Source organism: Mytilus galloprovincialis, chromosome 11, assembly GCF_965363235.1.
Source record: "Mytilus galloprovincialis chromosome 11, xbMytGall1.hap1.1, whole genome shotgun sequence".
Taxonomy (NCBI): Eukaryota; Metazoa; Mollusca; class Bivalvia; order Mytilida; family Mytilidae; genus Mytilus; species Mytilus galloprovincialis.
The window spans coordinates 17493479-17610471 of NC_134848.1; the positions used below are offsets into that span (position 1 = coordinate 17493479).

The window sequence follows — 116993 nt, forward strand, 5'->3', positions numbered from 1 at the left end:
TATCTTATTCTATCAAAACAGATACTATTTTTAAACTTTTCTTGCTTATGTTGGTAAAATCAAGTTATGCTTCCATATACTATTGATCTACAGATCATACATAGTATTTTGTACATCCAACATTCATGTATTTATATTTTTATTTTCCGGTTATAGTCTTATCGTTTGTGGTCCAAATAATTATAAAATTGACTCTCCATAACATGATTGTCATGAAAATTGTTTGGACGATTATTTGGAAATAAATGTATATGTTCGAGATTGCAAGTTAGTTACGTAAGTGCTTCACTATTTTTAATATGCTTTGTCTTTGTTTGTCTCTGATGGAATATGTTCGTTGTTGTTCTGTGGTTTGCATGTTGTTTCGACAAATATTTTATTTGTGTGTGCATTTCTCTGTGATACATGTGCTTGCGTGTGTCTGTGCTGTGTTTATGTCACGTAGTATTGTCATTTTAGCAATATATTTAGTTTAACATTGTCATAAAGCAGGCGGTTTGGCTAGCCGTTGAACTTGGTTCGAAATATTTTGTACAAAGTCAAGAATATGGTAGTTGCTATCAAATAGTTTGTATTTATGTATGTTGGCGTTTGTTTTGTTTTTTGTTGCACTTCAGTGTTTCTGTGGTTCCTTTGTTTTGCTCATATAGTTGATGTGTTTCCCTCAGTTTTTGTTGGTAACCCGAATTTAATTCTCTCAATAGATGTATGACTGCTGAACACTTGTATACTACTGTTGACTTTATTTATAGTTATAGTAACTTTTTAAGATTTGTACATGTTGTATGTAATGATTTGTCATCAAACGAATTATATTTTTCTCGAATTTGACCTACAGAATTTTTGTAAAATTTTGTACATTCGAAAGTTGCCAAACGTGCTTACCATTATGGAGCATATGAGATTATTCCGGTTTTGATTTGGTTCGTGTGACTTGGTTAGTCCTTAGTTTTATATGCTGTGTTAAGTATAATGTTCGTCTGTTGGTCGTAATTCGTGTTTTGTCATCAGTTCATTTTTCGACATTTAGATAGAATGTCCCTTGGGTAACTTTTTCTAAAATGTCCTGTACCAAGGATTATTTCAGTTGTTTTCAGTCAGTGACTTTCAATGTATGATGGCATTTGCTTTAGTTGTAGTTTAGTTTTCTGATGTTTCGATTTTTTCCTTTCACAGCGTTTGTGGTTTGTTAACCGTATCTGTTTTCGTTTAATCGAATTATGACTATTGAACAGCGGTATATTATTTTGCATCACTTTAGCAAAATACATCCTTTGAAATTAAAAAAAATCCAACTTCACATTTTTCGACAGAAAAAAAAAATCGAAATGGTTCCCCGGAACACAGTTTCTCGCCTACTGTTACTGTTAATCGCAGGCTCAACAAAAATTAGGTACAAAATAATAAAAATATTCTTCTTTATTCTATCTTTTGATTGTAAGAAGCGTCTATCCAAGTTTGGTAAAAACCAGGATAGTTTATGAATCCAATAAATGTTTAAAAAAATTTAACTGCAGACTGTATGTAATATTAACTGAAAAAAAGTTCATTTATAAGTAAAATACGGAAAAACAAGAACAAAATTTTAATAAAATTTTCTTTTAGATACTAGCTTTTGATCATTAACAAGCTTCTGTCCAAGTTTGATACATGTCCAGCATAGTTTAAAAAGGTATCAAAATTTTAAAACCTTTAAACACAGAGTGAATGATATGTTTCCTGGCAGAAAAACTAAGTCCATTTATAAGTAAAATATGGTAAAAACGGATATCTGTTTACAAAATTTACTTCTGTATACTATCTTATGACCATAATCAAGATAGATTCTCTCCAAGTTTGGTAGAAATCCAGGATGGTTTAAGAAGGTTATTAAAATTTCAAAATCTTTTGACTTTCCGCCGACGACGGAATGTAGGATCGCTATGTCTCGCTTTTTCAACAAAAGTTAAAGGCTCGACAAAACCAATCTGTCACGGGTATTGACTTTACAGTTGATAAGACTGCTAAGTAATTTTCTAAGGTAAATGTTTTAAATCGGTAACATTTGTGTATCTTATTCACGGAACAAAATAATTGTACCATAAGTGCCGCATTACCTTTATTTTGTCTGATTATTTAATAGTGACTATTTTTACTGATTTTTATTGGCATTCCCCATTTGAAATATCGCAGATGATATTGACGTCAATGTCTACAAAACTTGATTAAACTTGAGCAATGTTGAGGTTAAATTATGAAAAGTCTGATTTTGTCTATCATATTGTAGAAATATCGTTAGCACTATAATTGATACAGAAGCAGAAATAATTTGATTAATATGTAGTATTCGGTATTTTATGTGACTATTTTCATGTCTATCATGCATAAATGGTGGTAACAAGTTTCTTGATTGGTGAGTTTTGTATATTTATTTAAACTTGAGATGAATTAATCGACTGATTATAGAAGTCCGAAACTTTAATATGAATGATTAGTCAATAGGTTTACCTTGTATTCAACGTCGTCTGATTCTGTGATGTGATCTATTAATGTCAGTGAATCTTTGGTGGGTGTTGTTGCTGAAAGAGAAGTAATATTATTTCTGATGAGTATGTACAAGAAAATGAAAACTTAAATTTGTATGACGAAATATAACCTTGTGCAGCTGCAATGTGGTATTCTTTTAGAGTCCATGAAATGAAAAAAGGACTGGTTGGCATGGAAACAAACATTGACATTTTTTGTCCAATGTTAAGGACAAACTACGATATTCGTCTATCCATGGTTTTTGTGAATACGGTTGAATATTCATTACAGTCAATGAATCAAATATCATTTTCAAAATGTTTTAAAATCTTTGTCAGTAAACATGTTAATTATCAGAAGCAAGGCAATTAAAATGCTGATAAATAAAACTAGTCTTCTTTTATACATTACACCAAGCTAGGGTATGAACTTTAGATACAATTTTTAGCTTCGAACTAAAGAATTCATTGGCATAAATGATAAATAAGACACAAAAGATCCGTAAACATTTTGGTTGTAGATGACATTAGGACGAATGTCTACGGACTGTTTAAATCCAGTACTGAAATTATAGGTCCATGTTTAAAGAGGTTGTACTGTCGAGGCTAACTTCTAATATCGTATACAGAAAACAATACAACCATACAGTTTGACGTTTACTTCATTATAACAGAACTGCTAAGGCGACGTCCCACACTGACGTCAACCCTAGATACATAACGGTAAATTGCGACGTCTTGACTCCCGCGGTATTCTCGACATTCTCCGGGCGGCGAAAAGTAAATATCAAAATTAAATTACAATCAAGAAAAAAAAATTAAAATTACTGTCTCTTAAATTCAAAACTTAAACTTAACTTTAGCACAGTCACTAGCTTCCAGACTAGTTATCTTTCGGTTAGATTCCAATGAGTCTATTTCGTATACACAAATCACAGTATGTCCATTTTTTCTGTGTACCTGTTCCTTCTTTCAATGAATAGTATCATGTTATGGGTTTTTGAAAGTAAGTCAATAAATCAAATATTTTAGTAACAGTCAAGAATAAGTCACAACAGTTCAATAGATACGTATCATTCAGTCCATCTTTTGATATTTTCCCTGTCGGTTCTGCTTCCTCAACTCTCTCGATAATTTGGCAACGTGTCTGTTCCTTTATAATTTCTTCTAAGCCAAATTCCTTTGCTTTATTCGAAACCAGTACATTTACTGAGATGCTGGATGTCGTAGACGAAAGTACCCTACCCGGCTGTAAGGGTCCTGATAGTAAGTATCCAAGCTTTGACTTCATCGCGATCGGTCCATCTCCTCGTATTACTTTGTCTTCGATAAAGTCCCAATAGTGGTCGGCACCAATAAGTAATGATATCTCAAAATAATCGTCTTTGGTAACTGGGTGAGCGAGTCTTAATCCCTTCAGATAATCCATATTTCGGTTAACGTACCGCATATGATTATGTATTGGAACTGCTATGGTAGGAACAATAAGGACTTCAATCGGAATTTTACGACTATTTTCGGTTTCGATAAAAAATGTGGTTGTGCGTAGTTCTCTCGTGCTCGTGTTGTCCTCTCCAAATGCCGAAAGGTGTACAACTTCAATTCCTTCAGTTTTCAAATTCAATTTCTTCGCTAGATTCTCTGTTAAAAAAGATCTTTGTGCACCCTCATCAAATAAAACATTCGTATCCATAGATATATTACCTGCCCATACAGGAGCTACCGCCGTTTTCAGTAGCACATTTGTACGCGTCTGTGTCGATGAATGCAAAACTTAAGTATCTTCCTGGTTTTCAGTGTCATTTATAAGATTGACGGGTGAAGATTGAATCTGTTTATTTGTATTGCTTGTAATGAACGCTAAACCATCGCTGTTAACATTATTACTCGCACTACATAAGCTGGAATGGTGTCTCTGGTTGCAGTGTCGACACGTGCGTTTCGATTGACACTCATTAGCATGATGATTTCCTAAACAGTTAAAACATAAATTATCACGAATTACGATAGACATTCGGGCTGTGCTATCACTAATATTGGTACAGTTTGTTGGCGCATGTATCTCTTTACAAAAAACACATGGTCTCTCCGTAATATTCCGGGGTTGGCTCTTCGCGTTGTGTGCTGTGTGTATTCGCGGTGATTCTATTCCTGTATGAAATGTACATGTAGATGCGGTTGTGAAGTGACTTTCTGAAGACTCGAGATATGTTCCTGTATTTTTTCCCGCCTCCATGATCTGAATTTCGTTAAGTATACTCTTCCTCAAATCTTTCAAATTCCAACTTGACGGTCCGTGTTGTCTTGCTAGGTTTTGGCGTATTTCTGCGGGCAACTTGTTCAGAATAACGGGTATCAGTAGTGAACCATAAGTGTCTGTAGTTTCTCCGAGTGACTCTAGACCTCGTACGTAAGTTTCAGTTTTGTCATAATAATTGCGGAGGCTTACTAAAGTATAAATTGGCGGCGAAATCTCAAGTAGAGCTTGCATGTATGTTTGTATTATAGTATGTATCTGTCCATACCTCTCTTGTAACAACGAAATAGCTTTGCCGTAATTAGTGTTTGTCATAGAAAAACCTGATATGGTCTGAAACGCTTCTCCCTGTAGCAATGACTTTAAGTAGTTAAACTTCTGTACGTCGCTGAGTGTTGGATTTGTGTGAATAGATGTCTCATATGAATCCCAAAAGGATTGCCAATCTAAAATATTCCCTTTAAAAGTAGGCAAGTTCAACTTTGGTAATTTGTGGTACTGATTATTTGTGCTAGAAGACGAATGTAAACTTGGAATATGCATAGACGGGTTCGTAGTAGGAATAATCTCTGATATAGCGGGGTTACTTGTATAAAACGAGGCTGCATTCGATTGTACATGAGATGTCGACGTGAAACAATTGGCGTGCGGGTTCAATTGCGAGGAGTCGCTTGCGGGTACACTATTTGCTGTAGGTGAAATCAAGGTATGCATGGGTGTATCAGAGGGAGTAACGTTACTAGCTTGAAAAACGGTAGTATTGACGGGTAAATTGTGACTTTTCGACTGGGAGGGATTAATGAGTTTTCTAATTTGACGAATTTTTGAATCTAAATCGAACATGTACTCATCTGTTTGTTGAATTTCATCCACCACGTCTTCATCCGAGCTTGCGTCCACAATTTTATCATTCAGATCTTTAAGAATATTCTTTTTCTGTAACACGGAATCTAAAATAGCTGTGACGTCCTCAATTTCTATTTCGGAAGTGTCTCGTATGTCTCCGAAATTCTTCCAAAGTCTTGTAATTGCTCCTTTATGTCCGGAACGAACGGCTTTCAGCTTTGTATCCATTTTCCCTTTTGGTCACGGCACCATAAATGTCGAGGCTAACTTCTAATATCGTATACAGAAAACAATACAACCATACAGTTTGACGTTTACTTCATTATAACAGAACTGCTAAGGCGACGTCCCACACTGACGTCAACCCTAGATACATAACGGTAAATTGCGACGTCTTGACTCCCGCGGTATTCTCAACAGTTACCTACTAATGTATAATCTGCTTACAGTTGAGAGGTTTTGCTTCAATGTATCTCTTTAAATGGCCAAAATATCCTGTTCTTTTCCTCAATTGTGACTCCAATGAAATTATGCTTCCAATGAGTAACCATTAGATTGTTAACATCTAAGCTGTCAGCTCGAAGAACACGAGTTAACCTATCTGTTTTTTTAAATGGTCAATGTTTAAATGTTTAGTGTTCGTTTTGTATTTTGTGTTATCTGATATCATTTATTTTCAATGCCATTATTTACACATCCTGTATATCCTTTGTCATGGTAAATCCTGTTCTTATGTCAAGAAATGTATTAAAGCTTACATTAGGGGTAGGTTGAGGATTCACAAGTATGTTTAAACCCGCCTCATTTATGTCATTTTAAATGTTCCTGTCCAAAGTCATGAGCCACTTATCCGGTGTTTGTTGATGGTTAATATCCATTGTATTTTTGTCTATTGTTTTTTCATAATCAGTCCGTTTTAATTTTTCTTTTTCTTTTTATTATTATCGTCAAAACTATCTCTAAATTCAACTGTCAATTTCATAATGTTATACAATTATATGATTCTTTAAAAATATATTTGCTAGACCTTCAAATAGCGATTGATGTTTATGAATTTTACTTCTTAAACTTAACAATCGCAAAGTTTCTGTTTCGGATGTATTCAATTTAAAAAATCAATCAGAAATAGATGTTGTGATGCGTCAACGTTCGTGTTGTTTATTCTTTAGTTTTCTATGTTGTGTCATGTGTACTATTGTTTTTCTGTTTGTCTTTTTCATTTTTAGCCATGGCGTTGTCAGTTTGTTTTAGATTTATGAGTTTGACTGTCTCTTTGGTATCTTTCGTCCCTCTTTAATTACCAATGTATGAAACGTAATTGGTCTTACCGTTAGGGTAACAATTTTCTCTTAGTTCATGGATACAGTACAGAAGAATGATACCTACAAAAGAATACTTTGACATTTATATATTAACTTCATACAATATAACGCGAACTCATTTCAAGGAGAGTACAACAGGTCGGGACCACTACCTTATATGGAAATGCATAAATTAGCATACTTATTTTCTCCCACATGTAATTGTTTATTTACATGTGACGCAATTTATTTTTACCTAGGTTTTTGACCAATCCACTCAATGAGTAACAATGCATGATGGACTACTACGTGTTTACAATCAACCGAGAACACGTGTTATTTACTGAAATACAACACACTTTTTCGTGCAATGCGGGATTCACAATTTCGCTTAGTTTTTCATTTTGTGTATCCTCATTTATAGTTCGTGATACAAAGTATTCCTTCCATGCTCAGATTAACGAAGAGTTGTTTCTATGCGAAGAAAAAAGGGTTTGAAATACCCGATATATATAGCCGTTAATATGTTTGATGATGGCACGGAGATTTCATGTATTCGTCCACCAGACAGCAACGAAACAACAGCGAAAAACACAATTACCCATGAGACAATCTTACTAGTGTAAAGTAAGCCATCGAGAACAGAAGGTGCTAATATTCACGAGTACAGCAATTTCCGTATAGATAATTAAAGGCAAATGTGTGATCCTTGAATTTTGTGTTCGTAAAAATCGAAGAAATATTTACATACATGGCAGTGTTAACAAAATCTATAAGTACAAAATGTATTTATTTTTGTCACATTTCAGTATATGAGACTTCCAAACTGTTCAATTTGTTTTGAAGGTAGTGAAGTCAGCAACTGTAGTTTCATTTTGTTTTCGTTTTTTAACGGGCTCGGACATTTGCCAAACTGATTAAAATCATTACAGCTGATTTCCTAATGCTTGCAAAGTAAAACTTTGGTTGGCTTGCTTTCTTTGTGTGTATAGCTGTTTATTCAAGCTTTGAAAATAAGATTGACATCTTTAAACAATATATATAGGCATAGTTTAACTTGTATATTTTATATTTGAATTTAATTGGTTGTTATCCTAATATGATTGTACAATATACACACAAAGCAAGCAAGCTAACCAAAGTTTTGCTCTACAATCAGTAGGAAATAAGCTATAATGATGTTATCCATATGTATGTGCGACGAGGTCGAAAATTTGATATGTTTTGTGAAAATTGCAGCGTTGGATCTAATATAAAAAAGAAGATGTGGTATGATTGCCAATGGGACAACTGTCCACAAGAGACCAAAATGACACAGAAATTGACATTTATAGGTCACCGTACGGCCTTCAACAATGAGCAAAGCCCATACCGCATAGTCAGCTATAAAAGGCCCCGATATGACAATGTAAAATAATACAAACGAGAAAACTAACGGCCTTAATTATATGAAAAAATTAACGAATTTAACGAATATGTAACACAAAAACAAACGACAACCACTGAAATACAGGCTCCTATATATACAAACCTATATACGTTTTTATTTATTAGACAGATTTCTTCTCCTTATATATATTATATTGGGCCGTTGTTTTTGTTTTTTGTTTTTTTTTTTGTATTTTTTGGATTGTTTTACATAAGTAAGTTTGGGTCATTTATCGCGTACTTTTCGGCATTGAATCTATGACTGCTTACTTTACTAGATTATGTCTTTTTTTGAAAGATGTCTCATTTGGCACTCATACCTCACATCTTCTTATTTTTACATACAAAGCACGTTTTAGAATAAAAATAATAGGTAATATGACACCTACTGTGATCCCGGGGCTATAACTATTTGAGATATTTCACATACGTCAACATGACAGCAACCGAACGATAAAAAACCTCTGAGGTATATTCTATGATAAAATTAGCAAGAAACAGACTTTATCGATGGATGAAGCTATACAAAATGTATAAAGCTATATACCGTACCCGCTCAGTGGGGGATCCAAGGGGGTGTTCCGGGGGTTGGACCCCCCTTTTTTGAACGATCAATGCATTTGAATGGGGACATGTAGTTGGAATATTATGATGTTCTTACTTTCAGTTCAGGTCATGATAAAAATTTTACACATCCAGTACATAAAAAAGTGTTTCAATAAAAGTTTTCGTGTTTTTCTAGGCAGAAATGAGTTTGGCATGACATTATACATGTTTAAAAGAGCTCAAAAAATTTCATAGTGGTCAGTGGTCATTTCATCTGAAATTTCACTGTTTCAGGTCGTAAACTTATTGCACAGGTACAATGCATAACAATGGAAAAAAACCTGTTAAACAACTTTAACAAGGGGAAAAAGAAAGTCGAATAGTGAAGCCCGTAAACAATACTTTTTTAATCTAAGCATGCAAATTAAAGATTATGTTATATATTTAACAAAAATCACATTCGCTGAACAAAAACATATATTTTGAGAATCCAAGACACTATATTAGTTGACAGTTCTTCCACTAATTCCACGTGTTTTCCAGTTGTAGTAAACTCGTAGTAGCCCACAATGCATTGTAGCTCATTGAGTCGATTGGTCAGTTTTTCAAGGCCGTATTGGCCTTGTGTTTGGGAAATTACTATGCAAATATATTCTGACGTAAAGAAATCTAGAGTTCTCGACCTGTACAACAAATATGATGACGACATGTTTGGCAATATTTGTTGCCTTATATTTTGAATCATGATTGAAATATTTATTGAAAAAATGTCGATACATTCATGGGACATGTGGGAGTAATCAATAAACAAAAAAAGAACGTATTTGTCACAATCACAATTGTTTTTTTAATATAAAGTAGTAATCTACATGATTGTTGTTTAACCTATTTAATATTGATATCTTGTATTAACGTAAATCTTATTAAATGATTTAACTTATTTTAAAACAAATGGAATATAAATGTGTTCTTACGTCCATACTTCACTCAGCCCTTTTACAATCCATTTCGAGAATTTTGTTTAAATGATGACTAATAACATGCTTATCAATGCATAACGTTATGACAATTATTCGAGTGTATGATTCCCGTTGCACTGAAATAAAAAAATAAAATAGAATTACCTATTAGAAAACAGTAGTACCTATTAAAAAAATTAAGGGAAGATCAATTACTTCAATCAAAATCACTACTTGCTGCTGTACATTGGGATATTCTTCACTGTTATTGTTCGTTTTCCAGGTTTTGTTTTGATGAATGATGGACGTGGCTTTGAACACATCTTGCATGTCTTTTTGTCTAGTACACCATAGACTTTCTAATGTTAAGATTTAAGTCTTTCTAATCAGAATAAATATAGGGAGCGTTTCGGGGGCACTTTAAAGTGGTACTTTCATAGCTCTTTGTGTGTTTTTTTTGTAAATTTTTCAACAAAAAAATCATTGAACATATAACGTAATTGCAACATTTTTATACTGTTGCACTCTATCATATATAGTAAAAAAATAAATATTAAGAGCATAGCCTACATATTTGGTGAAACTGTACCATTTATTTGCCAAAATAATACGTATTCAAATCTAAATAGATAAAATGTCACAGTTTTGCATTCATCGTTTACCTATCGTTGGAATATTTTCTGTTCTTGTGATATCTTCTGTACTACTGCCGTTTCTTTCTGTGCTGTCTCTGTAATATAAATGTTCTCTTAGCAAATATGCACACTGTTTTGAATATTTTCACTGCAAACAAAACATCATGATAGCTAGAGAAATATGTAAAAGCAACATACTTATAGTTACATGATCTATCTGGTTTATTTTAATTCAAATGAAAATTATTTACCTTTCTTTGGTAATTGTTCGACAATTGGCTATTGATGTGTTCATCTTCTCGTGAATGCATTCGTAATCTGTAAACAATTTGATTATTAACATAAACTATAATTGAAGGGCAACAGTAGTATACCGCATTTCAAAAGTCATAAATTGATTGAGAGAAAACAATTCCGGGTTACATATTCAAACTAAGAGAAACACACACACACCAACTTTAAGAGGAAAACATAGGAACAACAGAAACACTTAAGTACAACAAAAATAAAAGCCAATACATACATAGAAACGATATACCTTAATAATGTTGTCTGATATAATACACAACTTTGAAGCATGATGCAGATATACGTCAAAGAGATTTTATAATAAGGTAAGAACGTGTAGATGTCAGCACGTAATGCGTTTTGCTGTGCGTTTGTTTATTCGACATTAACCTTAAGGCTTTAGGGGAAGGGTTCTGTCTCAAAGGAAATGTTAACCCCGGTCACATGTTTGTGCCTGTCCAAAATAAGAAACTTTTAGCCTTTGTAAATCAAACATAATCCTAGACAACATTATTAAATTTAACTTAAATTGCATGTTTAAGATCGTGAAAATAGGGTTTAACATACGGTATAAATAAAGATGGTAGTCCGTTAGAAGGAGACAACAAATGGCTGACACGTGTTGAAAGAGAGCCATATCTCTTGCTCGTAAACTACACCCTTGTAGATTAAGAGAAAGAGTAGTGTAATGCCGCTACAAGGCAGCACTCGCACCCGTAAAGTGGAAAGGGATTAATATAAGTTGCAATAACTTGTTTCCAATCCACTATACATAAATATGTTTAAATTAATAAGGGCCACTGCAATGCCTTCGTGGCAATACTTCTATTAAACACTGTTATAGATATTTCATAACTTTTGGACAGTTTTGTGGTGTTTCGTAAATTATACCATAGCTTTTGTTGAAACCCACGGCAATAACCTCACGAGACGGAGTCGAGTGAGGTTGCCGAGGGGTTTCAACAAAAACTATGGTATAATTTACGAAACAACACAAAACTTTCCAAAAAATATGAAATATCTGTTTTAACCTATTGCATCTTTCGCTGTTAAAAATTGTGTATTTCATATTTTTTGTTTGTTTACTTCGAAATTATTTTAATAAGAATCTGTAAAATAACCCTTTTCGGACCTTACACTTAAGGCTCCGCCTACTTTTTAAAACTAGAACGGGCTTCAGAAACGGCGGGTAATCAGTTTGAACAGATTTTTCGACAGGGATGGATGCATCTTTACATTGGTGACGAAAAAACTGTTTTAGATGTTCTGGATAAGGACAAGACACTTCTGGTACAGATTTCTGATATTTTGGAAGATTGCTGCAATCCCAAACTTACGTACAATTGAACTGCAAAGGGTAGGTTTTTTTATTCTATTATTTGTTTTCAAAATGTTCGAAATGTTTTAATTTTTTTTATATTAACTAATGATTTAGAGGAAATTAATTTCACAAGATTCTGTCTGAGAGTTTGTATGAATTATTCCACGTTTAACTTGAAATCAGAAGCCCCTGAAGGAGGGTAGGAGGGGTCCTGATCCCGCAATTCCGGGCTTAAAAACACGAAAGAATTTCCGGATCCCGAAAGCGTCAATCCCGAAATCCCGAGCTTAAAAACACTCGATCCCGGAGTCCCGATAAAGGTCCTACCCCCCCCCCCCCCCTCTTTCGCCAATGGCGGTCATGGCGTACATTAATTAAACGGGATTTCAAAATGTTCACGATTAAATTCATTGACATGCGACGATACAATTTTAAAAAAAAAGAAATAGCTCATTTAGAGCTGGGAACAATATATCTGACACATATATATTCCTGTTTAGAGTAAACAAACGCTATGTAATTTTAACGGTCAAACATAGAGTAGCCTCATTAAAAATCTAGATGTCAGCAGTGTTTAATAAATCGGGTGTGAATCAGACACTTTTTAAGTGGCGGTGGGGTAAAGCAAGTCAACATTTAAAAATACTATTAAATAGGTTATTGTTTACCATATTTAAAGTTCTTTAAAAGGGGCGTGCTTCCTGTCCCCTCCATCCCCTAAAAACTAACCCGCCTTGCCAAACAAACGGTTAGAAGCGATTAATGTAAATGTAGCTGTACAGTGGAGCATATAGAAAGTTTACCATTTAGTAACCGAAAATCAACATATTTTTAAACTTTATTTGTTTGTTCTGGGAGCGAATCTTGGTTCATTTAAAATATAGGACAACAGAGTTGGTGTATGTGGGTTCGATTCCCACCCTAAGCAATCATTTATTTCAGCGGGTGCAAAACGGGCAGTTTAGCTTAGTGGCCCCACACTGACTTTGTTGTTTCTATCAAAAATTTCAGGCGGCCGGGGCCAGGTCTTGGCTATTTTTTTCTCTTGAATACCTTATACAACAAAACCATGGTATAATTTTGAAAATTATACCATGGATAGCTATGGTATAATTTTCGGTTATTGAGATTTATACTCGGGTTGCACTCCCATAGGTTACATTGTACAGCTATAGGTTAATCCTTCTAATCCAATTACAAATATCGTTACACAATGCAGATAGACTAATAAATACCTGGCGATAAATAGTACGTCTGGTCAATACATGTCTTTAAATGACATGAACAATCTTCTTCTGATGGCACACAGTAACATGGATTTCGGGGTTTTCCGATGAAATCGTAACCTCTTGTAAAGTCGCACCTGCAGGTAATATCTGTATTACGATTTCCGTTAGAATAGACCAATTGTCCTTCTTCATTGCATATAGACTTAAGAAAGATACAGTTGGTACTAACATTTGTATAATATTTTATCGGCCATGGATGGTACCTCTCCTGCGAACAAATATCCGCATCTAAACCTCCACGAAGAACACCTTTTCTACCTAGAGATAATATTTCAAAATACATAGTTTTTATATCAAATATGTCTTTTATTTTGGGTATTGAAAGCATTGTCCGCTGGACATAATTGTTCAAACAGATATTCAGATAAAGTCTGATAGGCGAATACTTAAAATTATACATTTGAACAAAGTACTATTTACTAGATTTAGTTTGCAATTTTGCATCAGTGTTGTAGTTTTCATTTGATCTTGTTCACCCCGAGTGAGTTGTTTACCTTCATCAATGTTAAACACGCATGCATGGTTAAGCTATTTATCAAGCAGGTTTAAACCGCTATTTTCTGCATAAGGAAATGATTGCAACATGTCAGGAATATGACAGTTGTTTCATTTATAACAATATATGAACGATCTTTTCATTTTGAACTTCCTTTGGAGTTCGGTAATTTTGTTATTTTACTTTAAAGACTATTTTACTATCCTCCTGAAGTTTAGTGACCAGATTGATGATTTAGTTTTATTCTTGATAGTAGTCTGTTGATAGTAAATATAGATTGTTTTCCTTTCCTACGATAAGATGGAGCTTACCTGGTGCCTGGAAATCAGATATTGTGCAGTTTTCTGAATATCCATTAATTAGATCATTCTTGAGGCAGGAATACTTTGATGGATCTGGACAAAGACCTCTTGCTCGAATTGACCATTGTGCTGGTTCGGGGCATTGTAATGGAAAGGCTGTACATGCGTGAATCTAAAATATACAAGGTTACCAAACTTCTGTAAATGACAATAAATATATTAAAGCAGGTTAAATAACATCTAATGTATTTATAATTATGATTTAATATTTTTTTCACAATTGCAAGTAACACAATTTTCAAAAAAAGAAACTGATTAGGCAGCAACCGGTTGATTTTCTGGGACGGTGGATTTTTTTACCGGACAAACTATCTAAATTTTTTTGGGGGACCACCCGAAAACATTTTTTTCTTTCAATTTTAGCATTACATATAGTGGCAGCTGAGGGTGAAAAAAACTATTTTATTTTCTCAGGGTCAAAAACAAATTATTTTTATTCTCCTAAAACTGGAAACAATTTTTTCCCCCAAAAAAACCCAAAGCCCCCATCCCAACCCAGATACTCATATGGGTGCTGCCTTAACGCATATAGTTATGTTGGAAATTAACATTGATTCAAAAGTTCTTTTTTTTTCTCAATCTTAGAATAAGCATCCGCTGGCACTCGTTGTAATTACTTGTGAGGAATGTAAATGTTTTGTCTTGGAAATCAAAGAAGAAATGAAATACCAAATTCTTGTTATCAATAATAGCGACAACTATATATCTATGCAAATAACATATAGTAACATAGTGTTATTTCAGATGCAATTAGAGAAAACAATAATTCATAATTATAGTAAGTTTTTGCATAAGTGCCATAAAATGTTGAACGGTTTTTATGCCCCTTACCCTCGTCACAATTTCAGCAAAGCACACAAGCACATATGCATATGCACATACACACACCTAGACATACACATAATGATAATAATTTAGATGTAAGTATTACAGTTTAAGACATACCAATACTAGGAACCTGAAGAACATTATCGTCTCATGTCCTTGTTTCCTGGTAGGAACAACATCTGTAGAAAAAACAGAAACCTTACAGTAACAACGACATCTTATTTAAGAAATCATGTTGAATTATTGAAATTCTTATGATTTTTAAAGAGCAATCATCTTAACCAATATTAGTAGTGAACTCGTTCATTGTTTCATAATATAATCGACTTATTGATAAAACTTTTGAAAATATGCCATTTGTTCTGTTTATTTTAAATATTTGGATCGAACAATGCCTGAGATTATCATAATCAAAGAAGGGAGAAGAAGAAACGTTACATAATTTGCGTATTTTTGGCATTACTCAATATCGTCTGGAACCATCTGCAGTTTTAAGTTTATACTACACCGGTTTATAACCAATGATTTTGAAGAATATCACCGACGTACTTCTAGGTACAAATTGTTCCACGTTTGGAGAATATAGAACGAATAACCAAAAACAAGTCCACAATAGCAGGTGGTCAACAAATTTATCCGTCCAGTCTAATTGTGAAGTTTCCAATACAAGAAGTTGTCAGAGGTACCAGGATTATAATTTAGTACGCCAGACGCGCGTTTCGTCTACATAAGACTCATCAGTGACGCTTATATCAAAATTTGTATAAAGCCAAACAAGTAAAAACTTGAAGAGCATTGAGGATCCAAAATTCCAAAAAGTTGTTCCAAATACGGCTAAGGTAATCTATGCCTGGGATAAGAAAATCTGTATTTTAAAAATTTCAGGTAAATTACCAAAATATTGAACAATAGGAAGAAAATCCTCAAATTAATCCATAAAAACAGGTACTTTGTTAATTAGCTAGCTTGTTTTGTAATTCTATCGCTCAACACGTTACAGACGATTTACTATTCATCTTTGATCTTTGAAATAAATGACTACAAAATATACACAATTCGAGCCAATTTCACCAAACAGATAACTAATGAATGACCAATATGATGCAAATCAAAATCCGGCGATGATACCATGCTTCAGACATGGCAAATGATTAGGTTGTACATATGGCACCCGTGTATCATACAACACCATAGCAAGTCACATTGACTGCGAAATTCTCTAGTTTATAACTACACAATGAATACTTACTTATGAAGGTTTGTACAACGGCATGTGTTGGTTCTTGCAGCTGGAAGCGTCCTCAACATTCATATTTGGTGTAATGATTTGTTCATTGCCTATAATGAGAACTTTTATTATCAATATTTCTATCAATACAAATGTATTTATAGACACTGCAGTTTACACAACAACAAAAAACAACAATCTATATGAATAAGTAATACCGGATAATACCAACAATGGTACATATTACATGTTAGCTAATGATACTCTTCAACTGACAAAAAATACCGCACAATAACAAATCACATTAAGGGTGAACTGTTTGATTCTGTAACTAATACTGAAAACCTAATAGAATAATACATTCTCATAACTCTGTCAGGAACTGTCTGTTGCAAGAGTAACAGTACGGGTATCAAATGTGGAGTAGGATCTGCTTATCCTTCAAGAGTGCATAAGATCACCAACGGGTTTTGGTTTTATCTCTAGTTTTCTACGTTTTGTTTTGTAAACTGTTACCCTGCTCCACAACATCTAAGATCACCTTTGATTTTTCAAAGATTTGTATGTCGCAGTTATTAGTTTTCTTTGTACGATTTTGTGCACCGATATTCACCTTTTCGTCTTGTTTTTCGTTTTTTTGCCAAGTTATCCGAATTATCGTTTTGAATCTGCCAACTCATTTTTCAATACTTACTTAAAACGTTTTATACTTCACTCTGTTTTCTTCAAAACTGTACATGCGTTATCTACATGGACGTTAGATCACAAGTTTAAATGTGTTTATCAAAGTCCATAATGATAAATCAGGCAGTCATTTCAAATATAGATAAATTGTATTTAATCAGTACATGTAGTAATCATTGGTAATCATTAGTATGTGTCAATAACAAACACTGTTGGTTTTAGAAATTATATTTTCTTTGATTATGTGTTTAAATAATAATGGTAATGGTTTACTATTGAATCAGATTTAAAAGTAACATAGCCGTTAAAAGTTTATCAGACCAAGTTTAATCCACCATTTTCTACATCAGGAAATGGGCTGTGTCTAGTTAGGAATATGACAGTTGTTTTCAATTCTTTTGATGTGTTTGAGCCTTTGATTTCACCATTTGCTAAGGAACTTTTCAATTTGAATTTTCCTTTTTTATATTTTTCTTTTTACTTATGGGGCTAACGGTAAGAGGAAATCCTCTTATATCACGCCTATTTAGACATCCAACTTAAAGGTGCCTTCGACCACGGCATTTCTTTAAACAAGGGTTGGCGTTAAAAACACTATGAAATGGAACCACAACGTTTAATATTGTTTAACACAGCTTGTTGCAATCAAAGACAATTCCAACAATTAAAATATTGATTCAAGTTTAACATTTTGCAAAACCTGGTCATCAAAAGAATGAGAAAGTCAGAAAAGCATTAATAAGTAACAAAAAAAGCTTAAAATAAAGACTTCTTGAGATATTGAGTCTTTTTTAAAATGGTGGAAAAACCTGACACGGACTTCACCCTATATTTGCATTGATATCATTTTGGGTTCAAGTCGACAGAAATGAAATCTAGAAAGTGCTAAAATTTTGGCAAATGACCTTTCGTGAGCCATTGAATATTATATGAAAAGAAAACAAATGTATTATATATATATAAATGGTGCACACTATGTTACCCAGTATCGTAGGGGGGAACCCAAGAGGTTAAACATGGGACACAAATACCTTCACAGCTACTCTAGTACAAGTAATCTAAAACTGCATATCAAATGAACATATGTAAAGCTGTTTATCAACTGTACAGCTTTAAAGCTGTATATAAACTGCAACTCTGAAAAATTGTAAATTAACTATTTTTTTTTATCTGTGTATAATAAAATTGAGAATGGAAATGGGAAATGTGTCAAAGAGACAACAACCCGACCAAAAAAAAAACAACAGCAGAGGGTCACCAACAGGTCTTCAATGTAGCGAGAAATTCCCGCACCCGGAGGCGTCCTTCAGCTGGCCCCTAAACAAATATATATTAGTCTAGTGATAATGATCGCCATACTAATTTCCAAATTGTACACAAGAAACTAAAATTAAAGAGGCTCCTGACTTGGGACAGGCGCAAAAATGCGGCGGGGTTAAACATTTTTGTGAGATCTCAACCCTACCCCTATACCTCTAACCAATGTAGAAAAGTAAACGCATAACAATACGCACATTACAATTCAGTTCAAGAGAAGTTCGAGTCTGATGTCAGAAGATGTAACCAAAGAAAATAAACAAAATGACAATAATACATAAATAACAACAGACTACTAGCATTTAACTGACATGCCAGCTCCAGACTTTAATCAAACTGACTGAAAGATTATGATTTCATCATAGGAACATCAGGCACAATCCTTCCCGTTAGGGGTTTAGTATCATACCATCATAACATATATGAGAAGAACATAACCCGTGTCATGCCAACAACTGTTTTTAGAATAAATGTGTTTAGTTCCGATGCAAATACCTTATCAGTGACTCAATATTAACGCCAGAATATGCAATCTTTAATGATTTGACAACAGTATCGTAATTATATCCCTTCTTAATAAGTCTATTCAAAGGTTTTGTATCTATACATAATATAGTTTCTAGCCCTGCATCTTGTGTGATACGATATCTATCCACAGTATAACAGTTTTACAGATGTACATTTTATATACACCTTTACGACACGACTGTGCAGCTGATATGCAGCTTGACAGATGTACAGTTTATATACAGCAGTACAGATGTACATTTGATTTTCAGCTTTATAACTGTATATCAATATTACTTGTTCTAACGTAGTTGTGTAACCCTGACGTAAGTAAATCCTTAAAAAAAGATTCTAGACAAAGCTGTCACCAAGCTTATGCTTTGGTAGTAAATTTATATATGCGACAGGATCAAGATTGTGCAGCATACTATTCCTCAATAAATATCTGCCTTTCTGATATTCTTCGGGAAAGTCACTGGTACAAAATTTTCAAGGAATTATCATTGAAATTATGTACAACTGATTCTTCATCTAAAGCAATGTCTTGTTGCCAATGAATACGTTTGAAAGACAATCTCAAATCTTTGGTTGATTTTTCATGTTTATTACAACATTGGGTCTATATGACTTTGACTTCTACCTTTAAGATAAACCGATTAGATTAAGAGGTTCTCAAGAGCCTTAATCGATCACTTGTAATGTTTTGCTTAAATCTTTCATCAATGACTTTTTTTGCATTTCATTACATATTAATGAATGGCGTAAGAATGACATTTAACTGTTCTTTGTATCTGTCATTATTTCTTCAAACGCAAAAACAAATATGCATCTTACCCCTGTGTTTCAATTCAACCATGGTGGCTATGTTTCTTGGTGTACAAGGAAATAAAATACAAAATTTATACTAGATACTCTGAAAATCATAGAGCACAAGTTTGACTGGAAATCATTCAGCAGTTTCAAAAGAGAAGATTTGTTTTAAATAAAACCGTTTTTGGCACAACTTTCTGGAATTTTGGGTTCTCAAAGCTCTCCAACTTTGTACTTGTTTGACTTTGTAACTATTGTGATCTGAGCGTCACGGATGAGTCTTATGTAGACGAAACGCGCGTCTGGCGTAACTTAATGAGCAAACTAGTTGAACAAATTGTAAAAAAAAAATCTTTAAAATTTTGGTCATGTAAACTTATTCGAGATCTATCTTTGCTGAACATTGCTTTATCTATAATAATATTCAAGATAATAACCAAAAACATCAAAATTTCCTTAAAAATTTCCAATTCAGGGGCAGCAACCCAAAAACCAGTTGTCGGATTCATCTCAAAATTTTAGGGTAGATAGATATGACTTGCAAAACAATTTAACCCCCATGTCTGAATTGCTCTTAATGCTTTGGTTTCAGAGTTATAAGCCAAAATCTACATTTTACCCCCTATGTTCTATTTTTAGTCATGGCGGCCATCTTGGCTTGTTGGCAGGGTCACAGCACACATTTTTTAAACTAGATACCTCAATGATGATTATGACTAAGTATGGTTAAATTTGGCCCAGTAGTTTTAGAGGAGAAGATTTTTGTAAAAGATAAGAAAAAATTAGGAAAAATTGGTAAAAAATGACTATAAAGTGCAATAACTCCTTTAGGGGACGACCATTTGATATTCTGGGGGGGGGGGGGAGGAGGCTTTTGAAAATAAATTACTCAGCCTTGATAATCACAAAAATAAATGGTTTGTTCTGGGGTAGTTTGAAAATAAATAACCTGACTTGCAATGTATTGAAAATAAATAACTTAGCAGGTCTATAGCTTCTTGGGCCTTCAGCGGTTCCAAAACCCTTCAAAAAATTTTTGGCCTCGCTCCGCTCGGCAAAATATGTTGCACACTACTTTTCAAAGAGGCTAGGTAAACTAAATTAACTTTAATACTATATATGTAGGCAATACATGTTTATTACTTTGGAATATATATAATAATAAATGATTCATTTCGGGAAGAAAATCATAAAATACTTAATCTAATTATACCAATTGTCTTTTATAATATACTTGTTACTATGTATTGGTGTTTCGTTTGTCCTGTATCGCTATGTATCATCTTAAAATGTTGTATATTAAATTGTCCTCTTGTACACAAGTATGTGTCTGAGGTTATGAATGAAATCTTGAATCTTAAAATTTCAGCAGGGAATTATGATCTTTTCTGATTAAATGGTACATAATGACTTGACTATACATGTATTATTCATAATTAACAAATATTTTAAAAAAATGTATGTTTTCGAATATCATAAATATAGTTGTGAAAATGAATAATCAGTCCATTGCTTTAATGAAAATGAAACATCTTGCTTCAATAGTGCAGAAAATGAATAATCTGTCCTCTCAGTTTACAAAAATAAATAACCTTTCAAAAACAAATCCTCCTGCCCCCCCCCCCCCCCCCCCAGAATATCAAATGGTCGTCCCCTTAGGGGTCAACTGACTATTTGAGTCATAATAAATTTTTTGTAGAACTTTCTTTGTTGAACATTATTGCTGTTAGCAGTTTATCTCTACCTATAATAATATTCAAGATAATAGCTAAAAAACGGTATAATTTCCTTAAATTGCCAATTCAGGGACAGCAACCCAACAACCGGTTACCAGATTCGTGTGAAAATTTCAGAGCAGATAGATCTTTACCTGATAAACAATTGTACCCCCTGTCAAATTTGCTCTAAATGCTTTGGTTTCAGAGTTATAAGCCAAAATGTACATTTTACCCCTAAGTTCTATTTTTAGCCATGACGGTCATCTTGGTTGGTTGGCCGGGTCATGCCACACATTTTTTCAAACTAGATACCCCAATGATGATTGTGGCCAAGTTTGGTTTAATTTGTGCCAGTAGTTTTAGAGGAGAAGATTTTTGTAAAAGCTAACGACAGAAGACAACGGACGACGGACGCAAAGTGATGAGAAAAGCTCACTTGGCCCTTTGGGCCAGGTGAGCAAAATAGGATTACAGACAGAGAACGAGATCAATAATTCGCCATATGTTAAACTTAGATCATATTTGAGACAGAAAGTTGTATGACTATAAACTGATAACATATAATCAAATCGTCCAAAGTTGAACCGTTTACATCACGGTTAGTGACAGAAAGTTCAAAGTACATCATAACAAGCTGATAACCGATAAAATGTCGAGAGAGACTCGTGATTATATGTAGCCTTTTCAATAGTCGTCTGGCACGAAAATGCCGATAAACAATTTTGGAATTTAATTTTTCGGAGACGGTTAATTTTCGGAATTGCATGCTTTATCATTTTGTTCTTTATATGAGGGTCTAGAGGACTTTTTACAGAAGAGAGAATAAAAGTACATGCAGAATAAAGGGCCAACCAAATACGAAATAGAAAAATAGGCAAACTAAAAACTATACCCTAATGTGTCTGCAATGCGTTGAGAAAATCCCGTACCTAGAAGCGGGCTTCAGCTTGCCCCCGCTAAACAATACTGTACATACACTACATGTAGTTCTTCGAAATGGACGCCACACTCAAAATATCCAAAATAAAATTTTAAAAAGACAAGATCAACAGAGGCTTGAGATTTCGGTGTAAAGTAAACAAACACTCATCAAATCGCATTTAAGAATTGAATGCTCTTTTTTGTAAATTTATTGGGGTGTAAAAGCGTTGACCGAAGTACATTTTGTATGAAGCGCTTAAAATGTGCGCACGGTCAACGCTTTTACAACCCTATAAAGTTACAAAAAAAAGCATTCAATACTTATAATTACATTTTTACCTATAGGATCATGAAAACACGCCTTTTATCAAGTTTTTATTTCATTTACCTGTGCACTTTATTGTGGGACCTCGTGTCATCATGAATGAGAAGTTTTATTGAGTGATACAACTGCTTAAGGAATAACACATGATGTGCCGTTAGCCAATCAGAATAACGTATAGTAATGAAACATACATCTAATGTAATTATAGTAAAATGAATCAGAAAAGAACCCAGAGTCCTTAAACTTGTCGGTAAAGGTAAAAAGTACAATAACAAAAATACTCCAAGGAAAATTCAAAACTGAAAGTCCATTATTCAATGACAAAATCAAAAGCTCACAAAAACGAATCGAAAACATATGTTATATTTCTAAGGTAGAACACGCATTTCTTTATGTAGAAAATGGTGTAGTAAGCCAGTTTTTTTCTTCTTTATGTAGAAAATGGTGTATCAAACCAGGTTATAGCTAGTTTAACCTCCAAGTCTCACTTGTATGACAGTTTCACAGAATTTCAAACAATATGGAGGCAAAACAAAAAGAAAATCTAGGTTGCTATGTCAAACAATGGGTTATAGCAGGCAATACGGTGTTCAGGAGCCGCCATTTGATTTTATGGAGGGGTGGGGATTGGGGTGGAGGTGGGCAAGGATGAAATTTGAAAAGACGTTTGAGTTATAAAAAAAGGCAGGATGAGACACTTTGTTTACAAAAGGCAAGATGACAATTTATGTAATAAAAGTCAGTTTAATGTAATTAAAGTAATAAATTAAAAAAGTCCGGACAGAGATTACTCCCCTCGAGCTCCCCTCATAAAAAATCAAAATGGTAGCTCCCTTATAATCTTATAAAGTTGCAAAACTTGTTTCCCAATCCACTATAAATAAATATGTTTAAACTAATGTTATAACTGAATATTTGAGAAAAAAACTTACCAGCAGCGAAATGTGGATTTTCTGTTTAATCTCAATACATTATAAGGTTATCATAATGTACCGGTTCATACTGTAAGGCAGATTAGATAAAAACTAGTGATGGTTATACAGTACAGATGAACACATTTCATTTTTGTTATATTTAGTTGATTTTTTTTTAGACGGAAATATTTGAATAAAAAAAACATGGCCATATAGTTAGTTGTTGTGGTTCATAGTGATTCTCGTTTCTAGATTTTTTTCTGTAGATTAGACCGTTGATTTTCCCGTTTGAAAGGTTTTACACCAGCAATGTTTTGGAGCCCTTTATAGCTTGCTGTTCGGTGTGAACCAAGGCTCCTTGTTGAAGACCGTACCTATAATGGTTTATTTTCATAAATTGTAACTTGGATGGAGAGTTGTCTCATTGGCACTCAAACCACATCTTCTTATATCTATTATAGAAATAATCTAAGAACTCGTAAGCGCATTCGTGAACACAGAAATAAGATTAGTGAGAAAATTGGCCAAACTTTTCTTGATTCAATAATTTCAAGATCAAGGGGTATTTGTTTTTATTCTGTTTCCCAATTTGATATAAAAAAAATCTTATGCTGAATCCACAGTTTCCCCATACCTTAAATTTAAAAAAATAATCTGATCCAAACGAAAAACCATAACCCTCTCCTCTTGAAGGTAATTGGTTGCTCCCCAATTGAAACCCCAAATACTTAAAAACACAAAAAAAAAAAACAAAAAAACAAAAAAACCAAAAAAAAGGCCTAATCTAGATGACCCGAAAAAGTTCCTTCCGCCCCTCGTTGTATAGCTTTCTATAGTGACGACGTTATTAAACTTGATGGCTTTAAATTATATATGTTTTCGTCTGGTTTCAGTGTTATGAGCGAATACCGACATGTATGTCCCCTTTTCCCAATGTGGACAGAAATGGAATAAACCAATGTAGATTAAGTAGATCAAAATACTCCACACCATTTATCAATGATCATAAAATCTGTTTTTGATGGTTTTCTTGATGTGTTTCGCCCATGTTTTCTTGCATCACGTCATCGGGTACACTCCCCTTCCCCTCGGCCCCACATAATTATAGACAATTATATTTAACTACCAAACGCTATCGAAATATGCCTATATATTTAAATCAATCTAAATCAACTTTGCTTGATAAAGTTGAACGTCTGTTTTAAAATTTGAAATTAGAGATTTGCAGACAAATAAAGAAAAAAACTAAAATCATTTTTCAGTAACAAAACTATTTTGTCCATTCCCACCTGTCTAAGTTTCGTTATCATTTAAAAACAATAACTAATTAAAATTTCGGGGTTTTAATTTTCGGCTCTCCCTTGACGCCATTTGCGAGTATATTCTTGCGAAACGATGATAGTCCAACGGAAGTGGACGATAAATGGCTGGCCCGTGTTAATTTCGAAAAAGAGCAGGCTAATGCCGCTTCAAGGCAGCATTCGCACCAGTAAAGTGGAAAGGGATTAACATATAAGTTGTAATAACTTGTTTCCGAATCCACTATAAATAAATTTGTTTAAACTAATAAAATATGATTGATTGTTAGTTTCTTAACGTCCAGTAGCAAATATCTCATGCAGGTTCAGAACGAGAGAAATAATTAAAAATTAGATTTATGATATTTTTAAAATACTTAAATTAACATAGCTGCCTTTCTTACTGATCAATTGACTTTGGCTTGCTTGATGACCAATAGTTCGTGAATATCCTTGACTGACGGATGCATATAAATACCGAGATCAAGTCGAGTAGACCATTGTCAACATTCCTCTGTCTGTGTAACTTTACAACGCAATCTGCTATATTCTTGAAACATGTATTAGAAAGAAAAGAAACAGGATATATATTTCATAGTTTTCAATTTTACTTTCTTGCATGTACATGTTTGGAAAACAAACTGACATAAGATATGTATAATGGCGTAGCATGAATTATGCCCGATACGCACATAGTGGGCAGTTGAATATTGTAAATATAAATATATGACATAAAATTAAACAGGACTAAAATATTAATTCTTTTTGTTGATTTTTATTTTTAATTTACATGGTGCCATTATTAAATTAATTCTACAATATTGCTGCATGAAATAATACAAAAATAGCTACGGGAAAATACCTTGTTAGTGCCCCACTCTTAATATTTAATTGTTTGAGATGTTAGTCAGAACGTTGTAACATTGAACAGTGGTCAACATTCCCCACGGACAACAGTGAATATGGTTCCCGTCAAATTTCTGGTGGTTTTAGTTCTGACACTTGAAATATCTGATGCACTTTATTTGAAGAAATCATTTAAAGGTAATAAACTAAGCATGTTTATATATTCGTAAGTTGTCATGTATTGTATCCCCGAAACTTACGTATATCCGATGCGGATCCAGTATTATGAAAGTGGACGAACAAAACAACGTCCACGATGAGTTATACTTGTAAAAAGTATTACGTTTATTTTCATCATTTTGTAAATATTTTAAACATTCTTATATTTACATACTAAAAAGTGTGTTAAAATTACTTTGTTAGGCAATCTATTCATTATTCATACATGTATATATTATATAAATATGTAGCTTCATAAAGGGGTAGGTCATATCGACACTCCATGGCCCTTTTCTCCCAAGTTGCCTCTACATATAGTGCTATTGTTTTCCTTGGTCAACCAAATAAATTCACTGAACGTGAAGTATAAAAAAAATTACTTAAGTAAAAAACATACTTATTTTAAAATTTTTCACTTTCAACAAAGGCCAATGTTATTTTTATTTGTAAAAAAATAAAGGTATCTACAAAGTTAATTCGAAACGTAGCAGATTTTATTAAAAACTTTGTTGGGTTGTACACATGATGACACATTCTTATATACTTCCGTCATGTGATGCTAGTTAGATACCAGCAAAAAAGTCGGAAAAACTGATCCCTAATACATTGACTTGTGTAAAAGAGGGGTGAACTGTGATACCAGATGGGCAATAAAGCACATAGATAAAAAATAAACTGACAACGCCGTGGCTAAAAATACAAAATTCAAACAGACAAATAATAAAAACACAAGACACAACGTACAAAATTAAAGACTAAGCAACACGAACCCCATCCGGCAAAAACTGGGGTTATATCAGGTTCTCCGGAAGGGTAAGCAGATCATGCTCCACATGTGGCACCCGTCGTTTTGCTCATATTATTACAAATCCGGTAAATGGCCCAATTCGGTAGGTCCACATTCCTGTCAACCAATGAGTATTGATTTCCTGATTTTTAAAAAGTGGTTAGGCGAAAGATGTCTTACAGCAACTAAAACCTTTAACATGAGCAAAAATTATTTTAAAATTCAGCAAATTTAAGTTTTCTGCACTTTTTTTTTTTTTTTTTCATTTTGAAAGAAAATTGAAAAACAGATTTTTGCAAAACACAAATATCGCAATTCAACAAAACTCTATTATACTTTAAAGTGGTGTACTAACTATTGCAAGTATCTTGTCCGGGGTACTAGTACTTAAGACCTCAATCTGTATTGAATTAAAATATTTTCGAAAGAATTTTGCTAGATGTGTTGATTAATGCTGAGCTACGTTGGTTGTGGTTTGAAAAATAGTTAATACGTAAAGGATGTGATACGCATGTAAAAGTCGAAAATTAAATATACATTTAAAGCAATTAAAAAAATCCAAATCCTATTCTCAAGAGCTATGGTCCAGCTAATTAGCCACTGCCTTGAAAATATATTGATATTACTAGTTTTGAACTGTTTTAATAATGCATGGATAATCGAAAGATTATCTAATAAATAAACTTAATTTTTAGATTTGTCAAATGATGAAGCAGAAGATTTTCAAAATGCAATAAAGGTAAGTTACTTTTTGTTTCTATACAAATCGTGTTTTTATAAAGATCTTGTAAATGGGCATTTCGTTCGCTAAATACAAGCACTCGAGCATAGATACACACAATTAAAAGTTCTCTGTCCGATTAACTCGTATTCACTCGTCAAAAAATAGTCCCTTTAGTTCGTGTAACTGCCAAGAATGTAGGTCACTGTTTGTCGTTGGTGGCTTTCTGCCATGATAATGTTTCTTGTTTTTCGTTTATGGTTTTGAATCATTAATCATAAATAGTTTTATTTTTATAAAACTGTTTCACATTATTTCATGCCGAGGACATTTTATAGCATACTGTACGTTATGGGTTTTGCACATTAAAGAAGGTCGTAAGGTCTTAGGTGAACTACAATGTATTGTTGTTGACAATTTCGCCCCTTATTGGCTACTCGTTTCATTGGCAACTAAATCATATTATTTCCGTATTCTCATATTGAATCAGATGGGCACTTCGATGCGGCATATCGTGGGTTCCATCCCGGAGCGAGTCAAACCAAAGCCGTGAATCAGAGGATTGAAAGTCACAAAACTCAAACACAAAAGTCAAAAACAAACTAACAACGTCATAAAAAAATATGACAAAACATGAAAATTGACGCAAAAACAAACAACCATATAAAAAAAAACAATAAAGAAAACCAAAGACTAAGCAACAAAGAGCATTTTATTTGCAGAGATACAGATATTTCTTTCGTTGAAACAAACTATGGTGTTATATTTACGGGCGAATCGAAGAAGTCGAGATATATGGAAACCATACTGATGTCCCGGCTGTCCCGCGGTTATTAATATGTTTTCCAAATTTTCGACAATGATATTAAATTCATTTAGTTTAAACAATATTATATTCAAATAAATTGAATTGGATTGGGCAACAGGCATAGCCTATGTAAGCCCTTTCCACAAAACAAGGTACGATATATTACATTCAAACAAAGCAACACACACACAAACATAATGACAAAACAGAATTAATTTTTAAAAAATACCTCTTAGCTGACTGGAATGATGCTTCAACTGAATAGCTAACTCAGATCAAAAGTATGACTATTTTAAAAATGCTTCAAATGTTAACTCAGAAAAATAAAAAATAAAAAATATTCTAGGTAATAAACTACAAAATTCATTTAAATCATGCAAGTAAAAAACTTCGACTTATATTCCTTCATTTCTCTATCTCGTGATGTCTCTGTGAACGTCTTTATTGCCCAACTTTTTCTAGGTGGACATACTCGATTTACAGATGGCCTCAATTTTTCTGATCCAAATTAATTGACTTGTTAAAAGTCATGAAACTATGTACACACACTAATTTGCAGTTAGTAAAGTCTAAAACAATTTTAATTGATTTTGTTTGTTTATAACGTCCAGTGGCAAATAGTTCGTGCTTGTTCAGGACGACGACAACTTTAAACATATAACTAGTAGAGTGATGAGTATCAGTAGCCATTTCGCCTATATGATCTGATTTAGTCTCGTTTTGTTCATTTGTAACACATGTTCAATGTTTAAGTTTCATAGTCCCATATTTCGATCTTGCTTTTGATGAACACATTTTTGAAATCAGTCATTGAAGATGAATTTCATTTTCATTTTCAATTGTCTGAAGGAAAACGGATATATTAGATAACATTTATTTAAGAATTGAATGCTTCTTTTTGTAACTTTATTGGGGTGTAAAAGCGTTGGCCGAAGTCAGTCACATTTTGTATGAAGCGCGGATGTTTTATTGCTGACTATGCGGTATGGAATTTGTTCATTATTGAAGGGCGTACGGTGACCTGTAGTTGTTAATGTCTGTGTCATTTTGGTCTCTTGTGGACAGTTGTCTCATTGGCAATCATGCCACATCTTCTTTTTTTATAATGACAATAAATAAAGGCAGTGGCTATTTTGCGGTCGCTGTCAAAATGTCAATAACTAGTCTTCTAGCCTTTGTTAGTCTTGTATGATTTTTCATTTAAGTTTTTTATGTATAATTCGGAGTTTAGTATGAAGTCCATTATCACTGAACTAATACATACAATTTTATTAAGGGGCCAGCCGAAGGACACGTCCGTGTGCGAGCGTTTCTCGCTACTGTGAAGATTCGGGTGTTGTCTGCTCTGTGGTGGGTTGTTGTCACTTTGACACATTCCCCATTTCTATTCTCAATTTTATTTACTTTGCCTTCAGAGTCTGGTTAAAATACCGTTTATTACTTTTGGTGAACCGCACTGAGCCCTCATTAATTTACATGCACATATGTACATACGTTAATTTCTGTTCAACATTGACGTTCGAAAATATAATAGGCGAATTTTTTTTATCATAAAAACGCAAAGTTCGACTCATATAAAGAGCTACAGCAGGTTTTGGAGCAGAAAAGGTTCAATAAAGTATTATTTTCTTCATGGCGGTAAAGACCAAAATCTTTATCCAGTTAGGGACCATTGGAGCATTTTTTTCTGAGTGCTGTTGTTGAAAATGCATGTCACGGTTGATGACAAAATAAAAAATAACCAATCGAAAGTAATAATGATGAAGTGAAGTCCGTACTTACATGTACTCACTATTCGGACCTTCCAAAATTCGGATATATTTCTTTTTTTATAAATACGTATTTTATTATTTATGCCTTGTGTGTGTCTTCTTTGAAAAAAATGTATACTTTTTAGTGACTTCTTTTAATATTAAGTATAAAGACCGTATTGTCAATTTGTAATATATGCGCGTTTCGTATCATGATTTAAAGAAGACATATCTCTGAAGTGGATATTTCTCTATATTTTTTCTATTCTTAATGTGTTAACTGAAAATTATAATTAAGACCGGCAAAATATACCCTAAGAATAGCCATGCACTGTATGATAAATAATATATGGCGGCAAATAATTTAATAAGGAAATATGCAGCATTCCGGCACTAATATTAGATATCGACGATTTCTATAAGTTCGTGAAGCTGACAGAATATTTCCCTTTTTGTAACGGTCAAATACGGACATTTTACGCCTTTCCGTCATTGACTTGTATTTAACAAAAGCTTAGCCGTTTACGGCAACATGCCGTCAAGTTTTCAGACACCAAAATACAAGTTTCTTATGTTACTTTTGACGTTGTCGTTTTAATAAGAGGTTTGTTGGTTTATAAAAACACACTGGCTTCAAATATAAGTTTTTTTTTATATATAATAATGAATTCACATACAGTAGTTTAATCTTGCTGTGAGTCACAGGCGCTTGTTTATATCCATGGGAATTAAGACCCACTATCAACGTATATTTACAGTTACTTAATGATCAGGGTTTCCCCTTGAAATTGAAGTAGAAGGCTCAATTAAAATTATAGGTGGCTGTAAGCTTAGTTCCTTACAGCAGGGGGTCTGGGGGCCGCTGAAGGCCACCAGAAGCTCTGGCATAAATAGAGCAAACTCCTGCATTCTCGCAATCTCCTGGCACCTACTTTATGTGACTTTCATCTTTCAAATGACCATTTTTTATGTAAGAAGTTAAACATGTTAAAGAAAGAAAAACAAATCTCAAAGAAGTTTCATTTTTAGCTCACCTGGCCAAAAAGCCAAGTGAGCTTTTCTCATAACTTTGTGTCCGTCGTGGTCGTCGTCCAGCGTCATATGTTAACTTTTACAAAAATCTTCTCTGAAACTACTCGGCCAAATTAATCCAAACTTGGCCACAATCATTATTGGGGTATCTAGTTTAAAAAATGTGTCCGGTGTTTACAGGCAGCAGAGAGATGTATTGTCGCAAAGTTTACCAACCAACCAAGATGGCCGCCATGGCTAAAAATAGGACATAGGGGTAAAATGCAGTTTTTGGCTTATAACTCAAAAACCAAAGCATTTAGGGCAAATCTGACATGGGATAAACTGCAAAAATGTTCAGCAAAGTAAGATTTTCAAATAAGTCATCATGACCAAAATGGTCAGTTGACCCCTTTAGGAGTTATTGCCCTTTATAGTCAATTTTTAACCATTTTTCGTAAATCTTAGTTATCTTTCACAAAAATTTTCTCCTCTTAATCTACTGGGCCAAATTAATCCAAACTTGGTCACAATCATTATTGGGGTATCTAGTTAAAAAATTGTGTCTGGTGACCCAGCCAACCAACCAAGATGGCCGCCATGGCTAAAAATAGAACATATGTGTAAAATGCAGTTTTGGGCTTATAACTCAAAAACCAAAGCATTTAGAGCAAATCTGACTAGGGTAAAATTGTTCATCTGGTCAAGACCTATCTGCCCTGAAATTTTCAGATGAATGGGACAACCCGTTGTTGGGTTGCTGCCCCTGAATTGGTAATTTTAAGCAAATTTGCCGTTTTTTGTTATTATCTTGAAAATTTTTATAGATAGAGATAAACTGTAAACAGCAATAATGTACAGCAAAGTAAGACTTAATATTAAGTCAACATGACCAAAATGGTCAATTGACCCCCATAGGACATGTAGGAGATATTGTCCTTTATAGTCAAGTTTTAACAATTTTCATAAAATTTGTAAGTTTTTACTAACATTTTCTACTGAAACTACTGTGCCAAGTTCATTATAGATAGAGATAATTGTAATGGCAAGAATGTTCAGTTAAGTAAGATGTACAAACACATCACCATCACCAAAACACAATTTTGTCATGAATCCATCTGCTTCCTTTGTTTAATATTCACATAGACCAAGGTGAGCGACACATGCTCTTTAGAGTCTCTAGTTTTTTATGTTATAGTTTTTTATTTTCATTACCTTACATGCCTTATGCTTAAAATTCATTTACTTTTAAAAGAGTTTTATTTATATAAAAATCCGGCTTGTAAGAAATCTTGATCGATTTATTTTGCATAACGACGTGCACTTGTAAACAAATGACCCCCTTTTTCTCTCTAAAGACTGTTACGTATATTCAAATCATACAATTATTTCTCAAGCATTGACAGAAAATTGATATATCCTCTGATTTTCTCTTTTTTTGTAAACTGTTCAATAAGTGGGATACATAAATCATTTGGAAATGGAAATGTTATTTATTTGAGGTAGAGTCGACAATATTCTACTTTCGTTTTTTACCTTGATTCTCTGAACACCAAGTGGACTTTGAAAAATGAACTTCAAAAGATACTGTTTTCCAGATTCTGAACAATATGATCTACTACACTTTCTTTAATTTGACTGATTATTATTCCATAACATAGGATTGTCATCCTATCTGATTGTCTTCACGTTTAAAAAGCCAAATAAAAAGCTAACGAGTTAATTACCATCAGAGTGTCTCTATTGTTATACTTCAATGATCACTGGAACGTCTCTCTTGTTATCTTTGAAAAGAAACGATGCATTCTGACTTTAAATAGACAACCAATCAGTGACCTGAATTCATGTGAACTGTATTTAGCCCAAGGTGACTTTTCATCCTTGTTTATCGTGATCGCGACTTAAATGTGACAATACGTCTCTCGGCTGCCTGTAAACATTTGAAAAAGATATTTTTTTCTTTTTGAATTTATATTTTTGTCAGTGAAGTAGCCGGCACTTGAAGCCACGGTAAACGGCGGATTTCCACCGGCTACTGGCTTCAATGGAAAGCCCTGAAAAATACTTAATGATGTTTTCCGGTACAGGATCCTCACGGTTCCTCTTCACCAGACTCATATGTTTGATTGTTATCTCTATTATTTGTGTTGCTGCTTCCAGTTATTTCAGCTCGATAATCAGAATAGATTTCTTCGTATTCCCAGTACTTATCTAATATATTTTTAAATGCGTTTTTAGGAAGGCACTTTTGTTACTTTATCCAGTAACTAATGTTCCATAATTTGGAAATTCTTACTGAAAAGCAGTTTTTCCTCAGACTTGTTTTTGAATCGTTGGTGAATGATTTTATAACTACATGTATTTACTCTTGTGCTATGCCTTTTTCCGGTGTTTGAATTTAATTTGAGAAATGAACTCATTTTTGGTATTTACCGTTAAGGATCTTGTATGTCTCAATCATGTCCCCTCTGACCCTTCTATATCACTGTATATGTCAATGTTAGCATCTTAAGTTTTTTTCAATATTTCAACAACACTACAACTATTAGAGGTACTACATGTAGATAAATGGACAAAAGCTATAGACAATGGCCATGAGATTGACTGCGTCACTGCCATATATTCTATACACAGACTTCATGAAAGCCTTAGATAAAGTACCCCACAGGCGACTCGTTAAGAAAATCATGAATTTTGGGATAACAAATCCAATCCTAGATTGGATTACAGATTTTCTGTCTTATCATGCTTATACATGTAGAAAACAACAAGTATCAGTAAAAGGGGAAACATCAGAGTGGAAAGATGTAAGATCAGGAATTCCACAAGGCTCAGTATTAGGCCCCCTGTTATTTGTTCTATACATAAACGACTTGCCTGATTGCGTGACATCAGATGCCTACTTATTCACGGACGACACAAAAATCTTCAGAAAAATTGAAAGCGAATCAGATCAAATTATACTACAAAATGACCTAAAAAATCTCCATGTATCTGGCGTGTTGCCCTTTTTTGTACATTTTCGATTTTGTCAATGGATTTCTTTTTGAAAGGTGCCAATACTAAACTAGCATAGTCTAAGTGTGTTCTCACTAATGTTTTGTATAGTGGTATGAAGATTTTTTCTTTTAAGTTTTTAAATGTCCTTCTGATTGCAGCAAAAATTGAGATAGCTGTTTAGCTCACCTGACCTGAAAGGTCAAGTGAGCTTTTCTCATCACTTGGCGTCCGGCGTCATGCGTCCGTCGTCCGTAAACTTTGACAAAAAACTTCTCCTCTGAAACTTCGTTACTGGGCCAAATTTAACCAAACTTGGCCACAATCATCCTTGGGGTATCTAGTTTTAAAATTGTGTCCGATGACCTGGCCATCCAACTAAGATGGCCGCCATGGCTAAAAATAGAACACAGGGGTAAAATGTATATTTTGGCTTATATCTTTGAAACCAAAGCATTTAGAGCAAATCTGACATGGGGTAAAATTGTTGATCAGGTCAATTTATCTGCCCTGAAATTTTCAGACGAATCGGACAACATGTTGTTGGGTTGCTGCCCCTGAATTGGTTATTTTAAGGAAATTTTGCAGTTTGTGGTTATTATCTTGCAAAGTAAGACCTACAAATAAGTCAACATGACCAAAATTGTCAATCAACCCCTTAAGGAGTTATTGCCCTTTATATTCAATTTTTAACAACTTTTTGTCATTTTTAGTATTCTTTTAAAAAATCTTCTCTGAAACTACTTGGCCAAATTTAACCAAACTTGGCCACAATTATCATTGTGGTATAAAGTTTAAAAAATGTGTCCGATGACCCCGCCTACCAAAAAAAAATGGCCGACATGGCTAAATTTAGAACATAGTGGTAAAATGCAGTTTTTGCTTTATATCTTTGAAACTAAGACATTTAGGGCAAATCTTTCAAGATTTAAATGTCCATCAGAATAAGATCTATCCCCTCACAAATTTTCAGATGATGTTGTTGGGTTGCTGCCCTAAAATTGGTAATTTTAAGGAAATTTTGCAGATCTACAAATAAGTCAACATGATCAAAATTGTTAGAGGACCCCATAAGAAGTTATTGCCCTTTATAGTCAATATTGAACAACTTTTCATCATTTTTGTAACTTGTATAAAAATCTTCTTTTCTAAAACTATTGGCCCAATTTAACCAAACTTGGCCACAATCATTACTAGGGTATCTATTTAAAAAAGTGTCTAATGACCCCGCCTACCAACCAAGATGTCCGACATCAGTAAATACAGTAACAGGTGAGTGACACAGGCTCTTGAGAGTCTCTAGTTTCTCTTTTGCGCATATACATATGTGTCCTTCAAAGGTTACATAATGTAAATCTTCATCAATTACTACTCCAATATACTTCTCTTCTTTACATTTGCTAATATCATGACCTAATAGCTTACTGTATAACTTGTCTTGTCATCTCTTACCCCTCTACTTAAATGTATATTTATGTTTTTGCATTTTTCTGGATGGAACTTCAACAGCCATGTATCACTCCATTTCTCAAGATTTTTTAGGTCATTTTGTAATTTTTTGCTTGTGATTTATTCCCTTCTTTTAATGTTGCACTCACTAGGGCTCTTTTCCAATCCTTTGGAACTACTTTTTGTGTTAAAGATTGGCTAAAATTGATGCCTAGTGGTTCAGCTATACCTTCCTTGACTAATCAAACAGCAGTCTGGGGTGTAGATTATCAAGGCCAGGTGATTTGTCCGTTTTTATTTTCTGCAGGTGTTTCTATATGTTATTACAGAAAAAATATGCCTGTAATAACAAAAGGGTGTTATCACAGCTTCTCTTTATCACTTCAAAGCATTTGATCAGGCATAAATCATGCTTACTTACAATGTATTTTAATTTATTGTAAGAAATAATGACCAGAGCATGTAATGAGGTTCTGCGCAAGTTTCTCTTCCCCAAGTGTCTTATATAATAAGTTACATTCCTTTAATAACTAAGCCTTGTTATCACAGCTAAGTTAATTCCTTAATAGCCTTTTCTCATTGATTAACCATGGTTAATCAAAAATGTATTAATTCAATTTAAAAATTAATTATCAAGGCTATGCATTTAGTTTCTGCACTAGTCTCAAGAGTTCCCTAGAGTCCACTATTATAGATTAAATAATTTTACAAATAACAAACATATGTAAATATTACAGATTTAGAAAATTTAAGGAAAAGTATCTGTAATAACACACGCAAGTTATTTTCTGTAATAACCCTATAGGGTTATATCTTTGTCTGTTCAACAATACTACAACTATTATAGGTAATAGATAAATGGACAGAAGCTAATGCTATAGACAATTGCCATGAGATTGACTGCATATATTATATATACAGACTTCATGAAAGCCTTCAATAAAGTACCCCACATGCGACTCATTAAGAAAATCATGAAATTTGGGATAACAAATCCAATCCTAGATTGGATTACAGATTTTCTGTCTTATAGAAAACAACAAGTATCAGTAAATGTGGAAACATCGGAGTGGAAAGATGTAACATCAGGAATTCCACAAGGCTCAGTATTAGGCCCCCTGTTATTTGTTCTATACATAAATGACTTGCCTGATTGCGTGATATCAGATGCCGACTTATTCACGGACAACACAAAAATCTTCAGAATTATTGAAAGCGAATCACAAATTATACTACAAAATGACCTAAAAAATCTCCATGTACAAATGTATCTGGCGTGTTGCCCTTTTTTGTACATTTTTGATTTTATCAATGGATTTCTTTTTGAAAGGTGCCCATACTGAACTAGCATAGTCTAAGTGTGTTCTCACTAATGTTTTGTATAGTGGCATGGTATGAAGATTTTTTCATTTAAGTTTTTAAATGTCCTTCTGATTGCAGCAACAATTGAGTTATCTTTGTTAAATTTTTTGCATATGTGTTTTTCAAAGGTTAAATCTTTATCAATTACTACTCCAATATCCTTCTCTTCTTTACATTTGCTAATATCATGACCTAATAGCTTATAACTTGTCTTGTCATCTCTTACCCCTCTACTTATATTTATGTGTTTGCATTTTTCTGGATGGAACTTCAACAGCCATGTGTCACTCCATTTCTCGAGATTTTTTAGGTCATTTTGTAATTTTTTGCATGCGATTTATTCCCTTTTTTTAATATTGCACTCACTAGGGTGCTTTTGTAATCATTGCTAATCCTTTGGAACTACTTTTTGTGTTAAAGATTGGCTAAAAATGATGCCTAGTGGTTTAGCTATACATGTACCTTCCTTGACTTCAAACAGCAGTCTGGGTTGTAGATTATCAGGGCCAGGTGATTTGTCCATTTTTATTTTCTGGAGGTGTTTCAAAACCAAATCAGTGCCAATTTTTCAATTCCTCTATTTTCTTATCTAATGGAATATGCTAAGTTCTGGAATATTGCCTTGTGGTTCATTAGTGAATACGCTTGTAAAATACTCTGATCATGCTGATAATATTTCAGCCTTTTGATTGTTATCATCTGTTTTTTTTTTTTATTTTACATCTTCTGTGTCTATATGTAGGTCACCTATACCTTCCCTGGTCTTGGATTTGGATTTTATGTACATGTGTAGCTCCATATGGCTTTAGGCATTTAGGGCTTGTCTTAGCATTTTCAGATAATCCTTTTTCCAAGAATTTCTTTTGTTTGTTGACTGATGTTTTTGCCTGGTTTCAGCTCTTGTTTCTGGATCTTGTTAAGTTATTATTTTTTTGGATAAAGAATATTTTTCCTTCTAAGTAACCATGTGTTAACTCTCTTGTTTTTTGTCTATTGGGAAGACATTTTTCTTTTTTCCTATTTGTGTCATAGTTTTTGTTGGTACAAATCTGTTTTCTACATGTTCTAATTCTTTTAAAATGGTTAAAAAATAATTCCAATTATTATCAATGGAAAATTCAGCATTAAGCTTATTATGCTAGTTACATTGATAGTGGTTCTTCCCATGGATAGAAACAAGTGCCTGTGGTGAGAGTGCAGTCTGGTCAATGACAATGTTAAAATAATTATTATGAAATAAATCAACTAAACTTTGTGAATAATTATATTTTGACTATTCCAGACCTATTTGAACTCTCTTGATAGAGAAGTAAGACTCCAAGATTCAGACAGATACTCAGTTGATGACATCACAGGCAGTGAGGATACGTTATGGAATGTGGAGGATGAAACACAAAGAGATGTGGACGGAACCTCAGAGGATGTGGATGACCCCGCTAAAGAAGAGGTACACAAGGCCCCTCATGGTCCAAGCAATCACATAATCATTAATTTTTTTTTTAAACAAGATAGATTAAACATTGATAATCAAATAGTCAAACAGTCCAAAATGTCAAATAATGAATAAAATATTAATTGAGAATGGAAATGGGGAATGTGTCAAAGAGACAACAACCGGACCAAATAAAAAACAACAGCAGAGGGTCACCAACAGGTCTTCAATGAAGCGAGAAATTCCCGCACCCGGAGTATATTGTCTTGGTGGTAATCAAATACATTTAATCCCTATAAAAAGGGCAAGTAATCACATTATCAAAAAACCTTGAGCATGTTTGAGGATGTAGATTATTGCGTTGCGTTGTGTATTTTGATCTTAAGCTTAACTAAGGCGTTAAAGATAGAACTACATCTGCCATTATACATTTTTATCCAATACAACATAAAGTATCACAATAACGCGACGCCACAGAGATAGTGGCCGTACCGCAAAAAGGTACGTTAATATTAGTGCAATTCTTTACAGAGGAGGCTAGCTCTTACATAAAGTTCTGATGTTTTATAAACTTATGACTTTTAGCAGAAATATTTGTTGTTTTTATTGGCCTAAATATATAAAGAACAGACATTTCTTTAGAGCAATAAGAATTAAACCAATTTTATGATAACAGACACACATGAACAGCAGTATTTTCTACGATGACATCATCAATTTCAAAACTTGATTAGTACAAATATATACATGTGTAACCAAATCAACCATGTCAATTTCAGTATGCATGTTTAATGTTAAGTGAATGTCAAGTTCAGTTCAAAATTCTATAGCCTAGGACAACTCGTACACTTCTGTTTCAAACATGTCAAATTGGACAATGTTTTGTTATTTGTTTTTACTGTTGAAACTTCTTGTTATGTTGAATCTTTTTTTGCAAACCCGTCTTCAGCTGAATGCAGGGGTCGAATTTAAGCTTTTGTGTGTACTAGCCAGCCGGACCAGTGGACTAAAAACTCTACTGGTTGGCTCCAAATCTACTTGTCCTTTTTTCACATGTTGTACAGTTCATTAAATTCCGATCTACTATATAATTCAACCATTCACAATCTTTTTCCCATGATTTTTGGTATTTGCATTTCCTTTTGTCAATTTCATATACTTTATTTCGATCTTCCTTTTGATTTTCACTTCTTTTAATTTTTTTGTCCAGTGGTTTAACTCCTTCAAAGGGTTTTGTGATTTTATCGACATATTTCTACTGGTCCGCCGGACCACCAGCTGACAAAATCTACTGGTCCGACGCACATTCTACTGGTCCCGGACCAGCGCTAATTTCGTCCTCTGGCTGATTGTGTGATTTAAATATTACTACGCGGGCCTCAAGGGAATTCAAATTGAAAATAAATGCAAAAATGTTAGTTGTTGTGTCTTTCAAAGCTAAAACAGTATACAGAATTAATTTCAAGGATAATGACAATAACTGTTTACTGTCTTTAAATATCAGCTGTATTTGTACTCAGCTCGAAACAGGAAAATTACACCTGTTTCTTAGCCTCGTACAAATACAGGGTCGCGTTCAATATTGTAGCTGCTACGTAGTGCTATGTAGATTTTGACTATTGAACGTGTAGCTATAGACTAGCTGCTACATAGAAATTAATAGCAGCTACGTAGCATACGTAGCTGCTACGATATTGAACTCAACCCAGCTGATATTTATAGAAATTGTATTGGTCAGAAGTTAATTGGTTCATGTGTTACCATGGTTACTTTTAATTTGTAAACATTTTCAGCTTTAGTTATAGCCAAAATATATAAACCTCTTTAAATCAATTATGGATTAAAATAAATGCTGAATTTTGACTCGTCATTGAGGTTTATTTTTTGCATAAAAGCAATTCTATTTCACTACAAGGTTTATAAAAAAACTTCTTCAAATTGAATTTAGAGAAAAAATTATTGAGACCAGAAGTTCAAGTTCTGGATGCATGTAAGTTATGGACAAATGAAAAGCATATATATTAGCTAAAAAAGGAAATTCCTATTGCCCTTGAACAATACAATTTCTTTGATGGGTGATTTTATTCAGTTTTATTTTTTACAATTGCAGGAAAAGTTAGAAGAAATAACTGCTTATGGTGGTGACTTACTAGATCAGGGGGTAACTTTATATAGATTTATATACATGTACCAGGTTTAAATATACCATTGAGATTTGTTCGACATTGAAATAATACAAAATTGGCTGTTGTACTGTTTGTTCTACATTTTCTTAGAAGGAAACACCAAGTAGTAACAAACAAAAATGTACATGTATCAAGAACTTAGTTTAATGAAATTGTTGCTCAGTAAAGATTCTCTGATTTCAATTTAATTCATATTTTTAATTAAGAGAATTATAAAGCATGCTGACCAAATCCCTTAAATCATGTAAATGGCTTTGTAAAAACAAATTTGTTCAGATAAAAAACCAGCCTAGCATAAATTTTAGAATAGGATTGGGGAATGTCAATGAGACAACAATCTGACTAAAGAGCAGAAAACAGTCAAAGTCCACCAACAGGTCTTCAACACAGGGAGAAAATCCCGCAAACGGAGTTGGGCATCAGCTGGCTGCTAAACATAAATGAGTACCGGTACTAGTTCATCTCACACTAAACTCTGAAATGGCATGTTCTTTTGAGAATTTCTTTTTCATTTAACTGTTTATTTGAATTTGTAGAATGTTAACCAAGATTCGACACTAGCCAAGATGATAGAATCTATGATCATAGAAGTGAATGGCCAGGATAAAAAGGTTTGCAAATTGTTAAAAAAAACAAAAAAATTCAACTATGTTAGTTTTCTCATTTGAATTGTTTTACATTGTCATTTTGGGGCCTTTTATAGCTGACTATGCGGTATGGGCTATGTTCATTTTGAAGGCCATACGGTGACCTATAGTTGTTAATTTCTGTGTCATTTGGTCTCTTGTGGAGAGTTGTCTCACTGTTTCAAATGAGCATAAAAATGCTGTCTATTATAAGACTAGTAGATGTGTTTATAGTGTATATATGCTTTTCATTTAGAAAGTGTAATCTTGTGGACACCCTCTCTTCTGGTGCAATAAAATTGTTATTACTAGATCGATACCAGCTCAATAGGCAGTACTAACTAATATATTTGATGTTCATGATGTTATAGAATTTTAAAATCATAAAATTGAGAATGGAAATGTGGAATGTGTTAAAGAGACAACAACCCGACCATAGAACGTACAACAGCAGAAGGTCACTAATCAGTCTTCAATGCAACGAGAAACTCCCGCACCGGGAGACGTCCTTCAGCTGGCCCCTAAACAAATACCTATACCAGCTTACAGTGATAATGAACACCATACTAAACTCCGAATTATAATGAATGTAATATGTATCTTTCTAATTCATAGCTATGATTCCTTGTTTGGACTTGACCTTAACTTTTGGTCCTTTTTAGTTTTATCAGCTCCAATATTTGTATTATATACATGTACTTTTTTCTTGTTTATTGTTAGCCAAAGGGATTACATCCAGAATCTGACAGAAAAGTGAAACAAGAAGCCATGGAAACAATCAAACATACTCATCAACAGTTAGTGGACATGGGCATTGAGCAAGGCAATGAAAATGTAAGCTATCTGGTCACAGGTGGCATTTTTCAACACTTTTAAACTAGATATGAGCAGGGCTTCACAAATATATTTGAGCCAGCTGGACATTTTTTTGTCATATAGATATAGGAAGATGTGGTTTGAGTGCCAATGAGACAACTCTCCATCCAAACAACAATTTATAAAAGTAAACCATTATAGGTCAAAGTACGGTCGTCAGCATGGAGCCTTGGCTCACACCGAACAACAACCTATAAAGGGCCAATAATTACCAGTGTAAACCAAGTCTAATCTATATAAAAAAAAATTAAAAAAAAAAAAATTCCCCCTTTCCATCCTTAAATACTTACATGTAGTAACAAAAGGCAAGCATTTCAATAAGTTTGGCTTTGAGCAAGATTTTTTTATGTTATCTGGTCACGACTGGCATTTTTCAACACAAACTAGAGGGTGACATCATTGTAGGGATCTACTTTCCTCTAAGCCTTTTACTTCACATTTGTTTAACTTTTGGAGGGTTATGGCTCAAACCGTTAAGAAATTAGGTGCAACAAGGGGCAACACTTTTTTTTTCTTCTGGTTAATGGACAATTAAGACAATTTAAAACAGTGTAAGGGAGGTAACTCAAATTGAAATACATTTAAAATACAATTTTGTGTATGTTTTAGGTGTCATACCACCAATTACGCCCTTAAATTTAGAACGTATGTGAAAGTAGGCCTACTCGGACAAAAAATAGTGCATTTGATGTCATTGTTTACTTTTAAAACTAACCAACAAATTGGCAGAAATGAAACTTTTGGTGAAAGAGAAATATATTAAGACCATTTTGAGCTAAAATTTACTTGTTTATGAGTTTGCATTCAAAATTGAGGATTACTGCACCCCATAGTATACTAATTTAAGATTTCCAGAAAACCAGGGGTTATTTTTAGTAATACCTCTATTCGGAAGACCTTTTCTTTTTTATATGATTTTAAACACCTGTTGAAAATTGGCATGTAGAAAGCTGATAGATGTAAAATTCAGGATATATCTGGTTTCTATGATTTTAAACTTAAAGGGGCACTAGCTACGATATATATAAAAAAATAAAGTATGATTTGTTTTAGATCAATCATTAATCAAATTGGAATAATGAAATAATAATTTGCTTTTAGCAATCAATTTCCTTTAATTTTGTTGAAATAAGCGATTAAACATAATTTTTGACTGATTCACTTGCAAGTGAAAACATCATCATCATTCTAACCGGTATTCATGTGAACTTCAAGTTAACCCCTAGCTAGAGATTGACAACGCATGCATTGTACGTGTAGTGGTTATTTAAAGAAAAAGAATGTCAACAATGAAAGTGAAACTACGGTAAATCATTTGATTACTAATTCGATGCACATAAAATCATTCTTATATGGTTAAAAACAATGAGAAACATCTATTTTTAATCTATAAAATAAAATCAAACAGACCTATAAAAATGCAATTGCACGTGTTGGTTTAATCTATTCGTATCTTAATTTTTGTTTACATCGCTAATATGGTCATCTGAGGTCAAATCGATAGTTAATTAGATGGCGTCTGGACTAAAATACACACGAAACGAACCTATATATTATCTACCCCATGCTCTGTAAACTGCTTATTTTAGACTTTTGATAGTTTGGATAAATGTTTTACATTGTTATAAACCAAATATGAGAATTTGAGTCAAATCGGTTACAATGAATTTGACAGCGAGTGCCCCTTTAAGGTAAAATATTTAGAAAGCTGTGAAAATTGTAAAATTTGGTTGAACAGATAGGGACTTTTAATTGGTGGTATGACACCTGAATTTACATCCCTTACACTACTTGTAAATTATGTATAAAGAAATGTCAGGTTTTGGACTATTTGCCAAAAAAAAGGGGGTCAATAGACAACAGCATAGTGTATTGCACTAAAGCAAAAAAGGGGGGTAAACATTTTTTTAGGGGTTGGTTTGGGGGAACAATTTGCAACAGCATAGTGTAATGCACAAAAGAAATAAAGGAGATTTTAACTCTTTGGTTTTTTTTTTTTTTTTTGGGGGGGGGGGTTCAATTCACAACAGCATAGTGAATTGCACAAAAGCAAAAAATATATAAATTCAAATTATATATTACAAATTCTGAGTTCTTTGACTACAGTTTATCTGTGTCAGAAACCTATTATGTGTCAAATATTTAATTACAATCCTAATTCAGACCTGTATTAAGCGTGAATAGTGTGTCCATTTTTGTCCCAACTGTTCAGGGTTGGACCTCTACTGTTGTATCAAGCTGCGCTCTGCAAAGCAATTTATTTTATACATGTATTGAATTTAATCTAAATTATTGAATCCAATAACCAAACCTATATTGCATTTTTTTCTGTTTTAGGAATTACAGAGAAATTTTTATGTTGGTAGAAATACATACTGGGAAAAGGGCATAGTGCCATATACAATTAAAGGCAGTTTGTGTAAGTGTATCTTATTTTTTAATATCAAGATTAAGAACAATATGGTGGAGGACACTTGGTACCATGTATATTATTATAGGAGTCACATTTGAAGCAGGATCTACATACCCTCCCAGAGCACCCAATTACTCCTGTTCTCCAAGAACCTTTATCATAATTAGTATCTTAGTGCTGAGCCATCCTTAGTTTTCCAAGTCTAAGGTACACTAAAATTCAATTGTTTTGCTTCTAACACAAAGTTATTAAAATTTTGCTTTGTTAAGAATCAAGTATCAAATAGTAATACTCTTCAGTGCCATTTGCAGCAAAAATGTGCAGTCTAGGCCCTTGCTGACATACCATCTATTTAGGATCATTTAGTTTTATTTACTATATATAAAAAAGAAGATGTGGTATGATTACCAATGATACAACTATCCACAAAAGACCAAAATGACACAGACATTAACAACTATAGATCACCATACAGCCTTCAACAATGAGCAAAGCCCATACCGCATAGTCAGCTATATGATCTCTCTGCATTTGCTTTGTTCATCTCTTTATTTATTTTCGAAAATTGCCAAAAAAGTCTTGTTCATTAAGATTTAACATTAAGAGGGATGTCAACTGTATCAGTGGGTCTGTCTTATAGTCAACAATTCCTGTAGCAGAGAGTCTAAGTGAATGGATGGAAATGCAAGAAACAATTGTGAAAAAAAAGGGAAAAAATAAAAATGAGCATGCATCAAGCAACTGGTAAATATGATCATTTAATCGAGAAACCATTCTCCAAACTAAATCAATTACTTAACTAATCAATTTTGTTGATTTTAGCCAATACCAAAGAGAGAGAGATCATTGAAACAGCTATAGAGGAATTGGCGAGGAAGACCTGTATACAATTGGTTCCTAAAGGCAGTATTGAAGCGCAGGGTCTCAGTCATACCACTTATATAGAATTTATTGATCTACCGTATGTAATATTAGTAGCCCATTTTTACTTTAATTTCAAAAAATATTGTGTGCATTTATTACGCCAATTTTTGAAGATTCAATGAACAGATAATTATTTGAGACTATTTATTGCGTGCAGATATGTTAGGGTCTGAATTGGGAGTCCTTTATACTGCATTCATAAACTTTTAGGTCAGTTTTCTGTATTTATTTTTTTTTTAATTTTTGATCAGTTTTTATATTTCAGCACCCTATTATTCTTTATATATTTTGCCCATTACTAATATCAATTATGTTAACCTCAGTGGCGGATCCAGAACTTTTCATAAGGGGGGGGGGGGGGGGGCTCTTCAGTCATGCTTCAGTGATTCCCTATATAATCAAACAAATTTTTCGCACGAAAAGGGGGGGGGGTCCCCAGGGCCCCCTGGATCTGCCTATGGTTAACCCCAATCCAGACATAGGTAAAAACTTCATAATAATTTCTGAATTTTCAATATACAAGTCAGGAATATGACGGTTGTTTTGCATCTACTCCGTTGGTTAATAAAGTCTTGTGTTGATTTTCTCACTCTTTATACAACCTTTTTGAATTTACTTGTAGATAGTATTTTTGTTATACTTTTTGTTTTATCATTATTGAAAATAGCTCTGTTTGTCTTTTAGGGGGTGTTGGTCCTATGTTGGAAGAAATCCATCAGGTGTACAACATATCAGTTTACAGAATCCAGGTTGTGTGGATGTAAGTTATAATTTTTTGTATTTGAATATTATTTTTGCTTAGCCAGGTTACCATGGGTTACAGGGTAAACACAAAAGTCATATAAAGGGACCTCATATAGGAAGTTTTATGCAAAATCTATAGAAGACAAAAAGAAACTGTAAACACCAAAAATGATTAGCAAGAGAAAATCTACATATAGATCAAACAAAGCCAAAATTGATTTAAAATTCATTTCTTATAAAAGTTATTGCCCTTAGACATATTGAATGACTTTTTTTTTCACCCATTTTTATGCCCCACCTACGATAGTAGAGGGGCATTATGTTTTCTGGTCTGTGCGTCCGTCTGTCCGTCTTCAGGTTAAAGTTTTTGGTCAAGGTAGTTTTTGATGAAGTTGAAGTCCAATCAACTTGAAACTTAGTATACATGTTCCCTTTGATAAGATCATTCTAATTTTAATGCCAAATTAGAGAATTTATTCCAATTTCACGGTCCACTAAACATAGAAAATGATAGTGCGAGTGGGGCATCCCTGTACTGTGGACACATTCTTGTTTTAAACTAAATATAAAATAGACAGAAAAAAAGAAGACCTTTAAGATTATCAGCACTACACGATCAACAATATAGAAATTTTAGTCATGTTAGTCATGAATTGTTCTAGTCTTTATTGTTGGACATTAGATTCAAATGCACACTGATCCAGACAAGTAATGTCGGCCGTTTTGTTTTGGATGAGTCAGTTGTTCACTGTCTTAAATGTGCTTGTTACTTTCATGATTCCTGATATTTCTCCTGTAAGTTCATTAACTGGCTTATTACACATATTATGTGTTCTACAAAGGAGTATGAGCATGAGCATGAATGCCCAAGTTTTGGCACAAGAAAATAAAGTTTTTGAAATGTTAAACAAGAAAAATGAAGAAATTTAACCTAATATAGAATTTGTTATGGTGTGTTGCCATGGTAACACATTAAATTTGAAATTTAGAATTTAGGTTCCAACACAGTAAGTCTTTTTGTAATATTTGATTTCTTGGTTTTGTAACAGTTTTTTTTTTATTAAAGCAAGTGTTGAAATAATTTGTACTTATTGAACTTTTAAATTCATATTTTACATTTTGTACCTGTTACTTTATAATACCCCTAAATTTTTGTTGTATTTGATTATACAGCATTCCACGGTCCAACATGAGATCTTGCATGCTTTAGGAATGTGGCATGAACAGAACCGCTTAGACAGGGATGGTTACATCAGAATTTTAAAAGAAAATATTACAACAGGAAATGAATTTAATTTTGACAAACAAAAGACCTCAGATACTCGACCTTACGACGCAGAATCAGTTATGCAGTATAGCCTGTATGTAAGTACTTATAAACTGTAGAATTTTTAATAGTTTCTTGATATGTAGATTATATAAATGCTTTTTGATTGATTTTGATTTTTGGTGTAAATTTAATGCCACTTTTAAGCACCGCATTTAGGCTATTTTGTGACGGTCAGTTTTTTTGGTGGAGGAAGCCTGAGTGCCTGAAGAAAACCACCCACACTCGATAGGAAAACTTACAATCCTAGTCAATTAAGATTGGAGTTAAGTGCACCCGCATGTGCAGGGTTCAAACTCACAACCTCAGTGTTGACTGGCTAGTGATTACAGTAGTAATTACTTTGACCGCTCGGCCACCAAGGCCTCCTATAACGTTTTTGCAAAAATATGATAAAAAGAATGGGTAACAATGCTTTTCTCAGTCCCCTATCAACAAAATGCAAGTAACTCAAGGTTTGCACTCCATCTGTCTAGCAAATTCCACACTTTTTTCTGTGTGCTTAAAAATTTAGATTTGGTATTTATAGTGTATGTTTTATCACAAATTTTCAAAGTAAAAAAACTAACATAAAACTAACATAGATGTAAAAAATGCATCTGAGGTTTGAATTGCACATATAAACATTATGTTAGATTTTTTTGGGCCACATATGAACTAGCTTCCAAACTGCACATGTCAGCAATCTGATTTGCATACAATTCTTACTTGCATACCATGTGCTTAAATCACATGTGAAACTTATGGTATGTGCATTTGTTAGCAATTTCTGTATGGGTTAAGTCATCAGAACCTCTCAAAGATGATTTGTCATTATTAGGGTAGAAATGCTCTTTACCGTCAGGCTTCAAATGATCATTTTTAACTACTGTTAGCGTCTAATTGGTTAAAATATTACCGTAATCCGTAAAAATATCCATATCGTGATTTGTCAGAAGTTTTAAATAACTATCGTTACTACCCTCTATTATATGCATGAAACTAAATGTATTGTCAGTTCCTTATGAAGAGACCATAACTGTATATGACTTCATTATTTGTTGTGGATTTAACCTATCATGTATTTTATTTCGTAATAGGTTTTTGCCAAAGTCAACATAAAAGCTAAAAAATAATTTGACTTCTTTATTGGACTTTATTATGGTTTATCTATACCCATGAAATCTGTAAAAAAATGGTATCATCATATGTCAAATATATGAATAAAATTGAGAATGGAAATGGGGAATGTATCAAAGAGACAACAACCCACCATAGAAAAAACAACAGCGGAAGGTCATCAACAGGTCTTCAATGTAACGAGAAATTCCCGCACCTGGAGGTGTCCTTCAGCTGGCCCCTAAACAAATATATACTTGTTCAGTGATAATGAACGCCATACTAATTTCCAAATTGTACACAAGAAACTAAAATTAAGATAATACAAGACTAACAAAGACCAGAGGCTCCTGACTTGGGACAGGCGCAAAAATGCGGCAGGGTTAAACATGTTTATGAGATCTCAACCCTCCCCCTATACCTCTAGCCAATGTAGAAAAGTAAATGCATAATAATACGTACATTTAAAATTCAATTCAAGAGAAGTCGGAGTCCGATGTCAGAAGATGTAACCAAAGAAAATAAACAAAATGACAATTATACATAAATAACAACATACTTCTAGCAGTTAACTGACATGCCAGCTCCAGACATCAATTAAACTGATTGAAAGATTATGATTTCATTATATGAATATCAGGCACAATCCTTCCCGTGAGGGGTTTAATATCATACCCTCATAACATTTATGAGAAGAACATAACCTGAGTATAGAAATACGTTAAATTTAAATTTTCATGTTTTTCTAAGTTTATCATTCTGTAGAAAGCTTATTCAAAGGTCAATATTCAGAATGCTTGGATATAACTCTTAAGTACAGTTCTAAATTAATTCTAATCCTATTTTTAGTCATTTGGGAAAGAAATAGGAAATACAACATTAAAAACAATGGAGTTTGTTGACAAAAACCTTGAATTTCTAGCTGACCTAGATGCTGGACTGGATTTCTATGACGTGGCCGATATCACTGATACATATCAATGTGCAGGTATTTTTTTAATTTCATATTAAGTTAGTAGAAATTGAGTTATGGATGCTTTGTTAATTTTTCTTTCTATTTTCTCATTTTATATTTCAATACAGTTACATGTTCAATATTCTATTTTTAATTTTATATGTTGATGGATAGGAAGGTCAAGGCAATAATATAACAAGAGTAGAAAGTATAAATATAATTGACAGATTAAAGTGTCTCTACCAGAGACCACATGACAGAGAAGGTTATATGATGATACATTCTTCAACAATCAGCTAAATCCATATCACACTTTAAGCTTAACAAGGCCTCAAAATAACAAATGAAAAACAATTTAAACAAGGAAACTGTACAAAACAAAACAGAAACTCTTTTTTTGTATCATATGGACAAACAGCCATAAATGACGCACAACATTTGTGAAAAAATAAAACTTCTAATCCTACTCCCTTTTTCCCTAATAGAATGTATATATATTCTAGTTATGATACTGATACTGGTCATTGATATATTATATAAAATGCATATTATATTGGTGTATATTTTAGCTCATTGTGAAGGATCATCCAGACCAAAATGTGAAAATGGAGGATTTGTTGACCACAACTGTGAATGTTTCTGTCCATCTGGTCTGAAGGGAGACGTTTGCCAAACAGTAGAAACATCAACAGGTAAGGGGAGATAATTGCCAAATAATAAAATCATTAGGCCACAGACCACAACTAATTCCTCTATCAGTTCTTTATAACCTTTTGCATCATTAAAAAAATTGCACCATGCACTTTTGTCCAATTTTTTGTGTGTGTAATGTATAGTCCTAGTCCAAATATATATCCCAAATTCAGAAAGATTGAAGCAATCACTTTTACAAATTTAGCCAATACACATCCATACCCCTATTGACAAGTCAAGAGATGTTCTGAAAACTGTAAATATCACCTTTTTACACTTAGCCTAATCACTCATTCCATATCAAAATCAATTAAAATACAACATCCAAAAATTTATTTCACCTCTCTTCTTTCATTCCCACCCCCAAAAAATTAAGAAATGAGTGAGGAAGGGAAAGAAAAAAAAATAAGGAGAAATACACTCTAATAAAAAGGAACTATATTAGTGGACAACGAAAAGCGGGGTCATTAATTGTGGTCTTGGGCCATTATCAGGTAAGGGGAGATAATTGCCAAATTATAGAAACATTATCAGGTAAGGGGAGACAATTGCCAAATAATAGAAACATCAGGTAAGGGGAGACAATTGCCAAATAATAGAAGCATTGTCAGGTAAGGGGAGATTAATTATTGCCAAATGATAAAAACATTATCTGGTAAGGGGAGATAATTGCAAAATAAAAAACATTGGCCAAAGACCACAATTAATGACCCCGCTTTTCGTTGTCCACAAATATAGTTCCTTTTGATTAGAGTGTATTTTTCCTTAATTTTTTTTCTTTCCCTTCCTCACTCATTTCTTATATTTTTTTGGGGTGGAAATGAAAGAAGAGAGGTGAAATAAATTTTTGGATGTTGTATTTAAACTGATTTTGATATGGAATGAGTGATTAGGCCAAGTGCAAAAAGGTAATATTTACAGTTTTCAAAACATCTTTTGACTTGTCAATATTGGTATGGATGTGTATTGGCTAAATTTGTAAAAGTGATTGGTTCAATCTTTCTGAATTTTGGATATATATTTGGAGTAGGACTATGCATTACACACACAAAAAACTTGACAAAAGTGCATGGTGCAATTTTTTTAATGATGCAAAATGTTATAAAGAACTGATAGAGGAATTAATTGTGGTCTATTGTCCATTATCAGGTAAGGGGAGACAATTGCCAAATAATAAAAACATTATCAGGTAAGGGGAGACAATTGCCAAATGATAGAAACATTATCTGGTAAGGGGAGATAATTGCCAAATAATAGAAACATTATCAGGTAAGGGGAGACAATTGCCAAATAATAAACACATCAGGTAAGGGGAGACAATTGCCAAATAATAGAAACATTATTGGGAAAGGGGAAACACTTGCCAAATTATTAAAACATTATCAGGTAAGGGGAGATAATTGCCAAATATAAAAACATCAAGAGGCCAATACATATAGTCTTCAACAAATGACATCTTAAAGGAAACATAGTCTTTAACAAAAGGCATCTAGAGGGCAACAACTTCAACAAAAAACATTTATAGTGCAACACAGTCAATAAAACATCTAATAGCTAAAGGACAACATACTGTGGATTCTTATTTTGGAGGATACCAATTTCTGTTAATTAAAGAACACTTGCATGTTCATGGATATTTGATTTCGTGAATTTTCCAAAATCTCCATAAAAGCCTATAGAAAATTTGCCATTCGTTGAACATTTAATTTTGTGGTTAACCTTTACCAAAGAAATCCACAAAAATTGGTATCCAACGAATATTAATAAATCCACAGTACAGTTTTTAACAACAAAAAAACATTGAGGGGGCAATATAGTTTCAAACAAACAAAAACACCTACATGTTACTTGTAAAGTAAAGTATAGTCAACGAAAGAAGACATTTTCATGTAGACAGTTAATTAACATGAGGGTAACAAAGTCTATAACAATATAGCATCCAGAGGGCGCTACACAGCATTCATAAAAAATCCAGGTGCCAATACAATATGTTAAGTTCTTGATCATCCTGAGTCTTAAAAGTTGTGAATCCAACAGAAACAAACCTGCCATTCACACCCTTTTCACTGAAAAAAAAAGTCAACTAAGATCTGACTTTCTTCAATTCTTTGATTTGGGACTAGCAAATGAAAATGTGACAGGATTGAGCTAGTTTATATTACATCAGAAGTTTACCTGATCTTTAATCAGAATAATGGTTAATTTTTAGTGTGTGGAGGTATTGTCTATGTATCCGAGTCAGAGGTCGCAGAGATAAGAACACCTAACTGGCCATCACCCTATCCTGTTGGAACAAAGTGTACCTGGCTGATTAAGGTATATAATGTGTTTTTTAAAGTTTTACAATTAAATATACAAGGATATAAAGCTAATTATAAGGTCACCCCGACCTAGATTATTAACCCAACCAGGATAAATAAAAAGTATGTCAATGGGTCAAACATAATCACAATTTGGAGAAATCCAGCCAAAAACAACGTCTAAAATACATATATAAGCAGAAAAAAGTCGTCAAAATGAGTTACCTCTCAGAAAACTTAAGATTAAGCAACATAATGCAAAACATAAAAGTATGTGTGTTAACTGTCACATGCTGAATAAATAGGGTGGGTAGGTAGGGACTTTAACAGTGCTAATAAAAAATGGTCAAAAACCTTTGGTGTAGGTGATAAAAGTTAGGGTAGGTAGGGGTACAGTAAACACATACTTTTTTATTTGGCCTAAGCTGAGCAAAAAACATGTACTAATGGTCCATATGTAAGTAAAACATGCATACTATATACACCTTAAGATGTTTTATCAAAGGGAGACAATCGCTGATGACTATTGGACTCCCTTATGATGATAGTATTCTCCTGCATTTAAGATACCACTTGTACTGTTTTAAATTGGTATGGCTAAAATTTAGCACTACATTTACGAAATATTCTATTTTACGATATATTCAGAAAACACACCTGTACAATAACTGTGAAATGTAATGTTGCCAAAATTAGATTTCTAGGGCTTCCATAGTAATTAGTAATTAATATAACTCTGGAAGAAATTGTTGTTGAAACTAGATATTGAAGTGAGGCTCTTCTGTCTGGTTCCTGGTTTAATACTATGTTCCTCATATGCTGGAGAATGGCGGGAATATTGTATAATAACCTATTATCTCCAATCGCACCAAACTTACATGATTTTGACAAATTCTGTATAGAAGCATATATTGGGAAAGTTTTTATTAAAAACATTGAATTTGTCGATTAAACTAATCCACAAATATAAGTAGGTAGCTATATATATAGATATAAGAAGATGTGGCATGAGAGCCAATGAGACAATTCTCCATTTACCAAGTCACAATGTATAAAAAGTTACTGTAAATTCAGAAATTAATGCATGCATTTATTATTGCGATTTTGTCATTTTGGACTTTAATGCGATTTTTATTCTTTCTATTTTGAGAAAATCCTGTTTTATTTCATATAGAATATTTCAAAATGTGAGTTTTAATTATCATGTTTACAACTCTTTCTCATTTTCGCAATAATAAAAACCTTGCAATAATTTCTGAATTTACAGTAACCATTATAGATCAAAGTATGGTCTTTAACACTGAGCCTTGGCTCGCACTGAACAGCAAGCCTTATACATGATATAGGGCCTAAAAGTTTAATTTGATTTCAGGCTCCAGCAGATATGTATATAAAGTTGACAGAAGATCAGCTTTCCCTCCCATACAACACTCTAGACAGATGTTACCATTGGATGGAAGTTAAATACAATCTGATTGGTCAACTTGGCGTGAAGATTTGTGGTGAGGCTAAAAACAGGATTTGGACTACAACCTCATCAGGTGAATCTAACTTGATGATGGTCAGATTTGATGCTAAATTTGCAGACGACAGGGATCCATGGCAAGGATTCAAAATAAGTGCCACAGCTTTTAACAAAGGTAAGAAGAAAATTTGGATTCATTTATTTTCATTGGAATAAGTAAAAGTTGCATTTTGGGGGATATTTGATTTCATGGTTTGGCCAAATTCTGCAAATAGCCTTATAGAAAAGTCGTAATTGGTCATTGAATTTTGTGGTTCACCTGTACCCATGAAATCCACAAAATTCGGTAACCAACAAATAATAATGAATCCACAGTATTTTAATAATGACCATATGGATGTTACAGCACCTTGAACTTTTTGATTGTCAATAATCTTTACCATGTAAGATGTGTTTGTTTGTTGTCCTTGTTTTAAATGCTACTTGCAGCACTCTGTGCTTGTATTACCATGAAGTACTATTTGAAGTACAACATTTTTTACAATCACTGAGAACTGGTTAGAAAACTGGTTTACATGTATCATGAACTTATTGCATGTTGCATCTTTACCATGTTATAACGCCTTAAACTCTTTGCATATTAATCATCTTGACCGTTTCATAGCTTTAAGAATATCAATAACCTGTACCATGGAAGAACACTGACAAGTGTTTGAAAATATCCTGCACGGCCAAATGGATGACCAAGGTAACCAAATTTCTATACCCAAGTGACATGTTATGGTAGTTTATTATCTGTATCACTAGCATTTTTAACACTTGAGTTAACCCTGCATGTTAAAGGTATGTTTGATTCATATCTTCATTGACTAGGATGGTCAATGGGTTCTCTCTGGACATTTGCAGACCTGCCAACTATCCCGATTTTCGCGGTATCATCCCGATTTTTATCCCTCAACCCGAATCCCGATATCGGGATCATAAAACTAGTAAAAATCCCGATTTTCACCAAATATACCCGAAAAATATTGTTTACCAATTTTGAAGTTTTTCTGATCAATTTTTAAAAATCTATAATTTTACCTTTACCTAGGGACATATTTAATATGACAAGTTAACGACCCTACGCTAATCAACTGTCACAACAGGTGTCATAATTAGTGGTTGTATGTAATCAGATTACCTAATGGGTCGTAACAGTCCTCAAAATTAATTTGTATACACAAATTTGGTCAAACAGCCTTTCAATTTTAATCAATTTATCATACAAGTACAATTTGCAACATTTGCCGTAGTTCCACAACAAAATCATAATTAATTGAAAGATGAGAACTGTAATGAACTCTCAAGAAAACATCGTTTATCTTGAAATCCGTTAAATTTTTGAAACCAGACGTCCCTCGTGTGTCTGTTGATTTAAAATCGACGCCATTTTGTATTCACTTCTACTGTGTTACTGTATAAGCCTCCGCCGGTAAGAGCACCTCTGAATACAAAGAAAGATAACTCAAATTTTATCCATTTTCTCATTGATACTGATGAGACCATATATAAGTAAGACTAAATCAAAATCTGTCTTCATCCTTCTAACTTTAGGACATGAAGTTTTAGGTCTTTTGAGTCAAGGTTCATAGATAAGAAGGTCTTTGGAGGGGGAAAAGGGGGGGGGGGTCTCTACTTTGAATCCTTTATTTTTATGCCATTTTTCTCTATTCTTCAGTTATTTTGTCAATTTTATAATTTAATAGTACAAGAATCATGCAATTAAAAGACATCAAGGCCTACAAGCTCATCATTAGTATACCAAAAGAAAAAAGAAGAGAACTTAGACTATTTTAGGAGTAAAAAACAATGCACACAGAAAAGTCGCTAAAATTGTAACCCTTAAAAATCTGGTCGCGCGCTAAATCCCCCATGGAGATTTTCAAAAGTTGGCAGGTCTGCATTTGAATTGTCTCAACTTAAACATAATATAATTGTGTTAGCATTGACAAAGGCATGATGCCATATTGGTACATATTCTCATAATTCTATTTACAGATTCAACTCCGACAACTCTGCCAAGTGATTCAACTCCAACAACTCTACCGACAACACAACCAAGTGATTCAACTCCTACAACTCTACCAACAACTCTACCAACAACTCTACCGACAACTCTGCTGACAACTCTACCAAGTGATTCAACTCCGACAACTCTACCAACAATTCTATCAAGTGATTCAACTCCGACTACTCTACCAAGTGATTCAACTCCGACAACTCTACCAAGTGAACCTTTGACCTGTACTTTTGAGCCTGGTTCAGATTGTTTTTTAACGAATGACCCAAATGCAAAACTTACGTGGAAACAACAGAGAGTAAGTCAGAAAACTTTATTTTGTGAATAAATTATAAACCGTTTTGCATTACAAAAATGTCAATGTTTTTTATGATTTATGTTTTAATTTTTTTCAGAATGAAATGCATTGTGAGTAATATTTTCATAAGCTAACTCAAAAGTATTGTGATTGGTTAATAGAATACACAACAATGGAAAAGGACAACCAATGGTGTTGTTTTATTTCTTTTAAAATAAACCTTCAAAAAAAATACCCATAATCTTTTAGATTCTGAAACCTAACAATTTGTATGTCAGTTATGAGGACACAAAAAAATACATATTTTTGATATTTGAATTCAACTTGTTTAACTTTAATTTACAGTCTTTAGATTTTTATAAGTTTTAATATTACTCATTGTTAATGAGGTTCCTAAGTTTTTCATTTTATTCTGGATCCTTTTAACCCATACAGACCCGTATAAATTGTATTCTGAATTAACATACTAGGTTTATGTCTAATTGACAGTTTTTGAAATATTTATTTTGACAAACATCAAATTGAAACATTATTGATTTCATTTAGTTTTGACAATCATTAAAATAAAACAATTTATTGATTTCATTTAGTTTTGACAATCATTGAAATAAAAAGTTATTGATTTCATTTAGTTTTGACAAATATCAAAATAAGACTTTATTGATTTCAATTTTCAAAAATACATAATTTTGATTTTTGAATTCATCTTTATTTAAACCTTATACAGTCTTTAGACCAGATTTTAATAAGTTTTGATATTACTAACTGTTAAAGAGGTTCCTAAATTTTTGATAAATGAGTTTGCCTTTTTATTTATTTTTGTTATTTTTTTGCATTTTATTCTGGATCCTTTTAACCCATACAGACCCTCATAAATTGCATTTGATATCAACTAACATGTGTTTATGTCTTGACAGTTTTTGAAATATTTATTTTGACAAACATCAAATTAAACTTTTACTGATTTCAGTTTTCAACACCTACACCAGGAACTGGACCATACAGAGCAAAAGAGGGTCAATATTACTCCTACATGGAGTCCTCCCACCCAGCTGGTAGTACAGGTCAAGAGCTCACTGCTACATTTGTGATGAGAAATGAAATATCGGAAGGTATGCAAGTTTTATGAAGTCTATAAACAATTGTCTTCTTTTTTGCAAAAGAGAAGGAAGAATGAGTGTGAGAAATATAGATTCCACAACTGCAACAAGTGTATTTAGCTGCGGAACCGTAACTCTTATGGTCCTTTTTTAATTTTTTTTTTTGATTTTGCGGACCATAGAGCTACGGCTTTTTCCTATTTCAAAACGTTCGGAATTGCGACCCAGGTTCAGGTCGCACTTATTTCCCAAAAATTTATTGTTTAAAATCAATGCAAAGCTTGTCAATATATATAGTTCGTTTCGTTAGATATTTTTCTAGGATATGACGTACCTATTTATGTTTGAATATTCATTTCCTAAACACTATTATCTAATTATTTCCATTTGTATACATTCTCCGCCTATTTAGTTCGGCCATATTGAATCTCGTGGTGACGTCACGAAAAACAAGAAAAGATAACTCTTATAGGAAAACACGTGTTGGTTTGTTTACGTTGTCTTTTATTTGATTTTCATGACTTTTTGAATGAAAGTACGTTTAATTAAAGTTAGATACTAACGGAAATATTAATTCTTTCAAGCAATTTAAACATTAAGTATGAATAAATGTTGTTAAGTCTTATAAACACTCGATTCTCATTTAGAAATAAGTAAACAAACCAACACTTATTTTTTATAAGAGTTATCTGTTCTTGTTTTTCGTAGGCGTTCCTAACCTCCAACATAGGAGATCGAGGATATTTGAGTTATCTTTTCTTGATTTTCGTGACGTCACCACGAGATTCAATATGGCCGAACAAAATGGGCGGAGAATGTATACAAATGGAAATAATTAGATAATAGTGTTTAGGAAATGAATATTCAAACATAAATAGGTACGTCATATCCTAGAAAAATATCTAACGAAACGAACTATATATATTGACAAGCTTTGCATTGATTTTAAACAATAAATTTTTGGGAAATAAGTGCGACCTGAACCTGGGTCGCAATTCCGAACATTTTGAAATAGGAAAAATCCGTAGCTCTATGGTCCGCAAATAGTCAAAAAATAACATAAGGACCTAAGAGCTACGGTTCCGCAGCTACAAGTGTATTATGATACGATACATTTTTCCACTCGAGACAGTTAAATTTTAATTTTTAAAGGCTTGCCGAGCTTTTTAAATAATTAAAATTTAACTGTTGAGAATCTGTTTCTCTTATGATTTTCAAAGATTTTAGGAAAGTTGTGTACTTTAATGTAACGTCATCAGGCATGGTCGCCTTTTTTCATGATGTCACAATAAGAAAATTCAGAAGAAAACAAGAAAATTTAATGTCACAATTAAATTTCAACCAATCATTTGCCGAGAACAGATTTTTCACGTGAGGAGAAATATTTTTCTTACACCAGTCAGGAAATGTGAAAAAAGCACAAACAATAGAGAAAGGAGCAGTTACATATGGGTAAAGAAAGGCATGTGCACTTTATGACCCTAATATTTCATAACTATAAATATTCTAGTTGAAACTTGATGGAATTTAAAATATAACAAGTTTATTTTTTTATTTCACAGCCCAACCTCGATGTTTGTCATTCTACTACAGTATGCATGGGGCGACAATGGGCTCGTTAGAAGTTTACCGGAGAGGTACAGGAATTCCTAGGGATCTTATCTTTATAAAGAAAGGAGAACAGGGAAACCAATGGAATCTTGCCAATATTTCAATACTACCTGTTTCTGATCTACAGGTTAGTAAGAAAGAATGACAGTAGGTTACATTACTGTAACCATCTTGCAGCAAAGTTATAGTTGTATTGTATAGACCTTTTACTCGATACTTAAAGTCATAAGAAACGAGTGAGTGGTGAAAAATAATGTTTTTCCAATTCTTGAACCAAGGCATGTATATATCATAAACTTAGTCCTCTGTGCACGATTTTCGCATTTTTTACGCAAATATATTGTATAATCGGCAATTTTTTTTCTCTCTGTTATGATTTAAAAAATATGGCTGCTCATTAAATGCCGTGTTTTGAAGCCGAAGTTTACCGATTGTCACCTAATAGTAAACAAATAACAATAATCATGGGTATTGAGCACGTGTTTAACCTGTACAATCAGATAATTATTTATTTTAATGACAGATCCATGCAATTTGCGATCACCGGATTTTTACGAGGAGGGTTATGCTCAGGTCACTTTGCATACGGAAAATATGTCGGCAAATTGCTTCCTGGAAGGAAGCAATTAAAAATAAGTAAACTTTTTCTTAATGTGGACAAATTAAAGAATTTTCCTCAGAAAAAAGTATATATACATCAGTTGTATAATATAAACTATCCATTTAGTTATAAAAAACATATGCATATTTTTTTTCAATTTGAGGTTTCATATGACTTCTTTAATTGTAATATATGTATACAGAACTGTTTTTGCATATGCTAGACACTTTTGTTGTTTTTCATAATGTTTGAATTTTTTCAATTAATAATTACATTTACAAATGTAATGTGTAATATCAACTCAATGAATAATTATTGCAAAAGGAATTGTAATTTAATGCACTACTAAAATAAATGTATGTAATTGTAGTTGTAATTAATGCATGGTTTTGTCAAAGTAATTGTAATATAATACATTACAATCACCCCATACCTGGTAAACTTTAGAATACAGAGATGTGGTATGATTGCTAATGAAACAACTTATATTCAACATATATCAAATGATATGAAAGTATAGGCAGAATATTTGCAGCAAGAGAGCTTGAATATTGGAGATGTTGTCTTGCGACAGAAGAAAAAAATATATCCAATAGAGTGTTGGTGGTTTTTTTTATGTATATAGACTAAAGAGTACACAGTTTACACCTTAAATTTAATTTTTGAATCTGACTTTTGTCGTTTTTCCCCATAAAAGCTTTTAATTTAACTAAAGCATTTCTGCTTTGAGATGGAAGGAGACATACTTTCATGGAAGACTTACATTTTTCTTCAAATTTTAGATATATATAGAAGCAGTCCGTGGATCAACACATCTAAGTGATATTGGAATTGATGATGTTAAACTAACTTCTGGATACTGCAGTAAGTTAAATTTGTGATTTTTATGCTCCATTTGTGGGCATTATGTTTTCTGGTCTGTGTGTCTGTTTGGTTGTTCATTTGTTCTTTCGACCACACATTTGTCTGGCTTCATCTTAAAGTTTTTAGCCAAGTTATTTTTTGATGAAGATGAAGTCCAAGCAATTTGAAACTTAGTAGACATGTGCCTTATGATATGACATTCCTGTTTTAATGCCAAATTAGTTGTTTTACCCCAATTTCATGGTCCACTGAACAGAGAAAAGGATAGTGCAAGTGGGACATCCCTGTACTATGGACATACACATTCTTGTTTATTATAAATTAGGCCATTAATTTTGTTGTATAATTTGTTTAACACTTTTCATTGTTCATTGTTTCTGATTGTTGAAGGCTGTAAAGTTGCCTATAACACAGCCTACATAGATATAGGAAGATGTGGTATGAGTGCCAATGAGACAACTCTCCATCCAAATAACAATTTATAAAAGTAAACCATTATAGGTCAATGTACATTCATTTCATTTAAACTCTGATGAATAGTAATAATACAATGGCAATCATGTCATATGTCATTATTCTTATATAAGATTAAAGACAGTAGGTGGACACTGTGATTTCTCTCCTGTGTGTCTTTTATTTATCGGTCTGTCTAACGATTTTGATGAGCATTATAGGGTAGCATTATAGGTAACTTTGAGAAAAATATCAAACAAAAATCAGACCAGACATAAAATATTCATCTCCTATCCCTCACAACAAAAAAGACACTAAGCACAGATCTGAGAGTACTCACAGTTATTGACAACTACTTCGATTCAAAGCAATAACAACTGATAAACAAAGTCAGATATCATGTGTATCTTAGACTGTTCATTATGATGTATATGAAAATTTTAAATCAAATACCAACTTTCAGACCTAATGAGCTAGTGGTTCCCTGTTCACCTTGAGGGTCAAACCATGGCCTGGTCAAAAAACTTTAAGTTCCTTGTGGCATTTTTGATCGATTGAGAGCAAAGCCTGGTTGGCTTGAATACTTTTTAACAAAAATTTTCACTAATACTCACAAAATAAAAAAAAAACTTCATATAATATAAGCATTGCCTATTGTTATGCAAGTTTGTTCCTTAAATTTAACACACATGTAGCCACAGAATCATATGCTAGTACTTACCAATTTTTTTAATTTTAGACATTATTTGTACATTTGAGCCTGAGGATCCAGATTGTGTTTTTGATCTTTTCAAGGGAGACTACAACTGGGATATCAAACAGGTAAATACCATCCATATATGAGATATATCAGACATGTAAATATCATGGTTGAGATATATCAAACAGGTAAATACCATCCATATATGAGATATATCAGACAGGTTAATATCATGGTTGAGATATATCAAACAGGTAAATACCATCCATATATGAGATATATCAGACAGGTTAATATCATGGTTGAGATATATCGAACAGGTAAATACCATCCATACATGAGATATATCAGACATGTTAATATCATGGTTGAGATATATCAAACAGGTAAATACCATCCATATATGAGATATATCAGACAGGTTAATATCATGGTTGAGATATATCAAACAGGTAAATACCATCCATATATGGGTACAGATGCGCATTAGTTTTTCCATAGGCCGTAATGGTAACGTTTTCTTCTGTTGCTCAGTCCATATCGTTAACTTGGATATGTGTGATGGCTCGTTTCGAAGCTGAGACATTTTGACATATGTGGTTAAATTTTCGGGGTACGAAGTGAGATTACTTTTTCCATAAATTAGCAAACCCCGAGTATCCTTTTGTGATGCGGCTCCTCATGGTAAATAATCCCATTTTTAACACAAAAAGTTCTTTGAAAATTTAATACTTTGAACACATTTAATAGCTCCATAGATTTTACACATTTATTCTGTGTTCCCCTACTTTCTAAATTAACTCAAATGGTTAAGCTCAGTCACTTGTTTATCATAGAAAAGTGTCAAATATCACTACACAGAGAATTTTTGTTTACACGTGACTTTTGAGTTCCTCATTTCAAGGCGCATTAGGGATCTTGTCCCATATGAGATATATCAGACAGGCAAATACCATGGTTGAGAAAAATTAGACATGTAAATACCATGGTTGAGAAATATCAAACAGGTAATTACCATGGTTGAGATGTATCAGACAGGTAAATACCATGGTTGAGAAATATCAGACAGGTTAATTTCATGGTTGAGATATATCAGAAATGTTAATATCATGGTTGAGATATATCAGACAGGTAAATACCATGATTGAGATATATCAGGCAAGTTAATACCATCATTGAGATGTAATAGACAGGTTAATATCATGGTTGAGATGTATCAGACGGGTAAATACCATGGTTGAGATGTATCAGACGGGTAAATACCAGGGTTGAGATGTACCAGATGGGTAAATACCAGGGTTCAGATGTATCAGACAGGTAAACACCAGGGTTCAGATGTATCAGACAGGTAAATACCAGGGTTCAGATGTATCAGACAGGTAAATACCAGGGTTGAGATGTATCAGACAGGTAAAAACCAGGGTTGAGATGTATCAGATGGGTAAATACCAGGGTTCAGATGTATCAGACAGGAAAATACCATGGTTGAGATGTATCAGACGGGTAAATACCATGGTTGAGATGTATCAGATGGGTAATACCAGGGTTCAGATGTATCAGACAGGTAAATACCATGGTTGAGATGTATCAGACGGGTAAATACCAGGGTTGAGATGTATCAGACAGGTAAATACCATGGTAAAGATGTATCAGACGGGTAAATACCATGGTTGAGATGTATCAGATGGGTAAATACCAGGGTTCAGATGTATCAGACAGGTAAATACCATGGTTGAGATGTATCAGACGGGTAAATACCAGGGTTGAGATGTATCTGACAGGTAAATACCATGGTAAAGATGTATCAGACAGGTAAATACCATAGTTGAGATGTAACAGACAGGTAAATACCATGGTTGAGATGTATCACACAAGTATATACCATGGTTGAGGTATATCAGACAGGCAAATAACATGGTTTAAATATATCAAGGGGGTAAATATCATGGTTGAGATGTACCAGACAGTTTAATATCATGCTGGAGATAAATATGGCAGAGAATAACCAATGGTGATATATTATAAACTGGTTAATATCATGGTTTTTCAATTGTATTTCTCTGTCCAGACCTCTGTCGCTGAGTGGTCTTACTCTAAGTTTATTAACTGCATTACTAGCATCTTTAACATTGAAGTAATCCTGCATGTGATAGATATGTTTGATTCCAATATCAATCTACTAGAATGGTCAGTTGGTCATCTATCTGGACATATGGACTTTCTCAACTTATCAAAAAACCAAGATATTGCCAATTATCTTGAAATTGTTATTACATACCAGTCAATCAAAGATCAATCAACTGTATTTTCTTGTTCTGCTCTAGTAAATACTTATAGAAAAACAAATCAAAGAATTCAAATAGAGAAAAATATTCAATAAATGACCGACAAACACATTAATTCACGAATGTGCATAGCGCATGAGGTAACTATCAGTGTTGTTCGGTCAAGAGTTGAATATTTTTCAATATTTGAATTCTTCAATTAGTTATTCTTTTGATATTACAAATGGCTTTTTTAAAGAAATTAATGTGAAAAATGTAAGGAACTCTATCTTTTTTCAACGCATTCACAATTTGTTTTGATCCGCTGTTATCGACGTCTTGACAACACCTATTCTTGTATGACGTCAGAGAGTGAAATAATCACCTTAATTTCACATGTTAAATTATCTGTTTTTATTTAACTGGGAAATCAATGTAATACTCATGCATAATCACCCTCAATTTAAATGCCACTTCTATCAAACTATAATTAGGCCACTTTTCTCAGGTTGGTTACAGTCTGTGCCAAAAACTTTTTCAACTACAAGCCCAAATCAGAAATTTGACACATTTAAACAAAATTTCTAATTTTTCATTAGACCAAATCAGTTTTTACTAAAATTGTACATTGATAGGGCTAGAGGTGAAAGGCACAGGCTGGGGTTTACTAAGGTGACATTCATATGAAGGTTTGACTGTACCACATTATCATACTGTAAGTTTATTTATAGAAATTACTGCATATATTTATATTCATTTTAGGGGAAAACACTTTCAGCATATACAGGACCATCAAGAGCACACAGTGGACAGTTTTATGCTTACCTGGAAGCCAGTTATAGACCAATGGGTGGGACTGCTGTCATGGCATTTAAAGTTCCACCAATGGGTACGCTTTTATTTTTAGAAACTGATGGATGAATAGATAAGTGTGTAATAAAATTGAGAATGAAAATGTGGAATGTGTCAAAGAGACAACAACCCAACCATAGAAAAGACAACAGCAGAAGGTAACCAATATCTATAGGTCTTCAATGCAGAGAGAAACTCCAGCACCCAGAGGCGTCCTTAAGCTGGCCCCTAAACAAATATATATATATACTAGTTCAGTGATAATGGACGATAAGCTCCAAATTATACACACCAATCTAAAATTTAAAATTATACAATAACAAAGGTCAGAGTCTCCTGACTTGGCACAGACGCAAAAATATGGCGGGGTTAAACATGTTTGACATCTCAACCCTCCCTCTATACCTCTAGCCAATGTAAACACATAACAATACACATATTAAAATTCAGTTCAAGAGAAGTCCAAGTCCAATGTTAGAAGATGTAACAAAAGAAAATAAACAAAATGACAATGATACATAAAAAACAACAGACTACTAGCAGTTAACTGACATGCCAGCTTCAGACCTCAATTAACCTGATTGAGAGATTATGTCTTCATCATATGAATGTCAGACCCAATTCCTCCTTTTCCGGGTTTAGTATCATACCATCATAAAATATATGAGAAGAACATAAACTGTGTCATGCCAACAACTGGTTTTTGAATAAATGTGTTTAGTTCCAATGCAAAGACCCTATAAGTGAATCAATATCAAAGCCAAAATATGCAATCTTTAATGACCTGACAACAGTATTGCATGTTTTGTCACTATTTTCTTAATACAACCACACCAACATTGATCACTTACATTGTTTCAAAACATGTATTAAAAATTTTTAACATAAATTTTGAAAACTTTTAACTAGCTATATAGTATTAGGAGGGCTATAAAAAATAATGAGTTGATTAAAATAGACCTTGGCTGAATGAAAATGGAAAAAAAAAGACAAAACTTTACAAGAAAATTTAAAATTGAGCATCAACCATTCATTAAAAAATCAGGGTTCTGTTTAATATTGTGGCAGATAGTACAGTGGCTTTGTCTTGTTGAAAGACATGTTATGGAGCTAGGCTATTCAATTACTCTTTGGCATTACTTTAGATTCTCTAGATATAAAAAATAATATGTGGTATGATTTCCAATGAGACAACTCTGCACAAGAGACCAAATGACAAGTAACAACTAAAGGTCACTGTTTGGCCTTCAACAATGAACAAACCCCATATGAGTAGATATCATGAATTGTTTAGGCTATCTAGATCTGAGAGAATTTCAACTTGAAAATTAGACATTGCAATTAGAAAAAAAAAAGAGTGTCTTTTACAATTTCAGCCCACAATGAGTATTGCCTGAGCTTTGCTTATAACATGAACGGAGGTAACATGGGAGAATTGACAGTTCAAAATGAGGCAGAACTATGGACCAAAAAAGGAAACCAGGGACATAGTTGGAAAGAAGCGAAAGTTCCAATCACTGCTGAGACAGGAGATCGTGTAAGTTAAAAGAGTTTTGATGACTTGATCAGTAAAAGGCAATTCAGTTTTCCAAAAGCACTATATCACTCATTTTGAGGGGTGGAAATTAAGAGCTTTTTTCTGGACATCAGGATTGGACTTTTGTTTGCCAGAATTCAGGATTAGGCATTTATTTTCGTGGGAATTTGGGATTTACACCTTCGTTAATTTATAATGGAAAAATGCTTTATTCTTTCTGGAATTCGAGGTGACAACCTCTCCAACTGCTTCTCCATTTTTAGGATAAAAATTTTATTTTTTTAAGTGATGAAATATTTTCAACTGCAATAATTTCAAATTTCTATATTATAAACAAAATAGGTTCACAAAATGAATCATTTGTCTATATGTGACCCATTGCTGAATACTGTGTCATTGATGGCTGTCATGGTTAGGTTTATGTCTAGACTTGAATTTACTTACAGATTGAGATTGTTGCCACACTAGGATATGACTATACAAGTGACATAGCAGTAGATGATATAGAAATGAAGGAGGGAGTCTGTTAATTATGTAAGTACCATTGGTAACAAACCAGGACATTGCAAAAACAAATTGTGAATTGTGAATTAAGCAGTTATTTTTTTTTATATTTTCTTTATTTAAGTTCAGAAGATGCAAGTATTTGAATTATTCTCATTATGAAAACACCCATTGTTAATGTTTTTTTTAAGATCTTTGACAATCCTAGTCAATTAATATTGAAGTCAATTGCACCCACACAAGTGGGGTTTGAACCAACAACCTCAGTGTTGAATTGCTAGTGATTACAATACTGTAGTAACTTCTTTATAGTCATAGAAAGTTAACAGATTTATGTATACCTCCTCCATGTACCCTCTTTCTAAGAGACATTTCTTAACCCTCCAAAATTGGTCAGCTTTTTAGCTCACCTGACCTGAAAGGTCAAGTGAGCTTTTCTCATCACTTGGCGTCCTGCGTCCGGCGTCCGTAAACTTTTACAAAAATCTTCTCCTCTGAAACTACTGGGCCAAATTTAACCAAACTTGGCCACAATCATCCTTGGAGTATCTAGTTTAAAAAATGTGTCCGATGACCTGGCCATCTAATCAAGATGGCCGTCATGGCTAAAAATAGAACACAGGGGTAAAATGTATATTTTGGCTTATATCTTTAAAACCAAAGCATTTAGAGCAAATCTGACAAAGTAAAATTGTTGATCAGGTCAAGATCTATCTGCTCTGAAATTTTCAGACGAATCAGACAACCTGTTGTTGGGTTGCTGCCCCTGAATTGGTTATTTTAAGGAAATTTTGCAGTTTTTGGTTATTATCTTGAATACTATTAAAGATAGAGATAAACTGTAAACAGCAATAATGTTCAGCAAAGTAAGACCTACAAATAAGTCAACATGACCAAAATTGTCAGTCAACCCCTTAAGGAGTTATTGCCCTTTATAGTAAATTTTTAACCATTTTTCGTCATTTTTTGTAACTTGTACAAAAATCTTCTTCTACTACTGGGCCAAATTTAACCAAACTAGGCCACAATTATCATTTTGGTATATAGTTTAAAAAATGTGTCTGATGACCCCGCCTACCAAACAAAATGGCCGACATGGCTAAAATTAGAACTTAGTAGTAAAATGCAGTTTTTGCTTTATATCTTTGAAACTAAGACCATTAGGGCAAATCTTTCAAGATTTAAATGTCCATCAGAATAAGATCTATCCCCTCTCAAAATTTCAGATGAATCTGACAACCCGTTGTTGGGTTGCTGCCCTAAAATTGGTAATTTTAAGGAAATTTTGCAGTTTTTGGTTATTATCTTGAATACTATTATAGATAGAGATAAACTGTAAACAGCAATAATGTTCAGCAAAGTAAGATCTACAAATAAGTAAACATGATCAAAATTATTAGAGGACCTCTTGAGGAGTAATTGCCCTTTATAGTCATTTTTGTAACTTGTACAAAAATCTTCTTTTCTATAACTATGGGCCAAATTTAACCAAACTTGGCCACAATCATTACTAGGGTATCTATTTAAAAAAAGTGTCTAATGACCCCGCCTACCACCCAAGATGGCCGACATCAGTAAATACAGTAACAGGTGAGCGACACAGGCTCTTGAGAGCCTCTAGTTTGGTCTTTTAATTCTCTTAAAAAAATATTTTTGGTTGATTAAAGACTGATTTCCGGTAAGGATACGCTATTATTAAGTATTTATTTTATATCCTGATAATTCCATTCCTTTGATGTGTTTTGCCATTTAATTTTGCCATGTGATTAGGGACTTTCCAATTGAATTTTCCTCGGAGTTCAGTATTTTTGTGATTTTACTTTTTCCCATATGTACAGGAAATGATAATTTCATATATGGCTTGCTTTTGATAAGAATTAATTTTACAATTCAAGGTAGGTTTATAGCTTATTTTTTATGTTACTGTTGTCTAGGTGACATGTTTATGGCCTTATTAACACCTTTAATGGTCATTAATCTGTTGATCACTCTATCTCAGGTTTATTTGTGTGATACTACGATTTACATGGGTCAACAATTTAAATTTTTACTTTGAATTTTCCTCAATCCAGACAATTTTTATCTTAGTTTTTAATGGCTTCAATTTTCAATCTATTTTTTAGCTCACCTTGCCAGAAGGGCCAAGTGAGCTTTTCTCATCACTTTGCGTCAAGCATCCAGCGTCGGCGTCGTTAACTTTTACTAAAATCTTCTCCTTTGTAACTACTGGCCCAAATTAAAGCAAACTTGGCCACAATCATCATTGGGGTATCTAGTTTAAAAAATGTGTCCAGTGACCCGGCCAATCAACCAAAATGGCCACCATGGTTAAAAATAGAACATAGGGGTAAAATGTAGATTTGGCTTATTACTCTGAAACCAAAGCATTTACAGCAAATCTGACATGTGGGTATAATTGTTTATCAAGTCAAGATCTATCTGCTATGAACTTTTCAGATGAATCGGAGAACTCGTTGTTGGGTTGTTGCCTCTAAATTGATAATTTTAAGGAAATTTTGCCGTTTTTGATTATTAGGCCAATTAAAATTAATTGATAGATTTTCATCCCCGCCCGCCCCTCTAAAATCGCCCCGCCCCGATTTTTTTTATTTTTAAAAATTTACGATTTCCGGATTTTGTTCATTTCCATTTCCCGTAAACGTCAAACATTTTGTTTCATTCAAAACTTCCTGTTTCAAATTTCGGTTTTCGTATTTCTTCCGAGTAATTTAAAATGATTCTGCAGCTCTATGGTGACAAATCATCTACCGAGAATAGAGATTGATTACGAGAAGGGCATGAAATACTCGGGATTCAAGTAATACGCTGTGTCCAAGACTGTGTCCAAGAACGCAAATTGCGGCATGACACACATTTCTGTGATTAGAACCGTTGATTATTTTATTGATAAAATGACTTTGTGTCAGGAATTTTTGACTATGAATTGTATCCAAAGAGCAAGAATCGTGGAACACATTGGTACAAATATAACTGGATTAAACCAATTGACACAAGCACGAACTTGTTAGATTTATGACAGTATATTGAGTTCAAAAAGTCGGCAAACATACACTTAGATTTACCCATGGCTATTGTTTTTTTGTTTACAAAAAGCAATCTCCTTATGTCCCAATACCCTCAATAGAGTCATTAAACAACTTCTTTTTTGTTTAGTTCATGTTTTACATATTAATTATATTTGCATCAGGCTATAAGAAGAATCATAAAAGCACCAACCCTATTATTTTCAAAACTGTTTGAGTTTTCATTTTATTCTGTACTCATAATTCTTGTGTTGCATACCAATGCATATTAGTTCCATTTTATTGAGACAAAAAAACATAAATTTGGTGAAGGAAGTTCAACTGAAGAGCATTTCTCGTATGTTTATGTCGTTTTAATACTAAAAATAGGTTGCTAAAGCAGCAATTACATGTACATGTAGAACCGTGAGTGGTTGTCAACACTAGATTTTTATTTAAGATTTGAAAATTATGTACGATTCCTTATAAATACATGTATATACATGATATAAGCTTATTATTACATTTGGGTATATGAAGAACACGTCACAAGAGGGTTTCATAAGAAATAAAAAATAAAAAATAAAATCCTCCCACCCGCCCCATTTTTTTCAAAAATTTGGATGAAAATCTACTAATTAATTTTAGTTGGCCTTATCTTGAATATTATTATAGATAGAGATAAACTGTAAACAACAATAATTTTCAGCAAAGTAAGATCTACAAATAAATTAAATGACCAAAATGGTCAGTTGACCCCTTGAGGAGTTATTGCGCTTTATAGTCAATTTTAATAATTTTTCGTAAACTTTTGTAATCTTTTACAAAAATATTCTCCTCTGAAACTACTGAAGGCAAATTTAACCAAACTTTGTCCACAATCATCATTAGGGTATGTAGTTAAAAAAGTGTGTCCGTTGACCCAGCCAGCCAACCAAGATGGCCGCCATGGTTAGAAATAGAACCTAGGAGTAAAATATAGATTTTGGCTTATAACTCTGAAACCAAAGCATTTAGAGCAAATCTGACATGGGTTAAAATTGTTTATCAAGTCAACATCTATCTGCCCTGAAATTTTCTGATGAATCGGACTACCCATTGTTGGGTTGCTACCCTTTAATTGGTAATTTTAAGGAAATTTTGTGGTTATTATCTTGAATATTATTATAGATAGAGATAAACTGTAAACAGCAATAATGTTCAGCAAAGTAAGATCTGCAAAAAAGTCAAATGACCAAAATGGTCAGTTGACCCCTTCAGGAGTTATTGCCCTTTATAAACAATTTTACCAATTTTACTGAAATTTTTGTAATCTTGTACAAAATCTACTACTCTGAAACTACTAAGACAAAATGTAACCAAACAGTCCACAATCATCATAAGATCTTGTTTATAAAATGTGTCTGATGACCCTGACTGCAAACCAAGATGGCAGACATGGCTAAAAATAGTACTTTGGGTAAAATGCAGTTTTTGGTTTATATCTATGAAACTGAATCATTTAGAGCAAATCTGACTGGTGGCAAAAATGTTCATCAGATTTAGATATATCTGCCCTGAAATTTTCATACAAATCCGACAACCAGTTGTTGGGTTGCTGCCCCTGAGTTAGTAATTTTATGGAAATTTTGCATTTTTTGCTATTATCTTAGATATTATTATAGTATCTAATGATTTCTTATACTATAAATTATGATTTTAACCTAATTTTACATGATTTCCAAAGCATCAGTAAAAACAGGTGAGCCACACAGGCTCTTTAGAGCCTCTAGTTTTAGAAAACAAAAAAATCAACGAATTAAAAACCCCACAAACATAAATTATGCTCAAACCACGAAAATTAATACCCAGCAATTAAAGTGTTTTCACAGTTTGCAATTTACCTACCAATTGTTTTATCTTATTATTATTATCTTACCCTGAACAAGCATTTTATGCTTGCTACTAAACTTTCTATAAATTACCAAAAATAAATATTTTCTAATGAAGAAATCAAATTTACCAAAGAGATCTTAAATGTTAGCTTTCTAAATGTAAATGTTTTTTTTGCAGTTAGACGCCAGAGATTATTGGCAAAAGAATGCACTTCTGTCTCAAACTGACCGTCTGTGCCTGACCAGACTGTAGTTTCCAGTGCTATAGAATATCTATATTTATTTTTGTTATTGTTATATGTTTTATCAAAAATAAAAATATTGTTTAAATGTTTGTTTTGCTATAAGTTATCCCAATGTTATTGAAAGATCTACAAAACCAGGGGAAAACTTCAGTAACATGCACAACAAGAAGAAACAAATTGTTCATTAGAAGTATACGTTCAAAACCCCACAATATAAAAAGTTGTGAGGGAAGATACAGAAGGACCACAAACAAATGCCAGCTTTGCCATAACATAAATGACGACAATTTTACTGCAAAAAATGTGCATTTTAGCAATTCACAACTCTTCAGTGCATGATGCTCAAAGTAAAATTATTTGAAAATCAAAAACCTTTTACAGCATCAAAGTGTTTTATAAATTCATAATTCAAAGAATTGAAAATACCTTTAATTGTCTAACTAAATTTATAAAAAAAGGTTTTAAATTCAAATGTAATTGATTAATTCCTTTAAGTTTCAGCTTTGCAACCATACTTCCCCCGGAACCCAAAAACTTTGATTACTTTTCTTTAAAGTAATCCTGATTACTTATGATTACTGTTGTATACATTGTATAATGTCGTATAGAAAAGAAACATTTGATCTTCACATAAAAAAGCTGCGATGAAAAATGCGTTTTTGATATTTTGAATATAAACCTGTTATTTATAAGAACTTAGAAAAGTAGCAGTGTATTATTTGATATGAAAACATAATTTTGTTTGACATATTTACTTTGATTGTAAATGTCTATGTGCTTTCCATGTTAAAATAACAATATTGTTATATTTCAGCCCAAATTTGAACCATACTTTTCGAAAAGAGATTACATGAATAGTGATTATTTCAATAATCAGGTAGCCTTTTTGTATTCATGGATATAATTGACACTTAAATGTGATTTTACAGGTGTAAATTACTACTTCAAATTTGAAAACAAACAATAGTAGAGCTTGGATAATTAAAATGAATTGTTTTTATTGGAATAATCAATCAATTGGTATACAATTTTTTTTTATATACATGATTGTAAAAAAAAATTCTATAAAAACATCTTTATAAGTAAACATTATAAAATAATGAAATTTTTGCTAGAATGAAAAGTTTGTTCTTAATTCCGTTGTCAATTTACATCAAGGTCAATATAAAGACCAAAATTTGCACTTAACCTTGACAGAGAATTTTTACAACATATCTAAAAAGCAGACATTGTATTCAACCTCAAAATGAAACTATGGAATGGTAAATTATTTTAATGAACTATTAAAAAAACACAACACATTTACATTCCTATATACACGGCTGGTAATCTACACACGCAGAACATTTGGTTCTGCAATGAAAACCGTGAGAGGATTTTCCGGTTGTGATTGAGTGGAGTAATTGTCACCGCTTCAAAAGGTATGTACATTTCTAAATCTCAATTTTCTTATTCAACTGATCAAAATATTGAAAATCGGAGAATGCTATGCTGTGGTGAATACTTTAACGAAGAGATACATGTATCATTTACTGTTGTACGTAGAGTTGAACTCCTACAAAATCAGTTGTCCCACGAGAAATTGCCTAAAAAAGTGACATTTCAATTTTGAATGGTTCTATTTACAGACCTAAAAGTTCAAATTTAGTATTTTATTCGGGCAATGGGTATGAATGTTGCTTTTGGCGGCGTGTGCGCTGTCCGGTGTTGATAGATGTCTTTATAATTCCAAAAACAACATTTTTCCATGAAGTCTTGCGTGAGGGGATCGGTTCTGATTGAGGACATCGTGAATGCGTGAGGGGAATGCTGATTAAAAAGCACAGATTTATCCTTATACTTTAATAGATGTTAACTGATCACTGATTTAATGAAATCAAACTATTAATTTTTTGTTCAATTCAGAAAATGCCATTGTTCAAAGGAAAAAGGGACTGAAATTGACTCTCTACAAAAAACCATGGAGATACAAGTTATCCCCGCCCTCGAAGCTAACTAAACCCCCTGGGAGTAGTCCTGTCGTCAAATATACGTCACAGAGATCACCACATATATCTAAGAAAATTATATCGCCGATGAAAACTTCGACACCTATTAGACGAAATCTGTTCGCCCAAAATCACGAAATATTCGAAACAACACAGGCAGATATACAGATGATTCTAAAAACACAAAATTTGATATTGTTTAAATATTTTGATTTATACAATAAATCACCAAATATTCTTTATATGAATAAAGTCTAAATATTGGATTGCAAATCTGTCTCCATATTTGCAGATGTGGGCAAATAATCGATCTAGGTTTTACTTGTAGCAAGAAAACAAAATCTTTGACAACATTTTTTGTCTTTATTCTTCGTGAAACATATTATTACACCTAGGTTCCTACAATTATTTCAAAATCCAATCTCATAAACTTTTTTAAGCACACTCACATATAAGTTTTTTCATGAATAATGTAGCAAAATTTAGGTAAGTTTCAACGACTCATAGCTTGAATATAAAGATATGACTTTTACCTCACCGCACGCATTCACGATTTCCTCAATCAGAACCGATCCCCTCACGCATGACTTAATGAAAAACTGTAGTTTTTGGAATTACTAAGACGTCTATCGACACAGGACAGCGCACACGCAGTCAAAAACAACATTCATACCCATTGCCCGAAAAAAAACTAAATTTGAACTTGTAGGTCTGTAAATAGAACCATTTCAAAATTGAAATGTCACTTTTTTAGGCAATTTCGCGTGGGACAACTGATTTTGTAGGAGTTCAACTCTACGTACAACAGTAAATGATACATGTATTTCTTCGTTAAAGTATTCACCACAGCATAGCATTCTCCGATTTTCAATATTTTGATCAGTTGAATAAGAAAATTGAGATTTAGAAATGTACATACCTTTTGAAGCGGTGACAATTACTCCACTCAAGCACAACCGGAAAATCCTCTCACGGTTTTCATTGCAGAACCAAATGTTCTGCGTGTGTAGATTACCAGCCGTGTATACCCTTAAGCAAGAATATGCCGAAACTGAAATGATTAAATAGTTTTAAACAGGATCAATCCTTTTGAACGATGATCAATCATAATGAACATTAATAGTTGGATTTTTGTTTAATCTATGCTTGTTCATAAAAGACAATTTTCATTTATAAAATTTGTAATCAGCAGGTAATCATTTAAATGTAATCTAAATGTAATCTGAAAGTAATATTAATTACACCTGTCTTTTGCTTTGTAATCGATTACATATCAATTACTTGTAATCAGAAAATGCATGATTACTGATTACATATGATTACACTACTGAATGCAATCAATTACAGCTGATTACGATTACCCCATGCCTGGTTTCACATGAATGGTTTGACTTGTCCAGTCGAGGCTACTTATCAGTTGTTTGTGCGCAATTTGAGAGTATTCATTAGATTATTAATCATTTTGCCTTCAAGCACTTTTCAAAAACTTATTAGGAAATAAAAAAAAATCAGTTTTTATTGTGGAAAATAAAGTTTTGACCTGTGGGCTTATTTGTGACCCGGGTGGGGGGAGGGGAAACAAATATATTTTTAATTTGGCCTGGATCCGATTAAATTCACTGAATTGTTCTTGGTGGCAATTATTTTGCCTTATAAATTGACTGATGCCACGAAAAGTTGATGGGAACATTCCTTGAAAATATTGAATTTTGACCTCATCTACTGCATCACATTTAGCAGTCGGAGTGAAAGAAAAAACAAATGATGTCCCCTGTTTATATAAATAAACTGACACCCCTGTTAACAATAAGTTGGAGAAACCTTTCAACTCTAAAGGGCTACATATGTCAAGCTGTCAGAAAATGAGATTGTGACTCGAACTTTGTGTGATCTCACTATCCAGATCTGTTAAACATCTATGGTCATGGTCGATTTTATTCTTTTTAAAAGTCCTTAACGAATTCCAGTACTGGATCTTGCTTCTATTATTAAATCACTTTTGATCCTTCAGTAAAATATGTTTTTCTTAAATTATATCACATGATAAGAAGTAAACGGGAGGGGATCAACGTTCCTTTACTCCGTCAATTCTCTGTCTTGCAGTTTGACAGTCAGTCATTTTCGGTTTTGGATGGCAATTTAAACACTAGAAATTGAATAGCAACTACAATCCCCTGCCATTTTTATGAATGTTTTTCCTACTGAATCAGACAATTTACACGGTTTTTATAAACATGAGCAACATAGCGACGGGTGCCACATGTGGAGCAGAATCTGCTTACCTATCTGGAGCACCTGAGATCACCACCAGTTTTTAGTGGGGCTCTTGTTGCTTAGACTATACTTCTCTCTGTTGTGTCTTGTGTACTATTATTTATCAGTCTTGGTTTTTTTTTTCTTTCTTAGTCATGTAGCGTTGTCAGTTTATTTTCGATCTATGAGATTCACTGTCCCTCTGTTATCTTGTGTCCCTCTTTTATTTATATATTTGGTCAGACATATTGGAAAGATTCCATCTTAGGTCAACGCATCAAAGTCAAGGTTATAACTTATTTAAAAATAGACCTAAAAATGTACAGAAAAGCTTAATCTAATATTACATATTGTATTTAAACATTTCTAGGATATATGGTTCCATATAATAAATGAACATTTGACAATTCTTTGGCAAAGAAAACGGGAGGCGCCAAGGTTCTTCTCCACGTGTGGCACCCTTCATGTTGCTCATATTAGTACAAACCCAATAACAAGTCTAATTTGGTAGGTCACATTCGTGGTAAGGGGATCGGAATTGACTATCAAAATTGATTCCATAAGGTTTTAAATCAGAAAGTTTAAAACAATGAGCAAAACAAAATGTACAGGATCCATAATTTCATCAGATTCTTCCTAGTATATATTTTGTAAAATCAGCTGTAACTTGTACAAAACAATTCATGTATGCACAATGACATTGGGACTTGTGAAGAAGAAAGTAGAAGAGATAAAGTATGCTTATCTTTATATAATAAAAATAATAATGAACCTCAATTATTTTGCAAACTTTTTTATGTACCAATAAGGAAACTATATATTAATATTTTTTCGGAGTGTGATAAAATTTCATTTTTAGCTGGTTGAATGAATTCACCCGAGTGACCTGTTTTATAACTGCTTGCTGTCACCACGTACAGCCTGTTTCCTAGCATCGATAATAAGCTATCAAAGGTACCAGGATTATAATTTGATACGTCAGACGCGCGTTTCGTCTACATAAGACTCATAAGTGACGCTTAGATCAAAATACAAAATAAAAATGCCACGTACAAAGTCGAAGAGCACTTAGGACCTAAAATTCCAAAAAGTTTTGCCCAAAACGATAAAACTGCAAAACATAAATGGCATTTTCTTAAATTAAAATATATAAATAGAGGTATTGATTTTGTTGACATATCTAGTATGTTCAATGACTCTTCTATCTATAGTCAAATACCTCCCTATATTTTTATAATACAGATAAAAACAACTTGTTTTCAACTTATAGCTCATAGAAACAATAGTATTTATGTTTTTGAGTGTTATAAATTCACTTGATTAGGGACTTTCCGTTTTGAATTTTCCTTGGAGTTCAGTATTTTTGTGATTGTACTTTTTAGAGATTTAAATCAGGTACGTAAGGGCTTTGATGGTTTGTTGAATTATGTTGACAAGTAATGATTTTTCTACTCTCTACACTACACTTCCACACAATCCTATTAATATGTGTAATGAAAAAAGAGAGTATGCTAGGTACACTTACTGAAAATGTGAATATAATTATGAGTTGAGCTGTAAATTTTTTTTGGGCAATATATATGTATGTTTTGGCGATAAATTGTATCGGAAGGTAGTTTGTATTCCTACGGGCACTAATTGCGCCCCTTTAATATCAAATATGTTCCTGCATTGCTATGCATCTCAGATTATGACCAAACTCAGCTGTAAAAACAAGTCATTGTTTCATTTGTTTGATGAATTTAACCGTACCTTATGTTATTTTTACGAATTATGACATTGATGGAGAGTTGCCTCGTTAGCAATCATACCACATTTTCTGTTGTGCAGTAGTTTGTTGGTGAGGTTCATAATGGTGTCTTGTTTTTATTATATATAAAACAGTTGGTTTTCTTGTTTGAATGTTTTTGCCTCCCAAGGGTGACTGGAGAAACGACATATGGTCACTTGGTCTTCTCCAGACCGGCAGGAAAACGCTTGCCGAAGTGGGGCGTCCGTTTGGCTGTGCGGGATGTATCAAGTTCGCTGTCACGTCCGGTCAGAATAGGGACGTTAAATTCGATGCCTCGTGTAAAGAGCATGCCATTTTCTTTGCACGTTAACCAACCCTTGCAACAACTCTGTGAGGGGGTCGTTGGTGGCCTGTCGAAAGGCAAATATTATGACAAGACCTACCTATTGTATTTAATGTTAACTTGTACTCGTCCTGAACATGCATGACATATTTGCCACTGCACGTTAAGCAACCAATAATCAATCAATCAATGCTTTTACAGTCATTTTAAGGGGCCCTTTATAGCTTGCTGTTCGATGTTAGCCCAACCTCCGTGTTGAAAGACAGAGTTTGGCCTACAAAAGTTTACTTTTTACAAAATTTTTACTTGGAAGGAGAGCTGTCTCACATTTTTTTTTATCTATAAATTCTGCATATAATGGATTATAACATGACTGTAAATGATTTTGAATTGCTGAAGGAAACAAATCCGACTTTACTCTATTAGTATGTTTTCGTGTTTAATTCGCAGCAAGAAGTTTTCTTTATAATCTCAAGAAATTGTATACAGTGATTGAACACATTTTGAATCGTTATGATTAAAAGGAGGGATTGAAATTGCCATTCACAATTTACATTATATAGATTTTTTATTTTAAAACAAAAATTCAAAAGAAAAAAAGGGTGTTTTACTTTGAATAGAATTATTTTAATTAAACATGCATATTTTTTCTATGCATATCCCTCTATCCATCGGTTCTTACAGTTTGTTAATTCCCTTCGAATGCTGATTTCGACTTGTTTTGACTTCTCTCTCATTCCGCATGATTCGATATCCTGATTTGCTTTTATTAGGGACCTTGGTACGTGACGAGGGGTCATAGAAAATTTCATCGATAACATGTTTGGTATTTCTGAAGCTTAGAATTCCAAATAATGAACCGCCGACCCGTTGAGATAACTCAACTTGAAAACGGTTGAAGTTTTCCCTTCCAAATGGGTTGCAGTAGATTGCAGGTGATTTGATTTTGGCTTCTTTGGGCATACTAAATTTTCCTCTTACATCAACTTTAATGACCGTCCTATCCGGAATCATATCTATATCCCTGCTTGTCCACTCTTTAACTATATCGAAATCATAGATTGACTTTCGATTTATTATAATCTCTTCCATTTTTTCACTTGCAACGCACTCAAGTATAATCATCATGCTTGAAAGACTCGTTTGTTTTCGAACAAAGAAGAGAATTTTGCAGGTCTTCGTAAACATGTATGCTGCTTGAATTGATCGATACACATTTTCAAGAACATCCGGATGATTACGGGTTGCGGCTACAACAGCTACACTGAAAAAAGTAAAATAAAGAATAACAGTTTACAAGATTTCTTTCTTTTCGTAGTTTCAGTCACTCTTTAAGTTTTTGTATTTACGGCCTTTTATTATATCACCAAAACCCGTTATATCAAGATCATGAATATATGTATAAACATGAAAGAGATAAATTGTATATGAGTAGGCGAAAGCTGCCAAAAGGAGATGAGAGGTGGAAAAATATAATTGAATATAACAGAAAAAAGCGACCAGATTTCGTTTATGGTTGTTCATGTTTAGATGTCCAAATAAATAATGAATACAATTAAAAAATGTATAACCAACAACAACAACTAATGAAACAATAACTTAACATCGAATTGAAAAATACTAAATTTTACCATTTAATACTTGTGTTCCTAAATCACTATAGTAAGAGAAATTTTATATATGCAGTTCTCTTCCAATTTTTTTTATTTGTTATTTTTATTTTCTCATTGGTGGTCTTAACATACACGATACGAAATAGTTATTATAAGGATATATCGTGATTTTTTTTTCAAATATTTCATTTCAATTAAACCCGTATGAGTATAGCGGAAATATAACAAGCGAATATGACAAGAAGATAGTTTCAGTGTGACAAACGTGTGACAAACAAAAATTAGAAAACAAGACAACAATTGCTGTTAAAAATAGAAATTCGAAGAAAGTCATGGATCTCAAAATAAAAACAAAACTAAACACGAAAAAAACAATAATGGTCGACCTCATGCAGGGGGCATGATTTCAGTTAATTCACGCAATTTGTTACATGTATACATAACATCAAGTTTTCTTGACTTGTGAACTGTTTTTTGTCCTTTACATGTTTGGTTGCCCATGTTAGTATATGCCTTTATTATTTTTTCAAATTATGATTATTTTTCCTTTTCCAATGCAATATGTTCTTAAATAAAGACTTTGTTTCTTTAAGGTGGTATAGGAGTCTAAATTTAAAATGATAGAATCTGTTCATCATTTTCCAAAATGTAGTATATATAAAGGCAACAGTAGTATACCGCTGTTCAAAATTCATAAAAATCAGGGTTACAAGCTAAAACTGGGGGAACCCAACGCATATAAGAGCAAACTATTACACAACAGAAATACAACATTAAAATATAACTAACACAGAAACGAACTATAATATAACAGATAATAATACAGATATAGTGGTTTGAACCTGGTATATTGAGATATGTTTAAAAATATAACAAAAATGATAAGTCATTTGGGCATTTTTTCAAGCTACAGGTTGTGACAAAATTACACTTTTATTATTCATTATACAGAAGGAAAAAACATCAACACGTGATTAGAAGCTAAACAAAATGATAGAATTGTCAAAATAACATATGAGAATATCGCTTTAATTGAATGCCTTGATAATATCAAAAGAAAAGATAGGGTTAGTGTTTTCGGCTAAAATATAAGATATAAAGATGTAATGCAGAATCCGTTAGAAATGCACTATTTTGGAGTTATCTCCCGTTTAAAATGCTCATTTAAAAAAAAAACATTAAAAAAGAAGTTAAGATACTAGTAATCTACACTTGGAAAAATACTTATATGCATAATTTGAATAAAACTTCAGATAAGTTATCGACATTCTTCATCAAATTTGCTAATTTGATTGAAAATCTAGACCTACCGTCCTCTGTTATTTACAATCCAAGAACTTCAAAGATATCCATAACATCTTAAGTCTAAACAAGTATATATCTCACCCAGAAAAAGAATTAACTGTGAAAGAAGCTATTCCATCTTTTATCTCTGGTTTTGTATCGAGAAAATCTAAAGACCAGTCATCGTTTACTTTAAAAACTATGTAATCCATGTCTGTATCGTCTGCTTCCCATGTTCCTACCAATTTCAATGGTAGTTGAACTAAAACAGGGACTTGAAATTCTACATGAGACCCAAACAGGCACTCTGAAATTTTAGCTACACCTATTTCATTCACATCTTTAGTCCAGTTGATATTGTTTACATTTACTGGATATACCTGAGTTAAAAAAGATATGTGTCAAGAAAATCAGATTCCTGAATCATTTTTTAGATATTACCTGGCACTTACACTTGCATGTTAAAATATGCAAAAGCTCGTACACAATATCATAAAGCACAAACAAATAATCAACATTGGAAAATTACAAGGAAGATTTGAAAGATTTCTCCTGCTTATAATGCTGCTTGATTCGAAGCAGAGTCATATAATTGACACATTGTTATTGAGGTTGAGAAAACGAATATTAAATTACTGAAACAACTCTTTTCACTTCTGCTATAATTACACAGTCGTTACTTCATCTCTGAATAATCATAATTTTATGAAATTTCTCCTGAGATAACGCCCGTTGTCTATTGAGGTTCATGTTGCTCAGTCTCGGTTTTTTGTTTTGTATATACCAATATCTATCTTTTGGTAATTTTGTCTTTTTTTATCATGCCATTATAATTGTGTTTTTGACAAATGACTTTCAAAAAGGCACAGAAGATACCAGAAAGACATACAAAGTCGAAAATGAATTGACAACGCCATGGCTAAAAAGGAAAAAGACCAGTAGAGAAACAATATTGCATAGTATACAACATAAAACATCTGAAGACTGAGCAACACGAACCCTTACAAAACCTGGGGATAATCTCATGTGCTATAAGGTTAAGCCGATCATTCTTCTCGTGTTACTCACAATAGTAAGTCTGAATAGGTAGGTTACATTCAAGAAAAGAGCACGGCATTGTAGTTCCGACATGCGGAACATATCCGCTTATATTTGTAAAACAGATTTAATAACGGTCGACAGAGGAAGTCTGGCGTTGATTTTCTTTCGCATGTTTTTTCTCATGATAAATACAGGATGCATACGAATAGAGTTACTATCTAAAGTACAACGTTATTCTCTTTGTACTCCTTATATACAAATTGTACCTTGAAATCAATCTGTTGGCTTTTTGTCACTGAGTTTTGTGGAAACTTGACCCGTATTTGTTCATCTTTAGAGTTAACATACTGTGTTTCTTCTTCCGATAGCATTATGCTCTCTTTAATAGATTGAATAAAAATGCACATCGATTCAATTTTGTTTTTCCTGAATATTCCTTTATTGTCTCCCTTTAAAAATAATGTTACATACATTTTATAATTTTTATAGCTTTTTGCATCCTTATTTGTCTGTACATAATGTGTGACTATATAGAATTATGACTGCTTTAAATAAAAAACCAAAAGCAAGCCGATCAGTAGAGGTGCAGAATAAGCATCCTTTATAATTAATTTTATAATGTCAACTTACTGTTTAAACACAATCAACCAATTAAATAAAATATTTCATTGATTAAGAAGTCCAGGAATTATAATCTTCGGTGAATTTTATATTGGAATTGGTGTGGTAATCAAAGAGGATATCTCATCACGCCTTAATAGTTATGAAATATACCAGGATTATAATTTAATACGCCAGACGCGCGTTTCGTCTACATAAGACTCATCAGATCAAAATAGTTGTAAAGCCAAACAAGTACGAAGTTGAAGAGCATTGAGGACGCAAAATTCAAAAAAGCTGTGCCAACTCCGGCTAAGGTAATCTATTCCTTGGATTCCCCCAAAACAAGGGATATGTGCCCACTGTTCTTATTTTTGTAGTTACGTTATTGTTAAACGAGAAGATATAGTGGGTAGTTGTTTGAAATGAGAACATTTCACAGTAGTTTAGAGCTTAAAAAAAACAAAAAAAGTTTTGATATTGCTGCAGATTTTTAAATATTGGTATTGATTGTCAAACTCTGAAATATTTTAAAGTTTTGAAACTGATTAACAGCACTGCATGATTATACCTCTTTAAACTTTTTTGAAAAATTTGACTCCAAAAATACAACACCGATTGATCTCAATAGCAACATTGATTGTAACAGAATGGATGTAGTATAAGCAACAAAAAAGTTGTTGTGGTAACTTGACTGTTTTGCAAGAAAACGTATAACAGACAAAGTAACGATTTAGCTTTCCATTAGATGTCACACTTTCCACATACCTCGAAGTATATGAGAACATATGCTCACTTTGATTGACCGAATTTCATTTTTTGATGGTGGACATAATTCTATTAAGATAACATGGGTTTTTTTCTTTTAAAAATTGCATCAATTACATAAGTCTTTCCAAAAACATGTATTTGTGTATATACATAAATTTCTAACATGTACGGAAGGTGAGAAGATATTCTGTATTACTTGCCGAAATTTCTATGTCCAAGAACTCCCATTGCATCTGAAATCTGACTGCTGCTTTATACTGGAAATATTTGAGGTTTATGTCATTTACAGATGGAAGTACCACATTTACTGTAATACTTTCTCCCTCCGAAAAAAGAGTGCAATCTAATGGATTAGTTACAGATCCTTTCTCATGTACGTGCACTATATCCGATGCCAACATAAATTGATCCGGGAATGTATTTTTCTTTAATACATCAACACGTTCATCAGCGTCCCATCTAGTTGCCTCATAATTGATCTCAGATGGAACATCTGTTAGTGTTATGCCATATCCAATGTCTAGGCTGTGCAATGTAAAAAGATGCAAAATGAAAGGCAATAATTTGTGTTAAGTTCTTAAAAATCCGTTTAAAAGATATAAATCCAGGTACCAAAAGCTAAAAGGTAATTGAATGAAATGTTTGTTTGCTGTGATCAGGTTTTATTAACTGTTTATTTTGATATTGGTGCGATGTGCCTTTGAGTGACCGTCTTTTCAATAGTCCAGCAATTTAGAAAAATATAAACATTTTGAAGGTAGTCTCATCTTGAGTAAGACATTGTAGGTCTTTCGTTTTTGCGTGTCTGGTATTTTGAGAGATATCTAGATAAATTCTGGTTATAATGTAAGCACATTAAAGAGTTATCTTAGTAGTTAATTTGTAGTATAGTTCAACCTAATTATATTTTGAATTGCCAGAACAGTGAAGAAAATGAACATTATATGCATAATAAACTCATCATATATACCAGGATTAAATTTGATATTGGCGCCAAACGTGCGCTGCGTCTACTAAGACGCATCAGTAACGCTCGAATAAAAAACAGTTAAAAAGGATGATGACCCATGACAACACAGAAATTCTTACTCCTGGGCTAGTGATACACTCGGGAAATAGAAACTGCACCAGCAGTGGCATCGATCCAGTGGTTGTATTTAAACTCATCATAGATACTAGAATTGAAATTATTTGTTTGCGCCAGACGCGCGTTTTGTCTAGAAAAGACTCACCAGTGACGCTCGAATAAGCCAACGTATCGTAAAAAATTTACCTTTGGACATTTCTTTGCGCTTTTCTTTTATCTATTTCCATTGTGATGTCTCTATGTTTTGCGTATATTTTGTTCTCCTTATTTACCCGTAACTTTTCTGATTTCTGAATGAATAAGCCAAAAACTTTTTTTTAATGAAAACAAAGAAAGAGAGATAACATGTACTTTAACAAACGTATATTGTACCTATGCGTCAACAGTATATGAAAAATATAAATATATTTCCTTTACACTATAAACAGTTTTTCTAAAAAATATGTTATCTTATTTCACACCAAAGTTCGTGCTTTGTTAGTGTTAGTCACACTGTTTTTCCATACACGTACAACAAACGGTGACAATTTGCATTAATTTCAAGAATGTGACATTTGTTCTCCATTCGTTTAAGGAGTTTCAGCTTTTGACAATGTTTTATAAGGGACTTTCCGATATGAATTTTCCTCGGAGTTCAGTATTTTTGCTTTTTGCATATTTCAACTTAACGTTGTACATTTATTTGCTTGTTTTATTGTTAATATTTTAAACGAAAATGTCATTATCAAACTTCAACTGCTTTCTTCTATTTTAGTACTGTTCTTGTGCAGATATAGGATTTGTGACCAATACAATATTACACGAACATGCACACTATCGTAAGTTTACGTCAAATTAAATATTGATAGTAAGATTCCTGGAACGTCTATTTGTAGAGATCTGTTTAATGGACTTGGATTTTTTCTCGTTCATCCTAAACCTTGCCCCTAAATATGTCTGTTATACCTACCCTACTAAAGTACATAAAAGAAGTGCGATGTTTTAAAAGTGTCAATGGCCTTTAACGTAGAAAGGGTGTTAAAACTGAATTATACTACGAGATTTCAAAATATTTATACATTCTAGTATCACAATAACATAACATGGAACAAACATATGAAGGTAACACGACAAATGCTCACAATCACTAGACTACAATCACAAAGGAACACGGTAATAATGTGGAGTAAATGAATATGTTTGTCAACTCTGAATTCTCACATAAGAAAACTTCTATTTATCAATGTTTAACTTGTATTTCAGACAGGTTTACTGAGAATATAACTTATTGTAATGAACATATATGATTTTACTCAAAAAGTCACCTTTTAACTAATATTTAGATCGACTGACATTTCCCCCTTCTTCACACGTAGTTGAATAATCTGTAAAATAGTTCAAGAAAAATTGTGCATTCTATCAGTTCTAGAGTTAGATTAGAGATATAACTACAAAATTAGAGTTACATTATTATACCTTGATTCTTGCATCGAATCGATTAGTTGATTCATCATTCTCTTTATTAATGTCGATTAGACCGAAATCACTATCATAAGTCCTGAAACAAGAATGATTTTTATCATTCAATCGAATATAGATATATGAAGATGTGTTATGAGTGTCTATGAGACAACTCTTCATCCAAGTCACAATTTATAAAAAATAACCCATTATATAGGTCAAGGTACGGTCTTCAACTCGGAGCCTAGGCTCACACTGAAAAGCAAGCTATAGCCGTCCCCAACAATTACTAGTGTAAAACCATTCAAACGGGAAAACCAACGGTTTAATCTATATAAAAAACGAGAAACGAGAGACACTTATGAACTACATAAACAAATGACAATCAGATTCCTGACTTAGGACAGGGGCAAACAATTGCGGCGGGATTACACGTTTCAATGGTACCAAACCTTCTTCCTTTTCTGTTTCCATTATTAACCAAATAATTCTAGATCTTCATGCAAGAAAAAGACCAAGTGGATCATTGATTTTATATCAGAAGAATACCTTTTTATATTCTTGTATGTATATGTCGGAATTGTCACCTCTGCTCAAAACTTATATTATTTTACCTGTATTCCCCCCTTTCTCAAATGTACTGACGATTCACGTCTTTGAAATCAATTACTACTTCGTTATGATAATTAAATACACAGATCGGAATTCTATATCTATATAGTGCACGTTTTAAAGGATACCACTTTGTTATCCGGGCATTATTTCCAGGATATTGTTTGTTGTGACATTGTTTAATACAAATCAATATAAGGTTTTGAATAGATGTAACAAATCCACTTCGTTCAACCACTATCAAAATCACTCTGCCCAAATCAATATAATGGTACAATAATATGCTTAATAAGTGCTTCACCTCTAACAAAAACTTCATAAACAGTTATCCAATCCTATAAAAAGTACAACTCTATCTTACCTTTTTAACAAGTATGTCATTATCATAAAAACATGCAAAACTATGTATTTGGTCTTTTTAAGTCGCAGAGCTAAACATATAAAAAAAACACTAACATATGTTATATATGAATGTTTTGTAAATAGATATAGGAAGATGTGATGTGAGTGCCAATGAGACAACTCTCCATCCAAATAACAATTTTAAAAAAGTAAACCATACTAGGTCAATGTACGGCCTTCAACACGAAGCCTTGGCTCACACCGAACAACAAGCTATAAAGGGCACCAACATAGAAAAACCCTATATACATTGTACAATATGGAATGTAATAAAACGTCCTTGATGTTTCCTTAAACCCTTGGATATAACCAGAATTAATGGTTATTGTTTACTATGAATTCTTTCAGACCTGAAATTACTATTTATATTACCTTTTGATACACACAAACATTTTTTTAATGATTTTGGAGGTGTATGTTGATTTTATAATGAAAATTTTCCTCCAAATAGATATAGGAAGATGTGGTGTGAGTGCCAATGAGACAACTCTCCATAAAAGTATATTTTTTTAAGTCAATGGTGTAACCAAAAGACAAATAGGTAGGGTAAGAGTTATTGTTTTCAATATTTCAGCATTTATAATAGTTTCTCCCTTAGTTATGTGACCTGTAAAAATAACCCAAATATCTATGTTGAAAATTTAGTGACAAATCTTAAAAGTAAGCAAAAGCTATATCGTAAATGAAACAAGTGTATAATTATGTTCAAACACAAAAAAAAATCCAATTAGGATATGTTAGAAGGATTGCCCTATGACTGGTTAGCAGGAAACGTGACAACTATATGTCTGGACCGGAGCATACCATGCACAAGGGCCTATAAAAAGCACATTTGTCCACTGGTCAAGTCTAAAGTATTCCTATATACAAAAACAGTCAAACAGACTTGGACAAAGTTTTGGTCAAATAACATTAACGGTACCAATTTTCCTGCACCAGATGCGCATTTCGACAAACGTAGACATGTACACAGCATTGTTGATGACGTGAAGTTTACTTAGTCTGAATATATTAGGCTAACGAAGAAAAATAATCTTGAGGTCATGATATATTTACCATTTTTTGACTTTCGATGAAGTCAATACGTTATATATGGACATGTTCAGATTATATTGACAGAGGACCAAGTCCAAGTTTCAATTTAATCTTATAGATCCATATAACATATTGAATCAGTAAAAGTCCTTATTTATTATATTACATACTTATGTAGATCGTAGAGTAAGTTTGAAGACGATATTGACTCGATGTTACTATTTTTGGAGATGATATTGACGCTATTATTTCCATATATAGTAACATAGCGTCACTATCATATCTTGATATAGTAATGTGGAGTCAGTATGACAAAATAGGGAAAGAATACAAAGAATGTATTGGAAAACATGTGACCAAATAAACCAATGAAAAAAAAAGAAAAATCAAACCATATATAATATTTGCAAATAGTCTAAAAGAAACTATTTTGTTGAATATCTTGACGCAATGATGTTTGAACGTCGACCGTGTTTTGACTTTATAGCTTTTTTTTTGTTGACCGGAAATACCTATCAGTAAAAGATTGTATATCTGATATAAACAACTGTTATTTGTTTTATTAATAATTCAGTAATTTTTCGAAAACACAAAATCTCCATTCATAGATTTTTTTGGTTTAACAATATTATTGTAGATAATCATTTCAAATTTTCCATTTAAACTTAAAAACGAAAATGACGATTTGAATTATTCTTTGGAAAAAAGTTGATTTTGGTCTTAATATTAATTTTCTCATATGTTGCTTGTATTGGAAATATATACATTTATTCTTAAACCAGTTGTTGGCATGATAGGGCATGATACGGGTTATGTTCATCATACCAGATATTCTAAAAAAAATTCTGCTCACACTATAACATTCTTATTATTTTCATGTAGCGTGTTTAATATTATTGCTTTTGCGTATATACTTACTCCTCAGTGACAAGCTCAATTTCATCACGAAGCGTTGCTACAGCTTTCTCCTCAATATTGTTCATGAAACCTACAAAATCGCTATCAGTCGGCCTGGAACAAGGATATAATATTGATCAAATAGTTGAATATTTTTGTTTTATTTTCATATATTTAAAAAAAAAGTTTTTGCATTGGTTTTCCTTACCAGACGATTAGACAACCTGATTTATAAAATTGTATGTGTATGTATAAGGCTGTAATACTAACTGATTACTTAAACTGAAATAATCTTATTCGTAGTCTTTATCTCATTTGTGCTGAAAGTGTACGTTTTAAAATTGTTTTGAAATGTTTCCAAAAGACACCACTATTTTGTATTTTGCATGCTTAAATGAAAAAAAAAACATAAAAAGAACATAAGAAAAGATTTTTTTGAACATCATTCAATCTCATTATATTTCTTCTAACAATATTGCATACAGCGGTATTAAATTCGTTGCTCTCGAGTTTATACTTACTCATTATTGACGGACTCAATTTCTTCACGATTAGTTGGTACATCTGTCTCCTCAATTTTGACTACATAAGTTTGGTAGACAATATCATTTGAAGGCGGCGTCCTGAAATTTAACATTTAATATACAGTTGGATATATTTGTTTTCTTTTCATCATTAAAAGACAAACAGTCAATAGGCAAACGTAGTTGATAGGATTAATATTTGTGGTTGATGATAAGTGTTTAAATCATTCCCGTGAGGATGACAGAAATGCCTTGAAACAAGTAAAGTCAATACACATTCTTTGTGATTTATTTTTATCAACACTTAAACCAAAATAAAAGCGTAAAACAGTATCGTACTAGTATATGTTTATTACAGTCACAGTATAGGAACAAACAAATTAAATGTATATCGTAAAGTTTTTTCCTTGACATTAATCAATCTCATTGAATGTGTTTCACTAGACATGCTAGAGTATAAACTTACTCATTATTGACAGGCACAATTACTTCACGATTAGTTGGTACATCTGTTGCCTCAACTTTGACTGCAAAATTATCGGAGACATTATCATTTGAATAAGGCGTCCTGAAATAGAACATTTAACATACAGCTAAATAGATTATTCTTCTTTTCATCATTGAAAGAAAAACATGGAATAGGCAAACGTAATTGATATCAATAATATTTGTGGTTTATGATAATATCTTAATCCTGTCTTCCATGGGAGATGACAGAAATGACTGGAAAACAAATAAAAGCATTACACATTCTTTATGATTTATTTTTTTCATCACTTAAAACCCAAATAAAAGGCGTAAAATAGTATCGTATATGATTTTATTATACTTCTCGATAAAGCGTTATATTTTAATAGGCTAATACGAGGGTGTTAATTTACTCTATCACATGGCTGAGCGGGTGACATTTTTTTTTAATGTCACCCTCTCGTCTAGACCAATCAAAAATCGATAACTTAAAGAACAATGAATTATATTTACACCAAGTAAATACATACAATGCTTAAGTTCTAAGTTTTGGCTCAGATTTTATAATTTAACTGTCAAATAAAAAAATAAATCAACAAAACACCTAGCCTCACTTTTGTTGTTTTATTCAAAAAAGACGCGATAATGATAGGACATTCAGTATAATAATTTAAATAACACATAGCTGAGAGTGTGATAGAGCAGATTGGCACCCCTCGAAAACACATTGTCAACCTTGGCTTCGCCACGGTTGACAATGTTTTCGCGGGGTAACAATCTGCTATTATCACCCCCTCAGTTATGTGTTATTTATGTAACATGTCAAAAATTACATTAGACATTTTGAGTTATCCCTCTTTGTATAATGTTCAGCATTTGAAATTTTGTAACATGTCAAATTTTACATTAGAAATTCTTGAGTTATCTCTCTTTGTATAGAGTTAAGCAAATGAAGTGAAATTTGGAAATTAAATAAAATTGGAAAAAAAGAGAAAATATAATTTTATATTAACATTTATATATTTTATAAAAACATTTATGATGCAGTTTGATTATTTTGTCCAAATATTATTTAAAGGTATTTCAAAATATCATACTTCATTCTAGTAATAAGTGTACAGGTAAAAACTGTTCACTACATTGTATGTTTTTACTATAATTGATAAATAACTGATCGACAGGTGTAGTTGTGTCTCAGTTTTGTGAACAAGAATATTTGAAAATTTAAGGTTGGTGTATTTTGTAAATATTTATAATGATTGTGAATATGACTGTTTGATATAAAAGAGTTTTATAAAATACAAAAAGAACAAAAATATGATATATGTACATGTAAATAACATTCTATATTTTTATCTGAAGTTTTGCAAATGCAAATACGACTTTAAAATTTTGTTTAATCATTTGAATTTGAAATATTGTTTTATTGAACTTATTGATAGGCATTGTTGAGAAATATTTATACTCTGAAAAATGTGTTTTACATTTTAAATATATAAATATAAAAGGTTCTGATAAAATAAATATTGTTCACAGGTAGATCTATGTGATTTTCATACTAGAGGATGATATTATTGCAGTAAAATTGTCTGCATTTCTTTATTTAGGGTATGTATATTGAATTGTTATCATGTGCCCTTGATTGATTTTATGATTATGTTTAGTTAATTTTTGATATTTCTAATTGAAACATTATTGATTATTCATAAACAAATGTTGTTTACTTTGAAGACTTTCTCTTGTGTTCATATTTTAATTTGAGAAATGTTATGAATTGTAATTTTCAGAAAGGGAGATAATCGTGTTCTTATAGCTTTTATATAGCTTTGTATAAATTAATGTTTCTATTGCATTTAATTGATATTTGAAAAAGCAATCTTTATTTCAAGTTAAAGTTAATTGAATTAATATCTGCATTTTATTAGTCTTATGATGTTTCGTGTTTTTCTATTTTACACAAATATTGAACTATTCAGCGTTGCCAATAATTAATGTTATTTTCGATATATGTAAAATGTGAACTCGAATATATGGATACAGTATAATAAATTTATGAACCTTCATTGTGCTTTCGTAAGCCAATTTTATCGTTTTCGGAGGTTACATTTATATAGTGTCATTCACAGAAAAGAAATACACAAAATCAAGTTTCACGTGTATCGTAAAGTTGTTTTCTTAACACCAGGCAATCTCATTAACCATGTTATTTTTCTACAAACAACATTGCATATAACGTTATTGAATTTGGTGCTCTCGAGTAAATACGTACGTATCATTGACAGGCACTATTTCTTTACGGTCAGTTAATTTATCTGTCGCCTCAATTTGGACTGCAGATCTTTTCCAGATATCTTCTTTTTGCATCCTGAAATAAGGATCTATCATTTAACATACAGTTAAATAGATTTGTTTTCCTTTCATACATAAAAAAACCCAGTCAATACGCAAAACGTAATTGATAGGACTAATATTGGTTGATGCTAAGTGTTTTAATAAGTTTTCCTGAGAGGATGGTATAAACGACTGAAAAACAAATAAAAGTAATATTAATTCTTTGTAATTTATTTCGTCATCAATTGAACCAAAATATATGATACCGTCTTATATGATTGTGTCAGTCACAGGTTAGAAATAAACAAAAACAAGTTTAATGTATATCGTATAGTTTTTTTCTTAACACCAGTCAATCGAGTTATTTTCCTACCAACAATATTGCATATAGTGTTATTTGGTTTGTTGCTCTAGAGTATCTACTCACGTATATTTGACAAGCTCAAATTCTTCATGATAACTTAATAAATGTCTCCCATTATTTTTTTATTATGTCTATTAAAAAAATCATAGTACGGCCTACTAAAATATAACATTAAACATGCATTTGAAAATATTTGTTTTCTGTTCAGCATTAAAAGACTAACAGTCAATGAGCAAACGTAATTGATATCATTAATATTTGTGGTTTATGATAAGTGTCTTAATGAGATCTTACATGGAAGATGTCCCTCTACTATCATAGGTGGGACATAAAAAAAAAACATTCAGATATTCGGCAGTTGAAACGAAAAAGTTATGAAATATATGAAATGTTCGTGCGAGAAATTGATTTTCTGCTTTATTTGACATGTTTTCTCCATCAGACAAAGTCGGCCATAGATAGATTCGGCTATATTTCATTAGATTATGTTTAATCAATGAGCTCTTCAATTGTTTCGATTCCTAAAATCTTTGGCTTTCAGATAATTAAGCAGAAAAGCGCTTCGGACTCATAGAATTTATTCAAAGTGTTGTTTTTTTTTCATTTTACTTACTCCTCATTAGCATGCTCCATTTTATCACGATTCGTTGCTACATCTTTCTTCTCATTATTGTCTATGAAACCTTCAAAATCGCTATCATCCGGTCTGAAACAAGGATACAATATTTAGCATTAAGTTGAATAGTTTTTTTGTGTATTAAAATTATTAGTTATAGTAATATTTGTTGTTTTTCTTAATCAGATGATTATATAACTCCATTGACAATTTTGTATGTAAATGGCTTTAATGACAACTAATTAATAAAAATGAAATATTCAATCTTTATCTCATTGAAACTGACAGTGTACGACCTAATATAGAACAAAGTTTGTAAATGTTTACCAAAAACTTAGATCGAAATGTACACTATTATTTTGAATTTTGCATGCTCAAATGAGAAAACGCACCTTGAAATTTCAAATTATTTAATTAATATTGATATAGGTGACATATTGATGAAACGAGTTATAAAGTTCTTTTCACATCCATATCCAAAAATCCCTGTGCCTCTTTTTTCACAATATTTTAATTGATGACACTGAAATTAACAACTTTAAGTCACCGTACGGCCTTCAACAATGAGCAAAGCTCACACACGGCTTATTGAATACAAGACATTAAATTCATCAGGATTAGTTGATACACGTCTCCTCTCATTAATGCGAGGAAGTCCTCCGAAAAAAGGCTACTGCTTAAATACACGACTTATAAAATATAGATTTAAAAGAAAAACATATATGCACTCTTAATCACTTGGAAGATATGTATAGATATCTGTAATTTAAAAATTATTGCTATACATTTTATAAAAAAATAGCACATTTTGGTGTAACAAAACTTGATGATTCATTTGATTGTATGAATAATAAAAAAAAAAAAAAAAAAAAAATATATATATATTATTGTAAACTTAATGGCATTCCATTTCATGTCTAACAATCCATCTTGTGGTGCAGTAGTACTCATATATCAAGTCATTACCATAAAATTAGAAATATTGTTATGAATATAAGTAAAAGTACAGTAGATTTAAAGGGCTCTCAATTTTGTGTAAAAAATCAATACTTATGTACCAATAGAACAAACTTTAAGTGATAGTACATAATTATCAAGAAACAGGGAAAATATTTGACACCATATATTGATGCCGTCAACAACTTTAGCAATTTTTTTCTGTCAAGCAATCTACATGTATCCTAAGATTTTGGAGAACTCAATTATCAGTACAAGATTATAAAAAAACAAACTTATTGGATCGTTTTAATAGATATTGATATTAATAATTAGACTGAAAGTGCTCTTAATTTGTGTAAAACTGTTCTTCTTAAAGTACCAACAGAACGAAATGTTAATGTTTTAAAATCGCTTCCATCTAAATCAAAAGCTGATCATTATCTTTGAATTGATTATGAATGTACTGCACTATTGTTAATTTAATTGGTTGGGGGGAATATGAGGAGGGCCAAGTTGTTGTTCCTCGACGCATTACCCGTTTCAATCGTCAATTATGTTCAGAAATAAATTTAAACTGTATATTTGATTAATGGAAAAACCTTGTCCCCATTCTATATTTTTTTTCTTTCTGATTGCTGATTTGTCTAAACACAGTCCGTCTCTTTAACTATGTGTATGAACTTCAATCTTGTGACTCATCTGACCTATAAAAAAAATTTGTTGATACAATGACTGAACCTATCCTAACTTATAATACATTTTGATTGAGATTCATTAACTAAAATTCATAATATAACATCTGAAATTTAATAACTTGAGCAACATTAATACTTAAAAGAAACAGCACACAGCATAATACAAATACTAGTAGTCTGTATGGTGATATACGTCTATTTGCGGAACTAAGATAAAAAAAAATCTGAAAAAAATGTAATGCTTACATCATATCAACGATGATTGTGCACTATAAATAATTTCCTATTTCAGACACTGCCTCATTAAAATATCGAATATTTCCATCATTCCTGAACAAAAATGCTTCATAGATTTTTAAGCGTTTTTACTTCATCGGGAACTCTCAAAGCGGAATATTTGTAAGATAAGGTTATATAAAAACCGAATCTTGTGAAAGAAATAACCAACATGATCAGAACGAACATAAGTTGTCTCATACGCAATCATACCATATATTTATTTTTATTTAAACAAAATATAGTCACATTTATTTAAGGTCAACTTTAGCGATTGTCTATAGAGTATCATAATAAATCTTCGAACTCGATAAGCTTGTGATAAACACCTATTGATCTTACCTCATTAAAAGCTTAAAATAGTTGGAATAAAAGCAGATTTTATTCTTGTATGTAACAGCTTGTATTTCTCAATTTTATGAAGACATATTAATATGAATAGTTTAAATCATGTATAATACATATGAAACAATAATTAAGGGTGTAATGACTATTCCAGTTTCATATTATTTATATAAAATAAGTTAATAGTGCGGTGACTGAGAGTTAAATCTTTTCACCGAACACATACCTATATAATATACCATTCGATAGAAAAAAAAATTTGTTCTACACAATATGGCTGTCGAAAAGACATACTATGGTCAATTATTAATTTCGATTGATGTCATCTTTCCAAATCTTTAAAATTTAAAAGGGTTTCAAATTTGGCATTTTATTCTATTTCTAATCTCTACTTCAATACAGACGGACTTAGCCAAGTCTTTTTTTAAAATATATACATATACGCTAAACATTAATATTTTTATCCAAAAAGTTCCCATAATGACGTTGTATATACGAAACTTTTTTTCAGTCCAAATGTTAGGACACCTTAAACTTATAAAATAACTTCCATTTCAGATACAAATTAAGCGCCATGAAGGATAATACTTCAAAATTATTCCTTAATCTAGCATTTTGGGTGATGTATCAAACCAAAAACAATAGTACACTACAGTTAACTATGACCTCAAATTGAATTCGAATTTGCTGATACTTTATTTATGTCTAGGCTGCTCTTTACTGCTGTTTTTTTTTGTTATACAGTTCTTGTTTTAGCTTTCGACATTTTTCATCAGAGCGTCACTGGTTGGTCTTGTGTGGACGAGGCGCGCGTCTGGCGTGTCGAGTTTTATACCTGGTACATTTTGTTAGCTATTATTCGTGTGTTTCTCTGTCCTATATGTTCTCCCATTTATTTGTATTGTTGTCCTATCATGAGATGTTGTCATTTTGATGTTATATTTAACATTGCCATAAAAGCGGGAGGTTTGGCATACCACAAAACCAGATTAAACCCACCATGTTTGTTTTATTAAAATGTCCTGTACCAAGTCAGTAAAATGGCCATTGTTTTATTACAGTTCGTTTATGTGTGTGTTGCATTTCAAATATTGTGTTTCTATTGTGTCGTAGTTCTCCTTTTATATTTGATGTGTTTCTCTGATCTTTAGTCTGTAACCCTGATTTGTTTTTTCTCAATCGATTAATGAATTTCGAACAGCGGTTTACTACTGTTGCCTTTATTTATGTTGCTACTGAATATGATGTTATATTTGTCTATACATAGCTAGACCTTGTTGTGATTGTATGACAACTGAGTTTCTTTAGGCCACACATTACAAGTAGAATAGTTTAAGTCAGAATCAGTATGAAGGAAAGATCTACACTGCTACTTTTGCATAGATACTATTTCTGTACTAAAAATCTTTACTTTTAATATTTAGAATCATTTCTTTACCATTTGAATTGTTGTAATATTAAGGTACCTGTCTTTTACAGTTTATTTGTACCAAATTATTAGATGTTTGAAAATCATAATTTTAAGAGATTTGAAATAGAAACACTTTCAAAATGCTAAACAAGTAATGATGTAACAAAACATCTGTAGTACTTAAATTTTAAGTACAAATCAAGTACTGTAAAATACAGGTATCTAAATATTACAATAATTTTAAAGTAACAAAATAGTTCAGAATATTAAATGTAGATTGTCAGTACTACAGATGTTTGGTACAGAAATAGTACCTATGCAAAAGTAGCTGTGTATATGTATCAAGTAACGATGTCATGAGGAATGCTTTTTTGAACTCGTGGTTTAGACGGATCTTCACACTTCTGTCGCCGCATTATAATACGATAAGGACCAGTAAAAGTTATGATTCGTCTAAAAGGTAAAAACATATTTCTTATCATTACAACTAAAACATCTTAATTTGTTATTCAACGCAACAATGTTGTATCAAACAAATTACTTTATATTCATTAAAAACCCAACTTAAATACATTACTTACGAAGCAGATTGCCAAATATCAAAAGATTTAATTAGTTTGTAATGTAATAATCTGTATATCTTTTAAAACTAGTTTGTAATTTGAATTATCAAATGAATCAATGTGGTTCAATCTAGTTTCAAAACACCAAAGTATTTTTAAAATCCGTTGGTCATAATTGGCTACACTTATTGATTGCAACAATAAGGGTCATTTGATATTTTTATCATCGCCGATGAAATGCAAAAATTGACGGTTTTCTTGCCAAAACAAAACCCCAAACACTACGGTAGTCACAATGGACTTCTCATATAAACTTCAAAAATAAGTGTCATGGATCTTTTTATTATCATTGGTGATATGCATAATTTGAAGGTTTTCATCCACTATAAATCACCACGGGTGTTATGGTTATAAATAAGGTACATTCGCTGGATCCTTTCTCTTATAACACACCGATTGTATAAGGATGATAAACATAGAATAAGAAACGAAGTCTCTCTAGGGCATTTATTACACCTCGAACTGTGCAGTCTATCAAAAATTGTAACTTTCCCCAAATATTTTGAGCATCATTTTCAACAATTGGTAAACAAACTCTTCCAGGTTAGGGGGAGGGTTGGGATCCCGCTAACATGTTTAACCCCGCCACATTATTTATGTATGTGCCTGTCCCAAGTCAGGAGCCTGTAATTCAATGGTTGTCGTTTGTTTATGTGTTACATATTTGTTTTTCGTTCATTTGTTTTACATAAATAAGGCCGTTAGTTTTCTCGTTTGAATTGTTGTACATTGTCTTATCGGGGCCTTTTATAGCTGACTATGCGGTATGGGCTTTGCCCATTGATGAAGGCCGTACGGTGACCTATAGTTGTTAATGTCTGTGTCATTTTGGTCTTTTGTGGATAGTTGTCTCATTGGCAATCATACCACATCTTCTTTTTTTATATCTTCAAGAATATAGTTTTCTCTTTTGTCTAACATTACACCATGTACAGTCTTTTCTTCAAAAAAAGATAAGACAACCCTACTATATACCATTTACCTCCCCATTAAATTATATGCTGCTTCTCTAGACACCAAAATATTTTGCTTGCTTGTAATTACAGAAGTAACTACTTAGACCCTTTGACTACTGAGGCCCTAGTGATATTGATAACAATAATGACGAGAACACATATAGAGCACCATATCATGCATAAGAGAAGAATCAGATTAAGAGTGATGGACGAATATCAGTGAAATCTGATATGTAACACATTGAAATCACTTTCTTCTACTGTCATTTAAAGTTATACTTGAAATCGTATGTTTAAAGACGTAGGTCCGGTAAGAGCCGATTTCGACCTCAAATTTCAGGTTCATCTGACGAAAAATTTGGACACTTTTTAAAGACTTAAGTGTCTATTTCAGTTGATTCAATTGTTTAAGATTTTAACTGATTTAGTCACTAAAATCGCTCCGATTCAAGCTTAAGTATAAAAAATCTATCAAATATGCAAAAAAAATCACTTTTTAGATGGTTTTTGAGTGGAAACTCACTTTTGTCCTATTACTGTAAAATGATTGAGGATGAACACAAAGGCGGTCACTTTCATTTAAGACAGAAAGAGTCTTAAATTTAACTCAAATGCTAAAATTGTGAATATTTCAGTAATTTAGCATGACTTAATGATGCTAGTATCCTAAAATATCCCTTATTCTTGTAGAATAAGCATTCTACTTTCCATGAAATAGCTAAAAGTTTACATTTTAACAATTTTGTAAAACTGCTATATTTTGGGGCCAAAAAGGGGTCTTACTGGAACTACTCCTTTCAATGCTTTACTTATGCACAGTTAAAACTGGCTGGTAAAAGATGAAACTTGATTTTGGGCATTTTTGTGTTTACTTTTGCTACATTTTATCAATAATCATCTTATTTCAGATAACAGTAGAAATAATAATGGCAAGAAAAGGTGTTCTTACCTGTGTGCATTTATTACGTTCAAAATATATTATGTAACACAGTGTGAAGCAGTTTGTATTATCAGCTGTAAATATATTTATTTAAATCATATTGATACATACACAATTGCCATTTGAATAATCAATTTGATCTCATTTATATTTAAATGAACCAACCAATCGCGAATTATTCTGCCAAATCTTAAATGTCGAGAAAGTCTGTGATCAAAGAAACCAGGATAACTATACCAAGGTCAGATTTAGCTTATCAGTTGTTATGCATATTAGATGTATGACAGAGACAGTGAACGCATAAGTTAAAAAGAAACTGTAGAAATTCCCGAAAGCTACCGTCTACTTTATGGAGTAATATTTTTTCTGTCTACTTTTTAGAATGTTATAATTTTACTTGGGATTTTATTTACTTATATTGAAGAATATATTATTTACATTTTGCAAGAACATGCATATAGTGTATGTTCAATTGTGTTAATGCAGATACGTTGTATACCGCCATCTTGGATTGTACTATCATCGCAGTAAACAATAGTCCAGTTATTTGCCAAAAACTGCAATTTGTAAACAGATGTCATTTTATTGGTGAGACTTTATTCATACGAAGAAAATTTGCTGATTTATTGCACTTTCCAAAATATTCAAACAAATACCAATCATTTTACAATCGATTATTTTAACTACGGGGAGATACCTCTTTTATACAAGTTCTATTGTAATACTCATTTGTGTATTTCTTTGTCCTGAATGTTCTTGCGTTTATTTGTACTGTAGTCCTGTCATGTAATGTTGTCATTTTAATGTTATTTGTAACATTACAATAAAAGTGCTAGGTTTAGCTAGCTGCAATACCAGGTTCAACCCAACATTTTTCTTAAAAATGTCCTGTAAGAAGTGAGGAAAATGGCCATTTTTGTATTATAGTTCGTTTCTCTGTGTGTTACATTTTAGTGTTGTGTTTCTGTTGTGTCGTAGTTCTCCTCTTATATTTTATTATGTTTTCCTAAGTTTTAGTTTGTTACCCAGATTTGTTTTTTTTTCTCAATCGATTTATGAATTTCGAACAGCCGTATACTACTGGTGTCTTTATTCTTTAGCCAAAAGTTTATATTGGACTGTAGCAAGAAAACAAATTCGGTGAGACTATTTTTTCCTTTATTTCTTAAAACATAGTGTACATGTAAAACGTATCTTCTCTTAATTTATTTCTATATTCTATCTCATAGATTTCTTTTTATTCACAAAAATATGTCTTTTTATGATCATTCTAAGCAAATTTATGCAATTAACAACGACTCATAGTTTGAAAAATAGCACGGTAACCTACCAATGTTTTTGCAGCATAGTGAAATATTAATTTTGGCAAGTATAAGAAAATCTTATCTTCGGGAAACATATACCGATGATCTACCTTAATTTGTCTTTTGATTGAATAACTATTTCAATTGATATTTTATAGTGTATCCTTCTTTGTTGTGATGTAAGACTATTGTTGCCGATGAGGGTGAAGGTTGGTATCTGTTAAAACGTTTGTTTGAACCCGCTGCATATGTCTGCATCTGTCCTAAGTCAGAAATCTGATGTTCAGTAGTTGTCGTTGTTGATGTGGTTCATTAGTGTTTCTCGTTACTCATTTTTCATAGAGATTAGACTGTCGGTTTTCCCGTTTGAATGGTTTTACACTAGTCAGTTTTGGGGTCCTTTATAGCTTGCCTTTCGGTGTAACCCTAGGCTCTGTGTTTAAGATCGTCTTTTGACCTATAATGGTTTACTTTTATAAATTTCGACTTTGGTGGAAAGTTGTCTCGCTCGAACTCATCCCGCATCTTCTTATATCTATTTACAAGTTCATTTTGGAAAGGTGATTGTCTTGTTTTAATTACATCCATCGGGAAAAATTTAACTGTCACAACACATTAAGCTAATAGTTTGCAAACATATTTTGTGTAAAACACGTCTGTTTTGAGTTCTTCCATCGTACTTGTAGTCAACATACGACAGACAACAATATGTAAACAGTTACCCGGATACTAGAGAGAAAACATCCAGTTCTTATCCCTAACATGCCTAAAACAACGAGGATGCACCACCCAGGCACTGCGTATGAGTATGAGTACCCTGCTCCATAAGTGACACCCAAAGTGCTACTCTTGCTAAGATGCTTTGATATATATAAGTTTAAAGGGTTTCGAAAAGAGTGAATGCTACGGGCAAAGATTCGAGTTCATGAAAAACAAACACAATAACTTTATTTAATCTACGTTTATTTCTTTTTTCATTATTATTTCATTTTTCTTTTTTTTCTCTCACTTTTTTGAAATTTTGAATGACATTCTATTACCATGAAAACTATTGTGTCAACATTGACTAAACTAAAAGAAATTACAGGTTTATATTCTCAAAGAGCATGATCATATGAAATTAGATGATTTATTCCACAAATGGTCCGATGAAAAAAATAATTGCGCTGGTATGACAAGCTATGAGAACAATGTTTTTTTTTGTGAATTCAAAGCGCATAATTTTTTAAAGATGAATTCCTAGACATGCATGACAATAATAGTAAAATACAAAGTCCATGACAATAAAAAGGACTTCCAAAATGAAACTCTAAACAAGGAAACCAAAGCAGGTATCTAGGCTCTGGATATGCATATTTAAATCCAGTTGTTTGATCTTGAATTCCAACAGCTGTGACGCAACGTTCAGTGGCACACTGTAAATGAAAAATAGGATACCTTTAGTTTGAGTTATACACATGGTACAATATAACCGGATGTGTCAGTACAAATATAAATTCTCATAGTTCATATCATTTGAGGATTAATTTATATAATGTTAACTCATTTGCAATATTCATCCATAAATGAAATGGTGTGCAAACTGTACTGGAATGGAATATCATTGAAGCAAATATATTTTGATTGAGGTAATTTATTTCAATAAAATATAAACATCACTGCAGTTTTTTTATTCGCTTTAAAAGCTTGAATAACTTAAACCAAATTTGGCGCATTTTTTAGAATACTATTTTTCAAATCTTCAAAATGGCTAGTACCTATATTTTTTATTCAAGTGCCCCTTTTAATACCAAATGAAACGAAAGGAGCATTTGGTGTATTAGTATAATGAAAGACTTTTTTATATATATTCTTTTTAGATATAATACATATAATTACACTTGTTATTACGTACTGTGAAATTAATCTGCTATTGTAATTGTATCAAGATCTTTCTGTTTTGACCATAGGGTATCAATTTTTTCAGCAAGTGATTTTTGTCCAGCTGATTCTAACGCACGAATTAAACATTCCAATTTCTTATCATTTGGTTGGTTGTCAATTGCAGTTTGTAATATAGTAAGATTTCCCTCAGCACTGGTCTGATATTGCTTGCGTATACCTTCAAATTGGGCTTTTTTCATGTTCATATAAATGCAGACTTCAAAAAACACTTCAGGTGTCATTTGTTTTGTTAATGCCAGTATACACTTTTCAGTAAAAAAATCTGAAAATAATACAGATTAAACCACAATTGACATGTACTGTACTAAAGTCTTCATTTTGAAATTTACTGAAATTTGTTTTTAACATCAATCTTTTGATGCTATGTTATTGTTACATGAGAAAACTTCAGGGTGTGTTTTTATAAATACTTTTCACTTCGTCTTTAAATATCTTATTGTAAAGCGTGTTCTGTTGTTGTTCAATTTTAGTAAGATGGCTAAGAAGATGTAGTAGTAAGGTTAACCAGGAGAGACATAACAAAATGTAAAACAGTTCAAATGATAAAACCATTGACCTTATTTATGTTAGAAAAACTAAAACGAACAAATGAATACGACAGAGAGCAATGTATCACAATCAAGTAACTATCTCGTTGTTTATAATTCAAACATTCCAACAAATATATCATATTGGACGATATACCAGCATGAACATGTATGTAGTTTTATCGTAAACATGACTAATTTGTATAACCCTAGATGAATGTATAGGTTTAACCTTGTATTGATATTAACCATAAGCACTGTTTATTTTTCTTTCAGTCTTTATTTCGACAACTTTATCTTCGTTCAAAAACTCTTTTACTGCGGATCTATTTCTTTCTTGAATTTCTCTCCTTATGCCTATCATTTCGTTTCTTATTAACTTGTGAGGAAGCGTTGGCTTATTACTGTCAGGGTCATAAAAAATTTGCTGCAGAATATCTCTTCCGTGTCGTAATACCAATATTCCATAAAGTTCACCGGATAAATTAGCCTTTAGTTCAACCTGAATTTCTGTAAAAATGTCTCCACCAGAGGGAATAAACCGAACTTTATGGTGTCGGATGGCACTAGCTTTTGGCAAGCTAAATCTACCTTTAATATCAACATCAATGACGGTCGTGTCTGGAGGCAGAAATAGATTTGAGCTCATGCAGTCGGCAACAAAATGAAATCCAAACTTTTTTCGTAAGTCGCACATCACTGACATTTTCTGAATCTCGACACATTGAAGAATTAATTTCATACGATTATTCTGCTTTTTGCCGACAAAAAATAATATTTTACACCACTTCCTAAATCCCATTGCTTCTTCAACTGCATATTTTATGCTTGTTTCACTAGACGATCTCGATCCTGCAGCACCAACAAACCTGTAAGGTAAGCACAAAAAGAATAGAAGTCTGTTGTTTATTATATCATACAAAAGTGAATTGGCATATTGCTGCTATTCTGTTGTACGTCCTTTTTACAAGACACAGTTTAATTATTCTCGTTATATATAAGTTCCTTATAGTTTTGTCTGTGTATCTTACCTTTACTCCATGCAGTCATATGTTGGAAATTGTGTACATGTAATAAAACATTGTATTTGTTGCAAGATGTGCATTACATGTTCTTCTTTTATAGACCCATTGGTCAAATAATAACAAATCTATGAGTTTAGATCATTTTAAACTTGGGAAATATCAATTTTGGCCAAATATCAAAGATTATTCTAACGTTCGTAAATATATCATAAAACTAAACAACCTGTTCTGCTTACCATGATTTCACACAGTTTTCATATCTTAAATTGCAAAAAACATGTTGTTTGTTTGTTCAAAATGAAATACATTCTACATAGATTAAGCTATATCTGCATCAACTTTTGTTTGATTTATATAAAGCCGTATTAAATGATTGGTTGCTATTTAATTGCGGTATTATAATATTTCCTCACCCACTAAACGAGCTGGTTTCAAAGGAAAGTATTCCATTTGTTATTAGAGGATCAATACCAGTTAGTTGAAGCGATCCATCCTTTTCCCACCTAAAAACTGCATATTTGTAATTATCCTCATCTACGTGTGCTCCAGGTATACATTTTACCGGTAGCTGAATTTCAACTAATCTTTCAAACGTCATGTGATTTGCTGAGAGACTCGGTGTTATAGCAGAAATTGGCACAACGCTGTCATCTTCTCTGGGATTTTCTGTTATACAATCAACATCCACTGGATGAACCTATATGTATAAGCAAATAGTTTTAGTAATTCGCTACTGCTCAATTCATACTTAAATATGCATCTTATCTTCGATTCTGTCACAATCGAGGAGACCTACCAACGAATTTGTACTTATCACAAGCAACCAGACGGTTCCACTAATAGGGCAGTATGTGATTTCTCTTCCTCTTCTTCTAAATTGTTTATGAAATTAGATAACTTATTTGCTTTTTTCCTGTATAATCCGTTGAGTGTTTTTGCGCTAAACATGCTTAACTATTGTGTTTTTCAAACTATACATAGTTTTGTTATAATTTTTGTAAAAGTTTTGAAAAGAAAATAAGTTCAATGAGCAGAACATTCAATCGTTTACTTGGGAAAAAAAATCAGTCATGGTATGCATAGTTGATTTGTAAGATTTATGTAACACTTAATTAATGTCTGATGTATATTTTGTTGTTGGCTATGGATATCACTGTCGTCATTTTTTTTATCATATTTTATATTGACAGCATTTTATATCTTACCTCCTCTATATTTGTAGGAATGTGTTTGGTAATAAGCAATTGAGTGGAGACCGTGTATATTGTATAAAATGTTAATTGGTGGGGCGTATGTTAATATATGTCAGCTCAGTAGTCAGTGCTTCGGTACTGACATGATTTAACAAACTTTACTAAAATTGTCCGTTTAAAAAAATGATAAATTATTATATAACTAAGGTTTCAACTCCTTCAGGCAAGGTTGGCTTTAGATGAATTTGGCTATTTATTTTAGGTATTTTGGCATATAGATCTTCAACAATTTCGGTACTTGTACATCTTCAGATTTCAAATGTTTGGTTTTGAGCGTTCCTGATGAAGGTAAATCCAGAAAAACGCTTCGGACGCAATAAATTATTAAACGTGTTTTTTTTAAATTATTTTAATATATTTTTGAAGTAATTATGGCACGTCCGGTCCCTTTATATGAACAACACAGTATGGAGAAAATCTGAAAGTTTTCAAGAGACGAAAAATAGAATGACGATGAACGAATGAAAACAAATCATAATTCACATTTAAGGAAGTTCGCTTTTAATGTTTTGGAATTTTCGTCAAATTTTCGGAATTTTCTTGTTTAATTTGGCACAACATTTTGGAATTTTGGATCCTCAATGCTCTTTAACTTCGTAATTGTTTGGCTTTATTAATATTTTGATATGAGCGTCACTGATGAGTCTTATGTAGACGAAACGCGCGTCTGGAGTACTAAATTATAATCCTGGTACCTTTGATAACTATTTACACCACTGGGTCGATGCCACTGCTGGTGGACGTTTTGTCCCCGAGGGTATCACCAGCCCAGTAGTCAACACTTCGGTGTTGACATGAATATCAATAATGTGGTCATTTTTTGTTATTAAATTTCCTGTTAACAAAAGTTTAAATTTTTCGAAAAACTAAGGATTTTCTTATTCCAGGCATAGATTTCCTTAGCCGTATTTGGCACAACTTTTTGGAATTTTGGATCCTCAATGCTCTTCAACTTTGTAATTGTTTGGCTTTATAAATATTTTGATATGAGCGTCACTGATGAGTCTTATGTAGACGAAACTCGCGTCTGGCGTACTAAATCATAATCCTGGTACCTTTGATAACTATTTACACCACTGGGTCGATGCCACTGCTGGTGGATATCGTCCCCGAGGGTATCACCAGCACAGTAGTCAACACTTCGGTGTTGACATGAATATCAATAATGTGGTCATTTTTTTAAATAAATTTCCTGTTAACAAAAGTTTAAATTTTTCGAAAAACTAAGGATTTTCTTATTCCAGGCATAGATTTCCTTAGCCGTATTTGGCACAACTTTTTGGAATTTTGGATCCTCAATGCTCTTCAACTTTGTAATTGTTTGGCTTTATAAATATTTTGATATGAGCGTCACTGATGAGTCTTATGGAAACGAAACGCGCGTCTGGCGTACTAACTTATAATCCTGGTACCTTTGATAACTATTTAACCTTTTGAATGCCTTAAAAAATTGACCATTAATCCGCATTTTTCTTTTTTTAAATCCCTTACATGCATAATTATAAGCCTTCTGTAAAAAATCTTATAAAATCTTTGTTATGCCAAGTATTGAAGGCTAAATCACCTTTATAGGATCCTAGTCTAAATACCACATTTCTGGCTTCTTGGCCGCTTCAGAATGTAATAAAATTTGATAAAAGGAGATTTCTAGGTGCAACAAGTGAGTGCGTAGCTTATAATTGTAAGAATAACATGTCAATACACTCTGCAATTCAAATATATAGGAAGATGTGGTATGAGTGCCAATGAGACAACTCTCCATCCAAATAACAGTTTATAAAAGTAAACAATACATGCATTTTAGGTCAAGGTATGACCTTCAACATGGAGCCTTGGCTTACACCGAACAGCAAGCTATAAAGGGCTCCAAAAATTACTAATGTAAAACCTTTCAAACGGGAAAAAAAAGGTCTAATCTATATAAAAACTAGAAACGAGAAACACAATGGTGGCTTCCTGAGTTGCAGACAAGGAGATATAGAATTTTACGCCTACTATCATTCAATCAGAACAATTGAAACAAATAATTGCATTATAATATATACATATATAGTCAAGAAGTATATTTGTGACATTAAATATACTTCTCAATACAGATTGAAACTTGCACACAATTATGTGATACCTAATCAATACCTTGAACACAATCTCGTCTGTTTTGTTTACAGCGTGAGGTGGGAAATTAACTTGAACTCTATTGTCACTTGTACTGACGAACTGGCCACCATCTGGCGAAATCTTGCATTTTTGTTCCAGAACATATGAGATGACGCAAAACGATTCAACTTCATCAACATCGAAAACCATATATCCTCCCTATATAAAGAAATAACATACTTAGTGTATAGATTCTGGTTAAAACTCGAGTTATTATGTGTGTAACCTGTCGTTACTCGTTTGATAAGCAATTTCGCTATCTTATTGACTAAATATAAGAAATACTTGTATGCACTCGATTTCCAATAACAAATTAATTTAAAGAATGCGATGAGATTTACGTGGTCTGTTGTATGTCAAGTACTTGGTTTATCTTTTTTGATGTAACTCTTCAAATAAATCAGACGTTATCAATCTTTCAAACTCACTCAGGAAAAGTTGATATTTGTGTATTTTACTTTTATTTAGGTATCTTTTGTGTAAATCTCTTTAAACCTTTCCGCTCGTATACATCCTTCGCTTCAAATATTTGGTGTTTATTTAACTTAACGCTACTTTGATGAATTATAACAAGCAAAACAAGACTTTATTATTATTCAGGTTCTGGAAGCTCTTGAATCTTTTATAAACTTGTAATTGTATATGAGATATGCAATTTGCTCATTAATAATGTTGATTCGTGCAAACAAATTGATCTGTCTAAAATCAAATGACAAAACACATCAAAAACGAATGGACAACAACTGTCACACTCCTGACCTGGTAAGGGCATATTCAAATGTAGAAAATGGTGGATTAAACCTGGCTTAATAGCGCTAATCCTCTCACTTTGTACGACAGTCTCATTAAATTTCGTTATATTTACAATGATGTGTGAACTTAACAGACATAATACATCAAATAGTCAAAATATGGGTACAGCAGTCATCATCGTGTTACAATTTTAAAATAAACAATTTAACAGAACACAAAAGCATCTAACAAATTATAAACACATTCATTTCTTCGTGTATCTGCCGTCAGAAAATGTATACGTCATATGTTTTTGTCGTTTAATCTTTATATAAACAATTTTCAAAATTCCACATGGGCAATGTAAGCTTACAGTGTTAAAAAATCAAAAGGAAGTAAGATTTTATTTCAGAAATAGACCGAGATATAAAATAGTCCAAAAGTTCTATAGAACTAATAAGAATCCACAAATGGTTCATTCCACTACGCGATTAAATAATTTTGACGTTTGTTGTCAACGTATTTTCTAATTCATAATAGAAATATAACATAATGACTTATTATAGAACAATAATATAATGACAGGATCTTTTGAAGTACAGAGTCATGTTATAACAACAAAAGAAAGACAAAAAGTCGCATATACAAAACACACCAGCTAAGATGAAAGATAATACAAACACATTAACGGGATGTATAAGTACCGAGCCACGTTAAATGGATATCACGGAAAACAATCCAACAGTAAAAGAAATATAAATAATAGAACAAAGACAAATGAAAGAATTATATAACACGTTATTAAGTTGATAAACAACGTCAGTACGCAGAATCTATACATCAAGACCATCATTTGTGAATTTGATACGGAATATTTATCAACAAGATCTTGGTACCTTCCGATGAACCTTTTTTAACTAGTAATCCTGATTTTTTTCTTATCTTTACAAACATATACTAGTCAATAAAAGAAACGATACGAGGCAATATATTTATCATATATAATGAAACTTAATGAAAAATACCCTATTGGTATAATTCTTCACATCTTCTCATCAAAACCATTATTTTAAGGCAAAATCGAGAAAAGAAAACAATTTTGGATTTTTTTTATTTTAAAAATCACATATTCAACCAAAATTCCAAAATTGATGTTAGAACTTTAACTTTTTTTTAACTTAAACATAGTTTGTTTTAAAATTTAAATGGCTTTGCAGATATTTGAATACTTAATTCTCAACATCAAAATTAAGTGCCGACTTTTGTCATCATTTACCGCAAAATAAATTTGACCCCTTTGTTCAATAACTCGGTGTTTTTTTACTTTCCAATTTAGCCAAATGCCTTCAATCAAATGCATTTGCTTTGTAAATGAATGTTATTTATAAGTTGTTGTTTTTTTCAGTCTTTCCTACTTATTATATTCTATGATCAATTTAATTTCAAAGTTGTGTTTCGTTTATTTTGTTGACTTGAATATAACGTTTCATGTATAAACTATTTGAGATCAGTTATAAAATATATTTTTTCAACAATATAATTACTTATAGTCGGTGCTCGGATACAAAATATTAAATTAAAAAATAAAGACAACAGCAGTTTTTTTATAACTTTTTTGGATTCGAGCGTCACGGATGAGTCTTTTGTAGACGAAACGCGCGTCTTGTGTATATACAAAATTTATTCCTGGTATCTATGGTAAGATTATTTATATACCGCTGTTCAAAATTCATAAATCGATAGAGAGGGAAACAATTAAAAAATACCTTTGATAATGGCTCCACCAATGTCCATACATTTGCATATCGCACTGCTCCTCTGTATTGAAAATACATCTCATCTCTGACATCTCTATTGAACAACGGAGTTTTTATCAAAACATTTTCTGCTGGTATTTTATTTACATCAATGGGACGGCCTGTTTTAGTTTCATTGATATAAAAGACATCTGTTTCAAATTTAAACCCAACAGGGAACACGTCGTTTCCAATCATGGCAATTTTGTCTTCTGGCTGCCACGGTAAACATTCACACTTAAAATCTTTTGGAAACCTACCTTCAATGATTACTTCGTTTTCATCATCGAATCTAGAAAGAAAGAATGTAAAGAAAAGACCTATAAACATTTTCCCTACATTAATTTGTAGGGTCCATTGCACAATCTTAATTGACGAAACTGCGTACTCTTGATCTCTGATTAACATTCAGGTTAGAAAGAAAGGAATAGAAGAAGTTTTTTGTGGTTAGGTCAGTAATGAAAATAACAAAACCATTTAATAAGTTTCAAGTGAATAAAATCTTCATTTTCATATTCAGTTTTTTAATATCCAAACAGGAAAATAGAAGTTTTTTTAACTCTAATTTCTTTAAATAGTTTTTGTGGGGAAAAGGCGCTGTTTTAACTTGCTGTTGTTATGGTGTTCCTCTGAAAAATTGGACAATTTGGCAACAATGAAGAACATATTCTTGGAAACATGCTTGGAAGTATATATAATGTTCATTTTGGAAAATATAATTCGGATATATGTAAAAAAAAAAAGAAGTAGTTTTGATGTTATTTCTTCATCGACCGATAAAATACTACAGTCATTTTTTCGGTCGGTGAAATAATAACATAAAAGTTGTGGTGCACACTGAATAACACGCGTATCAGGTTATTTTAAAGTTTGCACCACATTTTTATATTATTTCGAATAGGCAGAAAAAATATTACATTAATTTCTTATTATTTAATTCCTAATTCTATTTAATATAGGAGTAAATCATGGAAAAACGTTGATGACGCCACGGTTACATGCATGATAAAGATATGTCTATGGGCTCATATACAAAATTACCGATCAGAAGACGCGTTACATCCAAAATCAAATATAAAGAAATGAAGTCGATTTATTTGTGGAATATGCACAATCCTACCTAAGTTTTAAAATTTCATTTTAACAAGGTAAACGTTCTACAAATAATTAATTTTTGTGCGCTTTTGACTATTCTACATGACGTATATTTTCGTAATAGCTAGTCATGTCCTAAAGAACAACACCGTTTTTAAAGCAATGAAACTCAACTACTAACCGTTTATTGTTTTATGGTGAAACATAACACCACTTCTTACAAAAATCTATCAAAACATGTCTATGAGTCAACGATTTCCTTTGTTATTGTATGTATCTATACAAGAATTGAGTACATCCGTTGCTTTAATTTTTCTGCCGTAAGAGAGGTTTGGCATGATTATTAATGTTCAAAGTCAAAGACCATTTACCGAAATTATCAAATACATACTGAAAGTAGCATAAAAAGTTTCACATGTTCTTGTGATTGTATCACATCCTATAAAACCCCATAAACCAGGTTGCACGTCTGTTTAATGCTGTTTCAGTGACATCATGTGTTGCGACAATATTGCAGTATTCCTAATTAATAGCAAGTGGGGTTGCATTTTGGTCTACGTTTGATTACTTACGTTTTATTGACAAGCTTAACGTCATCACTATTTGTTAAGTTTTCTACGTCTACCGAACCTAGGACAGCCCTGAAACAATGATATTTTACCAATTCAATGCTAAACATATGCTGTTATGTTTTATCTTTATAATAACAATCCCGAGATTGTAACTCAACAAACTGGTATCTCTTTATTCATAGAAAAACACATATATACCGATTTATATTCTTAAACGTACACGACTTCTCATGGTCGCTTATACATGGCAATTTAAAAAATATATATATCTAAAGATAATAACACTACGTGACAGGAATACAGAACAAAAACGCAAGAACACACATAACCTAATAAATAAATGATATTATAATATATTACAAAACTGCAGAATAGACATCTTCCTTAAACGACAGCACAGGAACCCACAAACAATGACTATTTTTTTTACGTGTATATATATATATAAAGCAAATTTACAGATCTAACATTGTTGGGTTGATGTTTAGACGAGTTGTATATATATATATATATATATATATATACAACTCGGTTGATGTTTAGACGAGTTGTATATATATATATATATATATATATATATACAACTCGTCTAAACATCAACCCAACAATGTTAGATCTGTAAATTTGCTTTCGCAAATTTTTGGTTCTTCCCTCGCCGGGATTCGAACCCATGCTAGTGTGATATCGTGACACCAAATCGCCTGCACTGCAGCCGTCCCGCTAGACCACACGACCACCTGGGCTATATATATAAGTACGTCTGAGTCAGTGACAACCCTACAACAGATGTATCCATCGGATCGCCATCAATGATGGTGATACATGGCTGTGTACATAATGTATATACAACTCGTCTAAACATCAACCCAACAATGTTAGATCTGTAAATTTGCTTTCGCAAATTTTTGGTTCTTCCCTACGGCTGCAGTCAGGCGATTTGGTGTCACGATATCACAGTAGCATGGGTTCGAATCCCGGCGAGGGAAGAACCAAAAATTTGCGAAAGCAAATTTACAGATCTAACATTGTTGGGTTGATGTTTAGACGAGTTGTATATACAACAGATGTATCCATCGGATCGCCATCAATGATGGTGATACATGGCTGTGTACATAATGTATATACAACTCGTCTAAACATCAACCCAACAATGTTAGATCTGTGAATTTGCTTTCTATATATATATATATATATATAATCTTGAACATGTCCTATATAAAACAAAACCATGAAAAATCTGTTCAAAAGGGACTAAGTCCTTATATCGATATCGATTCAAAACACATAAAAACACAAACGAAAACACACAACATTCTCAGCCTATTCTTTTTGTCAATACATTTGGTCCAATAAAAAACCTGGTGATAATTTGTTCAAATAAGGCCTTTGAAAATAGTGGAATTAATTATTGTGGAGTGTCAAAAAGTACTTGATAAATTGCATGCTTGTATTGCATGTATTAGGTGATTAAGTTTTGATATGTCTACCCTTTATAATACCTTGCCTCATAATATTAGTAAGACAAATATCACACATCTCATTATATGTGCATTTGAAAAGTAAGAATTTGAATACTTGAGTTCATACAAAAGAAGTAATGGAAATGCTTTGATATGTTATGATATTGTATTTACTATATTTATTTGTGTTGGCCTAATTTGTGTTGTATGGCCTGATAGTTGTTTACAAAATATAACTGTGCAATTTAGAAATCACTGGAACAATCATATATACTGATGGAATGATTGGAACTTTCCAGTTGACTTACATAACGATTCCAGAATGATCCTAATAAAAGATGCGTTATATAAACTTCTACATTTTTCCAGAAACAATTTTGTTTCTGTGACAACATCTTTTCTTAATTTTCTATGCTATATTTTTGGCAAGATCGTCTAAAAAGCATAATTGTTTGGGTTTTTTTTTTTTGTTATCGTTTTTAAAATTACTAACATGCCAATCATTTTATCAAGTTCATCTTCATCTGTCTTTTCATTTATTTTTACTTTAACTTTTAACTTTCGGCCTTAAATAAAGATACAACATAAGGTTACATAGTTTTGTATTGGTTCGATAATTATCAATAGTTATCAACTGTTACATTAATTCCGTCATGCTAAGAAAGAGAGCTTGTACTAGATTTTAGTGATTTTATACCCTAAAAACACTCAGATCGACTATACACACAACCGATATCATTTACAAAATTATAGCATGCGTTTAGTCCTTTATTTTATCTACATAATCATTAACACTGGCTATGTATGTTTCTGAAAGGCGAAAACATAGAAATAATGTTCCGTACAAAAGGTAATGAAAGTCAGCTATATATATATTTTTTAACAACCTGGTATACTCATGATTACACTTATGGGGTAAGGTTATTACCCGCACAACTATAATTATTTATTATGTCAACATTGAAAGACAAGTAAATTTACTGATGCTCATTACCTAAAAGACACATTTGTCTTTTAATATACAACTTGCATATAACGATCGTAATGGTTCTATGTGGGTATATTTATCGGTTTTCAAGAGCTTAACTGGCAGCGCGTCATCCCTAAAATGGCTTCCATATTTACGATTTTAAAAATGAACTGGCGTAATGGGGAGATAGTTTTGACGAAGTAGAATTCTGACTGTCGTAGCTAGTGTCCCGTTAAGGTATAAGTTTAACATGTAAAGACTGACTGTCATGTTATTTCAGCTGAAAACAAATAGCTGCGAACGCTTGGCGTTGCAAGATTAAACATCGAACGCAATCACTATGATTTAGAAGTGTTATTTATTTAGAAATACAAGCACCATGTAAAAAGATGAGGATGTTGTCATTCTCCTACAGCTAGTCAAGTACGAATAAATAAAGAAAGAAATACCTTAGAGCGAAGTTACTTTTCTCATCATTTTTGTTCATCCTTCAATCTTAGAATACAAAAGACGAATTAAGACGTTGATAATCTCTAGCCTTTTACTCAGAATGTGCATATGTTATATTTCTGAAAAATAATGTTTTTTAATATCTTAACAAAGTAATATTGTTTATGTTTTATACTCTCCTCGTCAATGATTGAGAACTTGGTTTCTAAATATTCTCTTGCAAGTTATATTAAACTACACTCCACATTTATGAAATTGTATCTTTTTTCATTTGCCTGACGAATCAGTTAGATGTCGCAAAGTGAGCAATCATTTTCGGGTTGTTAAAGATATATTTGCAAATACTTATTTAGTAATGCGCATCATTTATTCAAATATTTTACATAGAAAAAAAACTTGTTAAATATTTTAATCGTCTCAATTTATTTGTCAAAATCTACAGATATATGATATTTTTTAATAGTTAGCAAAATGTAATAAGATAGAGTTATATTTCCGTTTTTAAAGTATGGCTTTGTGATATGTTACCTCTCTGTATAACTGCAAACAAATCAATAATATACTCGGCAGAAGCAGTATGATTACACACAATAGACAAAATAACTGTGAATAAGATTCGGTTGTAATGTTTCACAAATGAATTGTTTACAAGGTATTTTGATGTTTAAATATCCCTAAAATCTAATCAGTATTCAGCCTTTACCTATATGTGTTTGTCTATCGACACAGTTTGAGCTAGTGTATGAATAAACAGTAAATTATTGATTTTAATTGTGTTTGTAATTAAACGAAATCTGTCATTTCAACAATCAGTTCCGTCCAAATAATATTTAGAAGAACAGTTCAATCATATTAAATCCAAGCTCTTTTGTTCTACCAGGGGTGATCTGAGCCAGATCATCCCTACCAGATCACCCCAGCTTGTGTTTATTGTTTTGCATGCTTTCCTTTGTTTTGTAAATTTTTTTTTGGGGGGAACGGCTCATCCACAATAAAATCTAGAAATATTTCATGAGAAAAGGCACACTTTCAAAATGTATGTAGAAAAAATCTCGTCTTACTGGGATTCGAACTCAAGACCTTGGTGTGCCTTCGGCCATCAGGGTGATCTGACTCTGACACACCACGTCCTCATTGTATAACTATAACAAATCGTTTGATGAAAAATTAACTTATCAGCTGATAAAATTCAGAGACAAAATAAACAAAGAAAAACTGTTTTCACTGATGTGCTGTCTTGTTGAGATGCATTTTTCTTATTTTATTAGTAACTTACCATTTAATGTTGTTTATATCTCTCTCAAAATATTCCTTTAGAACGGAGTGTTCGTATATAATCAATTCACCTGTTTTGCACCTATGTATTGCATGCGATCAATACAAATTTTGTATACTAAAGATTTAATTTTTGAAAGTCTTGTGGTTTTATATAATTTCTTATAGCCATTTAATTTGAACTTTGGTTGATATTAGTCTCATTGGCAATAATCACACATCTCTTATTTTCTATTAAGAACACATTATGATCTGTACATAAGTTGTACAAACATAATGTAAAAAGATTAATTTTACGTATTATGGTTGATTATTCACATTGTTAGGAAAATGTTTGTATACTGCAATGACTTAACCAAATATATAACCATTAACGAATGTTAACCTTTGAAATACATTTTGGTTACAATTATTAGACAGTGGTCCACCTCTTTTGACAAACCGTTCGTTTACTACCAGCAATATATGTGTTCGTTAACGATATAATAGTTTGTAGAGGTCTTTGTCTATTGATACAGTGTAAACCAGTGGATGATTCAACAATATTTCATTTGTATTAGATATTTATTCAAATAAAATTTGTCATATAAACAACCAGTTCCATCAAATCACATTTTAAATTAACGGCTCAACCGTAAAATCGTTTTGTAAACATTAACATATCAAGGGAATATAAAAGTAAGAGACAAAAAAAGAAGAATAAATTGATTTTCGTAGAATTTGAGTTTTTATTGATGTGATTTCTTATTGAAATATATTTTTATAGGAAACTTACCATTAAGTGTTTTATATTATATCTCTCTCAGAACTATGTCCTAATAAAGCTAGAAAGTTTTCGAATATGTCAGGTTTTTGGGGTTTTTTTTGCACGTATGTTTATCATGCGATCAATACAAATCAAACAATATAAATCAATTTAAGACTTTTTTGTATACTAAAGATTACTTTATCTCTGTTGACATTATATCTATATACCATAGATCTTATACTGCACAAAACATAAAATGGGTTACCAAAGAATTTCATTAAAGTTCGAATATAAATAATCGATGGACTGTTGAGAGGATCTCTTACACTATTTTCTGTA

At 32.4% G+C, this 116993-nt stretch overlaps 3 protein-coding genes and 2 long non-coding RNA genes across 6 annotated transcripts in view; 1 reads left to right on the top strand and 4 right to left on the bottom strand.

The window, feature by feature from the left end:
- LOC143051029 (uncharacterized) overlaps positions 1 to 6990 on the bottom strand; it is an 11130-nt gene extending 4140 nt beyond the window's left edge. Inside the window, exons 1-2 of the long non-coding RNA XR_012970550.1 lie at positions 6936 to 6990; positions 2488 to 2558 (exon numbers count right to left, since the gene is read on the bottom strand). This is a non-coding gene — a long non-coding RNA (uncharacterized LOC143051029). The remainder of the gene's footprint in view (positions 1 to 2487; positions 2559 to 6935) is intronic.
- A 2875-nt stretch (positions 6991 to 9865) lies between these two features.
- Positions 9866 to 16404, bottom strand: LOC143052060 (uncharacterized). The gene is made up of 7 exons (XM_076225033.1): positions 16310 to 16404; positions 15178 to 15239; positions 14182 to 14344; positions 13321 to 13632; positions 10728 to 10794; positions 10504 to 10571; positions 9866 to 9978 (listed from the first exon to the last, which is right to left on the bottom strand). Exons 2-7 carry the CDS (start codon positions 15199 to 15201, stop codon positions 9866 to 9868), a joined length of 747 nt encoding a protein of 248 aa, XP_076081148.1. The 5' UTR covers positions 15202 to 15239; positions 16310 to 16404.
- Positions 16405 to 25670: 9266 nt separating this feature from the next.
- LOC143051777 (uncharacterized) lies at positions 25671 to 71845 on the top strand. Of its 2 annotated transcripts, XM_076224704.1 has the most exons (23): positions 25671 to 25826; positions 27330 to 27373; positions 38016 to 38180; positions 40276 to 40326; positions 40888 to 40962; positions 41698 to 41811; positions 44191 to 44272; positions 45089 to 45227; positions 45875 to 45950; positions 47108 to 47299; positions 49209 to 49347; positions 49884 to 50006; positions 52217 to 52323; positions 53680 to 53947; positions 55813 to 56132; positions 57103 to 57244; positions 58795 to 58970; positions 60227 to 60308; positions 61501 to 61583; positions 64488 to 64614; positions 65954 to 66114; positions 66561 to 66648; positions 71694 to 71845. In XM_076224704.1, exons 1-22 carry the CDS (start codon positions 25745 to 25747, stop codon positions 66642 to 66644), a joined length of 2832 nt encoding a protein of 943 aa, XP_076080819.1. In that variant the 5' UTR covers positions 25671 to 25744; the 3' UTR covers positions 66645 to 66648; positions 71694 to 71845. The 2 variants fall into 2 exon arrangements, with proteins under 2 accessions (XP_076080819.1, XP_076080820.1); XM_076224705.1 differs by lacking the exons at positions 25671 to 25826; positions 27330 to 27373 and adding an exon at positions 30440 to 30518.
- A 6852-nt stretch (positions 71846 to 78697) lies between these two features.
- On the bottom strand, positions 78698 to 83909 carry LOC143051030 (uncharacterized). The gene is made up of 4 exons (XR_012970551.1): positions 83582 to 83909; positions 82281 to 82459; positions 81076 to 81353; positions 78698 to 79340 (listed from the first exon to the last, which is right to left on the bottom strand). It is a non-coding gene; the product is annotated as an uncharacterized LOC143051030 (long non-coding RNA).
- Positions 83910 to 101683: 17774 nt separating this feature from the next.
- On the bottom strand, positions 101684 to 114739 carry LOC143051032 (uncharacterized). Its single transcript, XM_076224099.1, has 8 exons — positions 114631 to 114739; positions 111752 to 111820; positions 110055 to 110376; positions 107536 to 107715; positions 104560 to 104843; positions 103380 to 103990; positions 102545 to 102856; positions 101684 to 102065 (listed from the first exon to the last, which is right to left on the bottom strand). Exons 1-7 carry the CDS (start codon positions 114666 to 114668, stop codon positions 102552 to 102554), a joined length of 1809 nt encoding a protein of 602 aa, XP_076080214.1. The 5' UTR covers positions 114669 to 114739; the 3' UTR covers positions 101684 to 102065; positions 102545 to 102551.
- Positions 114740 to 116993: the final 2254 nt, after the last annotated feature.

Bases quoted from the DNA above. Each gene is read 5' to 3' on its own strand.
- LOC143052060 (XM_076225033.1), bottom strand. From the start codon at position 15,201: ATGTTCTTCAGGTTCCTAGTATTG. The intron at 13,633-14,181 runs GTAAGCTCCATC...TATTATCTCTAG, and splicing joins ATCTGATTTCCAGGCACCAG to GTAGAAAAGGTGTTCTTCGT. The intron at 10,572-10,727 runs GTAAATAATTTT...TTTATATTACAG, and splicing joins CGAACAATTACCAAAGAAAG to AGACAGCACAGAAAGAAACG.
- LOC143051777 (XM_076224704.1), top strand. From the start codon at position 25,745: ATGGTTCCCGTCAAATTTCTGGTGGTTTTAGTTCTGACACTTGAAATA. The intron at 44,273-45,088 runs GTAAGTGTATCT...TGTTGATTTTAG, and splicing joins TACAATTAAAGGCAGTTTGT to CCAATACCAAAGAGAGAGAG. The intron at 47,300-49,208 runs GTAAGTACTTAT...TCCTATTTTTAG, and splicing joins TTATGCAGTATAGCCTGTAT to TCATTTGGGAAAGAAATAGG.
- LOC143051032 (XM_076224099.1), bottom strand. From the start codon at position 114,668: ATGAACAAAAATGATGAGAAAAGTAACTTCGCTCTAAG. The intron at 107,716-110,054 runs GTATTTTTTAAT...TTCTTTATATAG, and splicing joins TGGTGGAGCCATTATCAAAG to GGAGGATATATGGTTTTCGA. The intron at 104,844-107,535 runs GTATTGATTAGG...TTATACATATAG, and splicing joins CAGACGAGATTGTGTTCAAG to GTTCATCCAGTGGATGTTGA.